This window comes from Cervus canadensis, chromosome 30, assembly GCF_019320065.1.
Source record: "Cervus canadensis isolate Bull #8, Minnesota chromosome 30, ASM1932006v1, whole genome shotgun sequence".
NCBI classification, from domain to species: Eukaryota; Metazoa; Chordata; class Mammalia; order Artiodactyla; family Cervidae; genus Cervus; species Cervus canadensis.
The window spans coordinates 9,524,906-9,650,980 of NC_057415.1; the positions used below are offsets into that span (position 1 = coordinate 9,524,906).

General features: G+C 54.9%; 9 protein-coding genes across 22 annotated transcripts; 2 read left to right on the top strand and 7 right to left on the bottom strand.

Moving 5' to 3' along the window:
- Positions 1-6,534: 6,534 nt before the first annotated feature.
- Positions 6,535-44,064, bottom strand: CNTFR (ciliary neurotrophic factor receptor). 6 transcript variants are annotated; one of them, XM_043453601.1, is made up of 10 exons: positions 43,875-44,060; positions 35,882-35,995; positions 24,108-24,192; positions 19,689-19,922; positions 13,013-13,130; positions 12,681-12,847; positions 11,472-11,635; positions 7,803-7,983; positions 7,291-7,459; positions 6,535-7,196 (listed from the first exon to the last, which is right to left on the bottom strand). In XM_043453601.1, coding segments are annotated over exons 3-10 (1,119 nt in total). In that variant the 5' UTR covers positions 35,882-35,995; positions 43,875-44,060; the 3' UTR covers positions 6,535-7,195. The 6 variants fall into 6 exon arrangements, with proteins under 6 accessions (XP_043309536.1, XP_043309537.1, XP_043309541.1 ...); XM_043453602.1 differs by lacking the exons at positions 35,882-35,995; positions 43,875-44,060 and adding an exon at positions 32,854-33,031; XM_043453606.1 differs by lacking the exons at positions 35,882-35,995; positions 43,875-44,060 and adding an exon at positions 32,120-32,142.
- An 18,382-nt stretch (positions 44,065-62,446) lies between these two features.
- On the bottom strand, positions 62,447-64,671 carry RPP25L (ribonuclease P/MRP subunit p25 like). 3 transcript variants are annotated; one of them, XM_043453706.1, is made up of 2 exons: positions 64,535-64,671; positions 62,447-63,838 (listed from the first exon to the last, which is right to left on the bottom strand). In XM_043453706.1, exon 2 carries the CDS (start codon positions 63,806-63,808, stop codon positions 63,317-63,319), a length of 492 nt encoding a protein of 163 aa, XP_043309641.1. In that variant the 5' UTR covers positions 63,809-63,838; positions 64,535-64,671; the 3' UTR covers positions 62,447-63,316. The 3 variants fall into 3 exon arrangements, with proteins under 3 accessions (XP_043309641.1, XP_043309640.1, XP_043309642.1); XM_043453705.1 differs by having other exon boundaries at positions 62,447-63,841; positions 64,535-64,669; XM_043453707.1 differs by having other exon boundaries at positions 64,573-64,634.
- A 1,970-nt stretch (positions 64,672-66,641) lies between these two features.
- DCTN3 (dynactin subunit 3) lies at positions 66,642-73,809 on the bottom strand. Of its 2 annotated transcripts, none has more exons than XM_043453656.1 (7): positions 73,658-73,809; positions 71,554-71,638; positions 70,632-70,718; positions 68,939-69,022; positions 67,813-67,871; positions 67,156-67,215; positions 66,642-66,969 (listed from the first exon to the last, which is right to left on the bottom strand). In XM_043453656.1, the coding sequence occupies exons 1-7, from the start codon at positions 73,751-73,753 to the stop codon at positions 66,880-66,882; spliced, it is 561 nt and encodes a 186-aa protein (XP_043309591.1). In that variant the 5' UTR covers positions 73,754-73,809; the 3' UTR covers positions 66,642-66,879. The 2 variants fall into 2 exon arrangements, with proteins under 2 accessions (XP_043309591.1, XP_043309590.1); XM_043453655.1 differs by having other exon boundaries at positions 68,939-69,090.
- A 567-nt stretch (positions 73,810-74,376) lies between these two features.
- ARID3C (AT-rich interaction domain 3C) lies at positions 74,377-81,982 on the bottom strand. Of its 2 annotated transcripts, XM_043453915.1 has the most exons (8): positions 81,836-81,982; positions 80,663-81,055; positions 78,782-78,854; positions 76,868-77,051; positions 76,440-76,723; positions 75,680-75,862; positions 75,361-75,450; positions 74,377-74,903 (listed from the first exon to the last, which is right to left on the bottom strand). In XM_043453915.1, exons 2-8 carry the CDS (start codon positions 80,981-80,983, stop codon positions 74,803-74,805), a joined length of 1,236 nt encoding a protein of 411 aa, XP_043309850.1. In that variant the 5' UTR covers positions 80,984-81,055; positions 81,836-81,982; the 3' UTR covers positions 74,377-74,802. The 2 variants fall into 2 exon arrangements, with proteins under 2 accessions (XP_043309850.1, XP_043309852.1); XM_043453917.1 differs by lacking the exon at positions 75,361-75,450.
- Positions 81,983-87,628: 5,646 nt separating this feature from the next.
- SIGMAR1 (sigma non-opioid intracellular receptor 1) lies at positions 87,629-90,428 on the bottom strand. Of its 2 annotated transcripts, none has more exons than XM_043453221.1 (4): positions 90,148-90,428; positions 89,814-90,014; positions 89,601-89,680; positions 87,629-88,674 (listed from the first exon to the last, which is right to left on the bottom strand). In XM_043453221.1, exons 1-4 carry the CDS (start codon positions 90,296-90,298, stop codon positions 88,336-88,338), a joined length of 771 nt encoding a protein of 256 aa, XP_043309156.1. In that variant the 5' UTR covers positions 90,299-90,428; the 3' UTR covers positions 87,629-88,335. The 2 variants fall into 2 exon arrangements, with proteins under 2 accessions (XP_043309156.1, XP_043309158.1); XM_043453223.1 differs by having other exon boundaries at positions 89,588-89,680.
- Positions 90,429-94,782: 4,354 nt separating this feature from the next.
- On the top strand, positions 94,783-98,173 carry GALT (galactose-1-phosphate uridylyltransferase). Of its 2 annotated transcripts, XM_043453225.1 has the most exons (11): positions 94,783-94,957; positions 95,245-95,414; positions 95,698-95,773; positions 95,864-95,912; positions 96,037-96,166; positions 96,318-96,374; positions 96,533-96,655; positions 96,935-97,067; positions 97,170-97,253; positions 97,566-97,720; positions 98,002-98,173. In XM_043453225.1, the coding sequence occupies exons 1-11, from the start codon at positions 94,933-94,935 to the stop codon at positions 98,080-98,082; spliced, it is 1,083 nt and encodes a 360-aa protein (XP_043309160.1). In that variant the 5' UTR covers positions 94,783-94,932; the 3' UTR covers positions 98,083-98,173. The 2 variants fall into 2 exon arrangements, with proteins under 2 accessions (XP_043309160.1, XP_043309159.1); XM_043453224.1 differs by lacking the exons at positions 95,698-95,773; positions 95,864-95,912 and having other exon boundaries at positions 94,816-94,957.
- A 1,741-nt stretch (positions 98,174-99,914) lies between these two features.
- Positions 99,915-109,141, top strand: IL11RA (interleukin 11 receptor subunit alpha). 3 transcript variants are annotated; one of them, XM_043453227.1, is made up of 13 exons: positions 99,915-100,057; positions 102,909-103,008; positions 103,308-103,368; positions 104,369-104,538; positions 104,673-104,787; positions 104,935-104,967; positions 105,053-105,219; positions 105,907-106,070; positions 107,122-107,263; positions 107,581-107,700; positions 107,819-107,915; positions 108,163-108,245; positions 108,739-109,141. In XM_043453227.1, the coding sequence occupies exons 2-13, from the start codon at positions 102,909-102,911 to the stop codon at positions 108,753-108,755; spliced, it is 1,269 nt and encodes a 422-aa protein (XP_043309162.1). In that variant the 5' UTR covers positions 99,915-100,057; the 3' UTR covers positions 108,756-109,141. The 3 variants fall into 3 exon arrangements, with proteins under 3 accessions (XP_043309162.1, XP_043309163.1, XP_043309161.1); XM_043453228.1 differs by lacking the exon at positions 99,915-100,057 and adding an exon at positions 101,585-101,732; XM_043453226.1 differs by lacking the exon at positions 99,915-100,057 and adding an exon at positions 108,450-108,488.
- Positions 109,142-109,221: 80 nt separating this feature from the next.
- CCL27 (C-C motif chemokine ligand 27) lies at positions 109,222-110,081 on the bottom strand. The gene is made up of 3 exons (XM_043453229.1): positions 109,856-110,081; positions 109,590-109,722; positions 109,222-109,397 (listed from the first exon to the last, which is right to left on the bottom strand). The coding sequence occupies exons 1-3, from the start codon at positions 109,923-109,925 to the stop codon at positions 109,250-109,252; spliced, it is 351 nt and encodes a 116-aa protein (XP_043309164.1). The 5' UTR covers positions 109,926-110,081; the 3' UTR covers positions 109,222-109,249.
- A 2,853-nt stretch (positions 110,082-112,934) lies between these two features.
- On the bottom strand, positions 112,935-113,931 carry LOC122431773. The gene is made up of 4 exons (XM_043453230.1): positions 113,865-113,931; positions 113,527-113,594; positions 113,221-113,280; positions 112,935-113,097 (listed from the first exon to the last, which is right to left on the bottom strand). The coding sequence occupies exons 2-4, from the start codon at positions 113,571-113,573 to the stop codon at positions 112,941-112,943; spliced, it is 264 nt and encodes an 87-aa protein (XP_043309165.1). The 5' UTR covers positions 113,574-113,594; positions 113,865-113,931; the 3' UTR covers positions 112,935-112,940.
- Between the last annotated feature and the right edge of the window lie 12,144 nt (positions 113,932-126,075).

The following is a 126,075-nucleotide window of genomic DNA, read 5'->3' on the forward strand; positions in this document are numbered from 1 at the left end:
TATCTTCGTTTGATGAATGTTACCTTGGAGAGATCTGAGTTCAGACTGAATTTCCCCCCACCACCCTGACATGACTTGCTTTTTCTGCCTAGATTCCTCAAGTATTCTTATTTTATCCTCTAAGTTTGGTTACTAAATCAGTGTGTCTTAATGTCAATGCTATTCCGTATCAATTCTTCTAGCATATGGTGTGCACTTTCAATCTGAATATTCAGTTCTTGTTTCATTTCAGGGGAAGCCTTCCTGTGTTTCATACCTTAATAACTCTTTCTGTTCCATTTTTGGAACCTCGGCTTTAGGGCTGCTAATTATGCTTACGGTGGCTTGTCTTTGTCTTTCACTCTAATTGCTTGAACGTCTTTACCTTTCCAATCACATTTACTCTTGGTATTTCAAGTCTTTCCTACACATTACTTTGGTGTCCAGTCATATCCATTCTCTGCTGTTTCTGGTTTATTTGTTATATATGTAATGGTACTGTCTTGGTCCTTTATTACTTTTTCTTAGTTCTGTGATCTCTTCTTCATCTCATTGCTGTTTTATCATCCTGTCTTTGAGTTCCTGTTCTATTGATTTCGTACTATTATTACGGCCTTCCACAACAGGAAGAACTTGCCAGAAATCTACTTTTATTCCTTTGGTTGTGCTTTCTTCTAGATTGGGCTGTTTATCTAGTTTTTGCCTTCCGTCCTCCTGTTCCGTTCTTTCCCTGCCTCCCTCCCTTCCTCCCACCTATGTCGTGGCTCTGATCCATGTGCCTAGAGGCCATGCTCTTTCCTCTTACATCTGCCACGCTCACATTTAGCAGATCTCTCCTTGCTCTGGAGTCAAATGCCTGCCCATCTTGTCTGGACCATTTTTATCTTCCCCTGGGAGCTATGGTTTAAAAGCTGGCTATTGCTTTCAAGTCCACCCACCCCATCTCTGTGGCCTGAGGGTGGCTTGGGGGGACTGCCTGCTGACCTTGATGGGGCCTGAGCACTGCCTCTCTGAGGCCATGTTAGAGATCCTGCCACAGCTAGTGGGCGGGGCACACCCCATCCTGTAGTTTTGGAGCCCCCAGCCTCAGACCAGTACCCTGGAAGATGCCAAGCCATAACACCTCTTCCTGCCTCTCCTGAGGTCTCAAGGAGGAATACAGCAGGACGATCCTCTGGAGGAGGGCACAGAAACCCACTCCAGTAATTTTGCCTGGAGAATCCCATGGACAAAGGAGCCTGATGGGTCTATAGTGTTGGAAACCGACTGAAGCGACTTAGCATGCACACACATTTACAAAGCATTTTTTTCTCCCACCCCTCCCCAGATTTTCCCTGAGGCTACCTACTCATTCAACAGTCCACTTCTCTCAGATTACAGTGTATTAGTGAGAATTCTTGGTGTTCTGTTGACTCGCCTTTTCTCAGTGCTGCTTTTGGCCATGGGGTTAGGAGACATACCACTCACACATTGCTTCAGAATCTTCTGTTCCTTTCCTTGGCTATCGCATTTGAAGGTTTATAAAAAGAACTTCCTTGTTTGGTTGGACTTGAGCTTGTAACAGCATTTTTGTTTTGGTTTGTTTTGGCTTTTGTTCAGTTTGTTAGTGGGGAGTAGGACCAAGTGGAGTGATTCTGTGATGGTGACGTCTCTTTGCTGTCCTAACTCAGAGATTCCCAGCCTTGCTTGGATCATGCCTCTCCTCTCAAGGACCCCCCGCTCTGGACAAGATCCTAGCAGCCCCATCCCCAGCACTCACAGGTCCCAGTGGTCAGACCGGGGTCCACAGGACTAGGCCTCTGCACAGAGTGGGTACCCAGCCCACCATGAAGAGGGATGAGCAGGGAGTGTTTCACGGAGGCAGCATCAGATGAGATATCGGGTAGGGAACAGCAGGAACCAAGACATGGAGATAGGAGCACTAGAAACAGTGATGGAGGAACGGCGTGCAGTGGGGTGGGCGTGGGGTGTCCAGCTGGAGCAGCACCAGCTGAAGGTAGCAGGAGGAGAGACCCCGGAGAGGAGGGCAGGCAGGGCCAAGTCATGCAGACTGGCCTGGGGGACTGCCCCTGTGAGTGACCAAAGCATCGTGTCTGCACTCTCAAGGATCCTCTGGTGTGCAGGCGCGGGCACAGATGGGGAGGCCTGGGTCCACCTCTCCTCCCCATCTCAGCTCCTCCCAGGGAAACTTCTCTGACAGCCCACCCACAGCCTCCCTGTCCTGGTGCCCCAAGAGACCCCTGCTCCGCCCCCCCATAGCCACGCACAAGGCCTCAGCTGCAGCCACAGTGGGCACAGGCTGCCACATCACAGACGTGACCCTGCTTCCCCAGTCACACCAAAACAGGACTGCACAGAGGCACAGCGGCACACAGACGTGCCCGCGATACCGCGGGCACCCTTCACACACAGCCCCACACTGTCTGGCTCCCTCTGGAGCCTTTGGCTCTGATTCTCTTGAGAGCTTGCCCTGCCCCCTGGTGGCCACTCCCCAAGCCACTGCCCTTCTGGAAGGCCCCAAACCGTCCACTCCCTTCAGGGCCTTTATTGCTGTTCAGTCGCTCAGTTGTGTCCGACTCTTTGCGACCCCATGGACTGCAGCACGCCAGGCTTCCCTGTCCATCACCACCTCCCAGAGCTTGCTCACTCATGTCCATTGAGTCAGTGATACCATCCAACCATCTCTTTCTCTGTCGTCCCCTTCTCCTCCTGCTCAAAGAAGCTTCTAGCCTTGAGCAACCTCTCCCCTCAGACCTCAGGCACCGTCAGGCCAGGCCCCCTTGGATCCGCTGGCTCATGACAGGCCTCTCCCATCAGACCAGTGCTGTTGGCCAAGACCTTCTCAAATAGAGTGACCAACTATTCTATTTTCCTGGGAACAAGGGGGTATTCAGTGCTAAAACTGGGAAAGTCCCAGGCAAACTAGGGCTAGTTGGTCCTGTTCTCAGACCCTCATGTCTTCAGAGTAGACCGTCCTCAGACTGGTCCCTTCGGAGATCTCTGGATCGGCCTAGGCCCTCACACTGGCCCTTCCAAACAAGATCTCTTCAGCCGCAAGTGTCCCGGGCCAGCCTCCCTCAGACCAGTCCTGTCACACAGGCCCTCTCAGACCCACTCCCCTCCAGATTAGCCTTGCCCATCAGAGTGACGGTCAGGTAAGTCCCTTCCAGCCTCCCTCCTCAGACCAGGTCCATCAGACTTCTCGCCTCAGACCTCCCTCCTCTGAGAAAAGGGGTGAGGATTACACTCCAGTCCTTCTTGCCCCCCAGGCTTTAGCCCTACATCCCCAGGGAGGTGCTACCCCTTGAAGGTTCTGTCTCTACCTGCCCATGTTCAGTAGCTCTGGGCATAGTGAACACAGGGACCTCCAAACACAAAGACACACAGGTGCTGGTCCCAGGGCTGGGTTTGGAGCCAGTATCCTATTCTTTAGATGTGAGGATAAGCTTTCTCAGAGCCCCAGCCTAGGGAGTTGGTGAGCTCACTGGCTCTAGGGAGTTCTCAAGGCTGGGGGTTGCATGGAGGTATTCCTGCCTGCAGTCTCCTGACCACCTCCCTCTCCTGGCTGGCTGCTGGGAGGCAGGCGTGGGATGCCCACACTGACCACTGCCTGCCCGGGGGGATGAAGGGCAAGCAGGCAGCCGAGAGGGGGCAGCAGAAGCCAGGACAGCCCCTGGCTCAGGCCAGGGAGGCATGGCAGCCAGGGGCTGGGGTCTGGACCAGGACAGGAACACAGAGAGAGAGGCAGAGAGAGGGAAGGGATGCCAGAGTCTGGAAGGAGGAAGAGAGACACACAGCTGGGGCTGGAGATATATACACAGAGATGGACACACAGGGAGAGACACAGAGACTCTGAGCAATGGGGACAGACCCACAGGGACAGAGGGAGCAGAGCAGGAAAAGACAAGACCCTGAGATAGAGAGAAGGGACAGAGGCAAAGACAGGGATGGAGACAGAACGAGATGGCTAGAAAGACAAAGCGGGCAGCAGACACAGGAGACATACAGAGAGAAACACAAGGATAGAGACCAGAACAAAGGTTCAGAGATAGGCATGGGATGGAGACATAGGCATGGAATGGGTTCAGAGAGAAGATGATGGGCAGACAAGTTAGTGCTACAGGAATGGCACAGAGGAAGGTTCCCGTGCCCCTTGAGAGAGCAAGAACTAGTGAGCTGAAAGGCTAGGCTGCTTGCTCCGCGGGGTGGGATCCAAATCTCCCCCAGCATTGCCCCACCCCCAACCCGCCAGCAGGGTTTTAATTCTCCAGGTTCTGACTGAGCTCCAAAAACTGATGCCAAGGCTGTCCTCAGCTCCCCAGAACCACGACGAGATATAACGGATGCGGAAGAGCCAGCAGGAGGAGGCAGCCACAGACAGCAGCCAAGACCCTCCCCAGGCGAGCAGCCTCTGTGAGGTTGGGGGCCAGGACCCCCAAAGAGGGATGACCACCGCTGGGCCCGGGTCCAGTCTGGTCAGAGATGAGGACACTGTCCCTGAAGCCCCCTTGGGGCTTGGGATGGGGATGGGGCTCTCCCTTGGGAATGGAGTCAGGGAGATGCCTTGATCCTCCTCTGCATCGGCCTCTGAGGTTCCTGCAAGCCCCCTCCCCTCCTTCTCCTCCCCAGGCCCCACATAATTGCTTTCCCATGTTGCTAATGGAGGCCAGATTGATGATGCCCAAGCCTTGGGTGGGCGGTGGGTGGGTCAGGGCTGACCAGGGCTCTCAAGGCAGGAAAGAGCATGCGCCTGAGACCCCCTACTATAGCTCTCCTACTACAAGGACAGAGAAGTGGGAGGCTCGGACCCACCTTGAGAAGACAATGTCCTTCTCAAGAGTTGGTGACCCCCTCCACCCTCCACCCCTGCTGGGCCTGGAATGCAGGTTTCCTGGAATGCAGCAGTTTCCAAGCTGCTCCTCACAGAGACCAGATAAACACAGAGGATCCAGGACAGACACTGGGGATCCAGGACACAAAGACGGTCCACAGCTGCTTCTCAGGAGGTTCATCCTGGGAGCCCCTTCCTGTGGATGAGGAGCAGCATGCTCATAGCTGGGGCTCTCTGGCTTGAAAAACCATAGGCGTCTCTAGCTTGACACCGGCCTCTGCCTTCCACAGCATCTCCAGCCTGGAACGCCCCCTTGTCCTCCAGCGCCCAGGCTGGAGGAGGGCCAGGCACCTTTGTTCTCAGGCCTTCACCAACCCAGGGTCCTGTCCAGGCCTGACTCATCAGTGCTCCTGGAACCAGGAGCCCCTCCTCCCAGGACATCATCCCAGGTGGCCAGGGAGACTAGCAATGGAATGCCCATTTCCTGACCGCAGCTTAAGGAGGAAGGCTTGAACCTGGGCTGCCCGTGTGACCCGGGGGTCAGTGTCTCAGTGGTGGTGTGGCCTGGTGCATGCTGGGGGGGTGGGGTGGGGGGAGTGTGCATCAGTGGTGGTGTGGTCTGGTGCATGCTGGGGGGTGGGGTGGGCCTGCATGTTCGTGGCTTTGACGCCACTTTTCTCCTTGCTCCAGCTGCCCAGAGCACGGCCAGGCCTGGTGCTCTGGCCTAACCCTGTGCACCTACCCCCAGGCCAAAGGCGGTTTCCAACTTGGCCCCAGCCTTGGGCCTTCTCAGCCAAGGAGCTGCAGGGGGGTGGCTCTGACAAGAGTGGGACTGGACCTGAGCAGGCCTGGGGCAGCCAGAGGCTCCTCCTCTGAGGAGCAATCAAGGGGAACCTGGAGTCCCAGTTTGGGGACTGGAAGGGTGTGAGTGTGAGCAGGGTGTGGGGCTGGACCAAAGACTGAGTACCCTATGAAGCCAAAGCCCACTCCTCTCCCACTCACACCGAATCCTCGCTGTAACCTAACCCCGGGGTAAACCACACACTCCACACTCCCCGCCCTGAAGCACAAGTCAAGGCCCTGGTCACTTGCCAGGTGGCCTCCTTCGGGTAACCTCTCCGCCCGCCCAGGCCCAGGCCACTCTGAGCCCTGAGCCCTGAGTCCAGGCTGAACCTTGGCCTGTGTCTCCTGGCTGGCAGGGATGACAAGCCCTCCATCCACGGGATGGAGCCTGATCTCCTCCCCTTCATGCCCCTCTGCCCTGTGGGTAAAGCCAGGCCTGGGCACTTGTGGATGCAGAAGCTCTGAAGACATCCCTTAACAGGCCATGGCCCTGCCAGGATTTAGCAGCCTGCAGGGCTGACTAGAACCCACTCCAGTATTCTTGCCTGGGGAATCCCATGGACAGAGGAGCCTGGTGGGCTACAGTCCATGGGGTCGCAGAGACTTGGGCACGACTGAGCGACTAAATAAGCAAGCAAGCAAGGGCTGTCAGGACATCCCCAGGTGAGACCTGCCTTGCTGGCTGGGATCTTTCATTCCCCACAACTCTGCCCGTGGCCTCCAGGGAGTCCTCCCTCCCCACCAGAAGCAGAAAGCCCTGACCCCAGACACTTCCTCCTGGGAGCTGACCTGCCCCTCCCCACTCTTCCGTCCTCCAGGCCTGGAAGGGGAGAGGTCCTGGGGTGAGGGCTACCTTCCCAAAGCCGGTCTGTTCCAAGGACTCATGAAATGGTGACGTTTAATGAGAACCCCCCACCCCCACCCTTGTATATACATCTATAAAAAATTCAAATACAGCAAGTTACCATTGAGTCAGACTAGAAGGGACTGACAGGGCATTAAATACTGTGGCGGGGGCGGCGGGGAGTAGGAAAGGGGGCGGGTCGTACAAAAACAGGGGCAGAGGTGGGGGACTGAAAAGTGTGGGCGCTGGGGGGAAGGGGATGGCTGGGCCCCCCCAGCGTCAGGAGCTTATAATCTGATGGTGGCAACAGAGACCCTGGGAGAGACAGGAGGCGGGGACAGGAGGAGAGACTGGATGTGAGGGACTCCCCTCAGGCCCCCCCAAGGGCTCCTGGGAGTCGCTGGCGTTGGAGGGTCCAGCCCCAGGGGGGCAGGACAGGGGTGAGTGGTGGGGTCTTTGGTGGGCGGGTTAGCTGCGTGGCCCCCTCCCCTGAGGGAGGGAGGTGGGCCGGCATGGGGTGGCGGGGCCAAGGGAGGGACGGCAGGCCCAGGCCTGCCGGGGTCTCTACAAATTGTGTCTGAAGAGAATGCAGAAGGCCCTCCTGCCCGTGTGCAAAATAGAAACCGGGGTCTTCGGGCTCAGCTCCGGCCTCCCGCTCCTCCGCAGGCGCGCTGGCGTGTCCTCACAGGATGCCGGGCTCTGGGGGGTGAACAGGGCGGGAGGCCATGAGGGAAGCGGCTGGGCCGGGGGTCCCCCCAGGCTCCTCTCTGCCGCCCAGCCTCACTCGACTCACCAGATCAGGAGACGGCTGGCAGTGGCGGCAGCGGCAGCCAGGGCCAGGGTAACGGGGACACTGACGAAGGAGGGCGCTGAGGGCGCCCCGCCGCTGCCCAGCTCCCCGGGGTCACAGATCTTCGTGGTGGGCGGGGGTGCCAGTGAGCTGGTGGTGCTGGTCGTGGTCTCTGGGGAACATGGGGGAAACTCAGGGGAGGGCTGGGGTCCCCCCCAGATCTGGGGGTCCAGGCGACACGGCTCCTGCCTCCTGTGTCAGACCAGTGCTGCCTCCCCCGTGAGACAGCCCCAGCCTCACCCATCAGGCAGGTTCTGGCTGCTTCCCCCAGGCACACAGATGACCCCTCCATCCAGCGGCCCCTGCTGAGAATGTCCAAACAGCAAGGACGAGGACCAGCCGGGGCTGGACAGACCGAGGGGCGTGTGGCAGCCACACAGCATTCAGAGAGCCCTAGGGCAGACGCGCCAAGTCCCAGGAGGACAGCAGGCGGCGCCAGGCGAAGGGAGGCTCACCGGGGGCCTGGGCCTCAGTGGTCAGGTGTCGCGGCTCCTCCGTCCAGGGCGTGGCGTGGGCAGCCACGCTCCAGTCGCTCCACGTCCCAATCTCGTTGTCCTTGGCCGCCACCTGGATGATGTACTCCTTGCCAGCGTAGGCGTCCGTGATGGTGTGTGCCGTTCCATCTGACAGCTCCACCTGCAGCCAAACCACCACGGAGTGGGGCGGGGAGGGAGGGACGGTGGACCCTGCAGGTCAGGAGAGTGAGGCGCCCCCAGGAGACGGGAGAACACTCTGGGGAGGAGAGCGAGGGTGAAGACACCCCTGGAGGGCCCGAGGACATCCCTGGGGGAGGGAGGGGCTACTGAGAACACCTCTAGGGGAGAGTAAAGACACCCCAGGGAGGAGACCCCCGCCCCCAGGGTGCAAAGACAGTCCTGAGGGAGATCTCCACCCTGCTGCCACCCGGGTCTCTCACAAGCCTGACCTCGGTCCCTGCTGGAGGCAACTCGAGGTTGGCGTGAGAGAGGGTTAGTGCGGAGCTGCCCTCCTCCTCCCCCATGAAGAAGCTGTTTAGCGGGAGAGCTACACACACAGACTTGGAGCAGGGCTGCCCGAGCCCGGGTTTCAGCTCCCTCCATCCCCTCCCTCGCTAGGGGCCTGGCTCAGCTTCCATTTGCCTTGCGGTCCTCATCTGTAAAATGGCGTTAACGATCTCCCTCACAGGGTTGTCATGAGGACGCAGGCACAGGGTGAGGGCCAAACGGACTTCAGCCAGCTCTGTCGTTATCACGGGTTCCAACTCGGAGCCCGGGTTTCCCCGATGCCCAGCGCACCCACCAGCCTGGCCCCAGATGGGTCTCTCCCTCAGGGAGGCCTCCAGCCTGAGGCGGAAAAGGGGTGGGGGGCGGTTCCGGGGGCAGCGGGACAGCAGGACAGCTGCCCCATTTCCTCCTGGAGGCATCGCCACCCCACCCCCGCCCGGCCAGCCCCATCACGCTGGTCTCCCCCACCCTCCAGGCTGGCCTGCCTGTCCGGCGCCCCTCCCAGGCCCAGGCTGGGCTCTGGTTCATCTCAGCGGCACCCGCCGCCTCATTAAGCCGCCTCGTAAACAGGGGCAGCCGGCAGGGGCGGAGGAGGGGCCGCTCTGGGCCACGTCTGGCTTCAGGGCTTTTTTGGTCCCCATTCCCTGGCCCCAGAAAGCCAGGGTCTGGGCTACCTGACCTGACAGCCTGTGAGTACAAGTGTGTGTGTGTGTGTGTGTGTGTGTGTATGTGTATATGTAGCTGGGTCCAAGTGGGGGGGAAGGCTGAGAGCCTGTGAGTACGAGTGTGTGTGTGTGTGTGTGTGTGTGTGTGTGTGTGTATGTGTGTGTAGCTGGGTCCAGGTGGGGGGAAGGCTGAAAGCCTGTGAGTACGAGTGTGTGTGTGTGTGTGTGTGTGTGTGTAGCTGGGTCCAAGTGGGGGGGAAGGCTGAGAGCCTGTGAGTATGTGTGTGTGTGTCTGTGTGCGTAGCTGCGTCCAAGTGGGGCAGGAAGGCCTCCCAACCCCTCCAGGGTCTGTGGGCCTCAGGCAGGAGGTGTGGATAGAGCCAGAGTCAGTGTGGAAGACATTTTGGACCCAGACCTGGGCTCAGTGAGTCCTACTCTAGCCCTAGAAGATGGGTGGGACTCAGAGTCCCTCCCCTCCTGGAGCTGGAGCCCAGTTCCACCTCTGGTCCCCTCCGGCTCTGCAAAGACTCCCTCTGCTAAGTAAACCCAGCTCATGCAGCTCCTTCTCCCCCTTGCCAGGATTCCACTCTCAGGCCCCCTCCTTTGATTCTGTCCCCCAGATCTATCCCCAAAGGGAGAGAACTATGGAGAGCAGTTCAAATGACCACCTCATTGGCAGGCCAAGGGTGAGCAACCCATCATACCTCTAGTGTTGTGGCCTAGGAGCCCATGGCTCTCCAGGAAGCCACGTCTCCTAGGCCTGGGCCCTTCTAGTCAGGTTGTCACTGATCCCTTAATCCACCCCCTTCAGAGAATGGCCCCACAAGTGGCAGGAATTCCCGAGTTGCTGGCATCTGCCTTGCCTAGGAGGCCTCCCTCCAGCCTGTGGCCGCATGCCCTCCGGCCTTCCTGCTGAGTGAGGCCCAGGGCCGAAAGATGCAGGGAACCGGTGCTGTGACCCAGCGCTGGCCTCCCCCGGTCCATTTTGAGAGCCCCTGCCAGACCTCAGGGTACCCATTCTTGTGCAATTCCTGGCCTGTATCTCTCACTTCCTCCTGAAAAGCCAAGTGATGTTTTTCTCTGCTTGCCCCGCCCCATCATACACCTGCCTCTCCCCAAGATGAAGGACTGGGGACAGTCAACGCTGTTCACAGCAAAACTCAAGTTCAAAAGAAACACACATCTAGCCAACCACCATGCCGACGTGACATGGAACAGGGCTAACGTGGGCCACAGGCCACGCGTGTCCTTGCCATGGAACCCACGTCCTCCGCTCTGCCCGTGTCAGCGTGGGGGTCAGTTCTGCCCATGGTGCAGGTCAGTGCGTGGCCTTGGCACGTCAGTCACACGCATGGTGGGAGCATGGTCCCTGCTGGGGACCACGTGTGTGTGTGCATGTTCCCGTGTGTGTGTGGTGGGCAGTGCGCCAGGTCCACGGCAAGGCGTGTGCGCCGCGACGCGCAGGGCTGCTGCCTGTAGCTCGTTAGCAGGGGAGGGGGGCTTGTGAAACTAGACCCTGGTTATTAGCAATGCATTAGTCGCGGGCAGCTGGCCAGGCGGGAGGGACTCCGGACTCTGTCAGGGAACATATGAGCATATAAGCAGCCTTGTGGGGGCCAGGCCTGCAACCAGGACAGGCGCCCTGGAATTGAATTACGTACTTTAAAGGCCAGCCGGGAGGGGGGCATGAGGGATGGGGCTGGAACCAGGTAGATGTGGTGGGGGTACAGGGTGACCCTCAGTGCTAGCCTGGGTTGCCTGGGGGAGCATCCTCCCAGCCCCAGTCCTTGCCTTCAGACCTCCAGCCCTCGGACAGCACCCATAACCCCGGGCTCTCAAGGAGAGAGAAACTCCAGTCTGCCCCAAACCCTTGGCAGATCCCCAGAGCTCTCTCTCGTAGCTTGATCAGCATCCCAGACAACAGCCTGACCCCGTGCTGCCCCTGTCCACTGCTTGCTTCCTGGCCCAGATCTCCTTCTGACCCATAACTTTTAGCTGACACCTAAGCTAGGCTTGACTTTGGAGCCATGACACTAGTCATGGCCTGAACTCACACCTTGGGTTGAGCCTGACTCTATTGCCTGATTCTGACCCCTGGAGCCCATCTGTGAGAACAGGGACTATCCTGTCCCTTGGATCCAGGCCCAGAGCCTGGTTCAGAGTATAAGAGAGAGATGTCTGATCAGGGCTGAAACCAGAGACAAGAAAAGGGGAACACTGCCACCATCTGCCCCCAGCATCTCTCTCCACTATCCCGGGGAGTCACACAGACAGATGTGTTTGACTGTCCTAATGGGGGTCAATCAGGATGCCCCTCTTCAGCTCCATCCATCCTTCTAGGCCCACCCTCCACCCCAGAAAGCCTCTCTGACTGCTCTCAGGCTTCCCACTAGAACAGCCAGCAGCAAGGCCTCCCAGGCCGTGTGGCTCTGATACCAGCTCTCAGGATCCGGGCAGGGCAGGGCAGGGCACTCACATGCTGCCACTGGTCCAGGATGAGGGGTCGATAGCGCAGGAAGAACTTGAGAGGAAAGGACTCAGGGTCGGGCCAGGTCGACGGGGTCTGCCACGTCACTTCGAGCCGGCGAGGGTTGCTGGGCACCGGCCGGGCTACCACGTTTTCCGGAGGGTCAGGCTTCACTGTTTAGGAAACACAGCTTTGGTACCACACTGATCTCTTGGAACAACCCCAGCCACCATGACAACCAGTGCACATCGATAATCATTGGTCTCTGTTGTCAGCTTTGGCAACTACTGTTAACAACCATCTCATTCCTTCCACCTTTCACATCCCTGTCATCACCAATGACTGTGCCCACAGTCATTGTCACCAGCTCATGATATCAACATCATAAATTTCATCCCAACCCCATCCTCATGATGACCAGCATCCCAATCACTAAGCCTGTGTCATGCTCTATCATGACCCTCATCATCACCTGGATCATCCACTCCCGTACCAGCATCATATACTCCCCCCAAGCCTGGCTTTCCACCTCAACTTTTCCAGTTCCCAACTGAGACACGGCCTCCCTTGGAAGAAGAGTCTGGGCTTGAAGCTGCTTCGTCGGTCAAGGTTAAAAGACAGTTCACAGGTGTTGCAGATCTGGGTTGGAAGTGGGCTGAGGACCTGATGGAAGCAGCTAAGGGCCGAGGTCATGTAGAGTCTGGCCGAGGACTCAGTCGTGGCGGGGGTGTGGGCGGAGGCAGAGGGTCTGGCTGGGATGGGACAGGGGCAGGCAGGGGGTCTGGCTGGGATGGGGGTTGGGAGGAGGGCGGTCTCTGTCCCAGTCCTGTCTCCTATTCTGACACCTCATTCATCACAGGCCGTAAGGAAGCCATTAGCGTGGTTGTGGGGGGGTGGATTGGAGGCTGCAGCTGCACACGGGTCTGGCCCGGCCTGCCCCCCTCCCCCTCCTGCATGCTCTGGGAGCCAGAGAGACGAGGGGAAGAGCTGCTGGAGAGGCCTCTTGGCCCCGGCAGGTAAAGGGCATCCACTCAAATGTTCACAGGCGTGTACGTGCCATGCGTGGATGTACATGCTACACATTCCACACACACCTGGGCAGACACATGTGAACATCCCCGCGCACGCTGATACACACCTCTGGCAAACATCCGCTTACACACTCGCACTGCAGGATGCAGCAGGGAGCCCCCCCGCCTCCCCGCAATCCCCACGCACCGATGGTGAACTCATCGAAGGTGATGGCTGTGGCATTGTGGCCCAGGGCATTGCTGACACTTATCGAGACCTTGTACTTGACGGTGGAGAACAGGTGCATGTAGCGGATGTGGCAGCGGTTCTTGACGGCAGGGTCCTTCTCACAGACCATCACTTTGGAGCCGTGCCTGGGGAGGGGTGAAGCCCAGGCACCATCACCAACCTCAAGGATCGGGCAGGGTGGAGGCTGGGGGAAGGCCAAGCCCAAGGCTGGGCAGTAGGGTGTGGATGGAGGGCATGAGGGGGTCCGGGAGAGGTCAGGGTTGGACTGGGTCCTGGGTGTGTCTACTCACAGCACAGTCACATTGAAGGTGTTGGGGATGTAGGTGGGAGTGGGCAGATGCCAGGTGCAGTAGAAGCCCTTGGGATAAGTGTTGGAGCGGCAGCTGAGCACAGGCTCCCGCGGCGGCACTGGGGGGGGCGAGGACAGCACGGTCAGGGTGTTCCTGAACCCCCAGTCCCTGGTGCGAGTGTGGGGACAGGTGGGCCCCAAACCCCCAGCTCTCCCTCTTCAACCCAACGGCAGTGCCAGAGGTGGGGGTGGGGAGTGCTGTCAGCGAGGGTCTGAGGCTTCCCAGGCCACAGAGAGCCAGATGTTTAATTAAAGAAAAACAAGGGCTGAATGGAGAGGGAGCCCCCCCTCCACCTGCTCAATGGAGGCGGGAACCACGGGGAGCGGGGGGCTGCGGGCCTCAGCTCATCAATCACGGGACGGAGGTGATGTCTGGGGGAACTGGCCCCAGCCCCACGTCTCCTGCCACCTTGCGTCCATCTCCAGAGGGAGACTGCAACAGAGGTCAAGGGTGGGGGGCTCCACCGGGTCCTCTGGTTGCTGGGGTGAGCGGGGTGCACTCCCGGCTGAAGACACATTCCAGGCTTCCCCTCAGGAGAGAACGAGGAACACAAGACTCCACACAAACGACAGCACTGTTCACGTGCATGTATGTGTTACATGTGTGTGTGTGACGTGAGTGACGTGTGATGGAATGTGGGAATGTATGTAGGAGGGTCCGTATATGCAGCTCACACCACATGCCTACACGTGTGACTGCGGGTGTGTGTGTGTTGTTCCCTTGGCGTGTACTCACCCCAGCCCCAGTCCCCAGCCTCTCCATCAGACCCTTTTAAGAAGCCCTTTATAGAGTCGGCAGCTGCCTTACTCTGGGGAACGCAGAGGGCCAGAGAGGGCTGGGGACATGCCTGGGGTCACACAGCAAGCCGGAGCCAGTGCCAAGCACCAGGATGGGAATACCCACCGACATGACCACACCTACGTACTTGGGAAGTCCTCCCTGCGTTCTAACCACTCTTTTTGCTGCTGTGAGCACTCAGCCCAGCTGTCCCACCCTCGGGTGTTGGGTAAGGCGTGAGGACAGCCGGCTCAGGTTCCTGGAAGGAGGCAGTTTCTGTGATCTGACCCAGGCAAGGAATGTCCGTCCACAGCTCCGGGGACACTGACACCTCCCTTCTGTGCCCTCCCACCCCGCCCCCTGCCTGACAGGTGGACAGGAAGCAGGAGGGGGCAGCTCCATAAGCCAGGGATGGTGAAGGGGAGGGCATGTCTACGCCTGCTGAGTGGCGGTGGTGATACACAGGGAACCGTGGGCTCTCATCCAGGGTGCACGTGATTGTGAGTGACTCTGTGTGATTTCATGTTCATGCCCAGTATGTGTGAGGTATGTATGTGCTCAGACCCCCAGGGAGCGATCCAGCTCTGCAGCAGGAGTGATGAGGGCGTCAGACAGGCGTGATGGGAGCTCAGGAGTGATGAGGGGGCCAGAGGGGCATGAGGGGAGCTCAGGAGTGATGAGGGGGTCAGAGGGGCACGAGGGGAGCTCAGGAGTGATGAGGGGGTCAGAGGGGCACGAGGGGAGCTCATGTGTAGCAGGCAGAGTGGGTGACGGTGTGGGCTGAGATGTCTCCAGCCCCAGGCCTGCAGGGAGAGTTGGGGGCCAGCGGAGCCTGCACAACGGGCAACCTGCCTGCTGCCCGCTGCGGTCTGCCTCCCCTGGGAAGCCTTCCTGGCCCTGAGTTCATCTTGTGTCTGTCCTGTGTTCATCCTGTGTGCCTCACATATCCCTTGCCTATCTGCCCAGGGGCATAGAGGCATGGGGGTGGGGTGGGGGGGCGGCCAAGGACACAGGAAGTGCCTTGTGGGGGCCTGTGGGCCAGGCCAGAGCTGGCAGCCACCCCAGGAGGAAAGGACATTCCGAGGTCGGCTGAGAAGCCTCCACTCCCCCCCGCACCCCGCCCCACCCTCCCTTAGCCCAGGCTTCAAAGGAGAGGGCGCTGGGGGGGTGAGGACTGAAGCCTGCAGAGTCAGCTCCCTGCCACCTGGGACTCTGGAGGGCAGAGCAGGGACCGACTCGCCTCCCCATTGACCATCCTCCCCCCCTCAGACGAGCCTCCCCTCAAACCTCCCCCGAAAACCAGTTCCCCTCTCTGACTGGGCAGGTCATGGGGGGCGGCGGGGGGCGGGCAGGGCTTTGTCTGTCATCCGGCTACTCCTGCCTGGCCCTGGGCCCTGAGTAGGGAAGGGCTTGGGTTTCCTGACAGGGACCAGGTTTCTCAGAGGGAAAAGGAGGAAAGAAAAACAAAGAAAAGGAGGAAAAGGAGTGACTCGCTGCAGCTGGAGCCCAGCTGAGGGACGGGGTGGGTGGAGGTGGGGGCGCTGCGAGAGACCAAGTGTGAGGCTGTGGGACAGTGTGCAACGGGGAGGCCTGCGGAGAGCGTGCTGCACGTCAGGGGGGAAGCTGTTTGTGAGCGACTGCAGTCGTGAGGCGGCGTGTGGGACTCCGTCGGGCTTCCTGCGCGTGACTGGGAGTCCGGGCAGCTGTGCCACTGCGATCGGACGTGTGTGGCCAGCTGACTGCCTGTGTGTGGGACTCGGGGTGAGGCTGTGGCGATGTGGGGACTGTTCACATGTCTGAGGCCGTGGGGGCCGCGGTCCTCTGTACAGAGGCCTGAAAACGCGCGACCGCGCGTGAGACAGTGATGGCAAGGCCACGGACCTGCGGCACTGGGTGTCAGACAGACCTTCAGCCTGGAGGTGTTTTTCAAACCGTGGGTGTGGGAAGGTGCCCCCTGTGTTCACACGTATGGGCAGAATGCCGTGTGAGGGCATGTGTGTGGGCCAAAGCCCGTGCGCATGCGTGTCACGTTATCACAAACACGCATGCTCCGGGGTGCCCGGACTTCCCGAGTCGCCCCTGTGGGGGCTCCTGAGATGCCCGAATGACAGCATTGGCCTGCAGCGGGGGATTCGAGAGCCCCATGCGGGGCCGTGTGTGCGTGTGCATGCGTGCGTGTACCCTCGCTGGCCCAGGGTTTGTTTGTTTTCCTCCTAATTGGCTTGTTTTTCCATGTCCAGCCCACCAAACCGCATGTTTTTCCTCTCATCTCGCCAGCCCGCCTGGGCTGGAGCCCCCGGCACGCATGAGGCCTGCCCGCCGGCTCAGAGAGGAGGAGGGGCAGGCTGCCCACGCCCCTGGCCAGGCCAGATCAGGCCAGGCAGGGCGGGGTGACCCTTCCAGCTCCAGCCCTCCCAGGCCGCACCCACACTACTCCTCCTCCTCTTGCCTGGGCATTCAGGGCCCGTGGCCTGTCCTAACCTTATCTCGTGACATCTCTTCTGGACTCCCAAATGCCCACCTTCCACCCATCTTTTCTCTTCCCAACTTCAACCATGGGCTGCTCTTTCCTTCCCAGCGAACAGAGCCGAGGAGGAAGCAATGCTGAACCAGGGGGACTGGAGTTCCTGTCCTGACCAATCAAATACGAATACTTTAAAACTGGACAAGGAACTGTCTATTTGAAATTAGTCAACCTCTGATTTATTTCAGCTTAAAATCAGAATGACATGGAATTAGCAGTGTCTAGGGAAACAAAAGGATGCTACTAAAAGGAACCTTGTGATCCTGTTTCCTAATGTGTGTGTAGGGGGGTGTCCTTTCATCACCCTGGGTAGGGGCCTCTTTAGAAGGGGGTGTGATCATCTGCCTGAGGGAAGAAAGGTGGGTCAAGAGGAAGCAGTTCAGGCATCAGCCTGGTTAAGGGGACTTACAACAGAATATTTTTATGATCAGGTTCCCTTGGAAATAGAGACACGAAAATCTTACATGTTTAAGATAAATATTAAATAATTTTTAGTCTGAATGGCCCACAAATCAGGGGTGACTCTGTCCTGTTCTCTGAGCACTGGCGAGAAGGATAATTTGATATTGAATGTTGCCAAACCCAGTCTCTTGTTACTAATATAAAGTGACTGAAACAATCATGATTAATGTCTCCTGTTCCTCTGACCAACCCTAGAAGGAAACAAGGCAATGTGAGATAAGTACCTGTTACTAATGCTACAGCCAATTCATGGCCAGCACCACTCTGACAGGCAGGGCCTGAAGGGTGGTCAGCGCGATATATAAAAAGGCTGGGCTCTGGTCACAGAGAGCAGCTGTGGGCATGGCCTGTGGGCATGGCTACCGGCATTACTTCGAGACCCAATACTCCCTTCAGTGACCTCTCAAAGAAAATCAAGTCGTTGGGAATGAGGGCCGGAGTCCCCCACGCCTGGCCATCACAGCCAACTCTGTCCATCAGAAGACTTCTGGGGCTCAAGCTGATAAGACACGGGTGTGGGTGACTGGTGCCAAGTTGGCCTCATCCTCCTTGCATGCCGCTCAGCATGTGGCCTCTTTCCCCATGTGAGGGCCCAGGGCTAGGCTGCCTGGTCCACTTCTAGCGCACCCTGTGTTGGGCCAGGGAAGCCTCCAGTGGGCAGGCGTCACTCCACCCTGGGCTTGCAACTAAGACGTTTCGTTACGACTGCCATCTCTCCAGTTTAAACATGTAAAAAGGCTTTTCTGTGGGGAAAAGAACATCCCTACCAAAACATACTTCCCCCTCTCCTCTGGCCCCACTGATGGGTCAGTGTTTTTGTGGAGGACGCTGAGCAACCCTTCAGCCTAAACTTTCCCAGAGTTATCCACACCTATCGCATGACAGTGGGGCAAGGACCTGCTCACAGGCCCCTCAAGCATCTCTTCCCCTCAGCAGCTCAAAGGGAGTAAAGAAAGCAGCTCCAAGGGAGTAAATAGAGTGAGGTGTATCGCCCAAATGGGATGAGGCCAGAGAAGCTCAAGAAAAGAAATGAAACTATGTTCAGAGTATTTATTCTGTCAGTTGATGCCTCCAGCTGAGCACCAAGGACCTGCCCAGCTGACCCTCAGCAACATTGATAACCTCCTCCTCCCGAGACTCCTAACACCTCTTCTAAATCGCACTCACCTGCTCCCCCTTCTCCCTTCCTGCCTGGCTCCTTCTGATCTCTCATCTCTTTTTGTGGCTCATTTCCTTAGATCAACCCCTTTTACAGCGATGGTCTTCAGGGCTCGGTCCTGGGTCCTCTTCTCCTCTCATCCCACAGTCTCACCCTTGACCATCTCATCCTCTCCCAAAGAATTAATGCTGACAACCTGCCCCCTCCCCCTCAACTCCCATCTCCAGCACAGGCCTCTCCCTGAGTCCCAGAACCTCAGATCCACTGGCTACCAGCCATCGACTCCTGGTTGTCCCCCAGGGACCGAAACCCAACATCTATAGCAGATGGTGCCGCAGATCCCTCACCCGTACCCGCTGACCGCCTCTGCAGTTATTTGCCTAAGAGCTTTCTTTGGCCACCAAAACCTGCTTTGCCTGCCGGGGCATCAAGCCAAAAGTGCTGGGGAACGAAAGCCTCCCCGCCCTCCTTAGTGTGCAAGCATCCGGGCTCCCTCAGCCCTCAGGCAGGAGAACTCCAGGGACCTGCTCTGCCTTCTCGGCTCCCAGAGCTCCCCCAGCGGGGTGGGCTCCAGCTGCCCAGAAGCAATGGCTAGGTAACTCCCTCTTGATTGGCTAACTTCACTTCTTTTTCTCTATCATTCTCCCATACCCTGATGATGTTTCTGTCACCTGCCAAATAAACTACTTGCCTGCGAACTATTATCTTGGGTTCTGATTCCAGGGAAAGCCAAACTGAGACACGGCACGAAAAGCACACATTGTCTCCTCCTCCAGCTGACCCCTGCGCCTTGTTTCCGCTGCAGCGATCGGTCCCACCAGCTGTCTTGACTCTTCCCACTGTCCACTCTCCCACTCTCCCTACCTCCGATCCATCAGCGACTCCTGGAGGCGAAATCACTCTTCTCAGCTTCTCAACCCCACGTTCCAGTCCCAGGTCCTCCTCCACTCTCTTGCATCCCAGCAACAGCCTCCTTCCTGCCCCTGGCTTTGCCCACCCACCTGCCAGCCCTGCAGCACAGTGAGAAAGAGCTTTCAACAACATGACCCTGATCATGTCCCTCCCCTCCTTCAGCTCCCTTCTGCCATTTACAGCAACCCAAGTGGCCTTCCCAGGCCCTTTCAGCCTCTGAGGACTATGATCACACTCAGCTCTCGGCCAGAAAGGACTTTTTCAATGTCTCTTCCAAATTGCCCAAGTCTCCACATGCCTCCTACTCCAGGAAGCCTTCCTTCTTCCCTGGGGCCTTCTAGACTGCCCACACCTCTCACAGCATCACCAGATATCCCATTTTCTCCCCCAAGGCCCTCACAGCCAGCCCCTGGGAGAGCATGCAGTGGAATGAGACCAACCCAGCTCGGAGCTGTGACCTAGAATTCCTCCCACCAGGTCCCACGTGGGCCGTGCCCTGTCGGCCCTCCTGAGCCCATCTTGTCATAGGGGACAGGATTTCTGGATCTCAAAGACCTCCAGTGGAGGGTGGATACCAGTGCAAAATGCCAGGGGTCTGGATTCAGGGGGCGACACTGGGCTCAGAGGTCAGAACAGCAGGCTTGGACAAGATCAGAGGACAGGGGTCAGGACCTCCACCACCACCAGGAAGGGGGTGTAATCTGGGCCAAGGGTCTGGGCCTCAGGGACTCCCCCACTGAGTGAAGTGGGGGGTCAAACGAGGGGCTGGGAGTCATACTTACAGCCCACATGGAGGAGGATCTGGTGGTGCAGGTGCCAGGAGTCGCGGTGGAAGCAGGCGTAGAGGCCGCTGTGGCCCAGCTCCAGGCTCCGGAGCACGAGCTGGGAGCCGTTGAGCAGGTCGGGGGCCAGGTCTGTGCCGTTCACCCGCCACGTCACCGCCGCATCCCAGCTGGCGGTGCCGCACGGCAGAGTCACGTCCGAGCCCAGGCGCTCGTACTGCACGTGGGGCGTCTCTGTGGGGGGTGGGGAGGGCACGAGGCAGAAGTCACAGGTCACAGCCCTGCCCAGCACTCCCAGATGATAGCCTGTGCGCGTGCTCAAGCGAGAGCAGGCACCCTGAGGCTCAGCGTGCGAGTGTCTCGGGGAGACAAGGGATCTGCAAAATTCCTTCATGGCGTGCAAGGGCACAAGTATGTGAGTGTCTCCAAACTTGGACGTGTGCGTGCGTGTCCGGGGACTGTGTGTGTGACTGGGCGAGCCTGTGTGCGCGTATGAGAGAGAGAGTGTGTGTGTAGAGTGCTGGGACAGAAGACCTAGGTCACCTCCAGTCACCAGGCCCTTTTGAAAGTTTTCCTGACCCCCATAACCCCAGCCTCCTGCCACCAACAGGCCCAGCCCCGGTCACTGACATCTGCTGGCCAGGCAAGCTGAGCCAAGGGGCCCCCTCCTGAACTCCTTCCTCTGTCTCTTCCCTTCTCTTCATCCTCCCCATTTTGGTCTTTGTGTCCTGCCTCTCTCCCTCTCCCCGACAGCTCTGAACCCCCGACAAGGCCCTGTCCCCCAGCTGTCCAGGGCAGCAGCAGGAGGAAGAGTGGGCACAGGAGCCCGAGGGAGATCCTGGCAGCTGTCAACGTGATGGTGAGGCAGGAACTGCATGGGGTGCGGGTGGGACTGCGGGAGCTCTGACCATGCCTCTCCTGCCCCCAGGAGGGGCCTGTCAGAGCCCAAAGCAAAGCCCAGCCCTGGCCTCAGCCACCCAGGCATGATGGACAGAACCCAGGAGACTGGAGTGGAAGGGCAGAGAGGGCAACTGTCGCGAGGAGAGCAAGGTGAGGAGGGCCATGGGACAGAGGAAGGCCTGGACACCGACCTCCAGACACGGCCGAGCAGCAGGGCACGCGGAGACACGGGCCTGCTCTCCTCATCCCGCCCCCCAGCCTGGAAGGATAGATGCTTCCCCAGACCTGCAGTTCTGTGCAGTGAGGGTGGGAGGGGCAGAGTGAGGGGGGTGAGGGGGGGTGCTGCGGGATCCCTCGTTAACACTCCCTTGGTCTTCCCTCCAGAGGGCCACCCCGCTGAGTTGGGGGATTTTCAGAGGCAATTCCTGTTAACGAGCCAATTAAGTTGGGCCAGTGGCCTCTTAATTAAACTTGTTAACACCACTGGGGCCGCAGGAGGTAGGGATCCCCCTATGCTGCCAGCGGCCCCCTTCCCCTCCCTCACACACCCTTCCCCAGCCCTGCTTTTCTCTGGGCTGGAACATCTGTCCCCAGTTGCTGCCTCTGTGGCCCTCCCCAGGCCAGGATCCCTGTGTGTCTGCAGGGCCCTATCCTGCCCCTCTCTGAGCCTCTCTGTCCCTGTCAAAGGAGAGGGAAACAGGAAACCCCGCCAGCCCTGACCACTCGTCCGTGGGGCCTGGGACCAGCCGAACAGAGGATGAACGGGCGGAAGGGCGGCGGCTGGGGGGGACCTTGGAGGCCGCAGCTGTGAGGCTAGAGCAGAGATTGACTGGGGGCCTCCCTCTGACCAGAGGCCCAGGGTCCAGGGCTCAAGCCATAGAGCCCCCCCAGTCCACCAGTCCTAGCCCCCGAGCCCCCCTCCAGCCTCCCTTCCAAAAACCTGGAGCTTCCAGGAAGCAGGCCAAGCCCCTCTCTCTGCACACACCACCCCCCACCCCCCAGCAGAGATTCTGCATCCAGCTGCCTGAGGAGGAGGCTGAAAACTGACCGTCGGGGGGTCAGGAAGAGTGGGGGGAGAGGGGCGTGGCCATTACGGTCCCAAGGGCCCCCCACCAACAGAGGCTCAGCACTCATGTGGCCCCAGTTCGGCTCACTACTCCTGGGGCAGGCAGGAACAGCCACGAGAGAAGGACACCCGCCCAACGGCACAACCAGTGTGATGGCAGTGGGGTAATACACAGCGGGGGAACCCCCCCACCACAGAAATGGAAACACAGTCTGACAACAATGACAAACCAACCATGGAAGGGCAGGGCAGGAGTGAGAACATGACGATGCAATGACAGATGACGACTACAGGCCACAGCGCAGAGGCAGGGGAAAACATGTGGTGACCATCACGGCCATCGCGGCGTCACAACTGCTGCAACGGCACAACAGCAACACGCACGGCCACGCCACAGCTCCAACGATGGCCGTGATTCAATCCTTTGTCTCTGGACAGCTCCCCCCCACCCCCCGCCCCATGGGCGCCCCTACTGATGTGCTGTCCATTTCAGAAATTAAATCAAGCCGCAGGGGGAGGATGGGGTTCTTGGCCCTGACGCAGTGACAAATGCTCCGAAGGAATCAGCTGTGAAAAGGTTGTTAGAAGCCAGGATAAGAGACAGAGACAGGATGAGGTCATGGACATGGGGAACGCACAGGGACAGAGCCGACGGCTCCCTCACACCTGTGCACACACGCTCACATGGGGACCACATGCCGGAAACGGTCCCCCCCCAGGGCGTCCTAAGCAACTTCACGTCGCCACGCACATAGGATGAGGACCGTCACCATAAGAAGGACACGCACACACAGGACAACCATCCACAGGTCAAGGCCACACTGGGACACTGTCCCATGGCAGGGATGTGACGGTGACATATATGTAGGGGACTGAAAGTGTCAGCGAGAGGCTCAGTTACACACGGACACATGGTCTCACACACAGCAGACACAAAGAGAAACAATCATGCAGGGCGGAAAGTCTCAGCCACAAGGACACAACCGCTCCCAGGACATAGGGCACAGCCCACAAGGATGTGACCGCACAGAGAAATGCACTCAGACAGGCACACAGTCTCACCCACATAAGCACACAGTCAGGTGCACAAGGACGGTCTCACACCCAAAGATGCAGCCTACGTCCCCGCACAGGGCCGGGGCCAAGCCACTGGGAGAGGCCACTGGCGGGCCTGGGCTGGTCAGGTCAGTACACGAGCCCCTGGCATGCCGACTGCAGGTGGGGCTCAATGGGCTGGCCTGGTGGTCCCTTCAGTCCCTACCCACTGGGGAGCAGCCCCGGGGTACGCCAGGATCTCTCTGGGCCTCAGCATTGGGTTCATAAGGAAGAGGCCTCAGGAGCCTTGACCTACTGAACTCTGAACCCACAGCCTTGAGGGTCATGGAGCTCAGTCATCAGGGCCTGCTATGTGCCTGGGCCCCACCTTCTCTGCTTCTACCTGGGCCAGCTGAGGTGGGGGGGGGGCAGGACACAACCAAGCGGGGAGCTCCCTACACTTGGAACCTCATTCGAGGAGTTTTGAGGTCAGAACTTGGACTCATGTGGCCATCTTAAGTGCTGCCTCAAATGCAGACGGGCTAGGGGTCACGTGGTCACCCTTCCCAGCAGGGGTGCAGCTCCGCGCCCGTCTCCGCTCTTTGTGCGTCTGTGTCCCTGTGAGGAGGACGCAGCTTGCACTGGACAAGTGGTCGGGGAAGGGGAGGAGGCAAATCAATGGCCCCGCCTGGGCACCCCCCACCCCTCCAGCCATCCCAGCTCACTGGTGGGCCAGCCTTCTCCCACTTGTCATCCTGCCCATCCCCTCAGCGTGTTCTGAGGCTACCATTCCTGTCCCCGTGTTCCTTCCAGGATAAGCGAGGGGCATTCTTACCCACTGTCTCTCCCAGTGCCTCCCACTGCACCCCCCATAAACCCGAAGGGACCCCACTTCACCAGATACTGTACGGGGCCCTGCTCCTAGCTGCCCGCAATGCTAGCTCCTCAGTTGTGTCCAACTCTGTGACCCCATGAACTGTAGCCCACCAGGCTCCTCTCGTCCATGGAATTCTCCAGGTAAGAATACTGGAATGGGTTTCCATGCCTTTCTCCAGGGGCTCTTCCTGGCCCAGGGATTGAACCCGGGTCTCCTGCATGGAAGGCAGATTCTTTACCATCTAAGCCACCTGTACCCTATATCCACACTAGGGGGAAGAGGATCGGACAATCTTCAGCCAGAGATGCCGTCAGCATGAAACCACCCAGCAGTGACTGGGGGGTTGTGCTTATGGGACAATGTCAGGGGGTCACCCCATGTATCAGAGTCACATGACTCATGTTCATGTGTGACGATGCCAGCACACGGCAGTATGTGGCTCTTGGGTGGGTGCGTGCAGTTATGCCAGAGAGGGTCCTGCTGAGCTCTGGGAGGGAGTCAGCAGGGAGCACCCCTCGCCCCCCGCCCGCCTGGCACTCACCCTGGGGACTGTGTCTCTGGGCGTAGACCACAGCAGCAGCGGCAGCGAGCACGGCACAGCAGGCCCACGGGACCGGAGCAGCCATCTGTTGGGGAAAAAGTGGGCGGCGGGGAAAGGGGCAGCATCAGCCCAGGTAGCAGCCACCTGGGGAGGACCCCCCCCGCCACCCCATTCTCAGGGAAGACTGGGAAATCCCAGCCCTAGGGCCAGGGCACCTTGACCCCAAGCGCCCTTCTTAATGGAGCTCAGGACCCTCTTCAAGCAACAGAAAATAACCTTATTGGCATCTGTACGCAAAGGTTTGCTGAGATGGTAGAAGGCAACCTACAGTGGTTTGTTGTTCGATAAGGAGGCTGGCTGCAGGATGTAGTCAACCGCAGATGAGTTATAAAACACTGGTAATGCTAGGGCCATTTTTCTAGGAAAAAAATAACTTTACTGGTGAGGTTAGCTAATTAGCTATAAACACTGCAAACTGAAAGGGTAATGCTTTAACTTGATTGGAGGTCTATACATCTCCAAACTGCCTTGAACGGAAGGCCCCTGACATGCTCCTGGGGAGAGAGCCCCTTGGATCTGCCCCTACCACCTTACCCCTACCTGCCCGCCCCCCACCCCTTGCCCGGCAGGGCTCTGGGAAGTTCAGAGCAGCAGGGTATCAGGGCAGTGGGACATTGTGAGCAGGTCAGATGTGGTTCCTGCTTTAGTGAACACTAGTGATCATGAGAAGGATGAAGGATTTTCAGATATACATCCCAGTCAGGGACCCCAGCCTATCACCCTTCAGCCCAGGAGCCTGAGAGCCCCAGTCCAGCAGATGTACGTCAGGGTCTGCACACTCCCACGTGGGTACACACAGCATGGTCAGGACGTGTTTCCAGAAGCCAGGATGGATCCAGTGGCCCCTCAATGTGTTGTCCTGCTTCTAGGATGGGTCCAGCTGCCCTCACACTGCTCCACCCCAGCACACACCTATACCTAAGGAGAGGGAAACAACTATTTCCTGCCCAAGAGGTTCCACATCTCACTCGCTCCAGTCTTGAAGAGAGACAAAGTTCTGTCAACAAGAGAAAAGCAGAGATCCAGAGACAGACCACTCCCAGACACTCAACCAGGGCCACCACCAGAGGTACAGTCAGACACACAGCAGAGACTCTGCCCCCAACAAGAGACAGAGCCCCAAAGAAAGAGCCTACACCCAGGCTGGAGAGACTGTGTGGGGCACAAGCCAGAGAAACAGGTAGGTCAACCAGATAACCAGCCAGAGACATGGCCAGAGAACAGCCAACACACAATCAAGGACCCACCAGAAACACCATACCAGACTCAGCCAGATGCAGGCAGATATATCAGAGAAGCCATCAGCGACGCAGGCCCGGGACAGTGTCAGAAACCCTGCCAGAGAAACTGCCTGACACACAGGCAGAGAAATACCAGAGAAACTGATAGACGCAAACAGGCGTACACCCAGAAAAACAGCCGGAGAGAGGGCCAGAGACGCGGCCAGATGCTCAGTCAGGAAGTATCCACGGCACTCAGAACCCTGCCAGGGACACTCAGACACACAGTCGGACACACTGCCAGAGACACCGTCAGAAACGCTGCCAGAGAAACAGCCAGAGACGCTGCAGAGAGGGCTAGAGCAGGGGAGCTGAGTGTGGGTGTCAGCCTGGAGCCGAGTGGGGGTGGGGGAGTGGGGAGAACCTGACTTCTGGGGGCTCCTTCGCGGGAAGGGCTCCTGCCTGCCCACGGCTGCACTCGCCCCTCCCCAGGCCAGCCGTGCCCTCTGCACCTCCTCCAGCGGCGGCCGCTGGAGCCCCGGCTGCCCCTCCCGGGCACCGCTCGCCTCTCTAGGCCCCGACCGGCCTCAGCAACCCCTCCCACATCTGCGACTCCTGAGGCCTTTGCTACCACTTGGCCTGGCTCCTGACCCTCAGCCACGCCCCTCCTCCAGCTACTCCTCAGGCTTAGGAGGTGAAGACAATGGCCAAGGACACAGTCAGCAAGTGCTGGGGCCAAGAAAGGAACCCAGGATGAGCCAGCTCTAAATTCAGAGCCGGTGTGAGAGAAACAGATAAGAGGCTGGAAGCCCACCTGGTTCCCCCCGGCCCCCCACAGCTTCCCTCCGCCTTCAACCCTCGCAGGGAGCCCTCAGACCCTCCCCTACCATCTCCACCATCCGCTTTTCTCCTCACAGCCAGCAAGAGACTCCACCTCAGGGTGAACCTGCTGCCCAGCACACGGGAGAGGACCCAGGGCCTGGGAGGCAGAGGGGCAGACAGAGGGGACAGAGGGTAGATGACAGGATGGGAGCAGAGAGCCAGGGTGGTCCGCTCCTTCTAGCTCCTTCCTGGTCCCAGCTGGGAGGGGCGTGGGGGGTGAGGAGAAGGCCTGGCACGAGTGTAATGCATACAAGCAAATACACACACACACACATGCGGGTCCCCACAGGGGGAGGGGTGGCTTCTTCATCAAAGTCGCCTCCATCAGCCCGATGAGTTACTGTAAGGGCCGGGCCCTGGGCCAAAGAGGCTGCAGCTATGGGAGCCGGGCGCTGCCGAGAGCGCTGCGGAGGCTGGGGGATGGGGTACCAAGCAGATGCTGCACGGCTGGGGGCACCCAGAAAAGGGAGACACCCGGGGAGAGGGGAACGGAGAGGCAGGGAGAGAGGGAAAGCTGTGAGCCGAGTCCCTGAGGGACAAGAAGAGACCAACACAGGGAGAAATGGAAGAAGAGACACAGGAAGACCCGGGGAGCACAGGATACTAGCAGAGATTCAAGGGCAGTGGGAGAGACACGACCTGGAGAGAGCCACAGAAACGAGACACAAGCAGGGTCTCTGTGCTCACCGATAGCATCTCTAAGCCCACTCAGCTCCTGCAGTGTAAGGGGAGGATGCTGTCAGCGCAGCCGTGCTGGCGGATCTGAGACAAAAGCAGGGCTTCCAGGGGGCTGGGGGGCTTCTAAAGCCAAGAGCCTAGCCCCTAGGGGATAAGAGTGGATGGAAACCCCACGCCACCTACAGGTCCAGGAAGTCCCAGGCCACTTTCACTTCTCTCTTCCCTCCAAGTCCCAGCTGGACCCATTCCCAGGTAGGGAAGCTGAGGCCAGAGATATCCACCTCTGCCCTGCCCTAGCTCACCTCAGGCCACCCATCCCAGGGCAAAGAGCATCTTTCCCAGGAATTTTCCAAGTCCACACCCACGGCTCTGGGATAGATCTAGAGCAGAAATCCTGTAAAGCCCCAGATGAGGGCTATGCGAACTGGCCCAGGCTCCACAGACCTTTCCAGAGGGCCAGCCTGGCCTCCAGCCCCAGACCCAGCAGTGAGGAGAGAGCAGAAGGCACCCCACTAACAAATGCCCAGCAGCCCAAACCCCTTGTGAGCAGAAGCCCAGCTCCTCTCCGGACACAGAAGCCCAGTGTCGCCACATACACACACATAGGTGACACATCAAGAGACCATCCTAGCCCCCAACTTACCGTCATGTCCCATGATGACAGAAGGACACCACTACACAGTCAGAACAACATTCACTAAAAACGACACAGGCGCACAGGTGCCAATGCCCACGGGGTAGTGCCAGCCGCCACAGGGGTGATGATGCACCGAGTCACAGTCACACACGATGATGCCAACAAACAGGGCAATGACCCCTGTGGACACTGACACAGTCACGGTGACAGTCACCTTGGTTTCCAAGATGCAATGAGACCGCCAGTCACTCAGGCTGACAGTGACGGTGACATCCACAGTGATGCAGGGAGGCTGACAGACTCGGTAAGATGGACAGTCACAGAGAGTAACACCAGCCCGCAGAAATGTTGACACCATGGAGGCTGACAGTCTCCAGCTGTAACACTGACAGAGTGACAGGCTCTGGATCAGGGATCTCAACTACCAAGCTTCTGGCTTAGGATCCAGGGCCCAAGACCCCTCTCGCCAGTCCCAGCAAGGTCCCAGGTACCCTGCACCCCGACCCTCACCCCCTGCCCAGCTAAAGGTAAAACCTAAGAAAGGGAAGTGTGAAGTTTGGGAAAGCCCCTATTCATCCTGCAGAAATAAGGCAGGTTAAGTTAATCAACCCAACCTTGAGGAATCCCTGCCACATCCAGGGTGAGGATGGGAGCTCTGAGCACCACTGCCTGGAGCCCAGCTCTGACTGTCTGCTGATACGCAATAGTGTGTTCAGAGCTTTAGGCTTCAGGGTGTTGGGTGGTGTGGGTGTGCTGAGGGTCAGGTGGGCTCAGTCTGGCCTGGAAAATGAATGAATAGCAAGGGCCCACGTGGTGCCTTTGAGAAACTGAGACCTAGTGAAGGTCACTGGCCTGGACCCCACCCCCCTGGCCTGGGGCTGGGGTGAGGTCAGGAGTGTTTCTCTGATGGAGAGCATCTGGCCTACAGTGGGGGCCATGGGGACATCTCCATGGCTTCCAGTCCCCTTCAGCAACCCCAGACTCTGGGATCCTCCAGGAAAGGGGAAAGGCACTTTCTCTTGGGGCCTCATCACCTTCTCCTCGCCCTGCAATGGCCCTATGGGACACATCCTGGGAATGAGGCAAGAACCAGGACAAAAGGACCGGCGGATTCGAAGGCCTGGGGAACTCTACCGGCCTCAGACCTGCAGAGGAATTAGGGTGAAGAGAGGAAGAGAGGCACGTACTCTTGGGGATGGAGAGAGAAAATGAGGGGCAGGCCAGGGGCAGAGGCAGGGACAAGGCCATGGTGGGCAGGGAGGCTCAGCCCCGGCTGGCCGAGCGGGAGCCTGGGAGAGACAGTCTGGGCGGGCGGGAAGCTCCAGGAGCGGGAGGAGGGGCTGAGGCCAGAAGGCCCCCAGATCCCACCAGGCCGAGGCAGCCTGGACAGCGTGGGCGGTGAGGGCGGGGGCAGAGGCCGGGGGTGGGGGGAGGCCGAGGAGGGAGGCCTGGCCCCTGGCAGCTGGCCCGGCAGGCCCCCCACGGGGGAGGGGGCGGGCCCAGGTCAGGGGCCAGCTCCTGGGCTGGGGCCGGCTGGCCATGGGGCAGGCTCCCACTCCCCATGGCGTCTCTCCCTGTGGCTGAGTCTCTGGTCTCTTTCTTTCTCTTTGACTCCAGACCCGGCCCTCCTCTCAGCGCCTCCCCCCCCCCACCTGAAGGGGTGCAGGGCCCAGAAGCTGTGCCTGGGTTCAAGCCTTATCTCCTCCTCCGATGCTACCCCATCCCCACACACTCCAGGGCAAGCCCCCCGTGCTCTGGGGGAAGGACACTGCCCAAACATAGCCCCACTCCTCCCCCATGGAAGGGGGCAGGGTGAAGCCGAGCACCAAGGGGAGGGGGGCCAGGAGGGAGGCAGGGGGTGGGGAGCAGTCCCCCAGCTCCGCTCTCTGGCTGAGGTTGTGGAAAAGGAGGCGGCCCAACGTGAATGAATTGTGGGGGGGGGGTGGGTATCCGCACCTGCTATTGTGACCTCCACAGCCGGAGATGGGGGCCTGGGGGGGGGACAAGATTCCAATGGATTTTGGCAGCGGCTTGGGCTCTTGAGTGCTCACGCCCCCCACCCCCCAACCTCTTGCACCGTGGGGACCCTGAGATCAGCATGTGCGTGCCCTGCTGCACATGTGTGCTGGCGTGTTGCGCGCTTCCCATGCCGGGCCTGGCTGGGCCACTGGGAGGTGTCCAAGGGAGATACCCGTCCGCATCGCACCAGCCGGGCCCACAAGTGGAGCCCCACTCGAGCCCTGTGTGCTGCCTGGTGACCTGGGCGCTGGCTCGTCCACACTCGTGTATGCGGGCCTGGACGAGAGCAGTCCTCTAGAAAGGTCCAGGCTTGCTCCCCGAAAAGTCATCTGACCCAACCTCTGCCTCTCCAATGGGGAGCAGGAAGGGGCAGAGAAGTTCATATCCTCCCCGTGGGCACATGGGCTCTGGACAGCTTCACAGCATTCTGAGATGCAAGAACTAACTCATCTCCCCCTAGCCCCAGTCCAGAGTCCCTCCTGGCTTCTAGGAGAATCAGGAGGATCCCTCCATGCAGAAGAGGGCCACACACCAGTCAGGTTAGGTCTAGGGGGAGCCAGGCGGCTCCTCATGGAGGAACAGACGCTGCAGGAGGTTATAGACAGCTGGAAGGCCTCCATGGAAGGCGGGGGATGGGCAGGTCAACGGGGCTGACCAAGACTTCCCTCAGCTGACAGGGGAGGGGGCTCGCAGCAGACTCACAGCAGATGAGGCAGGAAGGAGGCTGCAGAGCCCTCTGTGGAGACAGAAGGATGGACAGAATCGCTCTCCAGGCTTGGGGGCTGGGACAAAGACCTCTTTGCCTCAGCCTCTCCCACTACCCCCCATGCAGGGCCCCATCACCACTACGGTGCAGACACAACCTCGAATACATACAAAGAGGTTGACGCTCGCAAGTTGTGTATATGTGGGTGCATGCGCATGCACACACACACACACACAAGGGGGGGTGGGCAGTGCGTGTGAAGCGTCGATGTGTAGCAGAAAGAACTGAAGATGGTCTTTCGGACAGAGTCAGACTTGAGTGGGGGGAACAGAAACTTCGACTGTCTTTAAGTGTGCTGTTCTCCTCGACCCCCCTCCACGCACGCACATTGCACACACTACTTCTGAGGAAGCTTCTGGTCTGCTGGGCAAAAGCAAGCCATCCTTCCTCCCCCTTTCTCCCCTCCGCACAGTGGGGAAGCCAGAGCAATCTGTTCCTGATGGGTAAACACAGGCATGAGTATGCGCGCACACATGCTCACACACACACACGCTCACACACACACACGCTCACACACACACACACACCCGCGATTCAGGGGCACACAACACCCGGTGCTCACTTCTCCCCAAGACGAAATGCACACTCAGGCTCTCTCTACCATCGCAGAGCTCCCCAAAGCCCTCCATCTCCACCACACAGCTAGAGCTTCACAGACACACCCAGGCACCCCTCTCGCAGACACTGGCATCGTATTCTCCCATTACCGCCACTCATCACGGCCTCCCACGTGGACACCCACTACCACATCCTCGCACACGCTGGTGTGCATGCACACAAGAATCACAGTCACAGTCACACACACAGACTCTCACACACATGCTCAATCAAAACAGTTCTGGCCTCACATATGGATACCAGCACACACTCAGAACAGTCACCCTTGCACACAGACACTGTAGCACCTCCAGAAACTCAGAGTCCACTGCCCCCACCCCCATCACCCTCAGCCCTCACACCTCTACACCCGGCATAGGAAACACACACATACACACCCAGAACAGTCACTCCCTGCTGGGACCTTGGGTTGCCAGGCCCGTGCTTAGGGGAAGGGAGGATAAAGCTCAGGGTGGCCTAACACAGAACGGGAAAGTTTATAAAAATTGAGGAAACAGAACACTATTCCCTACTTGGCTCCTTTCTCTCCTCACCCTGCTTTCACCAGCATTCAGGAATGAGGAGAGATCCTGGCCAGAGTGGAGCAGTGAGGAAGCCCCCAGGCGAAGAGATGGTGGCATGGTGGCAGCAGGAGCCAGCAAGCCCCAGAAGCCAGCCTGCTCCCCAGGGCCCTCCCACCTCCCCTCCTCACCACTTCTTCTCCAAGAAGAGGAGCAGCAGCAGCTCACAGCCTAGCTACCTGCTGGGTGAGCCCAGGCCTCTGGGAAACCTCTCTGAGCCTACAGCTGTCTACAGGGCACCTGAATGTCAGGCCTGGCTGCAGGAAGTGGGGGAAGGGGAAGGAGATGAGACCTTGACCTCAAGCCCCAGCCCCTGCCAAGGCCCTGTCATCACTGTCAGACCCGAAGAGAAATGGAGACAGCCCTGGCCAAGCCAGCGCTGCCCTAACAAACCACCAGGACAAGAATCCTAAAGCGTCGTCCTTGGACCCTGCATCCCAGCCACCCCACCCCCCACCCTGGCCCCCATCACAAGAGAAGACGCTGTGTCGCTGTCCAGGCAGAAAGGAATCCGGGCTGGGCTGGCCAGGCCCCAACCTGGGAACAACCGTCAGTGCTGTTGACATCCTCACCACTTGCTGCTCCAGGTGTAGCGTGAGCCCTGATGCCCCATCCTAAAGCGAGCCTGCCTGGACTCCACGGACCAGGCCTGGGAGGGAACACCGGGCGGCAGAGCCTAAGGACACCACAAGGCAAAGCCCAGGAAGCCAGGTGACGGGGACTTAGGGAAAGTGACAAAAGAATTCAGGCAGCCGGGTTAAGGGAAGCCAGGTGACAAGGCTCCAAAGAACACAGGCTGTGGGGGCCAGATGAAACCAGGCCGCAGGGACCGAAGTTATTTAGCTCAGAGGTGGGGACCAACGAAGCCAAGCAAGAGGCCCACAGGATGTAGGAAAAGAAAGATATTGGGAGCTCATCCCTCTGTCTGGACGTCACCCCCACACCCGGGGCCTCTCTCTCAGTAGCCCCCTTCCCACCCCGGTGGCGGTCCCCTCCCCCAGGCCAATGGACACGGCCAGACCCCCTCCTCTTGCTGGAGGCCTGGTCCGGCTGCAGCCAGTGGGCCCCGGCCCCATCCCTGGGACCTCAGGAAGTCCCAGTCCCTCCCACCGGCTGCAGAGGCAGAGGGGGGCTGCTGGGGGGAGAGAAAAAGAAGAGGAGAGAGACAGCTTGGCAGGGGGAGCGCCGAGCCGCCGCGGGGGGCGGGGGCCGAGAAAGGAGCGGGAAGCGCCGGGGCGGGCGGGCCGGCGGGCGGCGCGGGCGGGGGTGACAAGTTCTCCGGCCCCGCGGCCGCGCGGCCACTGACCTGGGTCCCCGCGCAGGCGCCCCGTCGGTGCCTCCGGCGCTCCGTGGGTCCGCCCGTCCGCCCGCGGGCATCGGGCCCCCCGGGGCTTCGGGGCTGGGGCCCGGGCGGCCCGGGGAGCCGGCGTGTCCCCCCACCCCCGAGAGCCCCGGCGGGCGGGGGGCCGAGCCGCTGCGAGCGAGCTGGGCGGCGAGCGGCCGGGGAGGCGGGGAGGAAGGAGCGCGCGGCGGGCGAGCGAGCCGAGCGAGCGGAGGGAGCGAGTGAGGGACGGCAGGCAGTGAGGTCATCCTTTGAATCTAATTGTCTGAGTCAGGAGGAGATGTGGCACTCGAGGCAGGGGGAGGGGAGGGGGAAGGGACCCTCCTGGCTCCGGCCCACCACCACCCCCGCCCCTCCTCACCCCTGGGGGCTGCCGCGGCCTCCCCTCCCCCGCCCGGGGCCATCTTCTCAGGCCAACTGGGACCAACCCCGGCCGGTCTCACTCAGGGCTGACCTCTGCAGCGAAGGCTCTCCGTCTCACATCACCCCCAGACAGTCTAATCTCTAGGGGTGATGGGGAGCACCCCGCCCCCGCTCCAGCTTGCCTTCCTGCCCGTCTGAGGTCAGGGGAAGCCCCCATTCCACCCCAGGTCTACTTCTGCCCTCCGAGGAGAAAGGGGGAACTTCCAGCAGCCTCCTAGGGAGCTTGTGCACTCTAGAAGCTGGAATCCCCAACTCTACTCCCCGAGTGACCTGCGTTGAAAATTTGGGGGAATCTGGACATTGAATCACAGCTCACCTCTCTCCCTCCTGAGGATGACAGTTCAATGCCAGCCAGTCCTCCAGTCCTGCACTTTGAGGGGCACGAGGACCCCCAGTGGACTGCATGCCCAACCCTTCAGGAGGGTCAGAAGCCAGGCCAGACACCTAAGGTACCCCAGAGGCTGCTCAGGGGAGCAGGCCACTCCAATGGTTTGGGGGGAGCAAGATGGCAGTTGGGCCCTGGGCTTGTCAGGTGTGTGCACATCCATGCATGCACACAGGAGCACATGCACACGTGTGTATACACACACACACACACACACACATACCCACGGGATGGAGGGGGAGACCAGGAGGCTGGGGATGCTCACACAGAGGGCCACACAGCTCTCCCCTCGCCCCCATGGGGGAGGGGTGATAAATATTTAAGGGGCTTTTAGCTCTGAAGGGGCCGAAGCTGGGGGAGGGAGGGGGATCCACGATGCCTGATTAATGGGGTTACGGGCTTGGATCAATCCATCCGCCCGCCGCCTCCCTCCCCCTCCTCCTCCCTCCCTCCGCCTAATGCGCTTTATCAGGAGACGCTTTTCTGACTTGGCAGCGTCGGGTGTTTTAAATAGACCCATTTAGAGCAGGGGTTGGGGGAGAAAGGAGGGGGGGAAGGGAGACAGAGATTGAGACAGGCTGGGAGACAGAGACGAATCAGAAGAGAGAGAGACAAGCCCGGAAGAGAGAGACTGGCAGCGGAGAGACAGAAGGAGATGCAGGGACACGGAAATAAGAGGCTGAGGATGACACTCCCGCAGAGGCTGAATTGGGGGGTGGGGGGGGACGGTGATGGGAGGCCAAGGGGAAGCTTGGGGGGCTGAAGAGCTGAAACAAACCAAAAAGAGAGAGACAGACGCAGAGAGAGGAAATGAGCCACCAAGAGCAAGGAGAAACCGAGAGAGGTTCTCTGCAAGGGCTGAGTGCTAGCCTGGGAGACAGCAGATATCTTTTATTTCCAAAAACAGTTTTTCATCCACTTTGTTAAATTAAAAAGCTGTTTTTAAAGCGGTGCTGAAGGTGCTGCTGGGGGAGGGTGGACAGAACTGCCAAGTCCTCCCTCACGGCCTCCTCCTCTGCCCCCACAGAAGCCGTCTCAGCCTTTCCCCCCCGGGGGTGTTCTCCAGCTCCCCTGCTCTCTGCGCTCCTCAGGGATCCCCAGGGAGAGGGTCAGGGCATCTGAGCTACTGTTCATTGGCAGAAAGTCCTTCCTGCTGTCTGGCCTCAGTCCCTCCTGCTCCAGGGAGCCCATTCTCTTGCCTGACCGCTAGCCTTCTCTTCTCCGATCCCAGTTCCGCTCCCTAAGGTGTCCCCAGTGTGTGTGGGGTGATTAGCACAGCTCAACAGCTCACTTTCCAAACCGGCCACCAAGCTCCTCCCAGGTGTTCCCCTCATTGTTGTGCAAACCTGAACTTCTGATAGACACCCCACTCCAAGTTCTTCAGGTCCTCTGGGAACCGGGAGACAGAAGTGTAACCCTCTCCAGCCTTCTAAAGTCCCTTTTCTACTCTTCAGAACCCCAGCTCCATTTTAAGTCCCTTTTATGGCCATGATGTTGTCAGCCTGCGATACACTCGGCTCGGACCCCACCCTCAACAACACCCCACTGCTAGTTCTGAAGGGTCAGCCCCCCCACCCCCACCCCACTTCCAGGCCGGGAAAATGGCCAGTCTGTTTGGGAGCTGAGATGAAAAGCCCTGCCGGCCTTTGTGGGCCTCTGGCGGGTTTTCGACAATAGGCCCTTCCGTTCCGCTCCAGCGCCTCGATTTCTTGAGCACCCCCACCCTGGGGCTGCCAATCCAGGGGCCTTGCCTGGCCAGAATGAAAGGCGGAGAGTCAGGCCCAATCCCCAAGGCTGGCCTCAGAAGATTTTGGACTTTCTGACCCTCCATCCCATCTCCTCCAAGCCCAGCGGCTCCCCACCAATCAAGCCAGAGAGATGCTTTGGGCAGAGAAGAAGGCTGACAATGAGACAGAAACATGCTCCCATATCCGGGATTCAGCCCCAGCAGTGCAGAATTCAGTTTTCTGACCTGGCTTTGCCCTTGCCTGTGTGATGGTGGGTAAGTCTCCTCCCCTTTATAGGCCTGTCATGGGGCCATGAAAAGCCTCAGGAGGAAGGAGGGGGGAAGAACAGGAAGGGATTGCAGACCCTCCTTCACTCACATCCCCAGACCTACGGCCCCCATGGCACCTGCCAGCTGCCCTGAAACTGACCTGCCTCCCCCGGGCCCCCAGCACATACCTCTTCACCAACGGCCGCACACCGAGCACATCAATGTCCTCCTCTTCCTCCAGACCAGGCTCTTCTGGAGACTTCTGAAACCAAGCGGGCGGGATGATGTGACAAGGCTGGATTCTAGAAGGGCAAAGGGCACAAATCAGGCCACAGAGGAGCCACAGACCTTAGTCGAACTCAGAGCTCATTTCACACTCACAGCCCCACTGTGAGAAGGGGAGACTGAGGCAGGCAGCAGGTCAGTGTCCAGAGGAGAAAAAGTTGGGAGTGGTCCAGACTCCCTGAAGCACCCTTTGCAGACTTTAGGTTCTGAACCGCAGCGACAAGGAGAGGCCAGAAGCCAGCGGCCTGACACCACACACAGATGCAAACCCACAGACCATCTGAAATCCCCACACAACTGGTTCACAGACACAAGCACCTCCATGTCACACACATCCTCCCATGCACATTCACACAGGGACACAGGGCCCCCAGCAGGCAGAAACACACACCATCATACTGTCCTCTCCTCATCACCACTATGATTTATTGAGCATCTGTTATGTGCCAGGAACTGTGTTAGGCACTTTATGTACATGATCTCATTTAATCTTCATGACTTCTCCATGAGGTAGGTTCTATTATTATTCCCATTTGACAGCTCAAAAAACAGATTTCGGGAGGTTAACTTGCCCAAGATCACATAGCCGATCAATTCCAGACAGAGATTTGAGTGCAAATCTCACTCTGGAGCCCTTCTGCTAGTGCAGCTTGCCTCTGCAGATCTCTCCCCAGCCAGCACAGTGCCTTTCCCAATAATAATGGGAACAGCTAACACTTGCTCAGGGCCCTTGATGAGCCAAATACCATGATGAAGACCTAACATACAGTTTTGCACCAGATCACCAAAACAACCTTTGAAGGTAATCCTGTTCCCATTTTGCAGATGAGAAAACTGAGGCTCAGAGAACAAAAGCACCTTACCTTGCCCAACGTCACACAACTGGTGCTGAAGGAAGCTATTCTGAAAGTCATTGTTACTTCTAGGACTCCAGTTACTTGAACAGAGCCCTCGACTTCTACAAGACCCTGGAAGATTCTCAGGGTCCAATTGCTCCATTCCCCACCACAACAGGTCCCAACTGTGTCTGCTAAAGGCACGATTAGGTGCCTCAACACATACGCACGAGAAAGGAGCTCCATGTCATCTAACTCTGCCCGGAGAGGCAGAGGTACCGCCAGCCAGGGAGAGATGGCCGGAAACTCAAACAAGGTGTTAGGGACAGGCTGACTGGTGGTAAGAGATACAGACACACCGACAGGCCCACAGAGACAGAGACAGGAAGACAAAGACAGACACCCGGGGCTGAGGAATGACAGAGATGGTGGGGAAAGAAGACAACAGAGGGAGAGGAGGATACAGGCTGACATGAAAAAACAGACAGATACACACTGACATACACAGACAGACAAACAGAGAGTCATCCAACCTTCAGGAAAAGAAAACTCTGAAAGCAAAACAGGACGCATGTATAAGTGAGCGTGTAGGTGAGGACACATTCGAGTGTGCCTGTGTTGGGGGCACGCAGAGTCTGTATCACGACACACATTACACCAGCTGCTTCTAGCAGTTTCATCTGATTAATAATAAATGCCCCATAATTACAGCTGCTCCCCCCAGCCCTTCTTCCTGTTTTTTTTTTTTTGTCAGCTGCCGCCAGGCCAGCCCCCTATAGACCCCCAGGGCCCCCTCCATCCTCACCTGCTGCCTTATAGGGGGCTGAGAGGACATGAGTGGGGGAAGGAGGCCAGACTCCCAATCTGAAGGGGAATACCCATTTCTCTGTGGCAGATTAACGCCCCATGCCTTTAAGAAAAAAGTCATGCCGTTTAGGTCTCACTCAGAACCCTCCCCCAGTTCCCCTGTTCCCCTGGTATAACCTCTGAGCCCTAACATGGCCAAGGGGCCCAGGTCTGGGATGCAGAGAGATGAACCCTTCATCACTCACTGGCTGCAAGAAATCTCCATTCACCAAGTTACCCCAGTCTCAGAACCCCACAGGCTCAAACGCGGAAGGGACCAAGACAGCCCCCCACCTCCCACCTCATCATTCCCACCCGGCAGCGCCAGAGTCTCTGCCCACTTGTACACTCCCACGCGTTGGACACCCGGTGACTCTGCCTCCATTCCTGAGCCCCCTGCTCAAGGCCACCTCCTCCCAGGCCCCCCACCCTAGCTCTCCAAGGCAGCTCTATCAGAGTCAGCTGTGGGTTTGTGCTGATCTGTTTCTAATCGCTGGGGCCTGGTTCACGCTTGCCCACCCCCCCCCAATATTGATTCCATTATTTGGAGAGTCATTGACGTCAGGGACCTGGATGGGTGCCAAAACCGCCTTCTCTCGGGGCCTGGGCCAGGGCCCAGCCCCCATCCCGCGATTTCACGGAGGGGCCCAGAAAGGTCAGCTCATGGGCCAAGGTCACATGACATCTGTCCTCAGAGGCTGGGCTCATCTTACCTTTCGGGGACCACTGTGAGTCCCTTTCTTCTGGGGCAGAGGAGCTCCACAGAGGCCTGGGGGTCAGAAGTGAGGTGGGGATGTATAAAACGGGGTGTGGAAGAAACGCACCGGGACTCGGGCTGCAAGGAAGAGCTCTAGAAGGGACAGAGTCAGCAGCTCAGAAAAGGCTACCTGGGGAAGATATTTTCCTTGGTCACACACCATTTTGGAACATCCTGAAGCTGGACTTGAAATGGTTACGACTGACTGCTTGATTTTTATGTCTGCTATTAGTTGTACCTCCAGGCTCTTTGAGAAGGAAATTCTTGGTGGCGCGAGATAACAGATTACCTTAAATGTTGCCTAATGTGACTAACTGGCACCACTCTTTTAGAAACTTCTGTTCCCTACAAAGGGAAGGCTCTGTCTCTTGCGCAACTCCCTGCCCATGCTGCCTGCCTCAGTTTCCCCGCACTCTCTCTGTCTCTCCTGCCTCTGTGCCTATCCCATCAAGATGCAGCCACTGCTATCCCAGCACCTCTGAGGCTCTGGCTGGACAGGGTATTTTTAGGATCTGAACTCTGTGTTCTCAAACAGACATTAATAACCAATACAGACAGTCCATGGTGCCCATAGCAGCTAAACCTCAGAAGTGAAAGTCGCTCAGTCGTGTCCGACTCTTTGCGACCCCAAGGACTATACAGTCCATGGAATTTTCCAGGCCAGAATACTGAAGTGGGTAGCCGGTCCCTTCTCCAGGGGATCTTCCCAACTCAGGGATCGAACCCAGGTCTCCTGCGTTGCAGGCGGATTCTTTACCAGCTGAGTCGCCAGGGAAGCCCAGCCTCAAAGGCTCAGACCTGGGGTCCACTGCCTTAGCTAGAGTCCAAGAAACCCAGACTTAGAGAAAGCAAGGGACATGCTCACGACCACGTGGGGGAGAAAAGGACTTTCCCATCTTCTGAAAAATCCTGAAGCTGGGGAGAGGACAGAAGTGAGCTCTGACCTCTGCCACAGACCTTTTCAAGGAAGAAGCTGCCCATCCTTTGCACTCCTTCCCTGAATACAGGGAAGTCCTTCCTTTAGTCTTGCCTGCAAATCACTTAGGGGCGATTCAAACCAAAAAACAGGGTTATGCCACAGAGGCTGTTGAATCTCAAGCCACAAGAGAGTCTCAAGCCCCGGAGAGTCCCCCCTCCCCACGGTCTGTCCCACTCAGTGTTCATTCCTCAACATTTCTTGAGCACCTAATCCCTGCTGGCCAGGGAATTAGGGACATGGCCCTGCCCACCAACACCACTCAGTCTGGCTGGAGAGAAAGATTGTTTACTCAACACTGGCTTCCCACTGTGTACCTTGTCTATAGCAGGGGCAGGGTGGGTGGGGGCTGAGCCTCGCGGACCCCCACCCCTAGGTCCCAGATTTCACAGGCAGTGAGTTACTCTGCAGCCTTGCTGAGCACTGCGAAAAGGAAGAAGAGGCAGTGTACAGTGGGGCACTCTGACCTCCCTCAGGACTAAGGATGCTTCAGTCCATTCCTGAACCCCAGGACGGGCCCTTGGACCGCCCGGGAGTCACCACCCTAGTCTATTAATAACTTTGGCCCCTTTGGACTGGTGTTCCAGCCCCAGCTTCAAGGAGCTGGTTCCCCACAGCTGTAGGGTCCAACTCTTCCCCACGTCTGCCCAGCTCCTCCTCTCACCTCCTGGGCTCTGGTGACCCCCAACCCAGCATGGCTCTATGCTTTGGGGGCCCTCTTTGCCCTCTGCAACCAGTGCCCTCAGCCCACGGGGACCACGGACTCCCCAGCTCCTCCCCACAGGAAGCTAGGGTCTGGGGTGGGTATGGTCACCCAGGGCCACTGGAGTTTACACAGCTGAGGTATTCCCCCCACACACCCCCAATCCCTTGGTGGGTCTGGAGGAGGGGTCAGCTCTCTACTCAACCTCCTAGTTCTCTGGGACCCCCCCTCCCAACCGTGCACACATGGTCCCCCCACCAACCCATCTGCATTTCAAAGAAAATACGTTCCATCTGTTTCCGATTCATTTACACTTCAACTCACCATGGGGGGGCAGAGCAGGGCGCCTTGCCTTCAAGCCCTCCACCCCCATAGGGGGGGCTGGAGAGCACGTGTCCCGCTCTGGGCCAAGGAGCAGTTACAGCCTAGCCATCTGAGCTGGAGGGCCAGTTCCATACTTCGTGGGCTCCCAAGGGGAGCTGGTGCACTGGCCTCCACAAAAAGAAGGGTGTAAAGCCCTGGGCAGTGTCTTCAAGGCAGGTGGAGTCCTAAGACTGATTGCAACCTGACCCAATTGCCACCCCATCCCACCCCCACTGAGCTACTGCTCTTTGGGGAGGCAGAGTGGAGAACCCCAGGCAGATGCTGGAGACAGGATAAGGACTCAGGCATTCCAGGAGACACTGGGAGATAAAACAAAACGTGGCCCAACCCCGTTCCAGCCAAGGAAAAGGAGAGAGAAGAGGGTGCGTTCCACTCCAGTCTTCTCCTCCAGCCACCTCCTCACCACAGATCTGGGGCTACCATCTCCCGCACAACCAGAAATTCGCCATCTTGGAAAGGTCAAAGAAGCCAGATGTCTATCCCCCTCAAGTCAACCTTCACGCTGCTCCCATCTGAAGAATGACTGGGATGGGGGAGATGTCTTCGGAAGACATGAGTCTTATTTCCCCATACCTGAGCCTCTCTATCACAGGATAGGTACCCAAAACTATTGAACAAAGATGTGCATGTACATGGTTCATAGGGAACCCTAAGGGTACATGTCACCCCTGAACCAAAAAGCCACTCAGCCATCCTGAGGGTGATTGACAGCATAGTCTCCTCTGGAAGAACAGGCAGAAAGGTTTAACTGAGTGTTCCCCCCACTCTCTCCACCAGCCCACAACCCAAGTAAGGGACGTGATCAAACACATATCTCTTCCACTCCCCACCTCTGGAGAACACAGATCTTGCAAGAGTCTCTGTTCCTGTTCCCAGCTGCCCTGAGACATACCATAAACCAGAGAATGCACAGGTGAGTTGAACCGTGAGTTCTAAGTTCCCCTGGGAATGTGAACATAATCCTAATGTGGGTTTGAGTGTCCTAGAATGGAGAGCTAACGTGGTGTGATTCTAAGTGTGAACCCCAGGGTTTCCATGTGAATATGAAAGCCTCAAGGTGCAAGTGCCAGTCTGAGTGTGAGCACTGGGGCCCTAGTGTGACTCTGAATCTAAGCCTCAGGATGGAAGCAAGTTTAATGTAACTACCAGGGATGTCAGTCTGAGTGTGAAGACCAAGACTGAAGTTTAGGTTTGAGTGTGAATGCTGGTCTCACTGTGCATGTGACTGTCAGTTCCAGGGCTGAAGTGGGAATCTAACTGTGAGCCCCAGGATTCCCAAACAAGTCAGTACAGGTAAGAGTCCTAGTGTTCATGTGAGGCCCTGGTCTTTGGGGCTTTCTGAGTGTTAGCTAAGGTTCCTTGTGTGAGTCTGAGTATAAGCACTGGGGTCCCTTTATAAGTATGGGTCCCTAAGTGATCCCAAGGATGGAAGTGAGTATATTGCATGTCCTAGTGTGAATCTGAGTGTGAACTCCAAGATGTGAGCATGCACGTATGAACCCCAATGTCCTAGGTGAGTCCTTGAGCTCAGATGAACCCCAGGTTCTCCAGGTGAGTCTGGGTGTGCGCCCCACAACGTGTGAATCTGAGAAAGCTCCAGGGTGTCAGTGTGAGCCCAGTGTGAGCCCTAGGACCTCAGGGAGCTCTGGGCATGGGCTCCAGTCTCAGTCTGTGAGCCTCAGGACAGAAATGTGAATCTAAGTGTGAGCCTAAAGTCCCAATGTGAGTCTGAGTGTAAGCTCCAGGACTGAAATGTATCACTGGAGATGACCAGAATATAAGTGTGAATCTGAGTGCAAGTCCATTGTCCTCTGGTAGTTCTGAGTGTGAGTCCATATGAGTTAAAGTGTCCCAGTATGAAGCTGAGTATAAATTCCAGGGCCCCTAGAAGTCTTGTATGTGAACTTTAAACTCCTACTTTTCACATAAGGCTCAGGGTCCCAGTTGGAGTGTTAACCGTGATGGAGTGTGAACCTCGGCTGCACATCAGCAATCCCGACCAGGAGCCTTAAGAACCAGCTCAGAGGATCTGTGTGGATCCTGCAGTGGGGCAGGTATGCAGAATCGATGGAGACACAGTCCCCTCCACCCACCAAGCTCGGGCTAGCCACTCAGCCATAGAAACATCTAACTGTCCAAGCTCCATTATCCCCACATATGCATTGGTACACAACCATACCCAGAGTTAGACACACAAAAATGCACTCAGTGTTTCAGACCCCCGGACAAACAGCAATTAGGGATGTATAAACACACCCAGCATTTCATACACCCACCACCTCCGTGATCACAGCCACAGGAATACCCCCAGTGACACAGACACAATTACACCAAGTACTACAGGCAAAGCAAATAGTGTTGCAGACACACTTCTCCAGCGGCATGCACACACACACCCAGTGCTGCAGACACAACACCGCCAGCCACACAGACGCTTCTCAAAAGAGAGACTAGACGGAAAGAGAAAGAAAATCCTGAATTTTCAACAAGGCGTGAAATAGTCCTGCCCGCCTGAAGCTACTGACGGGGGGAGGGGGCCAAGGGAGCGGGCGGGCGCGAGATCGAGCGCTGGAAGAGAGGCTCGGGAGAGGAGAGGCTCCGAGCCGAGGAGGAGAGCTGTCCGTCTGGTGACCTCCCCGCGGCCCAGCCCCCACGCACCGGGCGCTACACTACTCCGAGCAGCACGGGGACACCCAGGCCGGCTCCAGCAGAGCCGCACTAGGGGAAGACACACACCGGCAGACTCACAAAGAGGCGGGGATGCACCGCAGGCAGACTCACGGACACACAACACGGGAGCACTTACAAAGAGATTCTGGAGATACATCCAGGCGGACTCACGAGGAAACCACAGGCAGGCTCACGTCGACACACACACACACACACACACACACACACACACACACACACACAAGCGGATTCACATGGACACCCATATACCGGCGGACGCGCAACCGTCCGTTCACACCCCTGGGCGCTTTCAAGTCCAGATTTCTGCTGGAGAAGGAAGCCGCCTCTGGGCACGCGGGGGTCACTACGACCCCCCCCACCCCCAGCTCCGGAATTTTCCCAGACCCTGCGCGCGACGCTGAGAGGTGAGGGAGAACCCGGAGGCTAGGGCAATCGATCCCTGCCACCTCCCGCCGGCGGACTGTCCGCCCCACCACCACCACGCCCAACCCCCGGCGCGCCCGGACGTGGGGGGCTGCTTCTCCTGCGCCCCCGCCCCCGAGTTTACGGGCAAAGTTTCCCGTGAACTTTCCTGTCCCCCCCACCCCAGTCTCGGGCCCACGCACGTCCCCTCCCTCTTCCCGCGCGCACGAGGGCCGCGGATCTGTTGGTCAACCCGAGGGTTTGAGGGTCCGGCCGCGCGCGCTCCGCGCGAGGTACTCACCGCGCCCTCGGGCCGCCGGGGCTCCGCGCCTAGCTCTTCGACCGCCCCCGGCAGGGAGAGAGGCAGGGAGCGCGGAGCTAGCACCGCCGCCAGATCCCGCCGCCGAGCCCCGCGCTGCGCCGGCTGGAGCCGCCGCCTCCGCTGCCGCCGCCGCCCGCTCTGCACCGGCTCCTCGGCGCTGGGCGGCTTTAACCCCCCCATCCTCCTCCCTCCCTCGCGCGCTCCCTCCCTCCTTCCCTCGCCCATGTGACCGCGGGCGCCCGCCCGGCCGCGCGCGCCCTCGCTCCCCTCCCCCTCCCTCCTTGTCTCCCCGCGCCTCCGCGGCCGCGCGCCGCGACCCCCTCCCGACCACGGCCCCCGCGCGCCCCCGCCGTGGCACGCTCCCGCTCCTGGCACGCGCGGGCACAGTCATCCTGCGCAGGCCTGTGAGCCCCCACTCCCCTCACTCAGGCTGGCTCCCACCCTCCCCCCGCGGGCACACTTGCCCGCACTGGCACGCGTGGCCCCCTCGCCTTCACCCTCTCTCGGGAACGCCCTCCAGACGGCTGTAGTGCCCGTGCTTCACGCACAGCCCGGACCGCGGGTCTCAGAAACGCGCGCGCACCCACACCCACACCCACTCCGCCGGATCCCCCAGGGCCGATGGGCCCGCATCCAATCCCCCAGGGTCGCTCATTCACACTCCCTCGCTCACTCAGCCTTGGCCAGGTCTCTGCGGCGCACACTCCCGCACGTTCGAGCCCTGAGTGCCTCGCAGGGACACCCTGGCACACCCGGGGCCAACTCTCAGGGTCCTCCCGCCAACATCTCCGTGAGAAGAGCTGGAGCAGGAGCCCCCAGGCCCCACTTTGGGCCGGAGAGGCCAGCCGTCTCCGCCCCTCCCAGATCTTCTATCGCCACCAGCAACGACGCCCTCTCTCCCAGCCTTAGACACTTACACCCCTCACACCGAAGGAAGGGGGGCTGTTTGCTCGCATGACCCGAGGTGGACCAGGCTGGGAACCAGCCCTAACCTGGGAACCCAGCCCTAACCAGCCTGGGACCAGGCCCTCGCCTCCCACCAAGTCTCCAGTGATAAACCACAACTACCCCTCTCCCCTCTCCTTCTTCACCCTCACCTAACCCATCCCCGGACACGCGGCCTGGGGAGTGACCGCCACTGGGATGCGGGATGTAGGGAGAGTGCGCCCTTTTTGCCCGGATCGGCAATGCCAGAGCGCGAGCGCCAGAGTTGGGCGCTGGAGGTTCACCCCTCGAGCCTCCCTCTCGCAGCCTGGGCCTCTGGGGGGCGGGTGTGCTCACTTCACGCGCCCCCGGGCCTCGGGTCTGGCTATTACAGGGGGGAATTCAGGTTAGACAACCCGACTACTTCTGAAGCCACGGCAGAGCGCAACAGAAAGGGTGAATGCCAGGGGGCGGAGAACGAGTGGCCCACCCCCATCCCCACCCCTTGGATTTTTCACCTGACCTTTGACCCATAATCCCAGCTGCCTGGCCCCTCCCGGGAGCTGCGCAAGGTCTGCGGGCCGGGAGAGGGGGAAGGAAGTATCTCGCTACTTCCTTACACCCTTCCCTAGTAGGCTGCCCAGAGCGCCCGGGCCCTTTTCCCAACAAATGCCTCAGGGACTCCCATTGCAGAGGAAAAAACCTTCCCGCCACTGACCGGGCTTTTCACTTTTACTTCTGTGGCCGCAGGATCCCATCGGTGCAACCAGCAGGGGTCAGCCGGGGCTGGGGCTCAGAGAGGGCCAGCTGGGGCTTAGGGGGACACAGAGAAAGAGTGGCTTCCAGCCGAAATCAGCTCACGCCCACCCACAGTAGGTGTCTTCTATCTGGCCTCTCTGGGTCAGGAGCCTACAAGAACCCAGGCCACGGGCGGAGACAGGGTGGTGGGCACCGGGAAGGAGTGGAGACGGTGCGACAGAATCGGGGGGGGGGGCGGCGGCGATGGGGGTGTCAGGAATTGCCTCTCCTTCTGCGCCGAAACTAGGCCTGGGAGAGGTTGGGTGCTGGGGCGGGGGGCGCCCCTTTCCTCGAGGCGCAGTCTGGCGACGAGATCTGCGGGGTTCTTGGTGGGCTGACTTGACCTCCAGATCTGCCCGTGTCCTGGACTCAGCAGCTTTCTGCCAGGTTGAGATCAGAGGGGAGAACCGCCCCAGACCAACGTGCCCTCCCCACCTGGGGGCGCTGGGGGTGCCATAGGTTGTGCCCAAGCCCGCGGGTGCCGGGGCAGGGTCCGGGTGGGTCCGGCAGCCGGGTAAATCGCTGTTTCCGAGGATTAGCGAGGACCAGAGGCGCACGTCGGAACGGATTCCAGCGTCAGTCTATCCGCAGCTTCTCGCGGCGCAGCACCCGGCGGCCGCGCCCGCTTCCCCAGGGCCGCAGCGACACCTGGCGGGCATTGCGGGAGGCGCGTTCTCGCTCAAGCTGCGGCTCCGGCAAAGAGGCAGCAGCGTCCTTCTAACGGAGCAACGAGGGTGCGGCCCCTTTCTCCCTTCTGCCCCTGCCGCCTGGTCCAGAAGAGATTCGCCTTGCGTCTCAGTTGGGGCAACAGATTACTCGTGCGTTTCTGCTCCTGCTGGCTCCAGTGCCCTGTCTGCAAACGAGCTTCTGAGCTTTCTAAGTCTCCGTATTGAACCCTCCTTTACCCCATCTCCCTGGCGGCAAAGCCGAGCCTCATTGGTGGCTCTTCAAAGCCCTTGCAGGAGCTGGCCCTTTCTCCTCTCCGGCTTTAATAGGCGCCCCTATCCCCGGTAGCCCCAGCTCTGCATCAATCCCCTTCTCTTTCATGCCCACTTATCCTGAAGCCACATCCCACTTTTCTGACCCCCTCCCCCAACCCCACGCCATCTTCACCATCTGCCTCTCCTATGGGGTCAGCAGCAAATAAGGTCCCCAGTTCAGAGCCCTAGTGCCCTGCAAGAGATGGGGATTACAGATTTGAGCATTCTGGAAGGCCTTGGGAAATTGGAGGTGGGGGTTCTCCCTGACTCTGTAAAACTCCTCAGAGTTTTATAGCCGTCATGAAAGACTTTTGGCTCCACCCTCCTCCATCCTGACCTACACTTGGACCACCTCCCACCCACCCCCCTTTCCCAGGAGATAGCTGTGCCATACCAAGCCTTTGGGTGTCAAGGACCCTTTCCCATTCCTTTGTCCTCAAGAAAAGACAGCCCCCACCCCATCTACCTTTTCCAGTGCTCCTTCAGGAAATGGTGCTTATTTCTAACCTGTTAAACCATCAGAAAGGTCCACCTTGAGGCACTTACCTGGCTACCCAAAATCACAAATACACACCCAGACTGTCGTACCCCCAAATGCTGGACACACCTTATTTAAAATCACATGTCAGTTCAGTCACTCAGTCGTGTCCGACTCTTTGCGACCCCATGAATCTCAGCATGCCAGGCCTCCCTGTCCATCACCAACTCCCAGAGTCTACCCAAACCCATGTCCATCGAGTCAGTGATGCCATCCAACCATCTCATCTTCTGTCATCCCCTTATCCTCCTGCCCCCAATCCTTCCCAGCATTAGGGTATTTTCCAATGAGTCAACTCTTCACATGAGGTGGCCGAAGTATTGGAGTTTCAGCTTCAGTATCAGTCCTTCCAATGAATACCCAGGACTGATCTCCTTTAGGATGGACTGGTTGGATCTTCTTGCAGTCCAAGGGACTCTCAAGAGTCTTCCCCAACTCCACAGTTCAAAAGCATCAATTCTTCTGCACTCAGCTTTCTTTATAGTCCAACTCTTACATCCATACATGACTACTGGAAAAACCATAGCCTTGACTAGACGGACCTTTGTTGGCAAAGTAACGTCTCTGCTTTTAAATATGCTGTCTAGGTTGGTCATAACTTTCCTTCTGCGTGCGTGCTAAGTCAGTCAGTCGTGTCCAACTCTTTGCAACCCCGAGGACTGTAGCCCACTAGGCTACTCTGTCCATTGGATTCTCCAGACAAGAATGCTGGAGTGGGTTGCCACTCACTCCTGCAGTGGATCTTCCTGACCCAGGGATCGAACCCAGGTCTCTGATGTCTCCTGCATTGGCTGGTGGGTTCTTTACCACTAGCGCCACCTGGGAAGCCCATCAAGTCACACACCTAGTCTCAAAGAGTGAAATGTGTATATTGAACCTCACTATGGCACATTGGGAGTCTGGGACCCCTGCCTGGGGCTGGCAGTTAGAGGTCTCAAGGACTGAACTCCTGGAATCACACACTTAACACACAGACACAAATCACCCACACAACCATGTACTCAGTCACACCACGTGGCACACACTCAGAGTCACACACGCTCTCAATCACACAAAGTCCCACACTGGGGTTTGGCAGGTCGGGGCGGGCTCCCAGAGGCAGTTACGTAAACGCCCTCCCAGCCCTCCCTTGCTCCCCCTCACCCCCCTCCTGCTTCCTTGCACAGTGCCAGCGCCCCGGGCGGCTTGGCCGGGGCTCGGGAACAGCTCGGCCTCGCGGAGGCTCCAGGCGCCGAGAAACCCGATCCGACATAGCCCCGGGCCGAGCCAGGGAGGGGGGCCCAGAGCACCCCCCCCAGCACGCTCAGGGTCCAGCTCAGCCCCCCAGAGATGACTCACCCGCATCCTGGGACAGTACCTAGGGCCCACTTACAGTACCCCCTGCAGACCCCCCATTCTGGAATCTGGATCACCACCTGAGTGTACCCTGACCCCTCCACTCTCTGGCACTGAAAAAGAGCAAATTCCCTAAAGGTAGAGAAGGGGTTAGGGCTGAAGCCGTAACGGTGGTACTTAAGTATTCAGCCGGGAATTGCCCCCAGTTCTCTGGAGCCATCTCCTCTTCATCCTCACTGGGGTTCTCTAAAGCCGCTGTGAGAAACAGATGCTTTTGCTCTTGCCCCGGGCACCCTCAGATTCGCTGCCTATGGCTCCCAACATATTCTATCAGAATTCTAAATTTTCCAAATAGATCCAAGGCTCCCCTGTTGCCTTTGGTATCCTTCCTTCCTCCTTAGTTGGAAGTTCTAACGCCAGTCTAACCCCAGTTCCTCCTGTTTTGCTAAGAAGGAAGTTTGAGGGCAACCTGAGACACTGGAACTGGGGAATGAAATCCCCGAAAGGAGGAAGGATTAAGGCTTAGGAAACTGCTGACAGTCAGGAGTCTAAGAGGAGAGGAGAGACGGTCTGTGTCCCCCCCGCCCCCGCCCCACCGCCACCACCACCCATTCTGCAGCTCAGACTCAATTTTTCACAATAGCTTTTGAGTATCTGCCTGAGCTGCCCAGGCCCAGGCAGAAAGGGAATTTCCCCCTATGTTCTCTCTTAATGAACAAAACATTTCATGTTGAAATTCCTCCTCTGCCCCCAGCCCAGTGTCTCCAGGACCCCCCAGCCTGACCAAGCAGGGGGACCACTAAGAGGGGAGTAACAGAGTCGAGGGAAGCCCCCGGGGGAAGTGTCATTTACATTGAAGGGGACATCTTTTTTCCTGAATAATTAGGGTGACTTTTTTTTTTTCACTTTTGGCTAAAGTCACCCACTCCTATGGCAGCTTCCCAGAAAGGGCGGCGGGAGAGCGGCCGGCGCTGTCCCGAGGCCCAGGACATGGCCCCCCTCCCCTGGGCGAGGAGCCTTCCCTGAGTTGTTTTCCTGGTCTCTTCCTCTTGGATGTTTTTTTGATTATTAATCACATTTTCCATCCGTGGGCTCAGTCCAGACCCCCTCCCCCTGGGGTCAGGGCTGGACACAGGGAGGAGGCGCAGTCTCCAGGACAGGATGGGCAGTGACCTGGTCTTGGCTGACCTAAAAGAGGTTGACAGCAGCATGTCACAGATCACACCTCCGCCACCCCAGTGATAGTAGGATGTCAATCAATACGAGTGGAGTCAACGAAGGAACAGGTGTCCAGCTTTCACAACATGCAGCTGGTACCGAAGGCAGAGCCCCCAGTATCCCTCTCTTGATGACACAGACAGGGAATCAGCTCAGAGAGGGGGAGTCACCTGCCCAGAACCACACAGCAAGTTAGTACCAGAGCCGGAACAGGACCCCAGCAGTCCTGAGGGCTCCTCCATCCATAAGGCAGTCAATAAATATGTATTAAACACTTAGTAGATGCCAGGCATTGACTTAAGTGACAAGACAGCAGTGAACCAACCAGATGAAAATCCCTTCTCTCTCAAGGCTGTGGAGCAACTATAACTCCACACACTGCTGGTGGGTATATAAGTTGGTTCAACCACTTCGGAACACTGTTTGGCAGGATCTTCTAAGCTAAACCGTAGGTATATCCCTTGACCCAGCAATTCCACTCCTAGATGTATAGCCAAAGGAAATTATTGTGCATATGTACCAAGAATGTTCTCAGCAGTTTATTCATTATAGCCTCAAACTGGAAACCACTAAATGAATGAATAGATTGTGATAGAGTTCCAACAATGGAAAAGGACCAGCTATAGCTACGCACAACAAAAATGGATAAAACTCACAACCAAAACATTGAGCAAGGGGGGGAAACAAGAACCAAACAGAAAAAAGTATGTTCTGAATGATTTCATTTCTATAAAGCTCAAGGCAAAGCTGATTTACAGTGAGAGAAGCCAGAATTGCAGTTACCTTTGCTGGGAGTGGAGGCGGGCTGGGGAGGGAAGGGAGGTTTCCAAGAGCATATATACGTATGTCAGAATTTAAGTTGTGATCTTAAGATGTGTGCACTTTATTGTTTATTTTTTGCCTTTGAAAAAAAAGATAAAAAAGAGGTTTAAAAATCTCCTGCCCTCATGAGACTCACATTCTAGTCAGGGAAGATGAATACTAAATAAAATAAGTGAGTGTTAAGTCTGCCTATGTAAGAGTGCTGAGTCTGACTCCATAGGCCCCTCGGGGAAAGAACAACAGCCTACATGTCACCTAAAGGAAGCCTGGATAAGCCCCTCTGCCCTTCCCCAGAGTGCCACACTCTTTTCCCTTAGAGTAGTGAGTGTGATGTTCCACCACCTAGCTGCTTGGATGGCACCTGTGAGCTCCATGAGGGTAGCCCTATTGCCTCCATCTCCAGGCACCTAGAGCCAGGTCTGCCATAGAACAGATGCCCCTACCATGTGAAGCAGAGCTAAATAAATGTCGAATGAGTGAGTGAACAACTGATGCAAGCAGGAACTGGGGAAGTAGAGGCCCAGGACACAGGGGAGAGAGCCTGTCTGGATGGGTCACAACCCCCAGGAATGGGAAACAGGGTTTGGTATTCAGTAGGGGGTTGAGCAGAGCCCTCGAAGGCAGAATGAGGTTTCCTGAATGGCTCAGAGACCACATCCTGAAGCACCTCTGGTGCCAAGGCCACACAGGCCTGAAAAGGCATGAAGTAGGTGAGGAACAGACCCAGATTTGCCTTCTAGTGGGAAAGTTGAGCCTGCCAGGAAGAGGATGGTGAGAAAGGCTAAGGCTGGAGGTGGGGCAGCCGGGAAGGAGGTGTTAGCAGTGACCAGTGGGAGAGAGACCTCCATCCTGATTAGGGGCAGGGCCATGGGGCGGAAGAGAGAATACAGGGCTTTGGAGGAGGCAGGGAGCATGGGCATTCAGATTCATCATCTTCATCCGCTCCCATTACCACTGGAGGGAACCCCGCCCCCCCCGGCCTGCACCGTTCCCCTATACACAGAGAGCAGGATCCCCAGACACTCACTGTCCAGGGGCTCCTCTCCCGAGGTCCCGAGGCCCAGGTGATCCTAGGCTCCAGGCTATCTGGAAAGAGAAGTAGATGGTCAGGGGTGGGGGAGAGGATCCAGAGCTGGTGGGGAGAGAGGGACAGAAGAGGACAGGGCAACTAGGGGTTAGCCGCTCTGCGTGTTGGAAGGTGGGAGCGAGAGCACAGACTTGCACAATCACAGATGCAGATTTTCCTCTTGTGTTGCAAAAAGTTTGCATGAAACTAATTCCCTGCTCAGAAACACCCACCCCCATGGGCCCTGATCCCCCTCCCCTCCCTTTCTTCACAGGGGAGGCACACGTCTTTAAGGGTTGTCCCCCTGGAGCACCAGCCCAGAGTCTGCCCTTGATCCCTGCTGCTGTCGAGCTGCCTCCAAGATAAGAAAGAGGGCTGGGATTTCCAAACCAGACTTAGGGCCATGTGGCCCCAAGACCAGCTCTCTCCCTTCATCTCCTGAAGCTCCATTCCTGGACAGCCTGTGATTCCCTGGGGCAGAGGGAGAGGGGAGAAAAGAGGCCCCACTTTCCCCCAGAAACTCAACTGTGGTGATTGAGAAGATAGAACAAGATTAGAGATTTGGAGGCTGAATGCCACAGACACCAAGTCCCAGGGAAACTGAGAGAGGCAGTAGGGGAGTTCAAGAGAGAAAACTGAATTAAATTCACCTCAACAGACATTTATTAGCACCTACTGTGTGCCAAGCCCAGAGGGAACATTTGCGTACGAAAGCGCAGAGGACTCCGGGGTTTTTGGTATGTGGCTGGGAGATGATGGCGCTATCCATCATCTGGATAGGGGCTGGAGAGGGGATCGGGGCTTGATGTGGCCCGTGGAGGGTCTGTGGGATGGTGGCCAGCAGGGGTGTGAGTGGAGAGGGCAGAGAACTTGAGAGAGGGTGGGTTCCTGGAGGCGTGCAGTCCCTGTCCACAGCTCCCCGCACCCTCTACACCAGCACGTGTCGGCTGCACGGACATTCGTCAACATCTCAGACTGACCTGAGCACTATGAAGGTGCTGGAAGCAGGCAGGGTATACCAGGGAGCAGGGAAAGGCAGGGATGAGGGGGAGGAGGAGGAGAAAATTGAGGCTGAAAGCCTGGCAAGCATGATTAAATGACAGAGAGCGCAGGGAAGGGGTGGTAGCTCCAGAGGGAGGAGGAGAGCCAGGAGTCAGGGTTGTCACAGGACCAAAAAGGAGCCTGGTGAGGCCAAGAAAGAGCCCTGGGCTTTAGCAGCCAGGAGTCGGGGGAGGCCAGCGGGGCCAAGCTGGTGCTCTGGAGCTGGCTGATACAGAGGCCAGTAAGCAGAGGGTGGGCCCCCTTCCCCAGCCTCCCCATTGTCCCCAGGGCCCCGCTTGGTCTGAAAGCACCTCTCTCAGCCAGGGCCAGGGGAAGAAGAGGATGAAAAAGCTCCCCCACCTCCAGACTGCCATCCCTGTGCCCCTGGACTTCCCAGGAGGGTCCTGAGCCCGCCTTGAGCTCAGGAGCCCGAAGCAGTCTGAGACCTCTGGGGACCCTGGGGGTAATTAAAACCAGGGCTAAGACATTAGAAACCATAACGCTGACTCCCCGGCTCCCCCAGGCTGGCTCCTGGTTTTCTTCTTGCCAGATCCTCTCTGCTGCTGACAGCTAGGCTCTCTAGGCCCCCACCAGCTGCGCCGATGACCCTCTTCCCCAAACCAGGGGCCTCCAACCAGAAGGCCCCCAAAGCCAGCCTGCAGGGACCTCCTTTCTGTGCTCAGACAACCTCAGTGTATACTAGGCTGACCCCCATATCAAAGCATCCCCCAATTCAAATCTGGGTCCCTTATTGCAGAAGCTATCCTAGGGTGCTAAAGGAAGACCATGGGAAGGGTTTCTTGATAGAGAAAGGAAAGAGAGAGGAAGAGATGTGGGGCAGAAGTGCCTCTCAACTAGCAGGTGCTCCACAAGGGCGTGAGAAAGAAAGAATGAGCCTTCCAACCTGGGCCCCACCAAAGCCAGGGGTCGGCTGGACCGAATCTGAAGCAGGGCCAGGACAGGCTGCACCCCAGGGTTGCAGCAAGGAGGGAGGTCCACTCAGTTCTGTGGAGTTCCCCTTCCCCCGCTCTCCCTGCCCTCATGTCTCTGACAACAAGGTCAGGAAGCCACATGTTTGCTGGTCTGATGGGAAGGGCCCTCCTCCTACACAGCTGTCTGGCGATTTCAGGATTCCCAAATTCCCGGGGAGTGCTGCCGTGGGAATCTGTCTCCCTCCCAGTCTCTGAGTCTGTCTCTCTCCTTGGCTCTTCAGGGAGGCCAAAGGGATCAAACACCTTGTTGCTTTTGTTCTTTTAGTCGCTGAGTTGTGCCCAGCTCTATTGCGACCCCATGGACTGATGCCCGCCAGGCTCCTCTGTCCTTGGGATTCTCCAGGCAAGAATACTGGAGTGGGTAGCCATTTCCTTCCCCATGGGTCTCTTTCAACCCAGGGATCGAACCTGCGTCTCCTGCATTGGCCGGCAGATTCTTTACTGCTGAGTCATCAGGAAAGCCCCATCAAATACCTACTCCATCACTTACTGGCCTTGTGGCCTCAGGCAAGTGACTTACTGTCTTGGTGTCTCAAGTACCCCAGAAGTGAAATGGGATCATAATCGTGCCTAACACCTAGGGCTGTTGTGAAGATTCAGTGAAATGAGATAATCCAGTCTAGTGATCGGCACCAGCCTGGTGGGCACTAGAGCCCTTTCTGGCTTGGGCTTTCTCCCCATCCATGTCTCCTCCTCTGTCTGTTGGTCTTTCTCTCCATCTCGCTATCTACATCACTCTATTTCTCTCAGTCTTTGTCCACCTTTCTCTCTCTTGTCCTCTCCCCACATCCAGCTCTGTCCAGACAGCCCTGGTTGACTCTGCTCCAACCCATGTTGGTACAACCAGCCCAGGCCGACGGAGGCGGGGTGTCCGGGGAGGTTTTTAATTCAAACACGGAATTCCCAGCAGCAGGATCACGCCTGGGCCTGAACATGGGTGAATCACAGTTGGTGGGAAGAGCGATTATGTTTGTATCCTTTGTGGAGGGGCAGGAATGGGGGCTCAGTCTGGCAGCCTCTTGGAGGAGAGGGGACTTGCCCTGACTGAGCTGGCCGCCCCCACACCTGGGCTCAAGCCAGATCCCCCATATTGAGAGCCTGCGTGGAGGTAAGGCAACCTCCCCAGAGCCCAGGACCGAAAGGGGAAGCCCTCCGCCTCAACGTGGAGGTGGTTTGTGCGTGTTTAGTCTCTAAGTCGTGTCTGACTCTGCGATCCCCTGTTGTCCATGAGATTTCTCAGGCAAGAGTGGGTTGCCACTTCCTTCTCCATGGGGTGGTCTACCTGCCCTCAAAACACTCTCGCCCACCCTCACCCCCAAGTCCTGTTCTGAGCTTCCCATACCCCATTCCTGAATCCTGTATAGAGGCAGTTCTCTGTCTCAACCTTGATCCATGACATCTGCACCCCCAAACTGAGGCTACCAAGGATGGGAAACTGTGGGGGTTGAAGAGTCTAGGTTCTTCACTTGGACCAAAGAGTTCCTTCTTGGGAGGGTTGGGGGAGACAAAAAGTCTAGGTGTCACTTCTCTATCACTGTGGACCTGTGAAGGCAGAAGGCATGTGTGAAACAGGTGCTCTAGGAACATAAACCAAATGGAGGAGGGGGATACAAAGGACCCCAAACAGGGAATTGGATGGCTGAGGCTGCAGCAGGCAGAACCATGGGTAGGCTGTGGAAAGGCTACTGTTTGATTCTGTGGCTCTGCAAGGAATCTTCTCTGGGGGCCAGGATTGGTCTCAACTAGCCCCAGATGCCCCCATACCTGGGTCCCCGCCAGGCCCCTCACGTCAACCCTTGGGCAGAGGGCCAGGGTTGAGGTCAATTCCCTATTCCCAGTGCATCATTGTCTCAAGGTGCCCGCCAGCTTCGCAGAGAGAGAGCTGGAGCTACAGATCCAGAGAGGGAGACACAGCAGGCAGGGTCACACAGCAGGCAGAGGCTGGGAGCCCTGATGTCCTGGCAGCCAGCCTGGGTCTTTCACGGGGATCCTATGCCAACACTGTGACAGGGGCCAGACCAAAACCAGGCGCTTATGTGGGGAGAGAGCCGAGGAATCCTTGAACATGTTGGCAGCTGGGCCAGGGCTGGAGCACCCCATCAGGCAAGGACAGATGTGCAGTTTCCCGTCTTTCCCATCAGATGGAGACAAGCAGTGGGATAAGGGGTTCCGAGGGACAGAGCACAAGAGAAGAGAGAGAGAACCTTGGGAGAGAGACCAAGAAATAGACACAATCAGAGTCAGACACAAAAATAGAGATGCGGAGAAATAAGATGTGAGTCAGAGACACAGAGATAGGGAGATGCAGAAGGAGGGAGAGCTAGGGAATTAAAGACACAGAGTCAAAGAGAACTGTCCTCGAGTCTCAGAGGAACCGTGACACAGCGTCAACAACATACAGACACAGACAGACACTCAGAGACTAGGAGATGGAAAAGAAAAACGGGAGGGAGAAGCAGAGATGAAGATGATGGGGACAGGGATAGAAAGATCCAGAGAGGCAGAGCCATGGAGAGAGGGCAAGGCAAAGGGGGGACAAAGACAGAATGAGGCAGAGAGTGAGGTCAACAGCAGGCATGGGGAAAGCAGGTGACAGAGGAGAGTCTCCCAGTCTCCAGTCTCTCCAGCCTGATCTCTCCAGGGTTTGGACCCCCCACCCCCTTGCTATTCTTTGGTTTCCATAGCAACAGGGAGGGCAGCGCTGAATTTGCATGTACATCTACATCCTTTCTATCTGCATAATTCAACAGGTTCCGTGCATATTCATGAGACTGTGAATGAAGGTGACTCTCCCAGTCCCTGCTCAAAACCTGGCTGTGGTGCCCCCTGGCTTGCAGTACCCAGTCATGGCTCCAGGCTCAACCTCGCAGGCCCTGACTTGTCTCTGCCAGACCCTGCTAACAACATCCCCGCTCGCCCTGCTCCCCGAACATTCCCCCTGTACTTCCCTACCTCCGGACCTTTCCTCAGGTGAGGCCCCTCTGCTTTCCAGGGACGCTGATGTCCTTTTCTCAGCATCAGTCCTGCCGACAGTACACATGCATGCAGGCACTTACACACACACTCACTTGCGTGTGCGCACATGAACTCTGGTGGTGGGGGCATGACAGCAAGGGAGCCGGGCTCACCCTGGTTCCCTGGTGGAGGAGACCCCTCAGTCACACTCCCATCTGGAGTCAGAGAAGAGAGTGCACGAAGGGATCACCTTCAAGAGGCTGAGGTCTCAGCAGAGCTGAAGGCCGCAGATACACCAACAAAGAGGGACCAAGGACATTGTGGCCTCCACGTGGAAACCGACAGAGACCTGGGCTTCTGGCAGGAATAACCCGAGGAGCTAGAACAGAGCCTGAAGGAGTCTCCAGAACAGGACTGAGGTGGCTCCAATGGTGGGGGAGAGACTGCCTAGGGACAAGAACCCTTTCAAAGCGCCAAGCCTTGAAAGCTCTTGCAACGTGGGCAGGGCTTCTCCAGGGCCTTCTCCAGCCATAATTTTGGCTTCACCATCTCCCCTGGATCCCTGCAGCAGCCTCCTCACTGCTCACCCTGCCCTGTGCCCCCAGGACACTTTCCACCCTGCGGCAGCCAGAGCTCTCTCTGAAACAGCAATCTAATATCCCCCACCACTCCTCCCTTTTCACCTTCAGAGACTCGCCATCACTCTCAAGAAAGCGTGCAACCTCCTCGGCCAGGCACTCGGGCCTTTCCAGTCCGGCTGCCACCCACCTCTGAGCCTCATTCCTCATACTCCCTGCTTTGAACTTCACAGTCCAGCGATCATTTCTATGCTCTTCTCACTTCTATGCCTTAGCTCATTCCTGCCCTTTACACAGAATGTCCTTTCCACTTTTCTTCCAGCTTTTCTGGGGAGCCATGCCACATGCCATACAGGATTTCAGTTCCCCAACCAGGGATTGAACCTGCATCCCATGCACTGGAAGCATGGAGTCTTAACCACTGGATTCTCAGGATAGTCATAGCTCTTATTCGAGATCCTACATAGGCACTACCTCCTTCTCTTTGAAGCTTTGCCTATTCCTAAAGACTGGATGAGGGACTCTGAACTCTTGAAGTCTAATGAACTTGCCTAATTTCTATACTTATCACACCAACAATGAAATCACTGATATATATGACTTATAGCCCTCATGGGGCTGGAGCTTCCAAGCCCAGTGACAATATCTGTCACATTATGGGTGATAATTAGCTATTTGTTGAATAACTGAGAAGTCACTAAGTCGCTTCAGTCGTGTCTGACTCTGTGCGACCCTATGGACTGTAGCCCGCCAGACTCCTCTGGGGATGTCCATGGGGATTCTCCAAGCAAGAATACTGGAGTGAGTTGCCATGCCCTCCTCCAGGAGATCTTCCTGACCCAGGGATCAAACCCAGTTTCTTATGACTTCTGCATTGGCAAGCGGATTCTTTACCACTAGTGCCACCTGGGAAGCTCTGAGAGGTCACTAAGCCTATGGAAGGCCAAATTTCAAGCCTTGACTACCCTCTCTGTGTCTTAACTGCACAGACCCTGCAAAGGGAAGGAATGGGCTATTCCTTCGCAAATGATGCCATCTTATGGACAAACTCAAAAGTGCAGCCAGACATTACCTGGGAGTGGTTATGTCCTGTCAAACTGGCACTGATCCTGGAGCTCCAGGCAAAGGGTGGAGAGTGAGGAGCTAGGCTCTGAACAGGGAGTGCCACTGGTGTCCTTTGAAAAATCTTGATGAGCTCTAAGCAGAAAGAATGGCAACACCAAAGGCTCAGAAGCAGAACAATATCATGACAAGTGGGAAGAGTGAGGAGTTAGTGTGGCCAGGGCCCAGGGTCCAGGGGGACTGAGTCAAAGACGGACTGTGCCATGGAAGTAAGAAGAAAAAGAGCAGAGTAAGGGAGATCAGAGGTGCTCTTCTGCAGTTTTAAATGGAGTGGTCAAAACAGGCCTCATTGAGGTGACATTTGAGCAAAGCCTTAAAGGAGGCAGGGAGATAGCCATGCAGGTATCTGGCAGGGCATTCCAAACAAAGGGAACAGCCAGTTCCCTGTTGGAGAGCTCAGAGGGGAGTGAAGCAGGGAGACTAGCAAGGAGACTGTTGCAAGACAACGATGGGCACAAATCACCAAAGTCTGTGGGGATGGAGAGACCTGGGAAGCAAAATTGCCAGGACTTGGCGCCTCCTTGCATGTGGGAGGTATATAGCTCCTTCCGTCATATTGTTCTGAAGTCCCCACTTCAAGGGGACTCACTGTGCACGCCACCTCTAAGGCAGGTAGTGAAAATGCTCAGCACATTCTATCCTGGATGCTTCCGCCTCCTCAACATACCCATGATCGCCCTCCCCAGCCTCTTAAATTCAACCTCATCTTCAGTGACTTTCCCTCTAGACCACCAGGTATCTACCCTCATGCCCACTATCAAGTCCTGCTAGATCCTAAAACTCTCAAACTCACTGATTTCATTTCATCCTTTGGCTACTATGAAGTGTTGAATTGCATCCCTCCATAAATATGTTGGAGTCCTAACCCTTAGTACCTCACAACGTGACCTTATTTGAAAATAGGATCTTTACAGAGGTAAGTTAAAATGAGGCCATTGGGATGGGCCCTAGTCAAATATGACTGGCGTCCTTATAAAAAGGAGAAATTTGGAGACAGAAACAGACACAAAGGGAAGACAATGTGAAGACGGATGACTGGAGTAAAGCAGCCGAAAGCCAAGACCAAAGACTGTCGGCACACCGGATGCTAGGAAGCATTAAGGAAGGATTTTCAGGCAGGTTTCGGAGGGAAATGGCTCTGACATCTTTATTTGGGGCGTCTAGTCTCCAAAACTGTGAGACAGAACAGTTTTGTTGTTCTAAGCCACCCAGTTGGTGGTCCTTTGTTATGGGTGCCCTAGAAACTGGTACCACTATGATGAAACCGAAAGTGAAGTCGCTCGGTCGTGTCCAACTCTTTGCAACCCCGTGGTCTGTAGCCTACTAGGCTCCTCCGTCCATGGGATTCTCCAGGCAAGAATACTGGAGTGGGTTGTCATTTCCTTCTCCAGGGGATCTTTCTGACCCAGGGATCGAACCTGGGTCTTCCGCACTGCAGGCAGACGCTTTACCCTCTGAGCCACCAGGGAAGCATATGATACTGTCCCACTTCTCTGACATACTCCACCTCACTCCACCCCATTTTTATAAGGACTTCTAGGCCACTGACCCCTGCCCCTTTCTATCTTCACTTCTTTCCCGACCTAGATTGGATTCCTTGGACCTTCTTCACATACACTCTCTTGCCAGTCTCACTATTCCTGCTTCCTGAGTCTTCACTTGACCTGTGGGTGCTGCTGGAGTGCACCCTGACTGATGATATTACAAGGTCATGGTCACCAACCTCATCTGGGCTCCCAGCCCTGGCTGGGCACCCTCCCGAACCTCACTAGCTGTCTTCCCCAGTTGAAGCAACTCTCCACCAGCCTCCTAGGTCCACTCTCAGCAGCAGAGCTGGACTCCTGCTTTGAGATTAGAAGCCTCTGAACTCTGAATTTCCTTGTGTGTCACCTTTACCTCTATACCCTGCCTGCATGCATAGCCACCCTCAACTCTGTCCCTCCTGCTACAGGCAGACATCTCTCCTCTGCCCCTTGGGAGGCCCGTACCTCCCCACTTGAAGACCCATTCCCTTTCATCGCCCCCAGGTGTCTCATTCTGAGTTAGCCACAATCTCCTGCATCTCCATTCCTTTCCCTACTGGCTTCCCCCATCAGCCTACAAACTAGTCTATGCTAATTTATTAAAAATAAACAAATAAAACTCTCTGTATCCCCAAATCATCTCTCGCCTCCCATCACAACAGTTTGTTGAAAAAGCTATCTCCACTTCCCTACCTTTTGTGCTAAGAGATTATGGAGGAAGAAGTTCTATTACAGTGAATTAAGGAGAAAGTGAGAAGAAATTGAATTGGCAAATGTACGTAGCACTTATGCTCCCTCCCTCCTAAGCTTGGTCAGGCTTGCTGATTCTAAAGGCCTCACTCTGGCTCCCTCCCTGCCATTCCTCCAGTAGGACTCACTTGGGTCCCCGAAGTGGCCAAGGAGGGAAAAGGCCCCAGATTCACTAGCCGTTGCTCCCTCAGCTTGTGTCCTATCTCCTGATTCTCTGAGTAGTGGCAGATCCTGTTCTTCTCAAGGGATTTGACTGCAGCTCAGTTTCCCTCCACATTCCCCCTGCCATCATCAAGACCCCAGGTGGTGCCTTAATGAGGAGCTGCCCAGTGGGGAGTCCATCCTGCGAATCGCAGAGCCTATGATGCTGCCTTACTGAATCACTCCCTCAACATAGTCACCACGCTTGGTTCACATGCTCTTTCCACCCTGGCCGCCACACACTGGATCAAGATCGGATGCTGAGCCAAAGATCAATAGTCTGCAAGAAGCCTGGTCCCAAATCTCTGGGGACCGATGATACACAGGGAGCTATTGATGGTAAAGGACACAGGAGTAGAGATATTCAGAGAAATGGCAATATGCAGAAGCTGAGCGGGAGCAAAAAACGTGAATTAGACACAGAGAGTAAGTCAAGTAGTTGCTGGTAGCAAGACACTGAGTCAGGACCACAGCCATTAGGATGGTATCAGACGCTTCATGACCTTCTGAAGTTGAGAGGCCCAGCTGGGAAGCTGCAGAGGGTTTTCTGTCTTTCCTAGTATGCCCCTGCATCTTCATCTCTCACCCCTCCACTCTGGGCAATTTACCCTAGAAAGAAAGAGATGCAGTGTTTCAAGTTTTGACCACAGCCTGCTGGTCCTGTGGTCCCCTCATGCCTGCTCTAAGCCCTTATTGAGGCCTCCAGTTCCCTAACTCCATCTCTCCCAGTATCTCAACCCCACCTGCCTGGACTCAGCCAGACATCACTTCAACATCCTCCAACTGCTGTGCCCACCCTGCTACATGGTCGCGTGAGTCCACACTTTGTGCTTGCCTAGTGATTGGACACCCAAGCTGTGGACACAATGGAGAACATAAAAACCAGTGGAAGACCCGATTTGCTCAACTCTTCACTGAGTCCACTACTGCTCACAATCCTGCTCTGGTTCCTGTAGCCTCCTGGCCACCACTGCAATCTTCACCGCTCCTTGTGCTCCTGACCTGTCCATGGTGACCCTGAGTCTACAGCCAAGGTGAGACAGAAGAGGAACTGCTAGGGATAAAAAGGGTGAGAACTGAAGGGGGAATGTGGAATTGAGGTTATGTTTTTAAGGAAAAAGCATGTTTGTAAGCTGACTCATTAATAATGAGGGCAATGAACATTTACAGTCATCCCTCGGTATCCTCAGGGAACTGGCTCTAGGAGCCCCGTGGATTTCTTTTTACCAAAATACTCAAGTCCCTTAAATAAAAAGGTGGAGTACAGTCAGCCCTTTGTATCCACGAGTTCTCCATCCACAGATATGGAGAGCTGAGGGTATACAGGCCCAGGTGGTATCTAAGAATCATGTGTACGTCTACATTTAATCCTCCTAACAATCCTATGAAGCAAGCACTACATCTTGTTCTATGGATAAGAACACTAAAGCACAGAGCAGTAACTTCCTAGTAATTGGCAGAACCAGGATTCAAATCCAGGCAGTCTGGTGACCAAAGCCATGATCTCAACCACTATACTGTGATACAGGCATACCTCAGAGACATTTTGGGTTCAGTTCCAGACCACCTCATTAAAAGGAAGATCTCTATAGTGCGAGTCACAAAAGTTTACTTGTTTCCCAGTGCTTAAAAAAGTTATGTTTACCTATACTGTAGTCTATTATGAATGTGACAGAATTATGTCTAAAAAACAATCTACATACATACCTTAATTTTAAAATATTTTATTGCTAAAAAATGCTAACCATCATTTGAGCTTTCACTGAGTTACTGTAGTAACATCATAGATCACTATAACAAATATAATAATAATTAAAAGTCTGAGATATTTTGAGCATTACCAAAATGTGACAAGAGACATGAAGTGAACACTGTTAGAAAAATGGCGCTGCCAGACTTGTTCAATGGAGGGTTGCCACAAAACTTCACTTCTTATGTAAGAAATGTAGTATCTGCGACGTGCAACAATACGAGGTATGTCTCTATGCTGCAAGTGGAGAAAAATGCAGAGTTCTTCAACCAGCCCCAAACAGGAAGCAGACAGCCACCCAGGGATCTAGACAGTCAGGTTACTGCTTGAGGCTTCTTCTTCAGTCCAGATCCTCGCAGCACCCATCTGAACCTACTTTTCCTGTCTCCAGACTGGGAGCTCCTGGGGGTCAAGGGCAGGGACTCCCACTCCCTTAATCCCACTTCCACACAGCAGGCCAAGCAGAGGTTCATCAGACAAACGGACAGAGACTTTATTTCCTCACTCACTCCTTGGATCTCTGTCAGAAGACAGATGAGAGGCACTGTATGTAGAAGGCAAGTAACCCTTCTTCTTTCTCTACATAATATTGTATTTTATTTATGCTGTGGCAAGTTGACCTACACACTGACTTGGGATGTTACTTTTTCCACACCTGTCACTCATCACAAAAGTCCCTTTCCAGGAGCCAGCGAGAAGGGGGAAGTAGGACAGGGAGGCCCACTTCCGTAAACTCAAGTTTTGTTGGAGACCTTGAGCAGTTAGAGGCTTCTCACAGGTACAGCCATCCTGGACACTCTGTCTAGACAACAGCTTGCCCACAGGTCGTCAGAACCGGGTATCGCGAGCCCTTCTTCTAGGCTGAGGGCCACAGCTGGAGGCAGGTGTGGGCCCGAGGTCAGGGGGTGCCCCGGGGGGCTGGTAGCCATACTCATTGGGGTCCAGGGGGTCTCGGCTCAGCAGCACCCACACTGCGGGCACATGGCTGCGGACCGTGAGGGGATCCAGGCCTGTGTCAGGTGAGGTAGGCACCCAGCTGTCCTCGGTTTGCAGGAAGCGCAGCTTGGTAAGCTGGTACAAGCCTGGTACCCGCCGTTTGACAATCTCAGCACAGCTGACAGCCTTGCCTGCAGCGCGGCCAGAGCCTGAGAATACGACGTGGCGAGCGCTGCCGCCCTCCAGCCGCTCCAGCGCCAGGCCCAGGAGGTTGCGGATCTTGCTGCCAGCTCGGACCCGCATCTCCAGGGTATCAGGAGGCAGCTGGGGCATCGGGCAAGGTGCGGGGAGTTCCACAGAGCCAGCTTTCCGGTAGTGCTCCATCCAGCCTGCTGTCGCGTCCGCCTCGCTGCCCTGCTGCAGGAAGTCAGAGGATGGTGGGCGCTGTGTCCCAGGCCACCCCCACCTTGCCTCCCTAGGGCGCTGCTCTGCCCAGATATTCCAGAAATGGGACCTTAAACCCCTCATCCCCAGGACAAGGGGTCATGCCTGCCTGCCCCTAGGGGGGATGTACCCCAGTCCTCTGGACAGGGCCATGACCCTCCACCGACACTGAACACCGGCCAAGCCACTCCATCTCCAGCTCCCTGGCACTGGGAATGAACCTTCCTCATCTGGGGCTCCCGCGGACTGGGTCCGGGCCCTCACTCGAGACTCCCCGAGCACAAGGCTGAGTGCTCCTCACCCTGGGCTCCCCACGGGGTGACAGAGCGCAGGCGCCTCATTTCGTGCTACCAGAGGTCAGGGCCAAGCCCTCCCCCCCACACCCCATGCTCCCCCAAACGGAGCCAAGAGCCCTCATCCAAAAGCTCCTCAAAGGCAGAAACGATCCCCTCCCCAACTCCTGGACCCCGAGGACAGGGCCGGGCACCCCTCTTTCATCCAGAGATTCCAGGGTCGATCCCCGCAACCGAGGGTCCCTCAGACACTGGGAAGCAGAGGCTCGGGCCACCCCTGGCGTCGGGGCCGCGAGAGGCCAGGCTCCGCCGTCCCCACCGCCACGGGCCACCGCAGAGGCCCAGGACCCGGCCTCCCCTCTCCTCCTCGCACCTCCAGGCGCCCCCGCCCCGCAGGGCTCCGGCTCTCACCGCCGCGGCCGCGCTCACCCTACGCTCGATCTGAAGCCAAGATGGCGCGGGCCGAGAGCGCGCCGAGGTCGCGGGGCCGCGCACGCTGGACGGGGCGGGGCCTGAGGGGCCGGGTTCGCAAACTGAGAGGTGCCGGACGCCGGGGAGTGAGCTGGCCCCGGACGCGCGGATCCGCAGCACGCCGGGTGTCTTCGCTGTTCTGCCCCGGGCAAGGAGCACTGCTTTGCGAGCTGAGAGAGCGCTGCGGGGGAGAGGAGCGGCCAGCCGAGGAGTCCCGCGTCCGAAGTCCGCGTCGGAAGGATGCGGAGGATTCGGCCCTTAGAAGATGCAGGGCGGGCGTTACCCGTTGAGCACCCCGCAGTAGCAGAGGCAGAGTGGCGGGTTTCTCTTTGGACCGGAGCTAGAGGTGCCGGTGATGTGGCTGCTGCGGGCGCGAGAGCCTTGATCACCGAGTTCTGAACTTTAACTTCACCCTGTTGGAGAAGACTCTTGAGAGTCCCTTGGACTGCAAGGAGATCCAACCAGTCCATCCTAAAGGAGATCAGTCCTGGGTGTTCATTGGAAGGACTGATGCTGAAGCTGAAACTCCAATACTTTGGCCACCTCATGCGAAGAGTTGACTCATTGGAAAAGACCCTGATGCTGGGAGGGATTGGGGGCAGTAGGAGAAGGGGACGACAGAGGATGAAATGGCTGGATGGCATCACCGACTCGATGGGCATGAGTTTGAGTAAACTCTGGGAGTTGGTAATGGATAGGGAGGCCTGGCGTGCTGCGATTCATGGGGTCGCAAAGAGTCGGACACGACTGAGCGACTGAACTGAACTGAACTGTGGCCACTGGCGAACCACGGGGGCTCTCATCAAGGCGCAGGTCAAACCTGTTCGTGTGCGCAGCTCTCGGGCCTCCCTCTTGTGACTCCTGGCCGCACGTTCCAGGGCCATGTCCGCGGTGCTTCTTAAGTTGCCCCGCCTATAATAAGTGCTCGAGTATTTGTTAAAGCATTTGTTGAAAGAATGAGCCAGAGAAACAGCAGTGGGAATGGGGGAAAGTAAATTAAGTTGGAAGATACTACGAGGTGGGTTTGGCGACTGTTCGGATGGATGGAGGAGGGAAGAGTCTAGGATGGCTCAGTTTCAGACGTGTTGGATTTGAGATGCCATGAGACCGCGCCAGTACGGTGGCAGGCAGGCCGACGTAAAGGGGCCTGGAGCCGCAGCAGTCCCAGAGACCACAAGAGGACAGCAAACACTTGGTGGAGTGAGGTGCCATTGGTTTCTCTGCTCTTTAATATGCCAACTCTCCCTCCTTTCCAGCCACACCACCGCCCCGCCTCACCCCCGCCCCAAAGCCCTCTGCATCCTCTTTTAGGCTCCCCTTCTCTTCTCATAGCACCAGGAGAGCAACATAGAGGCTCCCGTCTCCTTTGCACATGCTGCTCCCTTGGTTCTCAAAGACCCTGCATATCACTCTCCAGGGCTACCTGCCACATCCCTTTTTTTTCTGTGCCCCCAGAGAACCCTGTGCCACATTCTTCCCTCCCCTTTTCCATGACTGTTTCCCCAGCTATCCTGTACAGGGCAGGTGGACCCTACCTGTGACCTCCCCACCTGGTTTGGCATCTGACATTTAGAGTGTCCTTGGTAAATGCTGGACTTCCCTGATGACTCAGACGGTAAAGCGTCTGCCTACAATGTGGGAGACCCGGGTTCAACCCCTGGGTCAGGAAGATCTCCTGGAGAAGGAAATACTCCAGTATTCTTGCCTGGAAAATCCCATGGACGGAGAAGCCTGGTAGGCTGCAGTCCATGGGGTGGCAAAGAGTTGGACATGACTGAGTGACTTCACTTTCACTTTGGTAAATGTGGGATAAATGGATACAAAACCAAATGTTCCACTCACATCAAACAAATGAGAGCATTCATCCTGAGAGCTCTATATCTTCCAGAAAGCTAGACTAGGATGAGTATAGCTGGTGGTCCAACTCCTAGGAAGATGGACAACTCTGGCCTCCACCACCCTCATCCCTACCACCATACCCATCCAAGATCAGGAAGCTAACACACTACTGAAGTGGTCTCTACAGTTTTATTGTCACTGGAACAGGACGCTGATGAAGGGAGGAGGTGCAAAGAGCAAATCTCAAGTAACCAGACCTCTGACCTCAGAGCCCCACCTGAGTGCAACCAGGTAGGTCTTGAATCCAATAAATACAGAGCCACCTCTTTTCTGCTCTGTTACAAGGGCAGGCTGGCACAGGTCCTGGAGCCTGGCTGCCCCAGCCCACCCTGGGATGGGAAGCACCATTCACTCTTCCACAGGCTTCACTTGCTTGGCAGCTTCTAGCTGGCAGAGAAGTTCATCCCATTGCACAAACTGCTTGGAGAGAAGCACTGTCTGGTCACAGGTCAAGGTGACAATGAGAATGAGAGGCAGAAGAGAGATGCCTGACTTTCCTCAAGGCAGGGGGAGCTGGGGACACACAGACTGGTTGGGATGGGATGAGAGACAGAACTAGGAATGGAGTAAAAGGCCAGGCTCCATACAGCACTCCTCAGGGACCCAGCTGAGCGGAAAGGATACAGTCTTGTTGTATTCCTCCAGGAGAGCCTTGGACTCCTCAGTGACCTCCACACACTGGTCCTGTGGGGCCAAGGTGGGGCAAAGAAAGGCGTCAGACAGAGCCCACACGCCCCACTGCCTGCCTCATCAAGGACCCTCGCTCCTCAGAAAAGGTCATGTTTAACCTCGAGCTAAAAGGAGCAAATTTCTAAAGAGGCACTTTCAGGCTCTGCTATGGGTAGCCTAACTGCAGTCCTGAGGCTGATGGAAGAGGGAGCGAACCACACATTTAAAGACCTATTCCTACTGGTATATGCCTCCTTCTCCCCTGTCCCCTATATCTGAACCCTCTTTGAACTTCACACTAGAGCCTGGCAATAGTGAAAAAACAGCTCCTCCACATTTGGTCAAGGACACATCACCCCCAGGAATTCTTGGGTACCTCCCAACATCAATCTTCTGGTGTCTCAGGATAGTCCTATTCTGGGAGGCAGGCGGCCTAGATTTTACCCTAGGCAAGTCCCTTCCCCTCTGGAAGGTGCCTGCAAGACAAAGGAGAAACCCTAAGTTTCCCCTGAAGCTGACATCAGCTCCTGAGGCTACTTCCCCAGGAGGCAGGGGTGGGGACAAGGAGTCTCACCACCTCTACTTTCCCACCTGGCCTCTCCCCTCCCGTACCTGCTGCTGGATGTGGATCTGGGCCAAGCGCTGCAGGCGGGCGGCATGCTCAGGAACGGCTGTAAAACACAACGCACGCTGCCCAATGATGCTGCTGCCTTCCCCCGGGACTGCTCAATAGTCTATTAGGTCTTCAGCAGGATTAGAGTATTGAGTGGAGAAGCTAAACAAACGCCAGCTTCATCGACCGCTGCAGCCGGAGGTGGTGGTGGTGGGGCTCCCTGCCCACCCCAGTCCTATTCTAGGACCCAAAGGGGAGGGGAAGATATAGGCCCTTGGAAGACAAAACCTTGGGGTTCCCAGAGTTGCCCCATATACCCACCCCAGTGTTGTGAGCAGGGCAGGTAAAGAAAGCTTTGATTATTATAGGATCTGTTCCTTTGCTCTCAGCTCGGCGGGACCAGAGCTGCTTGGCCCAGGGAACAGGGAGCCTGCAGGTGGGCTGAGGACAAATGCAAGGTCCCTAAGCTGGTCACCTGGAACCCAACACCCAGAGCCTCAGCCACCATGCTGGGCCCACAGCTTAAGGCTGTCAGATGCTCAGCAGGAAACTGATCAGGGGTATGGAGGGGGAGCTGGGAAAAATACCTCCAGAGACAGACAAGATGGGTATCTGGATTCAATTAAAGTCACTGTCTGCTTGTCAAAATCCTGGCCCAGGGACTGCCCTAGGTGGCGCGGCAGGAAGAATTCACACACATTCACACACCACACCCCCCCCCCCGCCCCCTGCACACACATTCACACCCCCCTGCCCCCTGCACACACATTCACACCCCCCTCGCCCCCTGCACACACATTCACACACACCCCGCCCCTGCAGGAACTCTTATAGTCAAACCTGGCCTCTGCAACACCCTGAAGGACAGATGCTGAGGGGTGGGGTAGAAAACAGAAGGAATCCTAGAGTGGGAGGCCACTGGGCTTACCTGAGTGTCCTTAGGGCCAAACTGCCCGAGTTCTGAAGCTGAGCTCTCTGCCCTGGCAATTTTAATCCCAGTGCAGGTGGCCAGTACCCTCAGGTGAGGGTAAAGACAAGGAGCAGAGCCAGTCTGAGCCCAGGGAAGTCCTGCCCATCCACCAACCTCCCCACGTAGAGCAGAGGAGATGCAACCCCAGAAGGTACCTTTGATGTGAGTGCTGTCCAGCATGGGCACCAGAGCGTCCACCTGCTCCAGAAGTGCAACCTGCGAGAGAATGAACTGCTCCTCTGCGGCATGAACAGACAAGAGAGCAGCAGTGAGGCGGGCCCAGGCACGGCCACTCCCAGGCGAGGAGCTGGGGACCAGGCCAGGGAGAGCGCTGAGTCCTGGAGCCGGGGGCAGCCACTCTGCCCACTGCCCCCTTCTTTCTGTGCACACTCCCCCAGTCTGCCTCCACCTCTCCTGGATGCCACTGGTCTGAACTATCTTGAGCCCAAGGAGCCTCTAAGTGCCTCCAAATCCAACCTTTCTCCAAGTTTTAACTCTGAGGCCTCTCCCTCTAGCCTCCTATCCACAAATTCAGAGAGCCCCTCCTAGGCCACAGGAGACAAAGTACTTCGGACCTGAAGTACCCAAGGGCTCCTGGGAAGGTCTGAAAGAGGAGACTTGTGGAAGATACCAGGCAGGTAGTGCTCAGTGGATCACAGAGGCACAATTACAAGTTTCTGGAGAGCTGGGACACTAAGAGGAGAGTCCAGTGACAAGCGCAGCAGGACTGCGATGGCCCTGTGCACAGGGGGTTTCAATGACTGCAGAGTGGGAAGGGCATTCAAGAAGGGAGGACTGTTATGTCATTCATCTGATGGCAAGAATGCATGTCAATCAGTAGAGGAAAAAGAATTCAATTGGCTGAACTGGAGCAAGGAGAGCACAGGAAACAGCTAGATGGGAGGGGAGATTCGGCAGTCTATAGGGAGCTTTGAATGGTAGGCTAAGGAATTAGGAATTTATCCTAGTAGGAAGAGAAAGATACACACATGCTGAGGTTCCAAAGTAAACACCGTGGCATGCTGGAAATGTGTCTGGGGAAGATGATAGTGAGCCACATGCAAGAAGTGGGAAACTAGGGTCAAGAAGAGGACTTAGGAATAAGCAAAGGGGAAAAAAAAAAAAAAGAAGAAGAAAGAAAAAAAAAAAACAAAAAGAAGACTTAGGAAACTGTTCAAGTGCCAGGGGATGAACACTGAGACAGTGCCACAGGGAGGGGTGGAGAGGCTGGACTCAAGAATCGGTGCAGGGGAAGACCTCCTGAACGGTGCCTGAGTCACAGCAGTGGTTTAGGGATGTTCTGGTTCACTGCTGTATACCTCACACCTAGGATAGTCCGGACCACACCTGATGAGCACTTGAATGCATGAACAAACACAGGTGATGGCAAACCATACCTCGTGGAGTAGCTAACTAACCGATAAGCAAACATTGCTAAGACAATAGTTCCTGTCTAGAACTCTGAATCCCAGCACTTTCCCACCTGCAAGATGCTGAAACCCATGCTTATATCCTCATCTCTCCCACGGCAATGCTCTCTGCCCCCACCCTTTCCTAGAAGCTCTATGTCTACTGAGCAGAAGTAAGGAAGGTTCTGAAGGAAAATCCTAGAGGCATGCCATAGACAGAACACTGGAGTCACCTCCACAGTGGCTGGCACTCTGGTCTGCAGCTGGCTCCAGGGTGTACTGTACCCAGTGCCTACAAGAGGACCACAAGTCCACCTCCAGCCTCAGTCCAGATTTCAGAGATCAGCTTCCTGGGCTGCATCCAGGAGAGGACTGAGAGGGAGGCCACCTCTGTGCCCACCTTCCCCAAGATGCATGTGCACATCCTACCCAGCACTACCTGCCAAGATGAACTGCAGCTTGGAGGCATCAGGTAAGGCAATGCGGTCAATGTACTCAGGATCCAGGTATTTGATCAAGTCTTCAACTAGAAAAGTAACAAGATGGAAAATGGAATAAGGTTGGGGAGTGGGGATCAGTCTTGTGAAGGAAGGGTATCAGGGGAAGGGTCAGCCTTGGGGAGAGCCTTGAGTGAAGAACTGATACCCACAGGGTCCACCAGGCCCCCATCCCCACTTCCCTGTCTCTTCCCTCTGATCACCTGCTGTTCAGTCACTAAGTTGTGTCCGACTCTTTGGACCCCATGAACTGCAGCATGCCAGGCTTCCCTGTCCCTCACTATCTCCGGGAGTTTGCTCAGATTCATGTACATTGAGTCAGTGATGCTATCTAACCATCCTGCTGGCCAGAGTCAGACTTTACAGCTGGGAACACAGTTGCCTCCAATACTCTGGGGCCCTCAGCATTTTCACTGATCTATCTTCAAGGGTAGAAGGTAATACCTTGCCCCTCTGTGCCACCAAGACATGCCAGAACTTTATCTGACTTCTAGTTACTGAACAGGTTGCTAGCTCCAACATAATCAAAAAGGCCTGGCTGAGCCAAGGCTGGGGTTCTCAGTGCCTGATTTCTTTCCTGCCCCTGAACCTTGCCTATGGAAATTCCATACTCCTCCTCTCTCCTTCCCCAGCGGACTTTCAGGCAGAGCTCTCATCTCAAAACTTAGGACACTGCCATGGGCTTGGAGTTTAACCACAAAGTAGAAAGCCTACCCCAATCCACCATTTCATCAGGAAAATGTCTTCACCTGCTATCCCCAAAGGGAAACTCCAGTGACCTACTGGGCTTAACAGCCTGGGCAGGGAACCAGGAGGCATAGGCTTGAGAAGGAGGGCAGGCAGGCACCTCATGGAAACACTTACTCTTTTTGTACAGAACCTTCACCCTCTCCCTCTTGCTGGCGATGTTCCCCAAAGCCACCTGCACCTTGACCAGGCCATCAGCCACCTATAAGGGGAGTGGAAGTTAATTCCAAGATTTACCACTTGGCTCAAGGCTTGGAAGAGATAAAGAATCTTCATTTCCTCAGACTCCAAACTTCCTTGTCCCTGCAATCACCCCCTTCTCTTGTATTAAGAGATCCAACTCCACCTTCTGGGAATCCTCAGTATGAAGGGGTAGATAATCATGTACTCCTCGGGGAGTTTCATGTGACTGGGGAAGTAATGAACTACCTTAGGGTTTATGGGGCACTAGCACATACTATATATTCACTGATCCCTTCCTCTTGGCTGAACTGATCTAGGCTTTAAGGGTAGAGGGTGAGGAATTCCAGTATTAAAGGGTTGAATAGATGGAGAGACTAGGAAAGTGAATGATCTCACACAGGTTTTAGATTAGAGGGTAAGGAATGCGGATATTCAAGGATCAAATTTATGAGGAGGCAAATCAGTTCAGTCACTCAGTCGTGTCCGACTCTTTGCGACCCCATGAACCACAGCATGCCAGGCCTCCCTGTCCATCACCAACTCCCAGAGTCCACCCAAACCCATGTCCACTGAGTCAGTGATGCCATCCATCCAACCATCTCATCCTCTGTCGTCCCCTTCTCCTCCTGCCCTCAATCTTTTCCAGCATCAGGGTCTTTTCCAATGAGTCAGCTCTTCCCATCAGGTGGCCAAAGTACTGGAGTTTCAGCTTCAACGTCAGTCCTTCCAATGAACACCCAGGACTGATCTTCTTTAGGATGGACTGACTGGATCTCCTTACAGTCCAAGGGACTCTCAAAGAGTCTTCCCCAACTCCACAGTTCAAAAGCATCAATTCTTCTGTGCTCAGCTTTCTTTATAGTCCAACTCTCACATCCATATATGACCACTGGAAAAACCATAGCCTTGACTATATGGACCTTTGTTGGCAAAGTAATGTCTCTGCTTTTTAATATGCTGTCTAGGTTGGTCATAACTTTCCTTCCAAGGAGCAAGCATCTTTTAATTTCATGGCTGCAATCACCATCTGCAGTGATTTTGGAGCCCAGAAAAATAAAGTTAGCCACTGTTTCCCCATCTATTTGCCATGAAGTGATGGGACCAGATGCCATGATCTTCGTTTTCTGAATATTGAGCTTTAAGCCAACTTTTCCACTCTCCTCTTTCACTTTCATCAAGAGGCTCTTTAGTTCTTCTTCACTTTCTGCCATAAGGGTGGTGTCACCTGCATATCTGAGGTTATTGATATTTCTCCCGGCAATCTTACTGAGTAAAAGCAGCCAGAGAGACAGGAGGAAAATCAGGAGGATTTGCATTATAGATGACAAAGGGAAAAAATGTTTTGAGAAGTCAGTTCTCAAATGGGACACAATCTGGTGACAGCTAATACCACAAGCAGTGTACGAATGGACGTCATTACCTCTGAGGCACTTAACTCCAGGGTATGCCCGATACAGCCACCTTCAGAGAAAGGTCTTTCCATAGTTAAAAACGGGGATGGACGGGAAGTGAGCTGTCAAAATCAGCCACTAGAGGGAAGGACCGTCAGTCCATATCTGAACACCCAGTATTCACTCCTTTCCCCTCCTAATTCTGGCCCTCTCAGACCTTATCCCTAACTCCCTGGAGCCTTCCTTATCCATCTCTGGTCTGCCTCTTTTGGGGTCCCATGGGCCTCTCTTTGCACAATTCACTTAGCAATTAGGCAAGGCTCCACAACGTCCCTTTCACTGTGACTTCGGCGCTTACTGGAAGCTCTTACTCATTAGTCAGTTTCTCGCGTGTGTCCGGTCTCCCCAACTATCCCGCGAGGGTAAAGACGGAGTCTCCTCTTTGAGCCCACCTCAAGCCCACAGTTCCCTCCATGGGAATGGATCCCGAGGGTCCGATATGCTCTGGGAGGTCTCGGACCTTTGCTATTTCAATAGCCTAGTTGCGAGCAACGGGGCTGGAGCTGCAGCATCCATCTGCAGAACCAGGCCAATAGGCCACTCTTGCTTTGCTCCAGAGAGGGACCACTGGACCCAAAATCGCTCACCTTCCGCGAGCCGCGAGACCCGCCTGGTCCGTACACCCAGCGCTCCAGCTCCTCCACACGGGCCTGTAGCCGCTGAACATCGGTCACAGCCGCCATGGCTCCCGCTGCCCCGCCTCAGCCAGGAATAGCCAGAGGGCAGGACATCCGTCCAAATAGAGAAGGCGGGCCAATCCGAGTGGACGGGAGCCCTTGCATACAGGAAATGACGCCATGATTGAGCCCTTCGATGCGGAAGTGGCAGGCAGGGCCAACGAAAAGCTGCCTGGTAACCTAGGCAACGGCTACCTGTCAGGCGCTAATTTCCAGCCCCTGCTTGTCAAGACGAACTTTGCCTCTCTTCTTCCAATTCCAGGTTACCAAAGAGATTTCCCCTGCCCTTTCCCCGAGGTGGCACATATAAATATACCCATTATTGTAAGATTGGTTCATTCCCATAGAATAGTAGGTAGTCCAGTGAGATACTTTTGGAATCTTCTAAGGTTTAAGCGATTAAGCGTCTTGCCTAAGAACACTCAACACTGTACAGATGTGGCAGGATCGGGATTTGAACTCAGGCAGTCTGATTCATGAGACTGAGTTCTCCTATTCATGGCCTTTGCTATTCTTTCTTCCTCTCTGAAAACCCCTGGCCCAACACAGCCTGTGTATACCACATAATTCCTCTTCCTCCCCAACCCACAGACCCAAACAAGAAGGAGAGGAGGCACTGGAGAGGGAGGGATCGCAGCTTTATTATCCAAATATGAACTGAGAGACATCTCCTTCACAACAACCCAACCCATCCTTTCACCTGGCTCCTGAAGAGAAGCAGGTCTGACTCAAAGAGGTGGAGTTCTAGAGATGACATTGGCACAGGGGAGCACATGAGGAGATGATGGAAAGAACTCTTATTATTATTGGGGGAAGAACTCTTTGGTAGATGCTGCTGCAGTTGGCCAGGGAGGAAGGGCCCTCCTTTTACAATGAGGTAGATGTAACATCAAAAGAAATCTCTTTGGCTTCAAGTCCATATGGCAGTGGGGGGGGGGGGGCGGGTGGGTAGTGGTCACCTCCCAGGGCTGGGTCCTAGAATGGGCACCCTGGAAGAATGGGTCTCCTTCCCCCTCAGCAATGGGGCTGGGACTCTCAGTTTCAAGTAAGAGTTCTCAGGGTGAGGTGCTGGAAGGGGGCCCTGTCGGGAGTGGGGGTGCAGGGTTGGTTGGGCCCTGGGAAGCTGGTACAGGCTGGCGACGGGCAAAGAGGACACCTAGCAAAGAGATGAGGAATTGGTAGAGGGCAAAGACAAACAGGAAAAGGTAAGGCAAAGAAATAGAAGAGGGAAACAAAAGTCAGTGTCCTGATTGCTAGAACATCACACACAGAGCCCTGTCACAACCAACGAGGACAAGTCCCTTGAGTCAGTTAGAGACTCTTGTGCCAATATAGATACCCTCTAACATGGAAACAAGAAACATTTACACTGATACACAAGCCCATGATGAGACATCCCATGGTATTCATGCCAGAGAGGTCATGCCTTGGACCACATGCCATATAGACACCCCCTTTAATCCAGGCCAGTGTAGCGATCCCCTGAACCCCATGTTACCCATGCAGGTTTGGGTATCCCTGAACCTCATGCTAGTAGAGAAAGTCTAAAACCTCCATGCCGGCATAAATACCCCTGACCTCATGCGAACAGAAACAGCCTGCAGGACCCATACCAGTGTAGACCACCCCGTTGATCTCTAGGGCCATGTTGATACTGCTGATACCAGTGCCTGCCAGACTGAGAGGCCCATCCAGCCGCTCTTCTGTCCCGGAGGGAGCAGGGAGTCACATTTTGGGGAATTAGATTTCAGCTACAAGCTCCCCCCTCCATCCCTGTAGACAGCCCCCATCCCACTTCAGCCCCACACCTGTAATCACAGAAGTATCTACTGAGGGATCTATCTGCCCCACCTCCAATGCCTACTGGGTGATGAGTCTGTCCTCCCTCATTGCACCGGCCCTAAGCCCTCTCAGCAACAAGTCCCTCCTCACCCCTAAGTGGAACCTTGCCGCGGGGCAGGAAACTGGGGGGTGCGCCGTGTCGAGGTAGGTCCATGGGCCCCATCAGCACAGCCCTCTTCTCTGGGGGTTCCTCTGGTGCCACCTTCTCACGTGCTGGTCCAAAGGCCAGGCCCACAGGCAGTGCCAGCCGAGGGGTGGGAATTCTGCTCTCCTCTGAAAAAAAAAAAAAATCAGATCATTTAGCTCCCCTGGCCCAAACAACGCTGTCCCTGCGTCTAGTTCTCCCCACAGGCCTGGGACCAAGGGAGGTTACCCAAGTTCAAGCACAAAATTCAATCTCCCCTCCCATCTAGTCTCAGCGTAGAGGCTCTGAAAGCTGAAGAGCTCAAAAAGGCCAATATATCTGACTAGGTTGGTCCAATCTGGGGGATTCCCTTCCTTTTGGTTGTTAAATAATCCAGGAAAAATAGCAGGCATAAACCACATGCAGATAGAAGTCATCAGTGAACAGGTGTGGAATGAAGCTGCTCTAGGTAAAGGACCTTTTCCTGAGCTTCAGCCCCACACCGCGCGGTAACCCATATCCCAGAGCTCCCAACGTTTCACTGATCCCAAATATCACGACACCTAAACCTTAGCATGCACCAAACCTCAGTGCCCATCAGTCCTTACTGTCCCTATTCTTCGATGCCTCCCAGACCTCAGGGTTCCCATATTTTAATGTTCCCTTTATCTCAGCAGCCTTCTAGGTCTCAGAGACCCTCAAAATTCAGCCGCTCTACCCTCACACCTTTCTTAATGGGGCTTGGGCTTAGCTGCGCGCAGGCGTGGGCCGGCATGCCGGAGGCGGGGCCATGAGCAGAGCGTGGGCCGGGCGTGGGCGGGGCGGGCCCGGGCTCAGGGGCGGGGCCAGAAGTGCCCCGAGGTGGCTGCCCAGCCAGGCCGAAGAGCGGGGCTGCGGTGTAAGGCTGACGACGGCCCTCGCGTCGGTTGCTGTCGATGGCAGCCTGGAGCTCCCCAGGGGAGCTGAGCGCCCGCGTCTCGCATTCGTACGGGTACAGATACTTCATGTACCTAGGAGCGGACGGGGTGGGGTGGGAGGCTGGGCCCAGCTGATCAAGCCTCACACCCGGACAAGAACCCTCGGGGGGGGCCCCCAAGCCCCCAGCCCCCAGCTCCCGCGCCTCGCTCCCACCGCTCGCCCGCGCCCGGCCTCACTGGGTGCGTAGAGTGAAGGCGGCCGACGTGATGGTGGTGGGCAGGCTGAGGCCGCGCGTGACCTCCCGCCACACCTTGCGATTGATGACTTCCACCAGACCGCCCTTGGCCGTCACCAGGCGGAACAGCGCGTACAGGTCCAGCACCTGCTTCGCCATGATGGGCACACGGTTCACGGGTGTCCCTGAGGAGGGATGAGCAGAGAGTCAGGACACTAAGACCCTGTCTGCCGGCATCCACAGAGAGTGGAGGAATCGGCTTCCTGGACCTGTTTTGGCGAGGCCCTGGAGATGGGGAGGTGGGATTGCAGCCGGGGCCCACAGCCCCCAGAACCTCCACTGTAGCAGGAAGGACGGGAGGCTAGACTAGGGGGTGGCAAACTTCTTCTGTAAAGGGCCAAACAAATGGTAAATGTTTTAGGCTTTCCGGGCCAGTCTCTTAGAGCTACTCCACTCTGCCATTGCAGGCTGAAAGGATATTTAAAGGAATGAACGCGGCTCTAGTCCAATAAAACTTTATTTACACACTCTTAAATTCAAATTTCATACGTCCAGAAAGGTTATTCGTCTTTCAAATTTTCCCCTTATTTAAAAATGTTAACCCCCCTTCTTTTCTCGTGGGCGACTAGATTTGGCCTCCTGGCTTTAGTTTGCCGCCCCCTGGGGTAGACCATAGGAAGGACTTCCTGACAGTACTGAAGAGCCAGACTCGTCTAAGCAGCTGCCCCCGGGTGGCTGCAAGAGGCAGGGGCATGGTGAATGGAAGAAGCAGCCCCCGCCGCGGCTCGCCGACTCCGCAGTCCCCGCCGCCCCCGCCGGCCGGTCCTGACAAAGGGGCCTGTCTGCGCTGAGCGATGGGCCCCAGTTAATTCCTTACCGATCTCGGCCCCTTCCGCTGCCGCCTTTGGACCCGAACAATTAGCTGCGGTCTGATTAATGGGGGGAAATTATCGGCCCCGCGGGACACCCTCCCCCGCACAGGGAGCAGAGTAAGGCAGGGACCTGAGGGAGGCAGAGCTGGGGGAAGAGGGGGCTGGGATCTGCTTAGACCACACTACCCCACCCAGTGGAGGGGGTACCGGGAGGAAGGGGCAGGGAGGCGCCATTGGGATCGGAATGACCCAGCCCTCCTGGGGAGCAAAAGGCCCTGGAGCCCCACTGAGGGTCCCTGGTTGGGAAGGGACCTGCGCGGGTGCTGACCTGCCCTGGGGTGGGGGCCTGAGGGACTTTGGCCGCCAGCTGCACTAAGGGGGGGGGGGCAGTGCAGCCAGTTAATTAGCGGCTTATCAGGCCGCTCTAGGAGTGAGTTAATTAGCTTTGTAGAGAGAGATAATGAGTCAGTCTTCTGGACCCATGAATCTGGGGAGAAACTGAAGTGATGGACTGCCGCCCACCCTGATCCCTTCATGGACCCTTGTTGCATTCACTTCTGGCTCTGAGATTTCTGGAAAGGAATTCCTTCTCCTCCACAGCACCCCCTACCCCTGGAGAAGTCCTTCCTTGGGTCTAATTCCAGTCCTTCCTGCTGCAGAACACATTGGATGTTTCCTGCCTGAAGCAAGGGGAAACTGAGGCAAGACAAGGCTGGAGGAAGGGCCAGGGAAGAGAACCAAGGCACTCCCAGTCCCCCAATTCTGGAAACCCCCACACCCCAGGCCAGCCCCCTACCACTCACCCTCCCACCCTCCCAATTGATCCCACACTCATTAACCTGCCAGCGGGCTGCCCACTAATTAATCCCTGGGTGGAGAAGGGGGGCAGGGTCAGAGGTTAAAGACGCTATTGAGGACCCAAAGGATAGGTGCTGCCAAGCCCAGATCTCTGCAAAGAGGACCCAAACTGAGAACTAAACCCTGGGGTTTCCCTTCCTTGAACCTGGTACATGAGGATCCCTCTCTTACATCAACCCACTCACCCCTCTTCTGCATGAAGCTAAACAGGTCGTCCAGAAACTCTTTCCTCTTGGGGTCTGCATCGAGCTCGTACAGCTGGGGAAAAACTGAGGTCATTTCCCGGCTCTGTGTATCCCCCCACACTGGGACCCCCTTCAACGCCAACCCCTGGATAAAGGACCCCAGTTGAAGGGGCAAGGAGGTTCTGAAACATAGACTTCCTGAGAGAGCATTGAGCTCTTTGCCCTGGGGGCAGGTAGGGGCACTTTTTTCCCCCCTGATACATACAGACACCCTCTACTGGCTAGTAGTGCCCTGTCCTGGGCAGTTAACACCATCCACCTGGGGAGTAAGGGAAGAGAAAGCTGCAGAGGTTCTGCCTGCCTTCCAGAGCCCCAGGGAGGAAGTCAGGCTGGTGCTGTGTTCTACATTGAGGAAATTGACAGATATGGCTGAGTCACTCATTCACTCATTCATTCCTGCAAGGGCTTCTTGCTGCTCACATGTCATCTGTGTGCCAGGACTGGGGATGAGGGGCAGAGATGCCTCTAACCCATCCCTCTGGCAGGGTGGATGCTCAGGAAAGCTGGGTTGAAACCTAGGGCCTCTCAGCCCACATTCTGGTCTGATCTCCTTCCAGGAACAGTTTCCTCCACTTCAGAAGCTGCCGCAGAGCCAATGGCTCTGGACCACCCAAGACCTGTAGGGTGAGGACTTGAAAGGCCAGGGATCATCCCACCCCTTCTCAGTCACCCACTTCCAGTATCAGCTCTCAAATGCCCCAAGGAGGGACAATCCCCAAGGCAATAGTGTCTTTTACTCAAGTAACAATCCCTGAGAAACACCGACAGGTAAAATCCATCCCCCAATAGGAACTCTCAGAGTAAAAAAATACCCATGAGTAACAAACCTCAGAGATGTACCTTTAGATCTACACTCCCACAAGAACTGAGCCCTAAGCCTGAGATGGATACCTGCAGATAACACATGTGCTTTCCAAGTAATAAGCCTCTGAATTACACCCAGGAGAAATAGTCACTAGAGCCACACCTCCAGAGTAACAGAGTCCTGAGAAACAGTCCAAGTTTTACACAAAAGCCGCAGAGTCTAACCACAGATTAACACTTCGGGAAAATACCCCAAACCAACACCCTATGAGTAACACCACCAGAATAGCACACCTAGAATCAGTGCCCTGCATAACACTTTCTAATGACAGCCTAGAGTAGTGCCTTAGAATAACATCCAGACGGGTTCTGCGGGGATGAAGAGCCTCAAATTAAGGCCCTGTGAGTAAGGTCTTGTCATTCCCAGCTGCCCAGGGGCCCTTCAGTCCCACTGACTGTAGTGATCATCATGGGCTGGCAACTGTCACCCCATAGGACTTGGGCCAGGAAGAGGATTTGGATGGGGAGAAGGGGACAAGAAAGAGACTAAGTGGATATCAGCTTGCCAAAGGAGTGGCAACCTCCATTCCACTTTTAAAGACAGAGGTGGGCATCCCAGGACAACCTGACTGGTCCCCGGACTCTGACCTTGTGACTCGATGTGGAGAAGGTGGCATAGTGCTGGCACTGGAATCCGCAGCTCCCAGATCACCCTCCCTCCGAATTCTTGAAGACTCCTACACCCCTCCCATTTGCCCTTCCAGCCTCAACAACAAGTGCCTTCAGTCTGTCAGCCTCCATTTTCCTGGGTGTCTCCTGCACTTCGCGATGTGCGCCTTCTTTCCGTCTCTCTCTCCCTGTCACGGTCTCTCCCTGTCTTCCCACTGTCTCTCCAGGTCTCTATCTCTGTCCTTCCATCCTGCTGAGCGCAGTGGGGGTGGGGGTGCTATTAATCCCTTGGCTCTGTTTTGCCCAAAGAGTAGGAAGGGGGAGGGCCTGACATTGAGAGGGTCCTACCTGCTTGAATTGCTCCTCGTAGGTCCACTCGTGGGGATGAGGTCCAGGGGGCTGGCTGGAAGGTGAGCTGCTGCCCCGGGTCCCTGGCCGGCTGTCCTCGGCTGCCTCATCTTCTGCCCCAGCTTCTTCTTCCTCCTCATCTTGGCCATCCTCTTCTTCCTCAGCTCCAACCTCCCCCAACCCCCTCTCAGGGGCCTCCAGGGTCCGGGATCCAGGAAAGGAAGGCCCTGGGGGTGCTGCTGGTGGTGGTGGGTGTGGAGGGGCCAGTGGCCCCACCCCCTGGGCCAGCCTGGCTGCCTGCTGTCTCTGCAGGGCTTCCATGACAGCTTCCAGGCGCAGTCCCCCCACGGGTGGAGGGGCTGGCACCAGGCGGGGCCCTGGGGAAAGGGCTGCCTGTGGGGGAGGGAATGATGGGCGTTGGATCCAACCCAGGGGAGGTGGTCATGGACTCAGGGAAGCACCAGGTGGGGGGGAGGTGGGGCATGAGGAAAAGTCAGAAAGATCGCTTTCTCAGAAATCCACCGAGAGGTAAAAGGAGCAGGAGAGACAGGGACCGGGCCCAGAGAGACAGAAACGGACATTGACAGCACAGGTAGAGACGGAGCAGATCAAAGAGGGTGACAAGGACCAAGGGACAGAGAGAGATGGAGGGGAGAGAGAAGGACAGGGAGACGTGAGGACAGAAATGGAGATGGGACCGAGAGATGGGGAGAGGCAAGAGACCGGCAGGGACCAAGGTGGAGAGAGGCCGAGACAGCAGGCAGAGACAGAGATGGGGAGAGGTGAGATTAATAGAGACATCGGATAGGGAGACTAGGAAGGTAGGCAATAGAGGAGCAAGAGATAAATATCCAAGACCTGAGTGACAGGCTGTCCAGGGAGAGTCACAGAGAGACAGAGGCAGACAAATAGTAAGACCAGGGTAGAGAGGGACCAGAGAAGACCGACGCAGCAGGAGACAGAGACAGGAGAAAGAGATTCGACAGAGACAGGGCAAAACAGTAAACAGACAGGGGGGCAGAGACAGGGGAGAAGACGGACACGGGGCAGAGAGGCTGAGGACTAGAACCGAGGAGGAGCGGGAACAGAGGATCCCCGGGACAGACCCCGGGACGGGGCCGGGGACGCCGGGGTCTCCTCGCCCGCTCCCCGGCTCCCGGCTGCCACACTCACCAGCCTGGCGCGGCCCGCTGCCCCCGGAGTCTCCACGGCGCTCCCTCCGTTCAACCCGCCTCTCGGGCGGCCCCTGTCGCGGCTCGGTTCCCTGCGCAGGGTCCCCTGCCGTGCGCTCCTGCCGCCGCGCGCCCCTCCGGCCTCCGTGCGCTCACTCGCTGCTCTGCTGGCGGCGGCCGCGAGGGCGGGACCCGAGCGGGGCAGGGCGGGCGGGGAGGCAGGGGGAGGCCCCGGGAGGGGAGGGGGGGCTCTGCGGCTTCCAGCCCCCCAACAGGTGTCTCCCACCCTCCATACTGCCAGATTCGGAGAGGAGAGGGCGCTGGAGAGCTGCTGGGGATCGTGCAAAGGAGAGTGAGGCGTCCCCCATCTCTGAACTCCGGTCCAGGGTCCTTCCCCGGCCGCACATGTCCGGGGTAGGGGCCCCACACCAGTACTCCGTGCCCGGCATCCAAACACCAACATTCGTGTTCACACACCAACACACCCTGTCCCGAGTTCACACACAGCCGCCGTGTCTCACACACTTGGCTACAGGGATGCTGTGGCGCCAATGCCTAGACTGGCTGTGATCAGGAGGGGAATCACTGCAGGGTTCTGGGGTGACAGTGCAGGGCCTGGACAGAGCAGAAACTTCCCCCTGCCCTGCCTGCGTGCTGGTCCCAGCTGCAGGCGCGCTGCAGCTTGCACCATACTCTCACATGGTGAACTCACTTCTGCACTCACACACTCAGAGGTCTCTGAGCTGATTGCACACCAACATCAGGGCACACATATCACCTGCAGATACAAAGCTACACCGTGTTTAGCTCTTTTGACGTTCTATTATGGAAAATGTCAACATATTCCCAAGAAGAGTGACTAGTATAACGAGCCTCCCGCACTCCTCACGAATTTCAACGGTGATCACATTTCGCCCATTTTTCCAGCCACCCTCCACCCATGTTTGCATAACTATCTCCAACTGCTCCAGGCTCACCCCACCCCCAGTTATCCTCCAGGTGAGGAGATGTCATTCCTTAGCAGCCTGGACCCCACTCTTAAGCACCCTCATACATTCCACAGTTTCTTCCTATGTCCAAGGAAATCGACCTACAAAAAGCACCGAAGGTCACCCAGAGGTGATGCCAAGTGTGTGAGGCATCACGCCTCTGTAGGAGTGATAGCTGGCATGGTTGTGAAACTCTGCTGTGTCATTCATACTCACTGAGGTACACTAGTGCCAGGGCCAAGATTCCTCTAGGAGGCAGAAGTTCAGGGGTGAGTTTTACCTTCTTCTTCCTCCTCCACCCTCTCCCAGTCAGTCTGTTCCTCTCAGACCCAGGTTGCTCTGGCCTGGACCACCAACTCTTCTTACCAAGCTCTTTTGATGGGTAACACCCCTGTGCTCCCCCTGGCTCCAGCCTGCACCCTGCCCCCAGCTCATTTCCTGCTAGGGCACAGTGAGACTCAGTCCTGCTCATACCCTTGGATCACTCCAGTGCCCACCTGCTCAGATTTCAGATTGGACAGCCCGGACACCACCTCCACCAAGAAGCCTTGGTGATCCCACCACTTTCAAATCCGATGCCCCCTGCTCCCACGGCTTGTGTGGTGTAAGTTCTCCCAGGACAGAGTCAAGCCCCTCTGCTGCTCCACCTCCAAGGTAACTCCTGTGTTCAGCTTGCCTGCCTCCCTCCCCACCCTCCAACTTCCCAGGCTGCTCAGAGAGGAAGTGCCCAGAGAGGGACAGAGGTTAGGTTCCTATTGGAAAGGTGGGAACTGGCTTGGGGGGAATTCCAGCTCTGAGGGTCTGGAGATTGCTTTGGAGGGGATGGAGAGGGATAAGGGACTGGATGCTACTCCCCAAGGAAAAGAATCAAGTGGGGCTTCACGAATAGGGGGGCTTCCCTTGTGGCTCAGTCGTAAAGAAGCTGTCCGCTATTGCAGGAGACATGGTTCGATCACTGATCCGGGAAGATCCCACATGCCGCACCACAACTATTGAGCCTGCGCTCTAGAGCCTGGGAGCCACAATTCATGAGCCCATGTGCCACAAGTACTGAAGCCTGAGTGCCAAAGTTTGTGCTACGCACCAAGAGAATCCACTGCAATGAGGAGCCCTCGCACCGCAACTATAGAGTACTGTCAGCCGGCCACTAGAGAAAAGCCTGAGCAGCAATAAAGGCTACGCACAGCCAAAAATAAATGAAATTCTGTTTTTAAAAAAGAAGCATAGTAAATTCACCTTTGGGTCTAGGCTAGGAAGGCACAACGGGGAAGGGTAGAGGAGAAGGAATAAGGTGACTGGAACTTGGTTTCTCTTTCTCTCTCTCTCTCTCCATCTGTGAAGAAGAAAGGCATCTTATACCCATATATAGCCCCCTCTTAGCCTGTACCTCACACAGACAGATAGATCTAGACCTCCATTCATCCAACACATACTTATGGAGCACCTACCTTATGCGAGGCAATGTTGGACACAGGAGTAAATATAGCAAAGTCCCTATTATAATGGCATAATTCCAGTGGGAGAAATATATAGTGTGTATAATAAGCAAAATGGAGAAAAATAAATCTGGGTTGGGGGAATAGAAAGGGAATCATGTATTAGTTACCTATTACTGTGCAACAAATTACATTCAAACTTAGCAGCTTGAAACCGCATTTATTTTTTCACAATTTTGTGGATCAGGAATTCGAGAGTGCCTTAGCTGAGGGGTGCTAACTGTCTTTTCATGAGGTTGTAGTCAAGATGTTGGCTGCAGTGATTTGAAGGTTTGGCTGGGACTGGAGGATCCTCTTTGCTTGCATGGCTATTGGCAAGAGGCTGTTCTCCCCAGCTGGGCCTCTCCATAGGAGAGGACCTCATGTCTGAGTGTCCTCCAACCTGGCAGCTGGTTTCCCCCAGAGAGAGTGACTAAAGAGGGAAGAGAGCTTTTTATAGACTAGTTTTAGAAGTCACACACTGTCACTTCTGCCATATATTATTTGTTAAAAGTACATAACTAAGTCCAGCCTACACTTAAGGGGAAGGGAATTAGGCTTCACTTCTTAAAGGGAAGAGTATCAAAAATGTGCTATTTGAAAACCAACACAGAAGGGCTGATACTACCCAATGTTAAGGGGAGGACTCAATGAGCAGGAATTTGAGGGAGGAAAGGCCATCCAGATACCTGGGGAAGAGACTTGCAGTCAGAACAGCAGGTGTAAATACCCTGAAGTGGAAGTTCGATGCGTTGGAAGAAAAGCAAGGCCACTGGTCTAGAACACAGTGGCCAAGGTGACCAGCTGGATGTTTGGTCAGAGGTAACATGGACCTTGGAGCAGGTTCTTGGAGGCAGTGAAAGGACTGGATGAGATGGGAAGCCATTGGAAATGGCTGAGCAGAGTGAAAGTCTGAGCAAACAGTGAAAGTCTGACTCTGGTTGTTGAGTCTGGCTCTGACCTTCCACAACGGATGCAAGCATTAGGCTCAGTTAGGAGGCCATTGCAATAATCCAGGCAAGAGATGATGATGGCTTGTACCAGGGTGGTAACAGTGGAGATGGCAAGGAGTGGTAAGATGCTGAATATGTTTTGAAGATAAATCTGACAGGATCTGTTGATGTCTTGAATGTAGAATGTGAGAGAATGAAAGGGATCCAAGATGACTCCAAGGTGTTTGGCCAAAGCACCTGGATAAATGGAGGTGCCCTTAACTGAGGCCATAAAGACTGCAGGAGGTGCAGGATTGGGAAATAAATCGGTTTGTGTTGAACATTTTGAGATGCCAATTAGATGACCAAGTGAAGAGGTCAAGTGGAGATGAAAGTAATCAGCTATCTGAATCTGGAACTCAGAGGACGTTTAGACTGAGACCAAAAATGACACATCAAGACACATAGATGGTCCTCAAGTTCCAACCATTGTTGCAAATGGCAGGGCTTCCTTCTTTTTCATGGCTGAATAACATTCCTTGTAGATATATACCACAATTTCTTTATCCATTCATTTTTGAGAGTATTATGTGAAATGAAATAATCAGATAAAGACAAATGTTATTAAATGTGGACTCTAAAAAAAAACAAAAAACTGAACTCATAGAAACAGAGAACAGTTTGGTGGTTGCCAGAGGTCAGGGGAGAAATGAGAGTGGTCAAAAGGTAAACTTCCGGTTATAAGATAAATAAGTCCAGGGGATGTAATATACAGCATTCTGACTATAGTCAACAATATTATATGGCATATTTGCAAGTTGCTAACAGAGTAGATCTTGAAACCTCTAATCAAAAGAAAAAAATTATGACTGTGTGGTGATGAATGTTAACTTGTGGTAATCATTTCATAATATAGACATATATCAAATTATTATGTTGTATACCTTAAAATTAATAAAACCTTGCATATCAATTGTATCTCAGTATAACTGGTATATAGACATATAGGTGGTACTTATTTATTTATGGTTGTCCCATGTGGCTTATGGGATCTTAGTTTCCTGACCTGGGATTGAACCAGGACCCCAGCAGTGGAAGCCTCAAATCTTAACCACTGGATTGCTAGGGAATTTCCTAGATGGTATTTAAAGTCATGAAATGGTTGCTATCACCTCAGAGCAGTATAGACCTGGGAAGTCAGAGGTTGAAGAAATAAGCAAGATCCAGCAAAGGAGGCAAAGAAGGAAGAGTAGTGTCCTCTAAGTGACATGAGTGTTTTAAGATTGTGTCAAGTTAAAGTGAGAAGAAATAACCACTGGACTTGGCAGAGATGGGGAGGAGCCCCGGAGCTTAGTCCTATGTGAAAGAAAGAAATGACACAGGCAGCTGGGGCATCCCTAGTAGATGTGGGCTCTAAGCCTAGAGGCAAAGGTGGGTTTCAGGGTGAGAGAAATCCTGAGGCTTGACTTTGCAACCTGTGGTCAAATGGAGAGGCTGCAGCCAGGGCCTGTCATGGCCCACACGGTGTTGGTGGACTCTCAGGAGGCCATCTTGCCTGGACCTCACATTCATTCTGTGTGATCAGTTTAGACTTTTGATGTTCTCAATGGTTATATATGTAGTCTTTTGTATTTTTGCTCATTAGAATGTCAAATTTTTAGAATAAGAGATTTTTTATAACTATGTTTCTTCCATTTTAAATATATTAGTGCTAAGAAGTGAGGCCTGGGCCTTGCTCAACCTCAGAGCGAGGTAGGAGGGTGAGGCAAGTGCAGGGCCTGTGGGAGTGTACACTTCAGGCACCTCTCTGATCTCATCCTAGTCCCAGCCCTCACTACCTCAGACATCACCAGAAAATGTGCCTGCTGCCCGCTCCTGGGAGCTCCCACCGAAGTAAGGGGTCCTGGAAAAAGCCGACTGGAGGAGCAACTCTTGCTCTGGGTGGAGGTGAACAAGCTACCCTGGAGACCTAGTGCAAAGCAGATGGAGAATGACACGGCCTTTCAGCTCAAAAGTGGCTGCACACTGCCACCCAGTGATCATTCAGGGTAGGAATCCCAGGACTGTTCCCAGAACAGCACTAGCAGAGGTAAGACCAGACACCAAGAGGAAGACACACACCTCAGTTAACCGTGAATTTCTTAAAACTGTGGCATTCAAACCTGGTGGAGAGAACCTTATGAAACATGCTGATCTCAAGGCCTCAACCCAGAACTGATCTCTGAGGATTGGGCACAATAATCTATAGAATCAATGAGCCTGCGGGTGACTCCTGGGAACACTGAAGTATTGAGTAAAAAGTTGCTGTCATAAACTGAATCACACAGTGAGGGAGAGACCTTCCTGAGGCCCCCAGGAGTTAGAGGTTTTCCTGTTGCTCAGACACAAAAAGAAATGAAACTGTTCAACAGGTCTTTATTAACAGAGACAGACAGATGAACAGAGAATGCAGCAAGGGCAGTGTCCAGAAGCTGTGATGGGTGTGTGCACAGAAAAGGCTTTCTCTAGGCCAGCGACGGCCCCTTGGACCTGGGTCCACCTGTCCAGGTACTTGTCCCAGCAGTGGGCCCTGGGCTGAGGCCAGCTTCCCCATCATACCCTGGAGGGAGGTGTGACCTCAGCATTTTCCATTCTCCTGGTTCTCCAGAGGGTAGGGGACAGACCATGAGGATACTTGCATAGCAGGGGAACAAAAAGGGGTAAGGCATATGGTGAGGATGGGAGATGAAGGGGAAGGGCATCATAGCTGCAGATGAAGGGAGCCTCCAAAGGCAGCCCCTCTTCTCCCCCATCCCCCCTAATCAATGGCTGCTGGGCTGAAGGGTCAGACCCAGGCAGTGTGAAATAGCCACCCCCATCCCTAACTCCAGAGCCCTGACTAGGGGCAGAGAGGCTCTGGAGAGGCCTGAGTTAGTGAGTCGAGCTTGTGGGATATGTGTTGGAACATGACTGGCTCCCTTGGTATACGTGGGGCTCCCTCTCTGGATGGGTGTGAATGCTGCCATATACACAGGATTCAGTATCTGAATGTGTGTCTCATGTGTTCCCACGACTCTCTCTGTTTGGTTGTATAAGCATGTATGTTCCTGCTCATACATCAGGGCCTCAGTATCTGCATGTGGTATGTTCCTGTCTTTTCACATGGGCTCCAGCAAGTGGATGTGTGCGGGCCCGCCCGCTCCTGTCCATCCACAGGTCCTCCTTCAGGCCTGGCTGGTCAGGCATCCTGGCCGAAGAGGTAGGTGGTAAGTTCCAGCCGGAGGCCCCGGGCATAGGCTCGAAGAGTGTAGAAGAGGGTGAGGAAGTCCTGGGTGCTGAAGACAGTGTCAGCCAGTGCGAAGCCCAGGGTAGAGGGGATGACACCCCGGCCATACTCCACCATCCATGTGTTTGGCCCCCACTCCACAGCCGTTGCTTCACCAGGCCCGTGCACCACCGTCTCCCCTGGGGGGACAGGGAGCAACCACCTGAGGAGCTGGGCCCTGCCCTTCCCTTCCACAGCCACCCCCACCCCCTGCCTATAGGCTCTCTAGGGGTAGGGAATGGACAGGCAGCTTCAGGAAAAGAAAAGCTTTACCTCACTGGTCTGGTTGGGTAAGGGGCTAAGAAGGCCACTCCTGAACTTTCCTCTGTGGCATCACCTGATTCATGTCCTCTCGTAGGGGAAGTCTTACTTAGCCCCACATCACTGTCTGGGAGCCAAGGAAGTCTGCATTCCCAAGCCTCACTCATGTCAAGCAGAAGTTTAGCTAAACTTGGGCTGGGCCTATTAGATAGGGTGAGATGAATATGAAACTTGCTAGGCTTTCTGAGAAATGTAGCTGTTCAATTACAATGCCGGCCACCCTTGTTTGTTTGTTTTTTGCTGTGCTGTGTAGTATGCGGGATCTTAGTTCCCCGACCAGGGATCTGACCCATGCCCCCCTGCACTGGGAGTGCAGTCGTAACCACTGGACTGCCAGGGAAATCCCATGCCTGCCACGCTTGTAGCATTCAACCCCAAACTTACTTAGCAGTCCTAATGCTTCATTATACAAAAAAGGGGAGAAACCGTCTGCCTTGTCTTTGGGGCATGACAGCATTTCTGATTACCCAACTGACTCCAGTAACTGCTGGAATACTGGATGATTAAAAATCAGACATGGTTAACAGGAAGTTATGTTTCCACTTGGACAGGGGAAAGTCACAGAAACCCTCAACACTGTCTCACCAACCACCTGTGGCTTACCTGGAGGGCAAAGGAACTAGGCGGAGGGCCCCTCAACACACCCCGTTTTCCATGGCATGGCTCCTTCCCCCAACTACAGGCACCCAAGAATGAAGAGACCCACCTCTCTGACAAAGTCACTCAACCCACCTGGGTAGAAGACCTCACTTTTAGTAGTACCCTCTCTCCACTGGTGGAAGGTGCCAGAGATGATGGTATCCGAGATCTCAGCCCAGTAGCGCCCTGAGGAATAATCAAATGGACACTGAATACCAGGGTATCCGTAGCATCCTATGGCTTGGCCAAACGGCAGAAAGGAGGGCATGGGCCTTTGTACAGCCCCAGCCTCCCAGTCCGGCCCGCCGCCAGCACTGACCCGAGTGGCCGCTAGAGCCCAGAGCGGTGCCGAAGAGCAGCACGTACTCGGACAGGGAGGCGTGCAGAAGGCACATGGCGCCCATCCAGCCTCCCGCGTTCACGAACACCCACTGCAGGTCCTCGTCGGGCAGCACGTGGCCAGGGTGCAGCCGCCGCAGCTCCACGATCAGCCGAGAGAAGGCCAGCTCGTGGTCCAGCCCTGGTGGGGGAAGAGGAACAACAGAGTCAGGGCCAGCACCAGTCCGGAACTGGGAAACGGTGCCCCCGGAACCTGCAGCTCGTCCCAGCCCGCCCCAACCCGTGGTCCTCCACCCGTTCACCCGCCGGCTCACCCGCGTACTGCCGAGCCAGCTGCGCGATCTCTTCGTGCTGGAAGACGAAGCTCTGAGTGCCCAGCCAGAGCCAGAGCACCTGGGCCAGCACAGCCGCGACCGCCAGGAGCAGTGCGGCCCACGCCCACCGCCGGCCCACGGCCCAACACATCCCTGTGGGTGGCCTGGCACAGTGCAGCGCTGGGGGGATGCCGGGGCAAGAGGCTTTGACTCTCACTGCCTCCGAGTCTGCGGCGCGCGGTCCACTACCCGTTCCCCCGCCACCGCCGTGGTACGGCTCGCCCTGGCCAATCGGAACTGCCAGGGCGCCGGGGCACCGCCTCTCGGGTTGAACCATTATCTCTCTGGGAGCGGGGAGCCAGGAGCTCCGAGGGGGCGGGGCGCCGCCGCGCGCGTCAGGCGAGGGGGGCGGGGCCAGGCCATCCGAGCTGCCGGCCTTGGGGCCTCTACGCGGGGTCTCTCCTAGCGCCGTCCTACTTGCGGTTGGAGGGGAAGGCGGTGAAACGCAGAATGGACTGGCCCTCCTGGGCTCATTGACTCGGAAGCTGAGTCTTCCGGGACTTGTGATGGTAAAGGCCCGCCTTTGTTAGCACAGAAGGTGGGAAGGAGGCTCTTCACCTTGGGAATGTATGGAAGGCTTTTGGAGGCGGTGACTCTTGAGCAGTGTCTTTAAGAGCGATGGGAAGGGCATTGCAGTGAGCCAGTGAGACCTTCTCCAAGAGCAAAGGCATGGAGAAGAGACACAGCGTGGGGTCTTCCGGGGGCCGATAATTCTTTCTTTATTCAGAAGCACAAAATGTGAGAGGAGGGCCTTGTAAACCAACTGAAGGTTCTCAGCCGCGGGAGAGTGATAAAGGCAGAGAAGCAGAAGAAACAGAAAAAAAAGGCAGCATAATGCAGTGATAAGAAAGACTGACTGGATTAAAAACCTGGCCCCTGCCACCTACTAGTTGTGTGACCTTGGACAAGTTATTTAAACTCTTTGTAACTCAATTTTCTCATCTGTAAAATGGGATGAATAAAAGTACATAGTTAAAAAAAAAGTACATAGTTTATTGTGATGAAGACTAAACCAGTTAATATTTACAAAGCAATTAGAGTCTGGCATGTGGTGTCATTTGCTAGTTATATAAATAAAACATAAAGGAGAATTGGATGACTGTAGCCTCACACAGAATGATGGAATGAGAGGTCAACACAGTCAAATATAATTGAGCGGTCCTATTAAATGATGGGAAACGGTCACTGAGTTTCTCAGGAGGGGCATGTAGCAGAGAGGTTGCTATACATTCACAAATCCATTCCTTTTGCTCTTGGGCAGCCAGACTATATTCCAGTCTACTCAGTAGTTAGGTGAGGTCATGTGACTGTGTTCTGGCCAATGAAGTATAGGCAGAAATGATGTATGCCACTTCAAGGTCTGGCTCCTAAAACCTTCTGTGAAATTATTGACACTCTCTCTCTTGCCTTATCTATTATCATAGTTACCTACGGTTAAGTAGTTAGTAGAGAATTCTGAATGTTGCATGGGACAGAGCACTTCCTCTCTCCCACAGTGGACTATGGTGCTAAGCCACTGAGTTTGCGGGTTGTTTGTTACAGCAACTAAGATTATTTATCCTGATTACTAAAGGGCAAAAGACTTGTTACAGTGTACCGTGCAGGTAAGAGTAGAGCCTGGGAAGATGGACTATTTTTTTTTTTTTTTTTGAGATACTTTTAACTAAGAAGGGAAAGATTTAAAAAGGGATTATTGCAAGACTGAGGGAACATGTTTTTGTATTGGCTCTGGCTTCTGTGACACTCCTGAATTGACCATTCTTTAGTATCCCGAGTAGCCCAGAACTCTGGTCTCTGCCCTGCTGTTTTAGGCAGAGTCCTCTGGGCCTGTCCAGATCTGCAGCGAAATCTTTTTGAAAATATTTTTCAAAATCTTCTCCAGCACACACTGTTTTTAAAAAAGAGAAAGGCTAATTATTAGAGAGATGCAAATCAAAAGCACACTGAGGTATGACATCACATGGGTCAGAATGGCCATGATCAAATTGTCTATAAACAATAAATGCAGGACAGGATGTGGAGAAAAGGGAACCTTCCTATCCTATTGGTGTAAGTTTACCAGTAAGTTTACCAGTTGGTACGGCCACTATGGAGAACAGTATGGAGGTTCCCTAAAAAATAAAAATATAGCTACCACATGATCCAGCAATCCCATTCCTTTGCATATATTCAGAGAAAATCATAATTTGAAAAGATGCTTGCAGACTTCCTTGGTGGTGTAGTGGATAAGAATCTGCCCGCTAATGCAGGGGACACGGGTTTGACCTCTGGTGCAGGAAGATTCTACATGTGGCAGAGCAACTAAGCCTGTGTGCCATAACTACTGAGCCCGCCCGCTGCAACTACCGAAGCCTGAGAGCCTAGAGCCTGTGCTCTGCAACAAGAGAAGCCACCACAATGAGAAGCCCATGCATCACAACAAAGAGTAGTCCCTGCTTGTTTCAACTAGAGAAAGCCCACACAAAGAGCAGTGAAGACCCAACACAGCCAAAAATAAATAAATAAAATTATATTGAAAAGAGAAAAGATGCAAGTACCCTAATGTTCATTGCAACACTCTTTACAATAGCCAAGACATGGAATCAACCTAAATGTCCATTGACATGGATAAAAAAGATGTGGTACATATACATGATGGAATATTACTCAGCCATAAAAAAGGATGAAATAATGGCAACACAGATGGACCTAGAGATTATCATACTAAGTGAAGTAAGTCAGACAGAAACCAGTAACCAAAGCACATGTTGCTGGGACTTCCCTTGCAGTCCTTTGGTTAAGACTTCATGCTTCCAATGCAGGGAATGCAGGTTGGATCTGTGGCCCTGGAACTAAGATCCCACATGCTATGGCATTACAAAAAAAAAAAAAAAGGCTGAATATTTGGAAATTCCCTGATGGTCCAGTGGTCTGTGCTTCCACTGCAAGGGGAATGGGTTTGATCCCTGGTCGGAGGATTAAGATTCTGTATGCCATGTGGTGTGACCCAAAATAAATAAATAAATAAATAAAATAAGCAAATAGTTTTTTAAAAAGGCACATAACCCTTCCTGTTTTTCTCCATCCTGAACTCCCCTCTGGGCACACTGTTGTGGGGTCAGCTACAGTGGCTGCTGCAGTGGCAATATTTATTGTTAGCAGACAACATGCCCTTTCCACAAAAAGCAGATCTTTTATCCCTTTTATCCCTTTCCCTCCCTATTTCATGGGCAACCAATGGGATATATAAAGCTGTGGTTTCTCAGCTCCCTGCCCTCTAGTGGTCGGCTTTAGATTTGAGTGTGAGGCCCCTGGGGCAGAGATAAGGTAAATGACCTAAGACCCAGTTTTTACATCTGAGCTCAGCAAAACATCTGGCTTGACCTGGTGTGGCTTGGGGGAAGGGGCCTTCCTGCTACTGCCCAGCTCCTAGCTCACTAAGTTTCTATCTTAAGGTTCACTGAGCGAGCGAGTTCCTTGGTAGCCGAGTGTTTAGGATTCTGGGCTCTCACTGCCATGACTCAGGTTCAATCCCTGGTTAGGGAACTGAACATCCTGTGCATGGTGTGCCAAAAAAAAAAAAGAAAGGAAGAAAGGCAAGCTCACTGAAGTCTCAGAGACATTTCAGAGCATCAAGAAGAGCCTGTCAACTTGGGTCCACAACTCAGTTTGGCCACTTACCATCCTCTGGATGACCTTGAGGTCTCTGTTCTCCTCTGCGAAGTGGGGAAGAGGTTCAGGCAATATTTAGATGACTCTATAAAGTGCCAGGGGAGGAATTAATTTGAAGTTTATCCTAGTTTTAGCCAACTGGTTTGATCCAAGGAAAAGTTGGAGAAGGGACAGGATTGTGCAAAGGAAACACTCCTGACCTCACCCAGATGGTTGTTGGAGCTACTGATAGTGCTATCCTCCCCACAATTTCAGATTTCTTATAGCCTTCTTACCCTGACCACTTCCTATGCTTTGTGTGTGTGTGTGTGTGTGTGTGTGTGTACATATGACAGAGAGAGAGAATATGGTTAGTTAGCCCCCTTTCCCCAAACCTGTTTCTGCTGCCTGGTGGGGCAAGCATATGGTTACAGTGAGGTACCCACTCCTCCAAGTAGTTCCTGAAGCCTGGGTTTAGGTGAAGCAGATCAAACCCCACAGCCCCGTTCCCCATCCCCTTGCTTTTCCTCCACCAGAGTCACTGAACAGGTAAGTGAGGTGATTGTGGATCCAGGGTTATACCCTTACCTGTCCCAGAATGTAAGCTCTGGGAGGGCTGAGACTATGACTTGTGCACACAGGTACATCCTTTTGCGCCACATGGAGCCTAGGTTCCTGGCACGCGGTAGATACTCAATAGGTAAATATTTGCTGAATGAATGATCAAATGAATGACTTAATGCAGCAAAGAAGTCTTTTAAGCATCCTGGAGCTGAGGGATCTGTAGTAAGCAGTTTCACAGAGGCTGTTTCAGGGTAGTTAGTGGCTTTGGCCCTAGAGTGGGATCATCAAAGTCGCCCCCTGTAGGGGTAGTCAGTCCTGAGCCCCGCCCCCAGGTAGGGCAGGGCGGACCCTCGGGCTGTCACGTGCTGGCGGCTGTCCAATCATCGAGGTCGGGGCGGGGCCGGACAGACTAGGCGATGGGGGCGAAGTGAGCAGGCTCAAAGTTCCAGACGATACCTCCCCCCCGGTGGCCTCCAGTCGCGCCGCGCAGAGTGTCCTGAGCAGCGCCAGCGGGCGTTAGAGGCGGACGCCATGGCCACAAGCTTCCGGGCAAGCGGTAACTGCAGGGCGGCCGGGACTCGCTGGGACGCGAAACTGAACCCTCCTCTTCCTTAGGAAGGGGCCGTCCCTGCCTGCTGGTCGGCGCGCCCACCGGTCCAGGCACGCGCGGCGAAGGGACACGCCGGTGTTGGGGCTGCAGGCTAATTGGCGCTGGGAACGCTCAAGCTGCGGCCTTTAGCTCTTGAGCAGGGTGGGGCCAAGAGCGTGCATCCGAGCTTGGGCCTTCTGCAGGGGAGAAGGGGGCGGAGAGCTTTGTGACTGATCTGGACTCTCTGCCGCCAGAGCATCAGCATATCCGCTACAACCCGCTACAAGATGAGTGGGTGCTGGTGTCAGCGCACCGTATGAAGCGTCCCTGGCAGGGGCAGGTCGAGCCCCCGCCTCTGACGACAGTACCCCGACATGACCCCCACAACCCTCTCTGTCCGGGGGCCACACGGGCCAATGGAGAGGTCAGTCTTTAGATCCTACATCTGCAGGCTTGGCGGGGGGTGGGGGTGGGGTGGGAATAGGGGAAGTAGCTCCGTCTCCTTTCCCTTACAGCTTCCCTTCACCCTACAGAGGAATGGACCCTAACCCTTCACCTCACAGGGGGAGTGGACCTCCTTCTGGGTCATATCCCACCAAATCTTTTTGACCTCAGAGTGGCCTTCCCCACCTACTTATAACCTTGAGACCCACCAGATGACTGGTGGTATGGGCCAGCAAAGGCTTCTAGCCCATCCTTGTCTGTAGGTGAATCCTGACTATGAAGGCACCTTCGTGTTTGACAATGACTTCCCAGCTCTGCAGCCGGATGCCCCTAGTCCAGGTAACCTGGCTCTGGATGCTGTTGGGGAGCAAAGAGGTTGTACCTTGTTGGGGGACTTCTGCTGCAGAGAGTGATACCCCTTTATCTTAGGACCCAGTGATCACCCCCTTTTCCAAGCAGAGGCTGCTCGAGGAGTTTGGTAACAATGAATTTCTACTCTTACACCCTTCAACCTGGGGCCTGGACTGAATACTCGGATTGGGCCCTACCCCCGACACAGCAAGCCCTATACCTAAGTCACCTCTCCTTCCTTCACCACCTAGTAAGGTCATGTGCTTCCACCCCTGGTCGGATGTGACACTGCCACTCATGTCAGTCCCCGAGATCCGAGCTGTCGTTGATGCGTGGGCCTCAGTGACAGAGGAACTGGGTGCCCAGTACCCTTGGGTGCAGGTCTGTGAGGTTGCTCCCTCTACTAGATGGTCAGGGAAGGGGTGGTACAGTTTGGTTCTGGGAATTGGCACTTTTATTTCCATGGGCTGTGGTCGGGAGGGGTTGACTTGGTATCTTTTTGGCTATAAAGCTCCCTACTCCTACCTCGTAGATCTTTGAAAACAAAGGAGCCATGATGGGCTGTTCTAACCCCCATCCCCACTGCCAGGTAAGAGTGTGAGGGGCTTCCATAGATATCTGGACTGAGTCCAACCCAGCACTGTGGGGTGGGGAACCGGAGTAAGGGAAGGGCCAGAGGACATATGCTACTGATGTGGAGGCTCAGGGGGTGAAGGATCTGCCTGCTCTTCTTCTGCCCCTTGACAGGTGTGGGCCAGCAGCTTCCTGCCAGATGTTGCCCAGCGTGAGGAGCGATGTCAGCGGGCCTATCAGAATCAGCATGGAGAACCCCTGCTCATGGAGTACGGCCGCCAGGAGCTGCTCAGGAAGGTGGGAGAAAGCCAAATCTTGTGTCCCTAAGAAGCCCTAGCCTCACCCCAAAAGGAGAGGTGTGTGAAGGAGAAGGGTAGAAGGGAAGTAGCAGAGAGACTTGCTAGGAGGACACAGCAATAAGCTAAAGGAAAGATAATGAAGGCTTAGACTAGGATGGTAGTGATAGAGGTGGTGAGAAGCCATCAGTTTCTGCATAGGGTTTTTGGTCTTCCCTTACCTATTTGCTGGCCTCCTCACACCCACCTTGATGATATCATTTCCATTGGGTTGGCCTAGGAACGTCTGGTCCTAACTAGTGAGCACTGGTTAGTGCTGGTCCCCTTCTGGGCAGTGTGGCCCTTCCAGACACTACTGCTGCCCCGCCGGCATGTGCGGCGGCTGCCCGAGCTGACCCCTGCTGAGCGTGACGGTGAGTCTCCCAACTGGGCCCCTGGGGCCAGGCTTTGGCGGGGGATGGCTCTGGTGGGGACAGCATCTGCGCCCCAGACTGAGAGTCAGGCTCTGATTCCAGATCTATCCTCCATCATGAAGAAGCTCTTGACCAAGTATGACAACCTATTTGAGACATCCTTCCCCTACTCCATGGGCTGGCACGGTGAGGCTTCCAGAGCACCCATGTCCATCCCTAATGCCATTTCTGGGCTCCTGGGTTCTGGCTTAGTGGACTGCCACTCCCAGCAGGCCTTGGAACGCTTGCTGGGGAAGCCTTTAGAGCAGATATGCCGGAACTGAGGGTGGAGACGCGAACTTAGTGAAATTATGTCTCCCAGTGCACCTTCCAGTGCCTTGTCTTTCTGGCAGAGAATGCTGGAAGATGTAGTTTTCAGGTACCTGCTATGGTTTGGGGAGCTAGGCTGAAGAGCTAAGAAAGGACCCTTCCCAACCATCTCTTCCTTCTTTCTGTCAGGGGCTCCCACAGGATCAGAGGTTGGAGGCAACTGGGACCACTGGCAGCTACATGCTCATTATTACCCTCCACTCCTGCGCTCCGCTACAGTCCGGAAGTTCATGGTTGGCTATGAAATGCTTGCCCAGGCCCAGAGGGACCTCACCCCGGAGCAGGTCAGGACTTGGAACACCCTGGATCCTTGGGTCCCCTTTTCTCTCCTGTTTCCTCTAGGGATCCCAACAATCATGACCCTGAAAACCCCCATAACTTGGGTATTCCTGGGGACTCCAGAGCTGCTCAACTCCTTCATCTCTGGCTATTCCAGCAATCCTTCTCACCAACCTCCCTGCCCCACACACCCTCCCCAGTGTCTAGTGTGTTCTCACACTCAGAACTCCATACCCCATTCTGGGCAAACATTACCCTCCCTAATTATCCCCTTTCCCCCTTCCAGGCTGCAGAGAGACTAAGGGCACTTCCTGAGGTTCATTACCGCCTGGGGCAGAAGGACAGGGAGACAGCAGCCATCGCCTGACCACGCTGACCACAGGGCCTTCTGCCTGCGGACCAGGGCTTAGAGTTTGGGCAGATGTGGGATCAATAAAACTATGCTTCTCAAACTTTAATCACATATTCTAATGCCAGAGGAGTATGAACTCTGATCCCTGGGGGTCTGGGGTTAAAGGCTGAAGGCATAGCTCCAGCCAGAACTTTTCTTTGTCAACTTTTTTGCTTACTCAGTCGCTCAGTTGTGTCTGACTCTTTGCGACCCTTTGGACTGTAACCCACCAGGTTCCTTTGTCCATGGGATTTTTTAGGCAGGAATACTGGAGTGAGTTGCCATTTCCTTCTCCAAGGGGATCTTCCCGACCCAGGGATTGAACCCGCGTCTCCAAGAGATGTGCAAAAATTTAAAAGTGTGACCTCCCCACCTCTCCTTCGCCCCAAATCTCTGAACAAAATTAATACTCAATGTCGTGTGTGGCTTATAGAGTCTTTTACTCCTAGGGTAACTAAGGCAGTCCAGTTTAAAATTGTTTTAGAATCCTTTGTTCTTATCTTTGGCTGAGGCTTTGGGAAAACCAGAGCCTTCCTTGCACCATCCCTAGGGTGTCAACTCACCAAGCATGGGGCTGAGGGTTTGGTGGGCATCAGGGGAGGAGGATCCTAGTCCCAGTGGTCAGTGGCCAGGCCCTGGGCCGCCTGCCAGAACCCTGGCTTTGTGAGCGGCTGCATCTTGGCTCTGCTCCAGGCCACAGGGGCTGAATGGGCGGGCAGGGAACGTGTACGTGGCTTTTTGTCCTTGGCCTTTCCAGACTCCCACATGCAGCATGTATGCATAGTGTCTGCACACCTCTGTTGCCCCTGTGCCCCAGTCATTGCAGAGGACAGAAGACAGCCCTGGCGGGGAGGGGCTGCCAGAGTTAGGAGCCCTGAGGCCTGGAAGGAGGGCATGGTTTGCAGTGACCCTGGGTCCAGCCCCGCTTCTCTGGACCTGTTTTCCTGGCAAGACTGTAACTGCGGCAATGACAAGTCATACAACCCAGGAGATGTGATGCACCTAGGGTCCTCCAAACATTTAGGTGAAGTCAGGAGCTTGTGAGTGATGCAGGAATGGCCAGAACACTTTTTGTCTTCTTTCTTTCCAAGGGAATTGAGTCTCCGGGAGGGGAAATCACATCAGGCAGTACTGTAATACCCTGACCCAGGAGAACCTTCGTTGCCTTCCAGCCCCTGGTCCTGTCTTCCTAAAGACCCTGGAGGGGAAGGGTCAACTTGGAGTGTTGCCCTGTTTTGAAGAAGCTCAGACAAACGTGGCACACATTTTCCTTGAGCCCCCATTGACTGGGGAATGGAACCCTAGATATGCGGCTAGTTTCTTAAGACATACATTCCTATCACACACACACACACACACACACACGCATATTTGATCCTACACCTTTGAATGGCCTGCATTTTGGAGTCATCCGGGGAGTTTTAAACAGTACTGATTTAATTGGAGTGTGGCTTGGCGGTTATAAAACCACAATGTCCAGCGACGTTTGAGGCCCACCGCCTTAACAGCAGTCCACCTCCTTGTCTTATCTGGAGTCAGGGGCACCTTCAGCTTCCCCGGTCACCTGCCCCGTAGCTCCTAAGCCACAAAACCTGAGGCTTTGTTTGCGGACAGCTGGGAGGGGGAGGGGCCTGGGAGCTTCGGGTCCCGCGGTCCCAGGAGGAGGGGCTTTCGGGACCCGGACCCAGGAACCCAGCTCCACGCTCTGTCCCCCGGCGGCAGCCTCCTCAGTCCCGGACGGGACAGGAAGTGTCCGGCTGAGGTGGGGGTGGAGGTGATTGGCAGTTGGAGGCTCCAATGGGCCGAGACCCCCCCTATTTCACCCTGCTCCTTCCATTGGCGCCTGGGCGGAGCCGCCCCCACGGCGGGGGCCCCAGGGCGGGAGGGAGTCCAGGCCGGGGCAGAGGGCGAGGGCGAGGGCGGAGGGCGCTGGCGGCGGCGGCCGCGGAAGGTGAGGCCTGATGGGGCCGCGGGTGAACTGGCGGGAGCCTGGCCAGGAGAGGGCGGGGCATGGGGGTGTGGGATTGAGCGACTGACGGACTGTCAGTATGTGTGTTTGTGTGTGTGTGTGTGTGTGCGCGCGCGTGTGAGACTGCCAAGGCTGTGTGTGACGATGTCAGTGTGCGAGACTTCACAACAGAGTCGCTTGGTGCAGATGTCAGCTAGCATGCCTGCGGGTGTCGCTGCGCTTGTGGCCGAGTCTGCATGTGGCTGTGCGGGTGTGCGATCCCGTGTGCGTGTCAGTGTGCGGTGTGGGGGCAGAGGCTGGGTCAAGCGTTTGTGCGGGTGAGACGGCCCGTGAGCACACCGGGGCGACTGTGGTTTGGGAAGCTCTCCGCGGGATCTGAGATCGTGTCTGCCAGCGTGAGAGTGCCTGGCTGGGTTTGTGTGTGCTCAGGTGTGACTTCAGCCGTGGCCGAGTAAGGATGGGACTTGCACTCCACGTGTGTCCTGTGTCCTGACTGTTAGACTGGGGAGGGGTGGAGCTGGGTTTGCATCCTGGGGACCCACTTCTGTAGGTAGCTGATGACACTGACCTTTCGACTCAGTGGCCTGCGTGGACGGACCCATCCCAACACACTTGGCTTCCCCTTCTTTTAGTACTCCTTTGTCACTGGCCCCTTGATCCTTATTTTCTGTTTCCCTGTCTGACTCAGTTTTCTATGTCTTTTTCTCTCCCTATTACTTTCTTCCTAGAGCTCACACTGTATCTCTTCACAGTTTTGTCTTCCCAGGGATCTCTGCTAAGAGCCCCTTGGAAGAAGAGGCTTAAACCCTGATGAGGATTTGCTCACAGGGAGTGCTATGACCCCAGGGGCGGAGTGCTAAGTGTGTGTGTGACTGTGCAAGAAGACTTCGATGTCTGTGTCTTTGTGCGTGTCTGGGAATGTGTAAGTGTACATGTCTCAGTGTATCGGTGTAACTGTGAGTGGCTGTATCTGAGAGTGTGTGTCTGAGGGTAAGTGTGGGTCTTGTGAGTCTGGCACCAGGGACCAAAGGCATTTCCTGGTGCTGGGGCCTGAAGAGGAGAGGAGGGAGGTGGAGGGAGGTGAGAAATGGCTGGAACGTCCAGGGGAGGAGGAAGCTGGACTCTTTGGCTTTTCTTTGTATCCCTCAAAATGGGGCCTCTCTTCCCCTTAAAACACAGCCAGCTGTACCCTAAGGAAATATTTGCTGGGAAGCTAATATGAAACGAGTGGGAGCACAAGTGTGTGTCTGCTTTTTCGTTTGACTGTGTCCACGTGTGTTCAGGGGAGTGTCTTTGTTGATGGTGCCTAGGGAATCCCCCTGTGAGTGTGGCCCTGAGAACACAGGGAACCTCTCACTGACAGGGACAGAGCAGCCCTCCATTCTCTGGCTGTGCCTGTGGCTTCCTTTCCAGACTTGGGGGAGGCCTCTTCCCTTCCCAGGGCCTTGGGTGAGAGGGGGTGGGAGGGGAGGCGGGAGGAGGGGGAGGGGGCCTGGCTAGGGGCCTGCGGAGCTGCGGGGGCGAAGAGGGGCGGGGGCAGGGAAGGGGAAGGAGGGGACGATTCTGGGGTCGCAGAACTGAGTGGAGCTGAGAAGGTACTGTAGCTGGTGGAGGAAGTCCTGGAGGCCATGGACAGTCAGCCACTGGGATCACCGAGGTAGGGCAGGCTGAGCAGGGTAAATGTGGCTGGGGGGCTGGGGTGAGCCACTGGACACCCTTGGACAGACACACAGACACTTAGAGGTCCCTGCTCAGTTCTGTGGGTGGGGGGGATTTGGGCTCTCCCTCTTCTAGTGCCCTTGCCTGGGGCCCTTTCCCCATCTGTCCCTTCTCCTGCCCCAGTTCCCACCTCCCCACTGCCTTCCTCCTCCTGTTTTCTCCCAGCCTAAATCCCTCTCTTGTAGCACCCCAATCCCCCACTCATATACAGTTGGTTATGTTTTCAGCCTTTGTGAGATCCTGCTGCCCTAGCCCAGCCCCCACCGCCTCCCAGACCTGATCTCTGGACATCTCTGGTCCCATGGCTCCCACCCCAGCCTCCTGTTCCCCCAGGCTCCTAGCTCCTCTCAGCCTCCTCTCCCCTCCCGCCACCCTGTCTCCATCTGCTGGCTCCTTGCCCGCCCCAGCCTCTGGCAGCAGCCCGGGCATCTGGATCTGCTTAACTCTGCAGCCTCAGCCTGCACCCTAGCCCTGTCCAGCCTCCCAGGCTCGAGACCAACAAGATTCCAGAGTCAGGCTCAGAGGAGCGGCCCAAATAGCCAGAGCAAGGGGCCAGGCTTGGCAGCCAGTGCAGGGCTTGGCCTCCTGGCAGGGGAGCGGGGTGGGCTCAGACCCACCCTTATCAGTCCCTGCCCCAGGGTGACAAGGGCGGCCACAGGTCAGTCAGAGGCAGCGGCTGTCCCTGGGCCAGGTGGGAATGGACACGAAATTCCCAACAGCTGGATTGGAGGAGTTAATGGGAGTGATGGAGCCTGAGCCAGCGCTTGGTGCCAGGGGTGGGCGCCAAGGGTGGTGTGGGGGTAGGGGGGGGCGGTGCTGGCAGATTCTTGCCTCCAGCTTTTGTTCTGGGCCCTAAGCCCATGACTGAGAAGGAGGGTGTGATGGTGTGTGATGGAGTGTGTGTGTGTGTGTGTGTGTGTGTATACTCACACACACAGCACTAGGTGTATGGTGGAAAGGGGACCTTACATCAGAGCCTCCAATGATGTCTGATAGCCTTACCCCACATGGAACCTCTTCCTCCTAGAAAGCCCCAGTTTGGAAGTGGAGGAGGCAGGCTTTAGCCTCCTGTCTTGAGCATGGGGTATCGCTGACCTTGCCTTTCTCCCCGCAGATGAGCAGCAGCTGCTCAGGGCTGAGCAGGGTCCTGGTGGCCGTGGCTGCAGCCCTGGTGTCTGCCTCCTCTCCCTGCCCCCAGGCCTGGGGCCCCCCAGGTGAGAAGAACCCTGCTCTATGAGCCCCAACTCTGATTTGTGATGCCACCAGCACTGTGGCCCCTTCTCAGGCCTGTCCCGTGACCCTCCCAACCGCTGACATCCAACCTGGCAACAGTCCCTTTCCCACCCTGCCCTTTGAGCTCTGTCTTCAGATTATAACATGATGCTTTGACCCTATGACCCCACTCAGGTCTTAAAAGTCCCCCTCCCCCCCTTATCCTGTCACTCTCACAAAGTGTAGGGTAGGATGGGAGAGAGGGAAAGGAAGAGCCTCTGCTCAGAAGTGCCTTCCACAGGGGTCCAGTATGGGCAGCCTGGCAGGGCCCTGACGCTGTGTTGCCCTGGAGTGACTTCTGGGTAAGTGCTCCACCGGCCTGTTGGGCTGATGGAACCCTCTCATGATGCTTTCTTGACCTTTCCCAGTCCTCAGACCCTCCCATCCTTGCCCCTTGTATCTGTAACCTTCACCTCTCTGTCTTAACCCTCAAACCATCCTTATTCAACCGAACCTTCAACCTACATGTACTGACTGCCTGCTAATTGCCTGGTCTATTCTAGCTAGACCTGGGATACAGCAGTGCACAAGCCAGGCAAGATGCCAGGTAGTAATACCTGCAGGGCAGAAAATCAAAAGGGAGTGATGTGGAAGAGGAGAGCTGAGTGATCACTTTTTATTGGTCATCAGGGAAGGCCCCTCTGAGGAGGTGATATATATATATTTTATTTGGTTGCCCTGGGTCTTAGTTGTGGCATGTGGGGTTTAATTCCCTGATGAGGGATCAAACCTGGGGCCCCCTGGCCCCCTGCATTGGGAATGTGGAGTCTTAGACACTGGACCATTAGGGGAGTCCATGAAGAGGTGATATTGAAGCTGATTTCTGAAGGTTATGGTATAAGCAAGCATTCCTGACAGAGAGAACAGCTAGTGCAAAGCCCTGAAGTGGGAGTAAGTTCCATACTTTTTAAAAAAATCAGATTTGTAAACTTTTAAAATTTATTTATTTTTGGCCATGCCCTGGTTTGCAGAATTTTAGTTTCCCAACCAGGGATCAAACCTGGGCCCTCAGCAGTGGAAGCACAGAGTCCTAACCGCTAGACCACTAGGGAATTCCTGAGCTCCACAGTCTTGAACTGAAAGAAGCATAACCTAACTGAAGTGCAATGGTGGAAGGGGAGAGAGGGAGGTGATGAAGAAGAAAAGTAAGCTGAGGGCTAGATCACCAGGGGCTTTGTAAGCCAGCAGACAGAATTTGAATTTTACCACAAGCACACCAAGAAGCCAGGGGAGAGCTATGGCATGGTCTGACTCGTCCTTTGACACTTCCTTCCGTCTATCATCATCTCATCTCACTCTCAGGGCCCCGGTGTCCTGGTTTCGGGACGGGGAGACAAGGCTGCTCCAGGGACCTGATTCTGGGCTAGGGCCCGAGCTGGTCCTGGCCCGGGCAGAAAGCACTGACGAGGGCACCTATATCTGCCGGACCCTGGACGGTGCACTTGGGGGCATGGTGACCCTGCGGCTAGGCTGTGAGTTGGGGAGGAGTGTTGTGGGGGGGTGATGAGGAGTGGAGCTCCTAAGGGACTTCGGGCCCAGAGGAAGACCTCTGGGATGGGGAGGGCCTGGGAACTTCTCATTCTCCAGCTGCACCCTCTGCCTCTAGACCCTCCGGCCCGCCCCGTTGTTTCCTGCCGAGCTGCCGACTACGAGAACTTCTCCTGCACCTGGAGTCCCGGCCAGGCTAGCGGTTTACCCACCCGCTACCTCACCTCCTACAGGTGTGTGCGGCATCGGCTGTGTATGCCTATATGTTTGGGTGTATAGCAAAATGTGGGTGTGGGAGTAGGTAGGGAGGTACTGAAGGCCTGAGAGAGGGGGAGGACCCGCCTTTCCTTCCTGACCTCGGATGACCTCTCCCCTGCCAGGAAGAAGACTGTGCCGGGAGCTGATGGCCAAAGGTAGGACGTGAGGGGGAAGCTGGGGGCTCCAGCTGGATCCCGCAGCGAGCATTTCCAGAGTTCAAGACCACATCCTTCCTCCTAGGATGAGTCCATCCACAGGGCCCTGGCCATGCTCACAGGAGCCCCCTGGGGCGGCCCGCTGTGTAGTCCACGGGGCAGAGTTCTGGAGCCAGTATCGGATCAATGTGACTGAAGTGAACCCCCTGGGGGCCAGCACCCGCCTGCTGGATGTGAGCTTGCAGAGCATCTGTGAGTACCCAGTCCTAGAGGTCTCCCCAGATCCCTACCATAGAGACACCAGATTGGACCTCAGAGTATAGATACCCCCATAATTCATAACCCTCCTCCCGCTGGGCTTCCACACAGTTCCCTCCCAACACAGGTCCATTTCAGCACACAGATGGCCCCCAGGGAGACTTCAGAAGAATCCAGAGATCAGAACCCTAGGAGGCTGGGTTACATCAGCTTCAGGAGGCTACTGCCGCCACCCCCTTCCCTTACAAGTCCTTCCTGGCTGCCCAACCCCAGTGCTGCCTCTCTGCTTCCAGGCCCAGTGCTGAAGGCAGCTCCATCTCACATCCTCCCTGCTCAGTGGAAAGCCCTTGCTGGCTTCCTCTTGATCTGTGTGTGGGAGGGGATCACGAAGGCTCTGGCTGGAATTTGGGCCAACTCATCTTCCTTGGAGGGAAAACAGCTCACTCTTTAACTCACTCAACAAACATTTCAAAAATCCATCCTCAGATAACAGGAATGACAGATAGATCCTGAGCCTAAGGGATGATCAAGCCGGAGATTTCCCCAAGTTCCTCCGCAGTGCCTCCCCTCTGGGACTTTTAGGCACACACCCACCTTCCCTTGGGAGGTGATGGGGGAAGGATGAGTACTTCTCTTGTACCCTGACTTTGTGTACCCCCGCCGCCTTTCACCTGCCCTCAGTGCGCCCTGACCCGCCCCAGGGGCTGCGGGTAGAGTCGGTGCCTGGCTATCCTCGCCGCCTGCGTGCTAGCTGGATGTACCCTGCCTCCTGGCCCCGCCAGCCCCACTTCCTGCTCAAGTTCCGGCTGCAGTACCGTCCAGCACAGCATCCAGCCTGGTCTACGGTGAGGCCTTGGCGTGCGCCCTGGTCTGGGGCTGTGGGTCCTGTCTCTGGTTTCCTGTTGCTGGTGTTCTGCATGACCAGATCTGGCAGGTCACTGATGCCCCGTGGGCTCCCCACCTACAGAGCACTCTCCCTAGGCCAGGCCTTGTCACAGGGACTGCGCCTCCGCCCAATGCCCTCCAGGGCTGTAACTGTTGTCAGCCCATCTGTGGGTAGATAGCAGTGACTTTTTAAAAATAACTTTTCTAGGAAAGGGAGGGCCTTTCACCCAGAGGCACAGACACTGATATACTCATGTGTGAATAAAGGTGAATTCCCACCTCTGGAGGTGGCAGAGATTGGCTAGCATCAGGCCTGGGGAGCTGCTGCCTCAGATGATAACCAATATTTGCTGAACACTGTCTGCCAAGCACCGTGCTTCACATTTACTGCCTCCTTTAGTGGTCTTCCCTGGTGGCTCAGAGGTTAAAGCGTCTGCCTGGAATGTGGAGACCCCGGTTCTATCCCTGAGTTGGGAAGATCCCCTGGAGAAGGAAATGGCAACCCGCTCCAGTACTCTTGCCTGGAGAATCCCATGGAGGGAGGAGCCTGGTAGGCTACAGTCCATGGGGTCCCAAAGAGTTGGACACGACTGTGCGACTTCACTTTCTTTCTTTCTTTCTTTCTTAGGTGTACTATCTCCTTTAGGTGTATACATGTACTATCTCCTTTAGGTGTATTCACCTCTATTTTACAAGTGGAGAAACTGAGGCACAGGGAGAGGCCCACATTCACTCAGTAAGTGGTATAGCAAAGATCTGAACCCAGGCAGTCAGCCTGAAATCATAGCCTATCTACAGAACCACCATGCACTTCTGTCTTGTGAACGCTAGGTGTAGACCTGACACCACCAGCCACCCTGTATGAGGCTTAGAAGGCTGCATCAGACTGACAGGGACGGGACTGGGAGGAAAGGGTGCTTTTTGCAAACTGAGGCTGGAGGGCGGTGGGAGGGCAGGAAGGCTGAGTGCTTATAACTGGATAACCTGCCAGGCAACTATCTGCACTCCCAGGTGGAGCCAGCTGGATTGGAGGAGGTGATCACCGACGCCGTGGCTGGGCTGCCCCATGTCGTGCGGGTCAGCGCCCGGGATTTTCTGGACGCTGGCACCTGGAGCTCCTGGAGCCCCGAGGCCTGGGGGACTCCAAGCACCGGTGAGACACAGAGCCTGAGGAAAGGGCAGAGGTCAAGCCAACTAGTATCTGTCTGCAGGGACTACCTGGCAATAGCAGCCCCAGGCTTCAGCTGTACCGCCTGCAGCCCCGCCCTAGCTTAAGCCCCGCCCTAGCTTTAACCCTGTCTCTTAGCCTTTACCCCTACTTACTTACCAAAAGTTGGCTCTGCCCCTTCAAGCTCTGCCTCCTAGGTGCAGCAGGGCCCAACCCTGGCCCTGGCCTCTCCTGGCGCCTGGCAGGCCCTGGCCTCTGCCCCCACCACTTGTGGGCAGTTCTCAGGTCTCATCTCCCCCCAGAGCCCCTACCGAAGGAGATACCAGTTGGGGACCAGCAGCACACACAGACAGAGGAAGAACCTCAGGCGGACAGCCCCGCTCCCCCAGGGCCGTCCCTTCTACCTGACCCGCGGCCACTTGGTGAGCTTGAGCAGATGGGCAAAGGTGGGAGAGAATGACAAAGCCCCAGGGGAAAGGGGACACTGAGTTTGGTCAGGCAGGCTTGCTCTTGCAGCTGACATGTGACCCTCCGCCTCAGACCACAGAGACCCCCTGGAGCAGGTGGCCGTGCTGGCATCTTTGGGAATCTTCTCTTTCCTGGGACTGGTGGCTGGGGCCCTGGCATTGGGGCTGTGGTAAGTGACTGGCCCCTTAGCCTCTGATCCCACACAGATGCTCTGATACCCACAGACTGCACCCATTCCTGCCCCTCATGACCCCAATCCCAGCATATCTGATTCTGGAACCATTCCTCCTCCCTCTTCCACTCCCAACTTCATGATTCTACTCTTTCCTCTCTTGACCCTTTGCTAATAAAACCTTTTTGGAAGAGTCTGAGATGCCGCACATTGTTAGGGAGACAACTTCTTTTTTGTGCTCTAGGCTAAGGTTGAGACCAGATGAGAAGGATGGGCCCCAAAAATCTGGGCTCTTGGCCCCAATGATTTCAGTGGACAAGCTTCCAGGTGAGTGTGACATCTGGGAGGTTTGGACTTGGGAGATGTGTGACCTCATTTTGACTGTATGGATTAAGAGCCACATGCTTTAATCCTAATAAGGGTTTTGGGAATCAAAGGTGGGTCTCCTCATTCTTATGACTTCCGGACTCAGATGGGCCTTTCATTCTTGAGTCCCTGGGCTTAGAGTTGGGTCTCTTCTGTCTCTTGCAGGATGCTGGGGCTCCTAGATGGGACTCCTTCATTTTCAGGGTATTATGCTCAGAGCTGGATGTCCATCTTTATTCTTGGGGTATCTGGATCCCCTCCCCTATTCTTGATGTGCCTGGGCCCAGAGCTGGATCCACTCCCTCATCCTCAGGGTGTTGGGGCTTACCCAAAAGTAGCTGCCCTATTCATTCTTGGAGTGTTGGGCTCATAACTGGGTCCCCTCCCTCATTCTCAGGGAATCTGGGACAAGATCTAGTCCTACCATCTCCCTTGATTTTCCTCTTTCTGGTAGGAGTCCCAAACCTGTAGAGGACCTTGGAGGCCTTCAGCTGATTCCACCTATAATGCTGGTGTGGATGGATGGACAGATGGAACCCAGGCAGGACAGCAGATCCCCATGGAGGCGGGTTCTCAGCTGGAAGTTCTATTTGGACCCATTTCTATGAGACTCTGTGTTCCCAACTTGCCAGTTGAAAGGTGCCTGGACCTCTGACTTCATCCCAGAGCTGGAGGTCTACCTGAAGAATGTGTGTAGATGTGTATGTCTGTGTGTCTCCAAGTGTGTGTGAGGCAGGGGACATGTGTTCTCTGCATGTATGTATATAGGTACCTGGTGAGTGTGTGTGGGTCTTACGCTCTTGGCTTTGCCCCTGGCGGGAGTTGTGAGGGTGTGAATAAAGAGAATGAGGAGGTTCTGTCTGTTGACATGTCTCACAGCTCCAGATTCAGGACTCACAGGAGACTGCATCGAACTTGGAGACCACAGTCAGAGAATATTGTGCATCGCTGCTTTATTACTTTGGCTACTGGGGGTCCCAGCCCATTTTCCCTATGAGCTCCAAACTCTGGTTGGGCTGAGTTCCCTGGAGCCTCTTCCCTTGGCGCTCAAACCACCGAATCAGGCTGCGGTTCTGGGGGTGGATGCAGACCTTGCGTTGAGACAGGTGAAGCCTGGGAAAGGAAAGGTTCAAAGCCACGGTCATAACTGGGGGGACAAGGGTGAGACCCAGGAGTTAGAGGCAAAGGCCAGATGAAAACCTGAGTTGGCATCAGAATTAGCAATTGGGATGGGGTTGAGATCAGCATCCAGAGTTGGGACTGAGGTCAGAGTCAGGGACAAATCGGGGCAGAGTCAACGCTCACACGAAGGCCTGGAGGTGACAGTCCCCGTCAGCTTCCTGAAGTTCCACTTGGATGACCCTCCTCAGTAGCTTGTTTGGGAGTGGCTGTCGGTAGAGCTGAGTACAGCATGCAGGGCTGATTGGCAGCGGCAATGCTAGGGGAACAGGACCGAGTGTTCAGAGGGCTTCTGACCCCAAACTCCATCAGAAGGCTGGAGGCTGGGCTTCCTGGGCCCCTTCCCCTCCATCCCAATCACCCAAATCTGGGCCTTCTAGACCTCCACTCACCTCCTCCAGGGTCTGGGCTCAGGAACAACAGGAACAGCAGGAGGCCGCTGGTGGGCGAGGGTCCCTTCATGATGCTCAGCCTGGATGCTTCCTTCTCTCTCCTCCTTCCCTACCTGTTATCTGGGTGCCTTTTATACCTGGGGCACCAGGTGAGTCAGCCGCAGGTGAAGATGTATTGCTCATCTTGTGACATTCCTGGGCTCTAATTACCACAGACCCCTGTGCCACAAACCCCTCCTTTTTTAGGACTGCCGTTTCCCATGGGCTTCTAAGTTCTGGGCAGAGAAGCTGGGGAGATGAGTTATGCACGTGGGGGCTAATGGTACAGTAAGAGGGGCAGAGGATCCATAGTGGCATCCAGTGAGGATATGCACACTCATACCTGTAGTTACACATTCACAGTCACACTTCAGTCACTGGATCAACCTCACATGGTCAGACAACCCCAGACAGAATCATATAGCCTCAGTTATACTCAAAGTCCCACACCCACACAGTTGTGTTTTCACAATCATCCCACCACACAATCACACTAGCATACCCAAATTCTGATGGGGGCACTGTGGGTGGGGTGGGAGCACAGGGCAGGCTGGCATCAGCTTGCTTTCGTTTTCCCCTCCCTGTTTCCTGTCCTAGCCTGCTTGTCTTATCAGCAGACATTGATGGGAATGGGTCCCGAAAGCAGACTTTTTGGCTGAGGAGTCATCTCACCTGGGCCAGTCACATTCAGAGTGAGAAGCTGGGAGAAGTCCCTTTTGGGTGGTAATGTGGTGCCTTGGGGATAACTGAGGTGGGGGTTGCTTTTCCCAGGAAGATGAGACAGAGGAAGGATGAAGTAGATAAGCGCGCACATGAGGGAAGATCAAAGTTCTTTGGTGCCAGGTTGCTGCTGTCAAACAGGTAAAAGACCCAAGAAACCTTACCTTCCTGTTTTTGCCAAGTCCTGTTCCAGAGATGCCAGCCTCCTACCAGCAGGGGCCTGGGGCTTCCAGTCCTTGACTTTTTGAGACATCAGATTCCAGAGCTCAATTATCTCTCCTTTATTCTATTCAAATTCCTGTTTCTCTCTATTGTTGGCCTGGAAGAACTACCCCCCACCCCCACAACCAACCCTTACACCCTTTGCATCCCATACTCTTGCTAAAACCCCAAGCTCCCATCTCCCTGTCCCTTCTCTTTTAATCCTGTATCCAGCCCTTACCTCCTCTTCCCCTTAATCCCTCCACCCCAATGCAAAACTATGCCTCCTCTTCCTCCTCCTGTCCTTTTGAGGAAGCTGGGACCAGCAAAGGGTGGGGGCAAGCTGCTAAGTTTAGTGCCCTCGGCACCTTGAAGAATTTTCCGCTCTCGGTCTGGAAATTTCAACCCTCCTGTCCTGCTCTCTATGTGAAACGTAAGCCGAGTCATAACCCAATAATCCAGCCCTTATCTGGTTGTTTCAGGGATGCGGTCTGCAACCTGGTGCTCTGTGGCCAGCCACCTACCCTCTATGGGGCAGACCTACTCTTGGGACAGGGACTCACACTTCCCTGGGCATCTTCCTGCTGCACCAATCAGAAGGGACCATCAGCTCCCAGAACAGGGACTAATTCCCTACCAGGCCGAACAACTCGAGCTTCTCCTCGTGCTCCTGTCCAGGTTAAGGCTCAGAGGTCCTTCCCTAGGGTCTGTTTTGTGGATATTCAGGAAGTCTGAGTATCCTGAGGATTCTGAGGTTTAGGTCCAGGGTTGGACAGGGTACTCCACTTTGGTCAGGGTTCTTGATGCAGACATTGTGAGGAAATGCCTCAAGAGCCTGTGTCCATTCTTGAGGGTGGCCACAACCCAGAGGTCACTCATCTTGGAATTTCTAATACCAGAGGCCTTAGAGTCTCTCACCCACCCTCCAGTCTGGACTTGTGCCCCAGAGCTTGGGTGCAGCCACTAAGGCACCATCATCTTGCCACAAATCTTCATCAGCTGGCTGTCTGTCACACACTGTGTAGTCTTTCCCAGACCAGTCAGTCCAGAGGGCTTGGAAGGAAGAAACCAAGTCTTCCAGGTATGTACCCATCTCTCCCCTCTAGTTTCTCCAAAGACAGGGCCAGCTATAGCCTGCTATGGCAGGGGCGGCCCCAGGCTGAAAGCCAGCTCTGCCCCCACTCACAAACTGAGCTCTCTCTTTACCTTAATTCTTGGTGCCCTCCCTGGTGCTGGGGCGAGTCCCTAATTGAAAGCAGGTCCCCTAGGAGTCCCTGATTCTTCATCACTTTAGGAACTAGTGGATTTCAGGCCAACTAGATGACAAGACAGACAAGGAAGGTAGGGAGCAGGGGCCACTAGGTGCTCGTAAGGAGGTAACATGTGGGGGACTGATGCCAAGAATCTTTGTACTTCATTTATTTATTTATTGGTTGTGCCACACTGGCATGCAGGATCTTCGTTTCCCAACCTGGGATGGAACCTGTGCTCCCAGTGGTGGGAGCACACAATCTTAACCACTGGACCATCAGGGAATTCCTTGATGTCCATTATCTTTAAACTTGGGATCAGACTGGAGGAGCCAGTAGCTGGGGTGTTAACTGTAGGAAAGACCTTCAACAGTTCTAAGTCATTCCCCTATGGCAGGCTGACAGCACAGCTTCTGTGAATCTTTCCCTCCTCTCACAGCATACTTCCTACAACTATGGACTTGAAAAATATTTTAGATCCTCTCCCAGGAGAAGATTCTTCAGACACTTGGCAAAGTCCTGTCTAGGAGGAAGGTGGCAGCAGAGAGCTGGGGTTGTGAGAATTTAGGGATGCGGGGATCTGGTTGGGAGGAGGACCAGGTCAGGATTATTCAGTTCCCTCCATACAGGGCACTCAGAGTGATGAGTGTGTGTGTGGCGGGGTGAGGGGTTAGGTGGTGGAAGGCAGTCATTGATAGTAAGGGGATGTTCATTCTGATGAGGGACCGTTAGGAATAATGGGAGCCTGTACACGGAAGGGCACTCTATCAGGGAGAGAGGCCCTGTCAGTAAGGAAACAGCCGGCGTGGACAGCGGCTCCCAGCCCGAATGGCGGCAGCGGCGGCAGAGTCAGAGGGCAGCACGGTGACTCTGGTTTAAATCTTTAATGCACCGGCTGGCTGAGCAGTGGCTGCAGGGGTGCGGCGGGGGAGGCTGCGGCCGGAGCGCTGGGGAGCAGTGCCCAGGCCGCTTGACAGACAGCTCATCAGGCCCCGCAGAGGCTCCAGCTTCTGCTCCCGAGGGTGCGCCGAGCTGTGGGGCGACCCGATACTGGCATGAGATGGGGCGGGAGCTCCCAGCTCCCCCCCGATCGGTTCTCCCGGACTGAGCTTCGCCCATTCCCCGGGCGGGTCCGCGGTATCGCAGCCCCCTCACCTCCGCTCCCTTCGCCACATGCGCAGCCAGGGGAAAAAGTAGAAGCAGCCCCAGTAGATCCTGCAAAGAGAAGGCAGAGCCGGGCGGGGCGGAGCGGGGCTGACCCCACAGACTCCGCCCCTTGGACGCCTGGCCCCTCTCTTGGAAGGTTCCGCCCCGCCCCCTAGAGGCGGTTCTCGATAGCCCACGCCCCTAAGAGGCCCCACCCCTCCCGCTTCTCCCGCCCCCAAAGAACACGCGCCCTCCCCACCCCCCCACCCCGGAGCGGCTAAGGTTCCTCCTCCGCAGAACCCCGCCTCCACTCACTCCTCCTCCGCCTCCAGCGCCACCTCGTATCTCCTCAATCCCGACATGTCCTGGGTTCCGAACGTCTCCTGGGGAGCGGCATGATTGGATCAAGAATTCCCCAACCCCAGGTCCCCTTCTGTCATTCTGTGGACAAGACTGACTTGTTCTCGGGTAATATGAGACAGGTGCCCTGGGAAGACTCGGGACAGGGTTGAAGATCTGGGAAGCACTAGACATTAAGGGATTGGGAGGTCGGTCACCTCGGGGGCATGGGGCATTTAGCTGGATAGGGCTTGGAGGTCATAGGGCCGGGATATTTGGGGCCCCGGGTGAGGATTTTCGGGGGATAGGGTCACCTGCAGGGGGGCTGAGGGGTCGGCGCAGCCTAAACGCCCACCCTCCCTGGCTCCACCCCGGAAGCAGACCTTTACGTTTTGTCACAGTGGTAGCGTCACGCTCTAGGGGTGGGGCTTACCTATTACCCGGAAGGGGCGGAGCCATAGCATCTCTTCGGAGGAGGCGGAGACCAGATGTCACATTAGGAGGTGGAGCCAGAGCCTATGTCTAAAGCGGGGAGGGGGTGGTGTGGGGAGAGTAGGTACTTATTACTAAGGTGCAGGGCACAGAGCCCTCTTTTATAAGGATGGAGCCAGATTTTGGAGCTCCGCCCTGGGATGACGGAGACCTCAGCACCAGGCAGCAAGAAAAGAGCTTTGGAACCCTATCCTGTACTGTTTTACCAATCCCCTCTCCCCTCCATCTTGGCTTCTGCTCTGACAGTTGCCTTTCTTGTCTGACTCATTCTATATATATGATACTGGGCAGAGGAGGAATAGGTCTCCAGAGAGGGCCCAGTCTAGACAGGCCAGGCTATAGGAATACTTGTTGGCTGAGTGGCACGCGTCAACAGCCCTTCCTCTCTGAACTGAGACCCCGTTTCCTGAGATTTTTGTTCCTGCAGTCATATAACCAATATTTATTTAGTGACTCCTCTGTGCTGGGGAATGTGTGTGGGCATGAGGAAACAGCAGTAAAGAAGACAGGCACAGATTCTGCCCTCAGAGAGCTTATCTGGGTTGGACCTGCACAGGGTGGGGGGGAGTGGGGGTCAAAAGAGGCAATAAGATCACATAGAGGAAGCTAGCTGGCTGGGGGCTGTAGAGGCTATTGGACTGAAGTCAGGAAAGAGCAATTAACTTAGTGTGGGAGGTTGGAAATAGCTGCCCTAGTTGGTCTGGGGAGTCTGGGAGAGAGCCTTGTGGCTGGACAGTATGGGAGAAAATGACCAGAAATGAATGAAGTAAAAGTTCCCTTAAGCTGAAGTGTGGAGAATGAATTCACCTCTCCTCTTCCCACCACCCCACACTCTTTTTCCCTCTTGTACCTATCTTCCCCTGCCTGGACTGCATACAGACAGGTGACAGACAAATCCATTGATGCCAGTTGGAAGCTTTGCAGTCTGGGCGTGGAGAAGCTGTGCCTCTACCACAAGCGTCCTCACTAACACTTGCTCTTACACCCACAGTGACACTCCTGCCCTGTTGCAGCCGAGTCATGTCTGCAGGAGGCCTGGTCCCCACCGCTTTGGTGATTCACATCCCTTCACTCAGATGCAGGACTCTGTCTATTGTATAATAATTTGGCCTTTGTCCCTATTCCTGAAAGGGAGACACTAAATCTTTGGAATATCCCAACTAATACAAGTTCTTTGTTATTTGTGAGCCCCTTGGGTCACACCTGAATTTATGCTAAGAGACGAGGTGACTTGGGATAGATGCTGGTCAGCAGAAAGACCAACCATATCATTGCAGAATTGAGGCTTTGAGCCAGCCTGTCTGGGGAGATTGAGTTATGTCACCAACAATTCATTCTTGCCTGTGTATGAAATCTCAGTAAAAATTCTGGACACCAAAGCTTGTGACCTTTCTGGTTGGTGAACACGTACTGTTGGTGAACACGTACTGGGAGGGTGATGTGCCCTTTGTGTCTCCGTGGGGAAAGAGCATGGGAGCTCTGCATTGAAATCCTCCTTGTGTGTCTTTCCATTTGGGTATTCCTGATTTATATTCAGTTCAGTTCAGTTGCTCAGTGGTATCCGACTGTTTGCGACCCCATGAACCACAGCACGCCAGGCCTCCCTGTCCACCACCAACTCCCGGAGTCCACTCAAACCCATGTCCATCGAGTCGGTGATGCCATCCAACCATCTCATCCTCTGTCGTCCCCTTCTCATCCTGCCCTCAATCTTTTCCAGCATCAGGGTCTTTTCCAATGAGTCAGCTCTTTGCATCAGGTGGCCAAAGTATTGGAGTTTCAGCTTTAACAGCAGTCCTTCCAATGAACAACCAGGACTGATCTCCTTTAGGATGGACTGGTTGGATCTCCTTGCAGTCCAAGGGACTCTCAAGAGTCTTCTCCAACACCAGAGTTCAAAAGCATCAATTCTTCGGCTCAACATTCAGGAAACTAAGATGATGGCATCTGGTCCCATCACTTCATGGCAAATAGATGGGGAAACAGTGGAAACAGTGGCTGACTTTATTTTTCTGGGCTCCAAAATGCAGATGGTGATTGCAGCCATGAAGTTAAAAGACATTTACTCCTTGGAAGGAAAGTTATGACTAACCTAGACAGCATATTAAAAAGCAGAGACATTACTTTGTCAACAAAGGTCCATCTAGTCAAGGCTATGGTTTTTCCAGTGGTCATACATGGATGTGAGAGTTGGACTATAAAGAAAGATGAGCCCCGAAGAATTGATGCTTTTGGACTGTGGTGTTGGGAGAAGACTCTTGAGAGTCCTACTTTATTAAAAACTAATTGTGAGTATAGAACTTCTGAGTTCTACGAGTCATTCTAGTGAACTTTCGGATCTGAGTTTTAGAGCCTCCTGGACTTGTAGCTAGTTAGTCAGAAATGCAGGTGGCCTGAGGACCCCACTTGTTGCTGGCGTCTCAAGCAAGCTTGTTGGGATTGTGCCCTTAAGCCTGTGGAATCTAACACTAGCTCTGGGTGGTTTGTGTCTCAATTGAATTGAAACAACTCCTGGGCTCCCCTGGTGGCTCATTGGTAAATAATCCACCTGCCAATGCAGGAGACACAGGTTTGATTCTTGGGTCGGGAAGATCCTCTGGAGAAGGAGAAGGCAGCCAACTCCAGTATTCTTGCCTGGGAAATCCCATGGACAGAGGAGCCTGGCAGGCTACAGTCCATGGGGTCACAAAAACTCAGACAGGGCTTAGCAACTAAACAACAACAACAAGAATTGCTAGCAGAATACCTTTCCACTGAATACACTCCCCACTCTCTCCATCTGTCTGGGTGAAACTTTTTTCCCTTTCATAACTCGCTGTTCCCATAGCTTCCCTGTTCCCATTTCCCACTGCTTGTCTTTAGCTCTGAGAACCTCAACATGCAACTTTTTGGACAAGGCAAGGGGACTGAATTGCCCTTTTAGGGGAGGGTTTGCAGTGTCATCCTCTTGAAGGCATTTGAACATCAGTTTTGTTTTTTTTTAATTTATTGATTTTGGCTGCATTGTGCAGCATGTGGGACCTTAGTTCCTGACCAGAATCAAACCTGTGTTCCTGCCTTGGAAGCTCAGAGTCTTCACCACTGGACCACCAGAAAAGTCTCTTGAACTTCAGGTTTAAGGCAAAGGGTCAGAGCTTAGTTCAGAATTAGAGATCAGAGCAAGGGGGGTGCCTCCCTTTTTCTGAGGTTTCTCCTCACTCCCACCTCTTCTCTGTGGTCCTAAGATTACTGGAGTGGGAAAGATGGCACCCAGCTGGTCCCCTGGATTCCCTGAGGACAGACACAAGTAGCAGGTTAAGCCTGAAGACGGTCTCCTCCCGGGTGTCGCTAAGCCCATCACAGTGCCTACACATCCATCGTCTGAGACATGTTCCTGTCTTGACTGAGCAGGGCTAAAACAAAGGTTCTTTGGAAGCAGGCCCAGCTCTCGGGGTGCTAGGGCTTTACCTCCTGGCCCAGCCAGCACTGTCCCTCTCCCCCACTATTTTCCTAGGCTTCAAACTGAGCCTAGGCAGCGGAAGGAGCATAAGGGCGCCTTGACTTAGAACACCCCCTTCTGCCATGACTTCCCTATCCTCGAGACTGGGAGGGGATTTCTGAGGAGAGCGGCTGGTCAATTCACAGAGACACAAGAAAACTAGAGATGAGAATGGGGAGCAAGTGTTTCCCTAACCTGATTAGAGGGACCCAAGAGACAGACCAGAGGAGGAGACCTCTCAGGAGACACAATTGTGGAGTGTTGTTTTGTTTCCCATTCCCAGCCCTAAAGCATATGATGTGACAAACCTAACTATTGGCCCATTTTTGTCTTTCCATCATCCATCCATCCATCCATCCCTGTGTCTGTATGTCTCCCCATCTTTTTCTCTTTATTTTCCCATCTTGCCTTTCATTTATCTTTTCACATCTTCATCTTCATTTATTCATTTGTATGTTTAAACATTGGAAGGACTGATGCTGAAACTGAAGCTCCAATACTTTGGCCACCTGATGTGAAGAGCCAACTCATTGGAAAAGACCCTGATGCTGGTAAAGATTGAGGGCAGGAGGAGAAGAGGGTGACACAGGATGAGATGGTTGGATGGCATCACTGATTCAATGGACTTGGGCTTGAGCAAACTCCAGGAGGTCGTGAAGGACAGAGAAGCCTGGTGTGCTGCAGTCCAGATCGCAAAAAGTTGGACACGACTTAGTGGCTGAACAACAAGAACAATGTTTAACCATTAGCCATCTATTAATACGTTCATTCATCTATCAAGTTATGGTAATAATTAACATTTGTTGATACTTAAGTGCCATGCACCATGCTAAATGCTTTAAAATAATTTTCTCATCGCAGATCTCTGAAGTAGAATGCTGTGAGTGATGTTTTTGTTCATGCAGACATTTTTCTATACTCCTTTTTCTGGCTTCTTTAGAGAATTTCTCTCTCACTTCATGTGGTCCTGTTGGCTTTGTCAGTCATAGTGTTCTGACCAGAGTACCTCCTTGCCTGGCCACTGTAATATATTGAAGAACTGAGTTTATGTCATAAGCACAGTTCAAAGGTTTGCATGAGATTTGATGTTAGGAGAAAGAGGGCCTCTATTTTGGATCGCTTAGTATACAGATTTAGACCTGAGGCTTTCAGTGGCCATATTTTCTGCTGCTAGAAGATAACCTGTTTATAATAGGAATAAGGCCCCTACAAAAAAGGATTAGTGAGAAGTCAGGTTAAAAGACGGAGATAACATCATTTGAATCCCTGGGTCCAACCAGGGCTGAAGTAGACTAAATCTTAATCTGTGATATGACATATTTAACTTTTTGCTTAAGCTACTTTAAGTTGGGTTTTGTCGTTTTCAACAAAGAAAGGCCGGGATAATGATCATTGTATTATTATCCCCATACAGATGAGGAACTAAGGCCCAGAAAGATTAACTTGCCCAGTGTTTCATGGCTTATAAATGGCAGAAAACTGGTGCCTATTTGGAGCAGAACTCTGATACACTACCTATATATGTCTGTCCATCTGTTTGTTCATTCATCCATCTATTGATCTATCCCATTTATTTATTTATCTGGTCATCCTTCAATGCTAAGACACCAAAGACAATAAGACTTGTCAACTCCCATTTGAGGCTGGGTTTGGATCAGAGGTTAGCAAACCTTTTTGATAAAGGTCTAGATAATAAATAAGGTTTTGCAGGCCATACTGTTTCTGTAGCCCCAAAGTAACCATAGACTAAATGATTAGGCATGGCTATATTCCAATAAAGCTTTATTTACAAAAGCAGGCAGCAGGCTGGCCGGGCCATAGCTTGCCAATCCCTGATCTGGATCAGTGCGGAAGATGCATACATTCTGTCATTGTTGGGAACATGAGTAGGGAATGGAAACCTATATCCCTTGCATTTGCCATTACTCATGTAGTAGAAACAACAGAATTTTTTACTCAAACTCTTGTATTTGAATCCAATTTTAGAACCCTGGACAGTCAAGGAAATGGGATCTGTAAAATGGGAATAATTTGTATCTTGTGAGGTAGTCCATGTGCCTGACTCACAGTGAGTGGGTGCTCAGTGGTGGTTAGGTCCATTCCCCTTTCTCATTTATCACCTCCCATGAATTACCAGTATCAGGAGGTCTCTCTGTTTTTAGGGTGTCTGGAATGCGGTAGGGATAGTTTAGTCTGGCTTGCTGAGCTCAGGAGCTTCTAAGAATGAGCTTCAACTTCTAAGAATGAGCTTTCATGCAAGTTATAAAGATTAAGCTCTTGCATACTCCAAATTTCTTTTTAGTAGCTCTACCTCAACTATTTTTATGAGACTGACGTGCTACCTACTGCGCTAACGAGGCACCTACCTCAACTATTTTTAAAAAATAATTTTATTTATTTATGGCTGTGATGGGTCTTCCCTGTTGAACTTTTTTCTAGTTGTGGCAAGTAGAGGCTACTCTTCATTGTGGTGCACTGGCTTCTTACTGCGATGGCTTCTCTCCTTGCAGAGGGTAGGCTCTAGGTGCATGGGCTTCAGTAGTTGTGCCTCATGGGCTTAGTTGCCCCGCAGCATGTGGGATCTTCCCAGATCAGGGATGAAACCAGTGTCTCCTGTATTGGCAGGCAGACTCTTTACCACTGAGCCCCCAGGGAAGCCCCTACCCCATCTCTTATCTGCACTATTCCAAAACTGTAACCAGCCTGCCAGTGCCTAGCTGTCTAGTCGACAGTCCCCATTAGGACTTCCCTGGTAGTCTAGTGGTTAAGAATCCACCTGCCAATGCACGGGACACAGGGTCAGTCCCTGGTCTGGGAAGATTCCACATGCTGTGAGGCAGCTAAGCCCATGTGCTGCAACTACTGAGCCTGCACGTCTAGAACCTGTGCTCTGCAACAAGAGAAGTCACAGCAGTGGGAACCCTGAGCTCCACAACTAGAGAGTAGCCCCCACTCACCACAACTAGAGAAAGCCCACGGACAGACCCAGCGACAGCCACAAAGAAATTAATTAATTAAAAAGAAATACCTTCTTTTATTAAGTCCACAATTCAGGTTATTACCCTGTTTGCCTGGTAGCTTTTTAACCTTTTCCTTCCAAACAAATACCCTTCTCCAGGAGGAAAGATTATGTCCATGTGTGTTTCTGTGCCTGCTCCCATGACAGTGTGTGTGTGTAATAATGTATATGTGTCTATATGTGCCTTTGTGTCTGCATTGTGATTATGTACTTAAGTGTCTGTGGTGTGGCCTTGATAGATGTGAGTGGTTGGCTGTGTGACTGATTATGTGCTTGTATATGTGTGTGGGTATGGACATATGCATGTGGGTAAAGGTGTTCCCACCTGTGTGTTCATGTGTCTGTGTGTGTTCTGACTGGTTAATCCATCTGTTGACCTCACACGGCCTGCAGAGGGCATCAGTGCATAGGGAAAGGGGGTGTGAGGCTCCTGGCCTGAGTGCCAACCTCCTGGGGCCTGCAGAGGGCGTCTCGTGTACAGAGAAAACGGCGTGTGTGGCTGGTGGAAGTGGGGCTCTAGGCTGAGGAGCCTGGGCCCTCTTTATTCCAGAAAGAAGCGGGAAATGAGCAAGAAATAAGATGACCCAGCTTCTGGAAGTCCCCGATCCTAGGAAGGGGTTTGCTTCACTGCCCCACCCTTGTTCTCCAATCCCTCTATCCCTGTCCCGAGGGTCCCGGCCCAGCCTACAGGGCAGAGATGGCCCTGCAGTTCCAGTGTGGGTAGATGTTGCACAGGACTTCTGGAGGTGACGGTACCTCAGAAGGGGAAGGGCGTCTTGAGCAATAGTGCACCCTCCTCCCCTTCCTCCTGCCCTCAGGGGCTTCATGTAAAGCCCCTGCCAGGATTTCCTGAACACCCTCTCTCTTTCATTTTCTGCTGTTTGGGCCACTCTAGGCCCTAGGGTTTCTGGGCTTGAACTGAGCTTTCTCAGGAGAAGTGTAGGAGACAAGGGTCTCTGAAATCAAGCAGTAGGTGGCCTCTGTGGCTGGTGATGAGCCCTCAGGGTTGGGAGGACAGAGGGAAGGCAGAAGAGGCTCTGCAGAGGAGGGACCTCCGCAGAGCCTTGAGGATGGGTGAGGCAGGAGGGAGGACATTCCAGGCAGGATGAACAGCAAGCACAAAGGCTAAGAGGAGGGATGGAGTTTGTGATCAATCCTGATGTGGGTGAGGCAGTGGAGGGCGAGTGGTGTGAGAGGCTATGTATGTGGGGAATAATCCCTGGGGTATTTAGGGCACCTCCTGGTGATGCCAGGCTCAGTGGTCAAAGTTCATGGAGGACCCTGTGACCTTAATCAGGGAGGACCATCAGGGGTTAGTACCCTTTGGGTGTGAAAGTTTGGGTCTCTTAGCAGGTATGGGTATTTCCTAGGTGGCTCAGTTAAAGAATCTGCCTGCCATTGCAGGAGACATGGGTTCGATCTCTTGGTCAGGAGGATCCCCTGGGGTAGGAAATGGCAGCCCACTCCAGTATTCTTGCCTGGAAAATTCCATGGACAGGGGGGAGGGAGTCTGGCAGGCTATAGGGCATAGGGTCGCAAAGAGTCAGACTAGACAGGTCGACTGAAACACACACACACACACACACACACACACACACAGCAGGCATAGAATGTCAACCAGCCAAAATGGCAGTTGGAGATAAAGGGAATGAATTGTGGAGGAAGTGTGGTAAACAGAATTTGAGCTTCCTCCTTAATGGTGTGCATGCCCTGTCTGGTCTCCTCGCTTTGAGGGAATCCTCTGGGCCTCTAGACCTGTGAATGCGGTGGGATATCAATGATGTGGTTAGGTTATACTATATGGCAACAGTGAAGGGATTTTGCAGATGTAACTAAGGACCCCAAATTAGTTACCTTTGAGTTAGTCAAAAGGAAGATTCCCCTGCCTGGGCCTGACCTAGTTAGGCAAGCCTTTAGGAAATGTGTCCAGAGCCAAGAAATAAGAAGCAGCAGCAGAAGCACTCACGTTGCCCTTGAAGAAGCAAGCTGCCATGTTGTGAAGAGGGCCATGGAGCAGGGTACTGCAGGCGGTTCTAGGAACTCAGGGCATCAGTCCTAAACCCACGGCTGTCAACACCCAGTGGATCTGGAAGAGGGCTCAAGAGTCCGAGATGAGATGGCAGCCTGGCTGACACCTGAGATCAGCCTGATGAGACCCCGCGCAGAGGACCCAGTTAACCTGTACCTGACCGTCGGCCCACAGAAACTGTGAGATAATACATCCGGACTGTTTGAAGCTGCTAAATTTGTGGTGATTTGTTACACAGCACTAGAAAACTAATACAAGAAAGAAGTAATAAATCCTAGTTAAGCCCTAGGACTAGTTCCAGAACTACTGACTACAGCTTTTATTCATACTTCCTTCCTGGCTGTGAAATTCCCTATTTCTTTAACTGACTCCTATTTTCCTTCATCCCCCTTTATTCCATTCTTTTTTTTTTTTTTTTAATGAGAGGTTTTAATTTAATTATATATTTGCTTATTTATTTCCTTTATTTCTGGCTGTGCTGGGTCTTCATTGCTGTGTGTGGGCTTTCTCTAGTTGTGGCGAGTGGGGGCTACTCTCCGGTTGGCGTGCATGGGTTTCCCATGGTGGTGGCTTTTCCTGTTGTGGAGCACCAGCCCTAGGGACCGTGGGCTCAGGAGTTGTGCACGGGCTTAGTTGCCCCATGGCATGTGGAGTCTTCCTGGAGCAGGGATCGAACTGGTGTACCCTTCAGTGGCAGGTGGATTCTTTTATTTTTGTTTTTGCCACTTGATTTTTTGAATTGAAGGATATTTGCTTTGCAGAATTTTGTGGTTTTCTGGCATACATGAACAAGAATCAGCCATAGGTACACCCGTGTCCCCTCCCTCCTGAGTCTCATTTCCCTTCTCTCTCCCCATCCCACCCTTCTAGATGCTGGGTTGACTCTTAAGCACTGAACCACCAGGGAAGTTCTATTCCATTCCTGAATACAGGTTGTTGTGGTGATATTACTACCATTCACTAAGATTCTGGTTTGCTTCCCCTCCTGGCAGTTGCTCCCTTGAAGTTGGGCATGGGTGTATGGCTCACTTTAGCTGGTGAAATGTGTACAGAAATGGTGTGTGTCATTTGTGGATAGGAGCATTTAAGGAAGGGTTTCCCTTGCTGTCTTGCCTGGCTGGAGCCATCATGGAAACATGTGTTGATCTGAAAGAACCTGCCAAGGGATTGAAGCAGCCTGGAATGTTGAGCTGGGCCACCACATGGAGCACAGCTGTGCTAGAGATCTCCTAGACCCACCGCAGGCCTGGTATGTGGGTGGAATAGAATCTTGTGTTCAGCAGCCACTCAGATTTAGATCTCATTTGTTATTGCAGCATCACCCAGCCTGTCCTGGCCAATCAGGTGTGCTGCTGGTAGAATAGGGAGATGAGATTACAACAAAACTAGAGGAGGGATGGATGTCATTCTGAGTTCTTGGATTTAGATTTGGCTTTTGCTGTAGGATGAATTGTGTCCTGTGACCCCAAGAATTCATATGTTGAAACCCTAAGCCTCTATGTGACAGTGTCTAGAGAGAGGGTCTTTAAGGAGTAATTTAGGTTAAATGGAATCATAAGGGTAGGGCTCTAGTCTTATAGGACTGTGGCCTTCAAAGAAGAGGAAGGAAAGAGAGAGATCTCTGCCCTGTGATGACATAGTAAGAAGGTGAGCATTGCACACCAGGAGGAGAGCTCCCAAGAGAAACCTACCATGCTGGCACCTTGATACTGAATGTCTAACCTCCAAAACAGTGAGAGAATAAATGTTGTTTAAGTCATTCAGTCCATGGCATTTTATTATGGCAGCCCAAGCTAAGACAGATGTGGTAATGGCCAAGGCTCTGAAGAGTCTATCTTTGGGGATCAGTGAATCTTTTTGGTTGTATAGACAAAAGTGATCTTACATTGGATGATACCCTTAAAATGTTAAGTCTAGGGTTTGGGAAGAAGGATGCATGTTGTTGTTGGACAGTCATAGGATGAACTATTGAGGTATTTATCTTTTTCTTTTTCTCCACTGCCCACAGTCTTAACCCCTTTGTATATTTGAGGGATTTCCTATTATATTAGTCTCAGTTATCAATAGAGCTTATCTTCCATTGTAGAATCCCCAAAAGATTACATTAGGCTCCCTGAAGCCCAAGACAGTTTGTCTTGCTTGCTGTTGTGCCACCAGCACCTAGAACAGTGCCTGGTATGAATAAATATTCTGAGTCCCAGACGGTGATGTGGCATCGCTTTAGACACAAGGGTTCGCCAGGGCTGGGACTCTATGTCATGGCAGCCTTTAAATCACTGGGGACCCTACATTAACAGATACTCTGACCCTAAGGGGATTCATCTATCCCCTTAGGGCTGCCATGCCAGAGGGTGCCATTTACATGGGCTACATGGAAAAATGGTTGTGGCAGTACATTGCTGCTGTCCTGCCTGACAGGCTGGGGAATTTCTGACAGGCATAGTATTTCCCAAGAGGAATGGTGTCCTGATAGTAATGAGGGGAACTTGAATGGGGGTCTTGTCAGCAATGGGGACACCAATAGGTATGGGATGTGCTGCCAGGATTCCTTAATTGATGAAGGGCTTTACAGTGTTGGGCCCCTACAGGTAGGAAGGGGTGCCTTCCTCTTGGGGGAAGATCCTTGAAATCATGGTCTGACAGGTATGAGGTTGGCAAGGTGATAGAGGTTTTGATGGTGATGGGTCCAGATTTCCAGTGAGTGCGATTCTGAGATCCAGAACTGTGGGCAGGTGGGTTGGGGTGGGTCCTGTTATCTGGCAGGGCAGTGTTGAAGTTGCTAGGGTTATAGCCGTCCAGCTTTGGCTGGACTGCTTTGCAGGGGAGCCCACATCTTCTGCTTCCCCTTTGAGCCATGGAAGATTCAATGGTCCTAGGGATAGAAGTGGGGTGGGAGGTCTGACATCCCCATCTACTCTGATCCTCAGACTCCACCCTCACCCTTGTCCTCCTCCCCATCCTGCCCATGCCTGGCCCTTCAGGAGATGGAAGTAGCTGTCAGAGTGGCTCCTTCAGGAGTCTGATCCCACCCTTGCAGCCCCCAGATGCTCTGCCCTGCAGGGGTTCCAGCCAGACTGGATCAGAGGCCCCTGAGAGGCCTACTCCTTCCAGAAGTCCCACCCACCAAACCCCTAGACAGGCTCCTATCCCTGCCCTCTGGGTCCCAGCCCTGCCCTCCATACCCCCTTTCATTTCAACATTACCAGGTCCTGGCCTCTGCTACCCCCCGGGAATGGAAGTAAGAAGATGGGCATAGTTGTAGCCTAAGCCCCTTCTCCACTCTCCATTCTTGGGAAAACTGAGGCCTGAGCAGACCTGGAGAACCTGTGCTCACTTTCTCCTGGATGCTCAGGGGAGGGAGGCTCCCCTTCTGCTGGAGAGGTCAGCCCAGGAGGCCTCCAAGGCGCATATCTGTGTCTGAACTCTAGCCCTGGGATCCTGCCCAAGGTCTCCAGCTTCTTCTCTCCTTTTTAAAATAAAATATTTATTTATTTGGCTGCGCCAAGT

What these genes read in the sequence shown, in the direction of transcription:
- CNTFR (XM_043453601.1), bottom strand. Translation starts at nt 24,192, where the DNA reads ATGGCTGCTCCGGTCCCGTGGGCCTGCTGTGCCGTGCTCGCTGCCGCT. An exon ending in CTTCGATGAGTTCACCATCG is followed by an intron (nt 11,636 to 12,680) that starts GTGCGTGGGGAT and finishes TTTCCTAAACAG; the next exon opens with TGAAGCCTGACCCTCCGGAA. An exon ending in TCCTGGACCAGTGGCAGCAT is followed by an intron (nt 7,984 to 11,471) that starts GTGAGTGCCCTG and finishes GTTTGGCTGCAG; the next exon opens with GTGGAGCTGTCAGATGGAAC.
- RPP25L (XM_043453706.1), bottom strand. Translation starts at nt 63,808, where the DNA reads ATGGAGCACTACCGGAAAGCTGGCTCTGTGGAACTCCCCGCACCTTGC.
- DCTN3 (XM_043453655.1), bottom strand. Translation starts at nt 73,753, where the DNA reads ATGGCGGCTGTGACCGATGTTCAGCGGCTACAGGCCCGTGTGGAGGAG. An exon ending in AGATCCACATCCAGCAGCAG is followed by an intron (nt 67,216 to 67,812) that starts GTACGGGAGGGG and finishes TTGGCCCCACAG; the next exon opens with GACCAGTGTGTGGAGGTCAC. An exon ending in TGGAGGAATACAACAAGACT is followed by an intron (nt 66,970 to 67,155) that starts GTATCCTTTCCG and finishes ACCTGTGACCAG; the next exon opens with ACAGTGCTTCTCTCCAAGCA.
- ARID3C (XM_043453915.1), bottom strand. Translation starts at nt 80,983, where the DNA reads ATGGAAGCCCTGCAGAGACAGCAGGCAGCCAGGCTGGCCCAGGGGGTG. An exon ending in GCCTTCACTCTACGCACCCA is followed by an intron (nt 76,724 to 76,867) that starts GTGAGGCCGGGC and finishes GTCCGCTCCTAG; the next exon opens with GTACATGAAGTATCTGTACC. An exon ending in CAACGGGGTGGTCTACACTG is followed by an intron (nt 74,904 to 75,360) that starts GTATGGGTCCTG and finishes TCTCTTTGCTAG; the next exon opens with GTGTCCTCTTTGCCCGTCGC.
- SIGMAR1 (XM_043453221.1), bottom strand. Translation starts at nt 90,298, where the DNA reads ATGTGTTGGGCCGTGGGCCGGCGGTGGGCGTGGGCCGCACTGCTCCTG. An exon ending in GCTGGCTCGGCAGTACGCGG is followed by an intron (nt 90,015 to 90,147) that starts GTGAGCCGGCGG and finishes TTCCCCCACCAG; the next exon opens with GGCTGGACCACGAGCTGGCC. An exon ending in GGGCTCTAGCGGCCACTCGG is followed by an intron (nt 89,681 to 89,813) that starts GTCAGTGCTGGC and finishes ATTATTCCTCAG; the next exon opens with GGCGCTACTGGGCTGAGATC.
- GALT (XM_043453225.1), top strand. Translation starts at nt 94,933, where the DNA reads ATGGCCACAAGCTTCCGGGCAAGCG. An exon ending in GAGGCTGCTCGAGGAGTTTG is followed by an intron (nt 95,913 to 96,036) that starts GTAACAATGAAT and finishes TTCACCACCTAG; the next exon opens with TAAGGTCATGTGCTTCCACC. An exon ending in GCCAGGAGCTGCTCAGGAAG is followed by an intron (nt 96,656 to 96,934) that starts GTGGGAGAAAGC and finishes GGGTTGGCCTAG; the next exon opens with GAACGTCTGGTCCTAACTAG.
- IL11RA (XM_043453227.1), top strand. Translation starts at nt 102,909, where the DNA reads ATGAGCAGCAGCTGCTCAGGGCTGAGCAGGGTCCTGGTGGCCGTGGCT. An exon ending in TGCCCTGGAGTGACTTCTGG is followed by an intron (nt 103,369 to 104,368) that starts GTAAGTGCTCCA and finishes TCTCACTCTCAG; the next exon opens with GGCCCCGGTGTCCTGGTTTC. An exon ending in AGCATCCAGCCTGGTCTACG is followed by an intron (nt 106,071 to 107,121) that starts GTGAGGCCTTGG and finishes CTGCACTCCCAG; the next exon opens with GTGGAGCCAGCTGGATTGGA.
- CCL27 (XM_043453229.1), bottom strand. Translation starts at nt 109,925, where the DNA reads ATGAAGGGACCCTCGCCCACCAGCGGCCTCCTGCTGTTCCTGTTGTTC. An exon ending in GAGCCCAGACCCTGGAGGAG is followed by an intron (nt 109,723 to 109,855) that starts GTGAGTGGAGGT and finishes CTGTTCCCCTAG; the next exon opens with CATTGCCGCTGCCAATCAGC. An exon ending in TGTCACCTCCAGGCCTTCGT is followed by an intron (nt 109,398 to 109,589) that starts GTGAGCGTTGAC and finishes TTCCTTTCCCAG; the next exon opens with GCTTCACCTGTCTCAACGCA.
- LOC122431773 (XM_043453230.1), bottom strand. Translation starts at nt 113,573, where the DNA reads ATGTCGGGATTGAGGAGATACGAGGTGGCGCTGGAGGCGGAGGAGGA. An exon ending in GCGCTGGAGGCGGAGGAGGA is followed by an intron (nt 113,281 to 113,526) that starts GTGAGTGGAGGC and finishes TTCTCTTTGCAG; the next exon opens with GATCTACTGGGGCTGCTTCT. An exon ending in ATGTGGCGAAGGGAGCGGAG is followed by an intron (nt 113,098 to 113,220) that starts GTGAGGGGGCTG and finishes GTCGCCCCACAG; the next exon opens with CTCGGCGCACCCTCGGGAGC.